The 110854-nt window shown below is 43.3% G+C and overlaps 2 protein-coding genes across 8 annotated transcripts; one reads left to right on the top strand and one right to left on the bottom strand.

Annotated features, from left to right (window-relative positions):
* Positions 1–20181: 20181 nt before the first annotated feature.
* UROC1 (urocanate hydratase 1) lies at positions 20182–65900 on the bottom strand. Of its 4 annotated transcripts, XM_045849579.1 has the most exons (21): positions 65713–65900; positions 57031–57161; positions 55853–55946; positions 54955–55014; positions 54483–54611; positions 54284–54345; positions 50598–50664; positions 50365–50508; positions 43805–43893; positions 41556–41618; positions 41017–41196; positions 40601–40698; positions 39815–39887; positions 38259–38380; positions 36446–36516; positions 34351–34449; positions 32332–32431; positions 29713–29794; positions 23214–23313; positions 22916–22982; positions 21901–22031 (listed from the first exon to the last, which is right to left on the bottom strand). In XM_045849579.1, exons 1-20 carry the CDS (start codon positions 65836–65838, stop codon positions 22950–22952), a joined length of 1923 nt encoding a protein of 640 aa, XP_045705535.1. In that variant the 5' UTR covers positions 65839–65900; the 3' UTR covers positions 21901–22031; positions 22916–22949. The 4 variants fall into 4 exon arrangements, with proteins under 4 accessions (XP_045705534.1, XP_045705537.1, XP_045705536.1 ...); XM_045849578.1 differs by lacking the exon at positions 22916–22982 and having other exon boundaries at positions 20182–22031; positions 65713–65899; XM_045849581.1 differs by lacking the exon at positions 22916–22982 and having other exon boundaries at positions 20182–22031; positions 65658–65773.
* Positions 65901–70762: 4862 nt separating this feature from the next.
* Positions 70763–109804, top strand: CHST13 (carbohydrate sulfotransferase 13). 4 transcript variants are annotated; one of them, XM_045849649.1, is made up of 4 exons: positions 70770–70879; positions 72855–72992; positions 103056–103138; positions 108240–109804. In XM_045849649.1, the coding sequence occupies exons 2-4, from the start codon at positions 72938–72940 to the stop codon at positions 109083–109085; spliced, it is 984 nt and encodes a 327-aa protein (XP_045705605.1). In that variant the 5' UTR covers positions 70770–70879; positions 72855–72937; the 3' UTR covers positions 109086–109804. The 4 variants fall into 4 exon arrangements, with proteins under 4 accessions (XP_045705606.1, XP_045705604.1, XP_045705605.1 ...); XM_045849651.1 differs by having other exon boundaries at positions 108212–109804; XM_045849650.1 differs by lacking the exon at positions 72855–72992 and having other exon boundaries at positions 70763–70879; positions 108212–109804.
* Positions 109805–110854: the final 1050 nt, after the last annotated feature.

Below are 110854 nucleotides of genomic sequence, written 5' to 3'. Positions count from 1 at the left end.
AATAAGCAATCTTTTGTTAGTTGGCCTATAGCTATTAACTGGTTAATCACCCTCATCTCCCTACTAGCTATAATTTAATTTACAACATCTTAGAATTTTTTTTGTCACTACTTTCTTAACCCTAAAACTGAACTGGACACACTGAACAGCCAGTCTGTTCCATTCACTCCACGGCTACTAAAGCTGTGGTCAGATGTCCCAACTCCCTACTGAGCTTCGTGGTGGCCCCATTATGGATGGTAGCTACCCCTTCTCCCTGCTGGTAGCTGGCAGCACACTGGTGTGTAATGCCCAGTGAAGTAGATTACTCACTGGCATGGCTGGATATGGAGCCAAGTGGGGTTCTGAGGCCTTTGCATGTGGGTAGAAGCCACCTGAGAACTTGGCCCAAACTGGACATTGAGCCCCACCTGACCATTTTTTATCCATTTTTTATTAATGTTCAAATACAGTTGTCTCCATTTTCCCACCACCACTTTCCCCTGACCTACCCACCCTCACATCCCAACCTCAATCATACCCCACTTTGGCTTTGTCCATGGGTCCTTTATACGTGTTCATTAATGACCGTTTACCTTCTTTCCCCTGTTATTTCCCTCCCTCAGCCCCTCTGGTTACTGTCACTTTGTTCTTAGTTTCGATGTCTCTGGTTGTATTTTCCTTGCTTCCTTGTTTTGTTAATTAAGTTCTACTTATAGGTGAGATCATATGGTATTTGTCTTTCAATGCCTGGCTTATTTCACTTTGTGTAATGCTCTCCAGTTCCATCCATGCTGTCATGAAGGGTAGGAGCTCCTTCTTTCTTTCTGCTGCAAAGTATTCCATTGTGTAAATGTTCCATGGTTTTTTGATCCACTCATTGGATTGGCACCTAGGCTGCTTCCAGCACTTGACTATTTTGCTGCTATGAACATTGGGGTGCATAGGTTCTTTTGAATTGGTGTTTCAGGATTCTTAGGGTATAATCCCAGCAGTGGAATTGCCATGCCAAAAGGGAGTCCTGCTTTTAGTTTTCTGAGGAAATTCCATACTGTTTTCCACAGTGGCTGCACTAGTCTGCATTCCCGCCAACAATGTACCAGGGTTCCCTTTTTTCCACAGCCTTGCCAACCACTTGTTGTTTGTTCATTTGTTTATGATGGCCATTCTCACTGGTGTGACCTGGTATCTCATTGTGGTTTTAATTTCCATCTCTCTGATGGCTAGTGATGCTGAGCATCCTTTCATATGTCTCTGGGCTCTCTGTATGTCCTTCTTGGGGAAGTGTCTGTTTAGGTCCTTTGCCCATTTTTTAATTGGATTGTTTGTTTTCCTGGTGTGGAGTTGTGTGAATTCTTTAATATAATATACTTTGGAGATCAAACCGTTGTCCGAGGTTGTTGGGAACCGCCCTGACTGGTATCAGAGGCTGAAACCCCCGCCTAGCTAAGGCTAAAGGAATGCCCTTGGAACCGTAAGCCAGCAAGGAGACAAAAGCTTATCTCCCTGGCAGGAATGCTGCTTCTGCTGCTTTATTCATGACTGAACCCCCAAAAGCTTGGTCGGTTAGCCAAAGACGGGTAAGATTCCCCATGGGGGGAACGACCTAAGCCAGGCACGATCACTTTGGGAGGCCCCCCAAAAGAAGGACTTGGGGGGGCTGCAGCAAAAGGGGGTGATGGACCCTCGCTCCTCAGCTTTGACATAGCCTGAGTTCTCAGCGTCTGGGAGAAAATCTCCTTATCTCTTGGTTGCCTTAGTTCCCTTGCTCCACCTAAGCCTGAAACAATGACAGGGTGGTGCAACTCTGTACTGAGAAGTGCGGATTCCCCAGGGTGATCAGGCCTAAGAAAGAATATGTAAATTACTGTGAAACCTTCTTTGTTTAGAATGCTCTCAGTTGAATGAGAAGGGTCTTAGGAGGAAGTTATTTTGTTCCTCAGTCTTACAGCTCTTTGACCCCCAACTCAATAGACCGGCAGTTCTTTGTTTTCTATAGTTCCTTACTTCCCCCTAATGAGTACTGTACTTTACCTGAATTATTATGCAAAATGAGCCCAATAAAAGCAGGTATGGACTGTAAATCGGCGCGCTCCTCACTAGAAGGGGTGGCCATTTCGTCCCTACTTCTCCACAGAAACTAGTTTGTCTCTGTGCATGTTTTTTCTCGCGTGTTTATCGTCGAGCCATCCACAGCGTTCCGTGGTCACTGCTGGCCGGTGACCCACGCGCAACACGAGGTATCACTGGCAAATATATTTTCCCATTCAGTTGGTTCCCTTTTCATTTTGCTAATGTTTTCATTAGCTGTGCAGAAGCATTTTATTTTGATGTAGTCCCATTTGTTTATTATTTCCTATGTCTATGGCTCCAGGGAACATATTAGTGAAAATATTGCTGTGTGGAATATCTGAGACTTTCCTGCCTATGTTTTCCTCTAAGACTTTTATTGTATTGTGACTTATATTTAAGTCTTTCATCCACCTCGAGTTTATTTTTGTGTATGGTGTAAGTTGGTGGTCAAGTTTCATTTATTTGCATGTAGTTGTTCAGATCTCCCAATACCATTTGTTGAAGAGGCTATTTTTACTCCATTTAATGCTTCTGCCCCCTTTCTTGAATATTAATTGACCATAGACACTTGGGTTTATTTCTGGGCTCTCTATTCGCTTCCATTGATTTTTGTGTCTGTTTTTATGCCAGTACCAGCCTGTTTCGATTACTGTGGCATTGCAATATAGTTTGATGTCAGAGATGGTGATCCCTTCCTTTGTTCTCCTTTCTCAAAATTGCTGCAGCTAGTTGGGGTCATTAATGGTTCCATATAAATTTTTGAAATTTTTATTTATATCTGTGAAATATATCACTGGTATTTTAATAGAGATTGTGTTGAATCTATAAATTGCTGTGGGTAATATGGACATTTTGATGATGTTAATTCTTGCAGTCCATGAACATGGTATATGCTTCCATTTATCTGTGTCTTCCTGAATTTCTTTATTCAGTGTTGTGTAGTTTTAATGAATATATGACTTACATCTTCTTGGTTAGGTTTTTCCTAGGTACTTTATTTTTCTTGTTATAGAAAATGAGATTTTTTCCTGATTTCTTTTTCTGATATTTTGTTGTTGGTGTACAATATGCCTTCAATTTCTGATTATTAACCTTGTATCCCACCACTTTGCCTAATTCACTTATTAGGCTGAATAGCTTTTTGGGGGGATCTATTGGATTTTCTATGTACACTGTCATGTCATCTGCATACAAGGATAGTTTTGCTTCTCCCTTTCTAATTTGTATGCCTTTTATTTTTTCTTGTCTGATTGCTGTGACTAGGACTTTCAATACTACATTGAATAGAAGTGGTAAAAGTGGAAATCCTTGTCGTATTCCTGATCTTAGTGGGAAAAGTTATTGTCTGTTGCGTAGGATGTTGGCTGCAGGTTTTTCATATATGGCCTTTATTATGTTGAGGTATGCTCCCTCAACCCATACTTAGCTGAGTGTTTTATCATAAACAGGTGCTGTACCTTATCAAATGCTTTCTCAGCATCTATTGATATGATCATGTGGTTTTTCTCTTTTCTTTTGTTTATGTGATATATTATGTTTATTGATTTGCAAATATTGTACCATCCTTGCATCCCTGGGATGAATCCCACTTGCTCATGGTGTGTGATCTTTTTGATGTATTGCTGGATGTAGGTTGCCAATATTTTATTGAGGATTTTAACGTCCATGTTCTGATGCTATTGGCCTGAAGGTTTCTTTCTTTGTTGTGTCTTTATCTGGTTTTGGGATTAGGATGATGCTGGCTTCATAAAAAGAATTTGAGAGTCTTCCTTCTTGTATTTTTTGGACTAGTCTGAGAAGTATAGGGATTAGTTTGTCCTTAAATGTTTTGTAAAATTATCCTATGGAACCATCCAGTCCAGGCCTTTTGTGTGTTGGGAGTCTTTTGATTACTGCTTCAGTTTCATCAGCTGTTATCAGTCTGTTCAGGCTTTCTGCTTCTTCTTCACTCAGTTTTGGAAAATTCTATTTTTCTAGAAACTTGTCCACTTCATCTAGGTTTTCAGATTTCTTGGCATATAGTTCTTTGTAGTAATTTCTCTACAATCCTTTGTCTTACTGTGGTATCAGTTGCAATGTCTCATTTTTCATTTCTGATTTTGGTTATTTGAGTCCTATCTATTTTTTTCTTGATGAGTCTGCTTAAAGGCTTGTTGATTTTGTTCATTTTTTCAAAGAACCAACTCCTGGATTTATTGATTCTTAGAACTGTGCTTTTAGTCTTTATGTTGTTTAATTCAGTTCTGATCTTGGTTATTTTCTTCCTTCTACTTGCTCTGGGCTGTCTTTGTTGTTGTTCTTCTAGTTTTTGTAAGTGTAGGGTCAGGTTGTTTATTTGAAATGTTTCTATCTTTTTTAAAATATATTTTATTGTTGTTCTATTACAGTCATCTGCATTTTCCTCCCACCACTCCCCCCACCCCAGACCCCAGCCAACCCCACCTCCCTCCCTTGCTTCCACCCGACTCCTTGGTTTTGTCCATGTGTTGTGTATAGTTTTTCCTGAAAACCCTTCCCCCATTATCCCCACCCACCTCCCCTATGGTTACTGTCAGATTGTTTTAAATTTCAATGTCTCTGGTTATATTTTGATTGCTTTTTTCTTTTGTTGATAAGGTTCCAGTTAAATGATGATCTATCATTCTTAAGCAGGCCTTTATAGCTATGAACTGCCCTCTCAGGACTGTCTTTGCTCTTCCCTCCCTGACCCCTTCTCTACATACAGCACCACAATGCAATGATGTGGGGTTTCCCTGCCCTGGAAAATACCCAAGGCTCTGCCCCTCACATAGTAATGTATGCCTGTTACATGTAACAGGCACAATATGACAAAAAAAATGGGCCAAATGAAAGAGAAGATCAAATCTCCAAAAATAGATCTAAGCAATGAAGAGATAGCCAAACAATCAGATGCAGAGTTCAAAACACTGGCAATTAGGATTCTGACAGAAATGGTTGAGTATAGTCACAAAATAGTGGAAAGGTTGGAGACTATGCAAGGTGAAATAAAGGAAATGCACAGGGAACCCACAATGATGGGAAGGAAACTGGGACCCAAATCAATGATTTGGAGCAGAAGGAAGAAATAAACATTCAACCAGGACAGAATGAAGAAATAAGAATTCAGAAAAATGAAGAGAGGCTTAGGAACTTCCAAGACAACTTTAAACATTCCAACGTCTTAATTATAGAGTGCTAGAAGGAGAGGAGGAAGGGCAAGAAATTGAAAACTTATTTGAAAACATAATGAAGGAAGACCTCCCCAATCTGGCAAAGGAAATAGACTTCCAGGAAGTCCAGAAAGCCCAGAGAGTCTCAAAGAAGTTGGTCCCAAGGAAGCACAACCAAGGCACATCACGATTACATTACCAAAAATTAAAGATAAGGAGAGAATTGTAAAAGCAGCAAGAGAAAAGGAGACAAGTACCTACAAAGGAGTTCCCATAAGACTAACAGCTGATTTCTCAAAAGAAACCTTGTAGACAAGAGGGGCTGGAAAGAATTATTCCAAGTCATGAAAGGCAAGGACCTACATCCAAGATTACTGTATCCAGCAAAGTTTTCATTTAGAATGAAAGGGCAGATAAAGTGCTTCCCAGATAAGGTCAAGTTAAAGGAGTTCGTCATCACCAAGCCCTATTATATGAAATGTTAAAGGGACTTAGCTAAGAAAAAGAAGAAGAGCAAACACTATGAAGAGTAAAATGAAAACAAACACAACTATCAACAACTGAACCTAAAAACAAACAAACAAAAAACAAACTAAGCAAACAACTAAATCAGGAACAGAATCACAGAAATGGAGATCACATGAAGGGTTATCAGCAGGGAGGGTGAGGGAGATATTGGGGAAAAGATACAGGGAATAAGTAGCAGCTGGTAGTTAGAAAATAGACAGAGGGAGGTTAAGAATAGTATAGAAATTGCAGAAACCGAAGAACTTATTTGTGACCCATGGACATAGGGGTGAAATGGGACAATTGTAATAACATAATCAGAAATATATTTAACAAATTAAAAAATAAAAATGAAGAGAATGCAATGGGAATGTGAAAAAAAAAAAAGCTTGAGTGGCAATACATATATCTGACAAAACAGACTTTAAAACAAAGCCTACAGTAAGAGACAAAGAAGGACACTACATAATGATAAAGGAGCAATCCTATAAGAGTATATAACCCATGTAAACATTTATGCACCCAACATATGAGCACCTAAATATGTAAAAAAAAATCTTGATAGATATAAAGGGAGAGCTTGACAGTAATACAGTCATAGTAGTCCTTTAACACCCCATTGACATCAGTGTATCAATGGGTAGGTCTGATAGAACTTCCAGACAGAAAATCAACAAAATGGTGGCCTTAAATGGCCCACCAAATCAGGTGGATTTCATTGATATTCATAGCATTTCACCTCAAAGCAGGAGAATATACATTCTTTTCAAGTGCACTTGAAACATTTTTTAGGATAGACCATGTTATGACCCCAAACAAGTGTCAGTGAATTTAAGAAGATTGAAATCATATCAATCATTTTCTCTGGCCATAGTGATACAAAACTAGAAATCAATCACAAGAAAAAAAACTACACAAATGTATGGAGACTAAATAACATGTTTCTAAATGATGAGTGGGTAAACAATGAAATCAAGAAAGAAATAAAAAGACACCTTGAAATAAATGAAAATGGGAACACAATAACCCAAGATCTATGAGACAATGAAAGCAATCCTAAGAGGAAAATTCATAGCATTACAGTCCTATCTCAAGAAACAAGAAAAACCTCAAAATATCTAACTTTACACTTTAAGGAACTGGGGTGGAGGTGGTGGAACAAGCCCAACCAAGCATAATGATCAGGGCTCATTTCTCTTATCTTTAAAATTGAGAGAATGTCTACTTCACTTGTGATGAATAAAGAAATTAATATTCATAATAAACTGATACACAAGCATATCATCTATTTGCAAAAGGACTTGAAGATTTGAAGAACCTGATTTTGTTTTAATTTTTAGGCTGAAGAAGAGAGGATTTTGGCAGTGAGGCATGGCAATGAAGGCAAGAGCACCTAATGTTTGTTGAATGTCACCTAAAGTGACAGGCAGTATGCTTGACAACCTTGATATAGATCACCTCCATTTAATCAGATTTGGCATTAAAGACTTTTGTGCTATTGTAATTTATACATGTTTAACAGAGATTTTTAAAGCACATACCTGTGCAAAGCAAAGTTCTAGGCAGCACAGCAAATACCAAGAAGAATCATACTTTATCCCTGTCTTGAAGAAGTAAAGGAGACAAATATGTACTCAAATATTTTAGGAAGTAAAAGGCAATATGAAAAAGAAGGGACAGATGAAGGGGACTAGCACTGGCACAGTGAGAGGAAGTCTTCACATGGATTCAGTTGGCTTATAACCAATCTTGCATCCTTTACATGAAACATTGCTGTTAGTGCACCTGCTGCTGCTCTGTAGCGAGGCTACCCTCAGTGACTGGGTATGGTTGGGTCTGAAGGCCAGAGAACAGGCAGCTCCATTTATCTGTCGCTCTACACCAGAGCTGTAGGACTTTACAGTCAGTTATCCCTAGCTAAGAGGTAATTAGACATGATGTTGTAGCAGCCTTAAATTTTGGAATATATGGTTTTATGTAATGCCCACTTTCCCTCACCCTTTACCAATCAGTTAGTCTTAAAACCCAGCTTCCTATATGCTTCACTTGTTCCACTTAACTTCAGGTTTTATTTCTTTTTTTAAATATACTTTATTGATTATGCTATTATACTTATCCCATTTTCCCCCCTTCACTCCCCTCCACCCTGCACACCCTTTCCTACCCACATCCCCTCTTTAGTTCATGTCCATGTGTCATACTTATAAATTCTTTAGTTTCTACATTTCCCATACTATTCTTACCCTCCCCCTGTCTGTTTTCTACCTACCGTCCATGCTACTTATTATCTGTACCTTTTCCCCCCTCTCTCCTCCTCCCACTCCCCTGTTGATAAACCTCCATGTGATCTCCATTTCTGTGGTTCTGTTCCTGTTCTAGTTGTTTGCTTAGTTTTTTTTATTTTGTTTTAGGTGTGGTTGTTAATAATTGTAGTTTGCTCTCATTTTACTATACATGTTTTTTTTATCTTCTTTTTCTTAGATAAGTCCCTTTAACATTTCATATAATAGGGGCTTGGTGATGATGAACTGTTGGGAACCGCCCTGACTGGTATCAGAAGCTGAAACCCCCACCTAGGCTAAGGCTAAGGGAACGCCCTTGGAACCCTAAGCCAGCAAGGAGACAAAAGCTTATCTTCCTGGCAGGAATGCTGCTTCTGCTGCTTTGTTCATAACTGAACCCCAAAAAGCTCAGTCAGTTAGCCAAAGATGGGTAAGATTCCCCACGGGGGGAATGATCTAAGACAGGCACGATCACTTTGGGAGGCCCCCCAAAAGAAGGACTTGGGGGGCTGCAGCAAAAGGGGGTGAGGGGCCCTCGCTCCTCAGCTTTGACATGGCCTGAGTTCTCAGCATCTGGGAAAAAAACCTCCTTGTCTCCCAGTTGCCTTAGTTCCCTTGCTCCACCTAAGCCTGAAACAATGACAGGGTGGTGCAGCTCTGTACTGAGAAGTGCGGATTCCCCGGGGTGATAAGGCCTAAGAAAGAACATGTAAATTACTGTGAAACCTTCTTTGTTTAGAATGCTCTCAGTTGAATGAGAAAGGTCTTAGGAGGAAGTTATTTTGTTCCTCAGTCTTACAGCTCTTTGACCCCCAACTCAATAGACCGGCAGTTCTTTGTTTTCTATGGTTCCTTACTTCCCCCTAATGAGTACTGTACTTTACCTGAATTATGCAGAATGAGCCCAATAAAAGCAGGTACGGACTGTAAATTGGCACGCTCCCCACTAGGAGGCGTGGCCATTTCGTCCCTACTTCCCCACAGAAACTAGTTTGTCTCTGTGCATGTGTGTTTTTCCTCGCGTGTTTATCGTCGAGCCATCCGCAGCGTTCAGTGGTCACTGCTGGCCGGTGACCCCACGCGCATCAATGAACTCCTTTAACTTGACCTTATCTGAGAAGCACTTGATCTGCCCTTCCATTCTAAATGAAAGCTTTGCTGGATAGAGCAATCTTGGATGTAGGTCCTTGCCTTCCATGACTTGGAATACTTCTTTCCAGCCCCTTCTTGCCTGCAAGGTCTCTTTTGAGAAATCACCTGACAGTCTGATGGGAACTTTTTCGTAGGGAACTGTCTCCTTATCTCTTGCTGCTTCTAGGATTCTCTCCTTCATTTTTACCTTGGCTAATGTAATTATGATGTGCCTTGGTGTGTTCCTCCTTGGATCCAACTTCTTTGGGATTCTCTGAGCTTCCTGGACTTCCTGGAAGTCTATTCCTTTGCCAGATTGGGGAAGTTCTCCTTTATTATTTGTTCAAATAACTTTTCCACTTGTTGTTCTTCCTCTTCTCTTGCTGGTACCTCTATAATTCAGATGATAGAATTATTTAAAGATGTCCTGGAGGTTCCTAAGCCTCTCCTCACTTTTTTGAATTCTTGTTTCTTCATTCCTTTCTGTTTGGTTGTTTCTTTCTTCCTTCTGGTCCACTCCATTGATTTAAGTTCCTGTTTCCTTCCCATCACTATTGGTTCCCCGTACATTTTCCTTTATTTCACTTAGCATAGCCTTCATTTTTTCATCTAATTTGCAACCAAATTCCACCAATTCTGTGAGCATCCTGATCACCAGTGCTTTGAACTGTGCATCTGATAGGTTGGCTATCTCTTTGTTGCTTAGTTGTATTTTTTTCTGGGGCTTTGATCTGTTCTTTCATTTGGGCCATTTTTTTTTGTCTTGATGCTCCTGTTATGTACTGAGGGGTGGAGCCTTAGGTATTCACCAGGGCAGGGCAACCCAGTTGCTGGTTTGTGATGCTGCATGTGGGGAAGGGGTCTGAGAGGGAACAATGGTGCTTACTCTGCTCTTTGCCAGATTTCAGTCCCTTTCCCCACTTCCCCCAAGCAAACTGGGCCCTTTTGGTGCTGATTCCCATGTGGGTAGGTTTACATGCATTCTAGGACCCTGTGGGTCTCTCCAATGAACTCTCCTGTGAGGCTGGGAGTCTCTCCTAGAACCTCAACCCCCACAGGTGTTTTCAATAGTTGTTTCGAGGCTTTATTTCTCCTTGCTGGAATGCTTGGTTGCACAGTCTGTCTTGCTCCCCAGTTTCACCTGGTTTATTTGCACTTGAATGTGAGACCACCCACCTTGCACGCCAAGCCCCTCCATAATCCACTGCCTCGGTAGGTCCACCTGCTGCTGCCTTGTGTGCCCACTGGGGTCCTCCAGCTACCGCTTTATTTTTGCTGTTACCCCTCTCTACCCAGCCACCCAGCTCTACACCTCCTACTGATCTGGATGAATGTGTCTACTTTAATTCTTCGGTTGTTGGACTTCCATACAGTTCAGTTTTCTGTCAGTGCTGGTTGTTATTTTGTTTCTAAATGTTGTTGTCCTTATTTTGGCTGTGAGAGGAGGCACAGTGTGTCTACCTGTGCCTCCATCTTGGAAGGAGGTCTAACTTCAGGTTTTACACTTTAATTTTTCTTCACTTTAATGAAGGTTAGTCCCTGTAAATGTCCAAGGGGGGGCTGGTGCCCATGTGACAGGACATGAAAAATGATTTTCCATTTGCCTGGAGATTGGTAACTAATATAAATATTTTAGATTTGACAATGCTGTTTCTGTTGGGTTTCCTTAACATTTCTACAGGCTTTGGCAGATAAGCTTCTAAAATTAGTATAAATATATATCCATGCAAGCTGGTATGTCAATTTATCGTTATGTTTCAATTTCTCTAGTGGTCACTCATTACCCTCAACTCAAGAAGAGCCTGAAGAACTTGGTATATGCTTTTCTAGCAAATGATTGAATTTTCTCTCAGTCCTTGAAAGTGGTAAGTCACCTGGTGTACAATTCAGTCTAATAAGGCATACCTATTTTATGCTGTGCTTCCAAGAGATTGGGTTAAATATAGAACTACTTTATGGCTCATGTTTAAATCATGAAAGGTGAATCAGTACAAGTCAGTATCATGGGATTCTGAAGAAAAAGTTATTGCTTTCATTTAGCAAAGAAAGGTGGATAGAGAATGTGATGTGATGGTGGAATCAGGGTCAGCAAGTCATTATAGAAGAGATTCCTTGAGCAGGGGGATGGAAAAATGATTAGAATTTGGACAAATAAAAATATAGGAGAAAGACCATGTCGAAGGTAAGAATGATACTGAATAATGACATAAAGACAAAATGTAGAGCAGGTAAAGGAAAAAAAATGAGAAATCAATACAGTTGGACAATAGCAGACATAAGTGATCAAAAATTAAGTTAAAAGATAAGTTATAGCAGGATGAAAAAAAGATTGAATGTGAGAGAACATTTGTCATTTAAGACCTATTCACTTATCTTGAGAATGTTTAGAAGACACACTTTTACCATGACTATGAGAAATAAATTTATGAATGATCCCTAACACCCTCAGAGAGCTTTGTGATTGCTCTTGTTTGTGGGTTAGAACTTACAGAGAGAGGACTGTAGTCATTGAATTGGGAAACCTAAATGCAATGGGAGTAATTGGAGCCCCAGGTGGCAGAGGCCAAGTAGCAGTACTCAACCACAAAGGCAAAGTGGGCATGGTTACTGTAATGAACTGGAGAGTCAAAACAGCACTGAGATGTATGTCACTGGCTACTTGATCATGGTGCTCCTAGAAGTGAAATAGATAGGATGCCCATTAAATTTTTTATTTTTAATTGAATTTATTGGGATGATATTGGTTAATATAAATCATATGAGTTTCAGGTGCATAATTCTATAATAGTCAGCTACATGAGGTGTATCCTGAAGGTATCCAGCCATGTAATATGAAAAATAGAGACATTTATTGAAGAAGATACAAGAAACATTGCACATAGGACAATGACGCCTCAGTCCCCTTCAAAGTAGGCACTTTGGGACCTCACACAGTTCTCCCAGAGGCCACTGGCTGCCCCATCATATTTTCCTTAATCTCATCAATGGTCTGAAATCTCTTCCTTTTCAAAGGTGATTTTAGTTTTTGGGAAAAGCCAGAAGTTGCAGAGTGCCAAATCTGGGCTGTAAGTGGGCTGAGTCACCTGGGTGATTTGATGTTTTGCCATAAAACATTCAGCACAAGATGTGATTAATGAATGGGTGTGTTGTCATGATGAAGTTGCTAATCACCAGTTGCCCAGCTGTGGCCTTCTGAATCACCCTAATTCTTTCTGTGGAAGAATATTCAAACTTAACACAAAATTTGATGCAGATTCATTGCTCTACTCAGTCATTTTGAATGCCATGGCCACACAGTACATGTGCTCACTCAATAGAGTCTACCATGCCTACCAACTAGTACAGTGAAGTCAGTGTTCACATACATGCATTCCAATCTACTCCTTGGCTGCTAGGTTACATTAATGTTATGTGAATGTTCTCTTTTAGACTAACAATGGCTGGACTTTTTCTGGACAGACCTCATTATGGTCAATAATATTGTAATAGCCCTGGCTGGTGTAGCTCAGTGGGTTGAGCACAGGCCTACAAACCAAAGGGTTGCCAGTTTGATTCCCAGTCAGGGCACATGCCTGGGTTGTGGGCCAGGTCACCAAGTAGCGGGCATGCAAGAGGCAACCACACATTGATGTTTCTTTCCTTCTCTTTCTCCCTCCCATCCCCTCTCTCTAACAATAAATAAATACAATTTAAAATAATAATAATGTTGTAATAACTATGTATGGCATCATTTGGGTAGTAGACTTACTGGGTGATCACTTAATAAATTATATAAATGTCTAATTACTATGTTGTACACCTGAAGCTAATACAATATGTCAAATGTAATTGAAAAAACTTTTTAATTAAAAAGAAACCAGTGTTGTGTGGAATACCATGAGGGTGAGTAAGGTATTATGTAAGTCCATGGATGGGAGTTTTGGCAGAAGCATTGCATTCAGGAAATACAAATATATATCCTTTTGACTTTTTCCTTGGTCTCATTATTAATCCATTCATTGTTTAATAGCATGATATTCAACTCCATGAATTGGAGTGTTTTTTAGTTTTTTCCTGAGGTTGTTTTCTAGTTTCAGGCCTTTGTTGTCTGAGAAGATGTTTGCTGTGATGTAAATTTTCTTGAATTTGTTGAGGCTTGTTTTGTGTCCTATGATGTGGTCTATCTTTGAAAATGTCCATGCGCATTTGAAAAGAATGTGTATTTTGCTTCTTTAGGATGAAAGGTTCTATATGTATCAGTTAAATCCATTTGATCTAGGGCATTCAATGATGCAATATCCTTGTTGATATTTTGTTTGGAAGATCTATCCATTTTTCACAGTAGGGTGTTAAAATCCCCTAATATAAGTGTGCTGCTGTCTATATCTTGCTTGAAGTCCTCCAAGATTTTCCTTAAATATTTGGGTGATCCTGTGTTTGGTGCATATATGTTTATAATGTTTGTCTTCTTCATGGATTCTTCCCTTGAGTATTATGAAGTGTCCTTCTGGGTCTCTTTTTATGGTCTTTCTTTTGAAGTCTATTTTGTCTGATATGAGTATTGCTACCCTGGCCTTTTTTTCCTATCCATTTGCTTGGAATATTTTTTTCCAACACTTCACTTTCAGTCTGTGTAGGTCTTTTGTTCTGAGATGGGTTTCTTGTAGGCAGCATATATGCTGGTCATGTTTTCTTATCCATTCAGCTATCCTATGTCTTTTGATTGGAGCATTTAATCCATTTACATTTAAGGTTATTATTGATAAGTACTTATTTATTGCCATTTTACTCCCTTTGTACCTTTGTTCTTTTCTCTCTCACTGTTTGTCTTCCTGTGGGGGAGCTTTTCCCACAGAGACCCCCTGTCTGCTATGGATGAGAATAAGTCTACCAAGACATGATCTGCTTGGGGAAGAAAGGTGGCCGTTCTCTCAAAGGAGAAGGACCAAGAGCCTTTTCCTCAATGGGCTTTTATTGGGTTCATTTTGCACAGGAATAAAGGTAAAGCTCATCAGTCATTGTCAGGCAGTAAGGATCGAACAACAGATAGCATACAAAGAGCTATGAGGGCTTATTCTGAGTCAGGGTCTGTTAGCCAAGGGCTACAAAACTTTGAGAAACAAACTCATTTCCTGCTTGGACCCTCATCATTTAATTAAGAGCATTCTTAGCAAAGCAGGTTTCACAGGATTTTTACATATTCTTTCCTAGGCCTGATCACCTTGGGGAACCAGCCCTTTCCAGTACAGGGCTGCACCACCCTCTGTCATTGTTTCAGGCTTAAGTCAGGCAGGGGAAGTAGGGCAGCCAAGAGATTAGGAGACTTCTCACAGACAGAATGAGGACTCAGGCTGTGTTAAAGCCGAGGGGGAAGGGTCCATCACCCCCTTTTGCTGTAGCTCCCCAAGTCCTTCCCTGGGGGCCCCCATGATCATGCCTGTCTTAGATCATCCCTCCCTTGAGGAATCTTACCCATCATTGGACAACTGATCATGCATCAGGTAGGCCAGGTAGGGTGGAGTAAAAGGAGCAGAGGTGGTGCCCCTGCCAGGGAATAAGCTTTGTCTCCTTAGTGGCTTATGGTCCCAAGGTCTCTCACTCAGCCTTAGCCATGCAAGGACTACAATTTCTGACACCAGGCAGGGTAGTTCCCAACATCTTCCTTTTTTTAAAGCAGCCCCAATAGGATATCTTGCATTGCTGATTTGGTGAAGGTGTATTCTTTGAGCCTTCTTTTTTCTGGGAAGCTCCTTATTTCACCTTCCATTTTAAGCGAGAGCCCTGCTCGGTAGAGTAGCTTTGGTTTTAGGCCTTTGCTTTTCTTTAGTTGGAATATTTCTTGCCATTCCTGTGGCAGATCCTGGTCTGCAGGATCCATGTATGTTGTGGCTACTCGTGAACAAGTACACACAGACAACAGAAGTCCTGTGGAGAAAAAGGGATGGCATGGCCTGTCTCTGAGAGAGAGAGAGAGGGTGAGAGGGCTCTCCAGCCCCAGTCCCTTCCTGGACAGGCTTTTATTGCTTTTCTGGGTATATTACATGGAGGGTAGTCCTCATTTACTATGCACAGGTTCACTTCAGGGGATTACCTTTTATAGATAACAAAGGAAAGAATGTTGCTAATTACTTCAAACAGAAAGATGTTGCAGATTAGGAAGAAAAGTGGTTGAACTGGTAACACTCCATACTTGGGAGATTTAGCTCAGATTTTAGGAAGTTGCAGCAAGCCCTTGCTGCCTCAATTCAAGGTGAGGGAGTTTTAGCAAAAGCAAGTCTCATAGCAGTCTAGGTACAATGCAGGCCTGATTCCCCATGGGAAAATCTCTCCATGGGTGTGGTCCTGCATGCCACTCGCTCCCCACTGGTTTTCCATGTGAGTACTGAGCTACATTTCCACACCATACGGTTCCCTACACATTCCCTTCTGGCTTGTAATGTTTCTGTTGAGAAGTCAACTGCTAGCCTTATCAGGGCTCTCTAGTATGTTACCTTTTGTTTCTCCCTTGCTGACTTTAAGATTCTCTCTTGGTCTTTAAATTTCACTATTTTAATTATGATATGTCTTTCAATGAGCCTTTTTGGGTTCCTCTTGATTGGGACCCTCTCTGCTTCCTGGACTTGTGCAGCTTTTTCTGTCATCAAATTAGGGAAGTTTTCTGTCATTACTTTTTCAAACATGTTTTCTATTCCTTTCCTTATTCTCCTTCTGGTATCCCTATTATACAGATATTATTGTGTTTCTTGTTTTCATGAATTTCCCTTAATTTATCTTCATTCTTTGTGGGGGACCCCACCCACAGGACCCCCCTGTCTGCCATGGATGAGAATAAGTCTACCAAGACATGATCTGCTTGGGAAAGAAAGGTGGCCGTTCTCTCAAAGGAGAAGAACCAAGAGCCTTTTCCTCAATGGGCTTTTATTGGGTTCATTTTGCACAGGAATAAAGGTAAAGCTCATCAGTCATTGTCAGGCAGTAAGGATCAAACAATAGATAGCATACAAAGAACTATGAGGGCTTATTCTAAGTCAGGGTCTGTTAGCCAAGGGCTACAAAACTTTGAGAAACAAACTCATTTCCTGCTTGGACCCTCATCATTTAATTAAGAGCATTCTTAGCAAAGCAGGTTTCACAGGATTTTTACATATTCTTTCTTAGGCCTGATCACCTTGGGGAACCAGCCCTTTCCAGTACAGGGCTGCACCACCCTCTGTCATTGTTTCTGGCTTAAGTCAGGCAGGGGAAGTAGGGCAGCCAAGAGATTAGGAGACTTCTCACAGACAGAATGAGGACTCAGGCTGTGTCAAAGCCGAGGGGGAAAGGTCCATTACCCCCTTTTGCTGTAGCTCCCCAAGTCCTTCCCTGGGTCCTCCCCATGATCATGCTGCCTTAGGCAGTTTCTCCCTTTGGGAATCTTACCTGTCATTGGCTAACCAATCAAGCATTGGGGGCCAGGCAGGGTGAAGAAAAAGGAGCACAGGTGGTGCCCCTGCCAGGGAATAAGCTTTGTCTCCTTAGTGGCTTCTGGATCCAAAGGTCACTCACTCAGCCTTAGCCATGGGGTGGGGGGGGGGGGGTTACACCTTCTGAAACAAGGCAGGATGGTTCCCTTCAATTCTTCTGAGTCTTTTTCCTTTTCTTGTACTTTTTGGGAGTTTTTTTTCTACTTTGTCCTCCAGGTCACTGATTCAATACTCTGCTTCTTCAAGCCTGCTTTTGATTCCTTCTAATGTGTTCTTCAATTCAGAAATTGTATTCTTCATTTCCTCTTGGCCCTTGTTGATTGTTTCTATGTCCTTTTTTATGTGTAGTTTCCCTGTAGTTCTTGATAATTTGCACTGAGCTCATTCAGCTTCCTTATAACCATTGCTTTGAGCTCATTATCTAATAGTTGACTTATCTCTGTTTCATTTAACATTCTTTCTGAGGATTCCTCTTTTCCTTTCAATTGGAGGTTGTTCTTTGTCTTCCCATTATTTGTGTGAGTCTTCTTGTTTGCTTCTGCTTCTTAAATTGATCTGTTTTGACTTTCTTACTTTGTGATGTGAACTTCTATGGTAGGAGGCCTGTGAGATTCAGTGATGTAGTCTCCTTAATCACCTTAACTTGATGCTCTTGGGATGTCCTTTATGCTTTTATGCTGGTCCTCTGGATGTAATTGGGTTTTGATTGTTGTTGGGTAGTTCTTTGGTAGGTCCTTCCCTCCAGCTGATTGACTGATGGTCATTCTTCCCATCATGTCTTATGTGCTGCCAGAAGAAAACCACAAAGTCCAGGAAACAAATCCACACCCACAAATATAACTCTCCCTACAATCCCACTATCAATAACAAATGAACCAGTATTAATAAGGGCATAAAGAGATTAAGACTATTATAAGAAAGGAGAGCAGATATGAGATGACTACTGAAAGAAAAATAATTTTGAGAGGATAGAGGGATGAGTATGAATAAGAGTTGGGAGTTGGAGCAGTGGAGAAAGAGAAGGTAAAATTTACCTCATGAATAAAAAAGGGAATGAAGAATGTAGAATGGAGTATGAAAAGGGAAGTGTATAGTATAATATTAGGTTTAAACAGAAGTTAAAGTAACATAAAATAAAATAAAGTGAAAGAGAGTAAGAAAAAGGAAGGAAAAATAGTAAATAATTAATTAAAATATAAGAGCCAAATTGGAGAGAAAGATCCACCATAATGGTGGATCTTTCAACAACAAATGAACTCAAATTAATATAGTTGGCATGGAGTAAGAAAAAAGAACCAAAGAAAAGTCTAAGAGTTGTTTAGAGGAATGGGAAGTGACTTTGATATGATAGAGGGAGAGGGAATACTAAGAGTGAGGAAAAGAAACCAGGCCAGTAGAGGGAAAAATTAAAATTTGGGATGTAAGGAAACAGTAAAAAGAAAAAAAATGGGAGAATAAAGAAAAATAAAAGGGCAGGGTGAAAGAGAAATAGATGAAAGACAAAAAAAAACAGGCTAAGACAGAAAAATTAAAATTTGAGATAAGAAAAAAGAATAGGAGAGGGGACCAGTAAAATTTATATTTCTGTACTTGAAATACAGAATTAGTGAAGCTCTAGAAATAAAATTGAAAAAACAATGCAATGATAACTACCCTACCCACAACCAAGTAGCAAAGATTGTTAAAGGTGGAGAGAGAATACAGGTATTTTAAGAGCAGGGCAAAAGGATGTGAAATGACCCTTGACAAGAAAATTGGTTTTGTGTTTCTGGACAGGGGAGAAATAGTAAGTGTGGAATAGCAACAAGTTGTAGCTATAGAGAAAACAAAGTTTGAAATGAAAATAATTCAAGGAAAGATTAAGGTAAAATTGGCTGAGAGGAGGTAGGGGCAAAATACATGAATTGAAACATAACAGTGACTTAATATGTACAAACATGCTGGACAAGAAATGAATAGTAAAAAGCTATGCAGGAAAGAAAATACCACAAATAATGAAGAAGGCCACAGTGGCTTTCATCTTGGTAGCCTCTTGTATTTACCACTGTTTTTTTCTTTCTGGATATGCCTCTGGTGATGTCATATGTTGACCCCATCTGACCTTAGCAGCCTGTTCTAGACTTCCAGTGATCTGCTGTCACTGGCTGTCTCCTTCAGTTGTTAATCTGATCACCCTGCACTCAGCAGTCTAGTTTAAGCACTGTAGGATAGGGCCAAATCCCTCCTGGGGTGGGGGCTATTGTTTCCCCTCAGGCTGCTGTTGCTCAGAGGGAAGTGGTCTGCCTGAGCAGGATGGTTGCTGTGTATGGGGGCTGGCTCAGCACCAGGATCCCAGTAGCTACTCTCTCAGTTTTCTCCCTCAAGCTCCAGTCCTTTATCTCTCCTCAAGTCTCTCTAGGGAACTCTACCCCATATTTGCCATGGATCTACTCTCTCTGACTATCTCTTTCAGTTGTTAATCTGGTCACTCTGCACTCAGCAGTCAGGTTTAAGCACCACAGGGCCAGGGCAGAGTCCCTCCTGGGGTCAGGGATATTATTTCCCCTCAAGCTGCTGCTGCTGCTCAGAGGGGAGTGGTCTACCTAAGCAGGATGGCTGCTGCCTTTTGAGGGATGACTCAGCACCAGGATCCCAGTGTCTACTCTCTCAGTTCTCTCCCTCAAGCTTCAGTCCTTAGTCTCTCCTCAGGCATCACCAGCCCACTCTACCCTCACCTTTGCCAGTGCCCAGGGTAAGTGACTGCAAAGGAAAATTTGTGTATTGACCCTTTAAATGGCTCTTGTGTCTCCAGCCATCTGTCTCTGCAGTCCTGCTGCTTTTTGCTGCTGGTTGTTATCTGTGTCTTTTCTGTGTTCTGGTGCTCCAGGCTGGGAATCCAAACTTAGGCTTAGACCCCACTCTGTCTCAGGGAGATCCACCAGTTGCTTAATTATCCCTCAGGTGCTGCCACCTGTGGGCACCTAGCCAGCCTTCTCAAGGCTCCACCACACTCCTTTCCAGACAGGTTGTGCCAAAGCTGGTTCTTCTGTCTGTCCAAAGTTACTTTGCTTTTCTCTGGCTATTGTTCAGTTGTTTATTCTGAGTGGTTTCTTCACAATTTAGTTGTAATTCCAAATTGGCCCTGGGTAGAGGTCAGTGTGACTTACATTCACTCCTCTACCATTTTCCTCAGCCCTACCTGTCCTTAATAAGGGAAGATGCTGGGTGGGAAAGGGAGGGCCTGGTCTTAAAATTGAACATATCTTCCTGGTTTCTCTTTAGAAATGGGGAATGTTCACGCAGCTATATATACAGTGGTACTTTCCTTGGAGTCTTGTTGACAGACGCTATGATGATTAGATGCTCTTCCTGCTGTGTGGAACAGAAGTCCTGCTGGGATGGCTTTTAACACATGAGGACCAAGGAATATGGAGACAGGCAAGATGACACTGGAATGGCAGCTCCATGTGCTGCCAAGAGTCCAGGCACCTATACATTTCCACATGTACCCCTCCTATGCCTCTTTGGGCCTTATGGTCACAGCATGGTTTCTGTACTTCCAGCATCATGCCTGAGGTTCTAGCAGGAAGAAGGGGTGAAGGCAAAACGCAATCCAGCCACATCTGTACATTTTTATTAGAAAAACAACTGCTTTTCCAGAAGTCCTACCCAGCAGATTTCCACCTCATTTCATATGCTGGAACTTGGTCTCTGGTCACTGCTAATTGCAAGGAAGGCTGTGAAATCAACTATTTTTACTAAGTATATTGCTGTGCAGACAAAACTGGGGTTTTGTAGGCATGGGAAAAGGGGTGATGACCACTGGGGAGGAGATAAATAATACTGATAACACTGATTTTTTTAGTGGTTTGAGTGATTTTGAATTATGAGTGATTCAGGACTCAGAATTCAGGTAGACTGGCTGCCTCTCTGCCAACATGGAGGAGGAGGGGTGAAAAGTTTTCTGTGGCTCCGTATAGACTCATCCCCCAATCTCTCTCTTAATTCTTTGTTTAGGATGAGCCATTTTTACATTTGTCATGGGTCCAGCTGGGGGATAAGCTAAGGCCAGAAACTAATTAGAATAATATATGTGGTCAAAGCTGCGCTGCTTAGCATAGCAGGGTCATGGGGGGTGTCCTAAAGTGAGGGGCCAACAAGTGTGGTGCCACCGAGGGGGCCTACTCTAGGGGCAGTGTCTCCCTGATTCCCTGCATGACCCCATATGTTTACAGAAAAGGGAGCAGGTCCAAGTACCAGTTGGTGGGGCAGGAAAGATGAAAGTAAAAGGGCAGGGAACTCATCTCTGCACTGGCTCCTTTTTATAACCAAGGGGAGAATAAAGCAGAACAACCAACACCCCTTAAGAAAAAGAAGCACCTGCTTCAAAACAAAGGCCTGGAAAGCATGGCCATGTAATCCACTTGGCCTGGGTGATCTTCATTGAGGCTGGGCTCTAGGATCTGGCAGGGGTAAGTGTGTGCAAGAATCCAACCTCAGGTCCCACACGGCTCCCTATAGGACATCTGGTCCCAAACCAGATTTCTTGGGCTCCTGAGCAGATTTATATAAGTGATTGTCCATGGGTAGTACTGAGGCTCTCTCCTTTTATTCCCAACAAAGTGTCATTACCCTTCAGGTCAAAGCTTCCCCTGCCCCCATCCCACCACATTGCATCCACCCTGCCCATGCCACCTTCCACAGCTCTCTAGTCAGTCCTTTATTTTCCTATATTCCTTCCTGTACCCCTCCAAGCCCAGGTCTTGGTCAATGTTCCTTTGTGCCCAGAGCCAGGAACATGGAGGTACAGAAGGTACTTGCACAGACAAATCAACTGGCTAGCAGATGGGAAGAGATTGCATGGATGACTGGAAGGTGGACAGAAGGCAGAGTGATATAAAAGCCTGGCTGGAAAGCCTGACCCCTTGGTAGGAGAAGAAATGGCAAGAGGCTTAGAAGGTATTTGGTTGATGGCCAGCTCAGCCAGTATTCACTACCGATGCCTAGCCCAAAGCTCCCAGAGTCTACACCATGGCAAGATTGAGGATACAGCCCCAAACAAGATTTTCACTGCTCTCTGAGGTTCCCAGGAGGGTAATGTGATTATGAAAAAATGGCTCCACCTCTCTGGGCCTCAGCTCGCTCATCTGTGGAATGGGAATGGCAACAGCCCACCTTCTAGGGTGCAGTGAGGCCAAATTGAGGGCATGGGTATGGAGCTGCTGACCCAGGAGAGGGAGATGTGCACTGGAAGGCATGGTATGGTATGAAGGTAAGGACAGAGACTGGGGGGATCAAGGGACCACGCCAGACTCTTGGATTCCTGCTCATGGCCACAAGGCCTGCTGGAGCACATGCTCATCTGCCACCTCATATGGGAGTGTCACCACCAAGCCCTTGTTCTCCTGCATCGTCTCACAGATAATCTCGTAGGCCTTCTGGTTCCCGGACCAACAGCGGCGGGCCACCTGTCAGTGGGATGCAAAGAGAGCTGTGCAGCAGCTGGTGCCAGCATCATCAGCTTACCAACAAGGCATTCTGGACACACTAGGGCTGGGTTCATACCCCATAGGAGACCCTCTGCTATTGGTGGGGTCAGTCTATCCAAGCCCCATTTGATGCTCAGGCCTCCTCCTCTCTTGGCCCAATTACTATTTACCTGCCTCTCTGATCTGAAATCCTTCTGCCCATTCTCCCACTCCATGTAGGGGCACAGGCCAGGCACCCAGGAGTCATCCTCAGTACCCTTCCTCTCTCCCCTCATAGAATGGACACCCACCTCAGATCTGCCTTAAAATCTCTCTCCATCCACTTCCTTTTCTCCATCTCCATTGTCAAGGTTCCCTGGATGACTATCATGGCACCTCCCCCTCCTCCCTGCTGCTATTCTTGCCAAACCCCCTTCTCCCACACTGTCCACTGGTCCTCCCATGCCTCCTCTGGCCCATTCTCTCACTGCTTCACTGCCTTTAGAATGAAGACTCCCCTCTGCTGGTGACTCCCAGGGAGTCAGATCTCCAAGAACCCCTTCACTTCCATTGTCACATTTACTCTTTAAACCTTTCAACGTCAAACTCTTTGGGCTCTTGTGCTCACTTCCCTATTTCACTCACAGACTCACATACCCTTCCCCATTACCATCTGACTTCCCATTTATTCCCACTTCCTTGTGATGTGATCCTGAAGAGCATGGAGCCCCTCCACACACACACATACACATTCTGAGAGCCCACCTTGGATCACAGCAAAGGTAATTATAGCTGCAAAGCTAATCAGTCTGTACAAGTTTGCACTCTACGACCCACCTCAGAGATGGTGGAAATACAAGGCTTTAAAAGGAGGCCTATCTTACCAACAGTGGGGCTGTTCTCACTGGAAGGGCAGGTTCAGATGCCAGGGGCCCCCTGTGTGGATAGAGGCTGGAATGGAGGGTAAGGTCAGAGGCTGGGAGATGCAAAGTAGCCTCTGGAAACAGCCCCAGAGAGATGTGGGCAGCTGATTGGGAGAGACATGAATAAGCAAAAGTGGCATGATGTGCTCCTGACCATTTCTGGAGTAAAAGGGGTAGAAGTCTGTCTCAGGTCTGCATTTGGAAGGGGCAAAATCACAGATAGAAAGAGAAGGCAGAGGAGAGCCTTGGGGTGACTTACTCCATTGGAGACATCCCAGCTGAGCATCATCTTGGCTTTCTTCTCAGCCTCCTCGGTCCCATCTAGCACAAGACCAAACCCACCATTGATCACCTCACCCCTGCAAGAGGTAAGAGTTTCCAGGTCACTTCTGGGTCCTGGCCCTCAAAGAGCAGGAAGAAATGCATATGAGTTTTGGAATGTTCTGGAAGTGTTGTCTGAGGGTGTGTTGTATTTGGCCCCTGGGGCTGGAGTCCGTGTCCACTTGACAGCCTGTGGATGCAGGAGCCTCACAGTTCTGTGCCCCATATTCATGCCTCCATGATTTACCACACGGCCCTGAGCCCACCTTCAGAATCCACTCATGTGTCACATCTTGCTTGAAGTATGACCTCCTGAATGTGACATGACCTCCTTTTCCTCTGATTCTTTGGTGGTATGTATGCTTCTTCTTGTATCACTCAATTCAGTTGTCATTCGTCCTGATTTTATCTTTATACTCCTTGTCTTCCTTATTTTTTTCTTTCTACTTGTTTTAGGTATATTTTGGGGTCCTGATTACTTGAATTGAAAGCTGAGTTGCTTTATTTTCAGCATTTCTTGTTTCCTAGTTAATGCATTTCTCTGAATTTTGTTTTGACCACCTTCTCTAATAGGTGTGATATGTTCTTGTGTTCATTTGTTTCTTAATAGATGTCATTTGAATTTTACTTGAGTATGTTAATACTATTCCACTGTCCACATATTTGCCCTGCTGTTTTCTCCATCATTCATGAGGACCCTGTCCTTTCTGGCACCCCTGAACTCCCATCCATACCTTTGATGTCATTACCAATGGCTGGTGGACACAGCCAAAGTTCCTCAGCTCACATCACACTATACTCTAGGTGTCCCCTTCACGTACAAACTCATGAAAAACCCTGGATCTTGCCAGTAACTTCCAGGGCTCTACTGCCAAACACAGACACTTGGGACCATAACATACAGCTGCTTTTTTGTACCCAGTGCAAGGGAATTTGCTCTTTTTCCTTCCCACACCCAGAAGGTGCATCTAGTGTTTCTAGTCTCAGATCCTAGTCAAGTCTAGACTGTGAGGTCTTACATTATCTGCCCAACCTGGACCCTCTTTATAATTTCAATCAGTTCCCACCAAGAAGGTGAGGAGCCCTCTGTCCCAGGAGCCACCAGTGTTCCCACTCTGGGCACTAAAGCTGCCCCTGCCTGACTCTCAAGCCTGGTGTTGATGCCAGCCTGCACCTGGCCAATCCTCTGCCTTTGAGGAGCTCCCAGCATGTCTTCCACCAGCATCTAGAGTGGGATGCTCTGACTAGATTTAAGGTCATGACTGTTCACCTGTCAGAGGCCAATGATGGTTATCAGAGAAGAAAGCAGAAGGCAGTAAAAGTCACCAAATGAGAACTCTCAATCATAGTGATCTTTCTGAGTTTAGAACTACATCTTTCATTTTGAGATCTGGAAGCTGAGATGGTCAGAGACCAAAGCTGCTCAGCTTAAGGTATCTTCTGCAAACCTTACCTACAGAGGAGCCCTGACCATACTGAGCCCAGGAAAATGGGGTGCTAAAGACTTGCTATCTTTGCAGCATTTGGGGTTACTCACAGACAGTGTTTGGATAACCAGCCCTTTGAGAAAAACATAAAAGTTGAACCCTACATCACACATAAAAGAAAACAAAATCCAGATGTCAGTGAGGAAGGAAATATTTAAAATTTGCGAGATGAATAAAGAAAGTTTATGAGAATTTCTTTTAAAGTCAGGAGTGGAAGGAGGACTTTTAAAGTCACATTAAAAAATATGGATAGCGAGAATAGAAAATCCACTGGATAAAGATGTAAAACTCCCGTGTGAGGAGACAGAGCCAGCCCAGGCACCTCTTCCAGAAAGCCCAGCTGTGGGGGAAGGTGGTTCCATCATAGCCCTGGACAATAACTCCTTAGGGTCCTACTTGGGGCAGAGGCTGAGCGATACCATGGAATGAGGCCTGCCCACTTCTTCCCAAAGTGGCTCCTACAATGGCTATCTGGACTCTAGAACTCCCTGCCAGCATCAAGACTATCAGGTCGGCATGGGAATGGAGGGCTCCCCTGCCTGATCATCCTGTCTCATATCCACCTTTCCCAACTCTTCATATCTCAGGTAGTCCTCCCCAATAACCCTTTTGCACACTCCCAACCCCTACCCCTCAGCATCTGTCTCCTGGGGAACCCAGTCTGCACAGATGTTTTAAACAAAGTTCAAAGACAAGTGACAGGAACCCAATACATCAATCTTATATCGGAAATAGATTAAGAATGACTGGAAATTGATAAGAAAACCACACAATTCAAAAACAAAAACCTCAGGCTAGATGGCTCAATTGGTTGGAGTACTGTCATGTACACCAAAAGGTTTGGGGTTGATCCCTGGGACAAGGCATGTACAGGAGGCAACCAATCAATGTTTCTCACATTGATGTCTGTCTGCCTGTCTTTCTCTCTCTCTCCCTCCCTCTGTTCCTCTTTCTCTAAAAAAGAAAATCAGACATATTCTTGGGTGATGATTTAAAAAAAAAAACGCCTCAGAGCAGGCAATTCAAACAAAACAAGAATTTGTTACTTCTTCCCTTCCAGGCTGGTAATTCCCATGTTAACATTCAGTGAGTGATCACATTTAGTGTTGATGAGGTTATGCAAATGGGAATTTTTTTTAAAGAAAGATTTTACTTATTTATTCTTAGAGAGAGAGGAAAGGAAAGAGAAAGAGTGGGAGAGAAACATCAGTGTGTGGTTGCCTTTTACATACCCTTTACTGGGGACCTGGCCTACAACCGAGGCATGTGCCCTGACTAGGAATTACACCAGTGGCTCTTTGGTTCAAAGGCCAGCACTTAATGCACTGAGCCACACCAGCCAGGACCAAACAGGAGGTTTGGTGGTAGCTATAAAAGTTTAAAATGCCAAGCCCTGGCTGGTGTAGCTCAGTGGATTGAGCTCAGGCTGTGAATCAAAGCATCACAGGTTCAATTCCCAGTCAGGGCACATGCCTGGGTTGCAGGCCACGTGGGAGGCAACCACACATTAATGTTTATCTCTGTCTCTTTCTCCCTCCCTTCTCCTCTCTAAAAATAAATAAATAAATAAATAAATCTTTAAAAAAAAAGTTTAAAACTCCCACTTTTTCGAACCTGAGATTACAAATAGCATGCACTTGACAGAGATTTACATTTATGGGAGGTACACCATGTGCCAGGTCCTCTTCTGGCTCATTTACAAGAGATCTGTGGTAGATTGACACATGCATTTGTGCCAGGCCTCCTATAACCCGAACTTGCTGTGACACCTGAGCAAAGATACTTATCTCTGCTGGGTAGTATTTATTTCTTAGATGGGTCTGTTGTGGTGATTAAATGAGCTAGCACACAAATTTCTTAGAAGACCTCGAACATATTATGCACTATATAAACCTTAGCTATTATTAACTAATTTAATCTTTACCACTAACCTGCAAAGCAGTTACTATTATTATGACCATTTTGTGGATGAGAAACAAAGCTCAACAGTTTAAGTTGTGTAGACAAATCAACTTCAGAATTCATGCTCTTAATTTTGCAACAAAATTGTACATACAAAAATGCTTCCTGCTGCAGCACTGGGGGTGAGAGAAATGAGGAAGGTCTATGTGCACAGATGTCAGGAGCCCTCAATGCCCTGGCTGCTCAGAGTGCCTTGGGACAGCAGAATGAACATGAAACATGAGCACTGAGAAGTCTCAACACCCAACAGTGAGGCCCTGTCCCTCGCACCTAGCTCCAATAACTGACTGTACCCTCCCTACAAGGGCAGGAAAACTAACCAGTCCTATCTAAAGGAGCAGACAGACAGCAAGGGCAGCTAGACAGACATAAAATGGACAGACACCTAGTGAACAATCAGAAAGAGAGGCTTTGAGGAGACAGAGGCAAGGAAAGAAGCAGAAAATGACACAGCTGATATTGATCATTGGGAAACAAAATATAAAAACAGGGAGCAAATAAACAATTCACAAAACTAAAAGCAAATCAAGCAATAGCAGAGTAAGCTTATTTAGAAACATGAATTTCCATACAACAAAGAAGAAAAATAAAGCTGGAATTGGAAGCGATTTTTTCCTAGAATAGGAATGGTGGTGGGACAGATTGATTTTCTGGCTGATTTTTGCAGAAAGCTTTGTAGGAGTATCTGACAGATTAAATTATGAACGTGTGAACCTAATGAATTCCAACATGAATCTGAGGTGTTCCCAAAAGAACCCTCAAAAGCACCAGGGTACAAGGTGTTGATGCCCACATCTTACCAGCTTGCATTTCTGTCCACAGAGCCTGGGGACAGCCTTGGGGGTGGGAGAAACTTGGGAATTTACAGTCCCTGTCCTGAGAGTCCAGAGTATAGGAGGTTAGGGTAAGCAGTGTTCTGCCTGAATTCGGGTCCAGCTGTCCCCCGCTCTTAGGCCCTCATGTTGTTGATTCTCAGCTGCTCTGCTCTGTCCCTTCTTGCCCTCTGTTGTCCCATTAGCACTGATGAGTGGATCCTGGGAGGCAACAGATCTGGTTCCAGATCCCAGCTCTACCACCAGTTCTGCGGCCTTGGGCAAGTTACTCCCTGTTCAGAATCTCTCTTCACCTCCAGAACCTTCTCAGTAAATCCAGTGCCTAAAGGCCAGGTACCCAATAACTAGGTATTCTTCTCGTGTCCTGGTGTTCTCCATCCTTTGCATCAGAAAGGACATGCATTCCAGTTACATTTTCCATTCATCAGAGCCACCTAATTGAGCTGCAGCTTGAAATTCCATCCAAGCTGGCCCATCATAATGCCCTGGGAAGCTCAAGTGCTGAAACACTTGGCTCTGGAGGGCAAGGCCAGTCTTGATCTGGCTGGCCAAAACAGGCTCAGAGGTCAGTTCCAAGATAGCCAGGCCTAGGGAGCTGTCTTCTTTTCTGAAGCTGCCATACCCCCTGCTGCTCTGGGTAGCCAGGAATTGAGCTTGTCCTGGGAGCTTCCCCAAGTGACCCCATAGAGGCAGACACTGTGCAAGTGCAGTTCCTACAGCATCATAACCTCTTGGTGCCTCAGTCTTCTCATCTGTATAATGTGTTTTCCCTCTAAAATTAAGTATAAGAGTGGATTCAAAGAGTCTAGAAAATGCTTGCCACAGTGTCCATGTGCAATAAGTATAAGTTATTTATTATTCTTAACAGCAGATGTGAAATTGTAATTTATAATAAGAAATATATATTTGGTCTTCATACTATTTGCAGCACAGAACTCCTAAAACCCTTGGAATTCCTAAGGTTGGAGAATGATAAAGATTTCTTTTGTTATTTTAATGAGGTTACTTGTGGACCCCCACATAACAATGGGGGTTTGTTGCCAGGGAAAACAACTGAGAATAGAAGGTGGGAACTTTCAGTCCCACCCCCAGACTTCCAGGGAGGGGGGAATGGGCTGGAAGTTGAATTGATCACCAATGGCCAGTGATTTAATCAATCACACCTATATAATGATGCCTCCATAAAAAACAAAAAAGATTGGGGTTCAGACAGCTTCCAGGTTGAGGAAACAGAATGCTTCCCCGTACCACTATGTGGGCCCCAGATTCCATAAAGATAGAAACTCCTTTGTTGGGACCTTGTCCAATGTATGTTTTCATCAAACTGTTGATTTGTATCCTTACATCTCTCTTGTGATAAATCAATAATCTGGTTAGTAAATAGGTTTCCTGAGTTCAATGAGCCATTCTAGTAAATTAATGGAACTCAAGGAAGATGCCTTGGGACCCTCCAATTGGTAGAGGATCAGTCAGAAGCAGGCAACAACCTGGGCTTGGGATGTGAAGTGGGTTAAGAACAGTCTTGTGGGACTGAGTCTACAACCTGTGGGATCTGAGGCTATCTTCAGGTAGTTAGTGTTGGAATTGAGTTGAATTACAGGTGTTGGAGAAAATTGCTGTGTGGTGTGAGAACACCTGCACATGTTGGAAGTATAATTATAATGGACATCTTCAGTCAGAATGAGGCCCTCCCAGAAATCACAAATTTCTTAGAAACAGAACTGACCAGGGCAGAGCCCTCAGCCAGCAACCCAGAGGAGCCGAGAACCCAAGTCTCCTGCCCCGTTGTCTGTCTGCCCTGGGAATAGTGGGTGGAATAAAAAGACAGCATTATGAGGATTTCTGAGGAAATATCTGTGAATGCAAAGTAAAAACTGACATAAAAGGGGTAGTCATGGTTCTTACAGCCTTTGTGTCCTGTGTGACATGTAAGACCCCCAAAGGAAGAGTGGTTTGTTCAAGACACTTGGTTCAAGCCACCCATCCCCCTCAGTATTCTGTCACTCCAACTTCCACCTTATAGGAGGAAAACATCACAGCAAAGCCCTCAGCAAAGGAAGCTTGGGGGAGGCAGGGCCCAGGACCCCCAAGGGAATCCCTGTGCCTTCCATAGGAGCCTGCACCCTCACCACCCTGTTTTCCAAAACTTTCTTACCAGCCCACGCCTCCACCATTGTGAAGAGCAACCCAGGTGGCTCCTCGAAAGGCATCACCCACGAAGTTCTGCACAGCCATGTCTGTGGAAACAAAAGCCACAACCTGTCATTCCCTGAATGAGGTGGGCCAGGGCAAGGCCATGTTCCAACCAGTGTACAAGTAGGCCCCACTGCATGAGACAGTGCCATTCAGGCCTGAAGGACAGATAGGGAACTATGGACAGATGACTCTAGAAACAGCAATAATTTATGTTTGCAAAGCTGAGAAAAAGCAAAGAAATTGACAAATGCCCACTCACTATTATTCTTCCCTATGTTTATGCTCTCTAACACTGAATGCCAGACAAAGTGCCCCAGAAGTAGAAATGAAATAGAATTAAAAGGCAGGTGGTAGTGTTTTTAGCTTAGAAATGTAGAAAGACAAAGAATATCACTTCCACCCTTCAAACAAACAAAAGAATGGATGGGGCAGGGTCAAATTGCACATTAAGGATTTATCTTGATCCCATCAGAGAACTGTGGTACCAGGGCAAGTAACTAATTTGAAATATGGGGAGAGATAAGCATTTGTACAGAGAAACAGAGCCCAAACTGGTCACCTTACGAGTGTTTAACAAAGTGCTAAAGGATAAGCATGAGCCCTGTGACAATGAGGCCCATGGGACATGGATTTAAGGAGGTTTGTACTCTCTGGCAGACTCTTACTCTAAAAATGTCACTGGGTGCTCACAGAGAAGATCAAGGAGAATCCTAACAATCCTTTTTTCTTGATGCTGGGCTGTGAAGATTAGAAAGTGCCATGAGCCAAGAAATCTAAGAAATGTAGTTCTAGAAGCTGGAAAAGGCCAGAAAACAGATTCCCCTCTACAGCATCCTACAACATCATGGTCTGGCTAACACCTTGACTTTGGCCTATTAAAATTGACTTTAGACTTTTGGCTTCAGAAGTGTGGAAGAGTACATTTGGGTTATTTTATCCACTAAGTTTGTGGTGATTTATTATAGTGACCCTAGGATACAAACATAAACTGTATTAACATCAGAGAATTTCAGAACCAGGAATATTATAAAAAAAAATAGGGGATATTACATAATGATAAAGAGGTCAATTCTCCAAAAAAATATAATAAACCTAAATGAATGTACACCCCACAACATAGCTTTAAAATATGAAGCAAAATGCTTAAGAATTGAAAGAAGAAATGGATGAATCCACAAATAGATTTAAAACTTCACTGTTCCTCCTTCAGTAATTTATGGAATAGGCAGAAAATCAGTAAAGATAAGTGACCTGATCAGCATTACCAATCAACCTGACCTAACTGGCATTTTAAGAACAATTCACCAAAAATCAGCAGGATATATGTTGTCAAGTGCTCCAAGATAGACAACATTCCAGACCATAAAATCCTTAACAAATTTAAAAGAACAGAAATAATACATAGTAAGTTCTTAGACCATAATGGAATTAAATCTGAAAAATCCTCCCAAACTTGAAAATTAAAAAACATACTTCTAAGTAACCCATGGATCAAAGAAGAAGTCCAAAGCAAATTTTAAAATGTTTTGAACTGGGTGAAAATGACAATATATCATATAAAAATTTGTAGTATGCAGCTAAAGCAGTGTTTAGAGATAAGTTTATAGCATTAAATACTTATATTAGAAAAGGAAGAGGTATCAAATCAGTAACCCCAGCTTCTGCCTTGCAGAGAGTAGAGCAAGTTAAATTCAAAGCAAGCAGAAGGAAGGGCTAAAGATTAGAGCATAAATCAATACATTTGGAAGCAGAGAAGCAATTAAAGGAAAACCAAATAAACTGAAAGTTCTTCCTTGAGAAAAATCAATAAAATTGATAAACTTCTAGCCAACTGATCAATAAAAAAGAAGACACAAATGACCAATATGAGGAGTGACAGAGAGGATATCACAACTGACCTTTCAAACAGTACAAAGCTAATAAAGGAATACAACTCTATACAATAAATTTGGTAACTTTGATGAAGTGGACCAATTCCTTGCAAAAAGGATGGTGTTCCTGAATGTCCACCTCCTTCCCCTTGGAATCTGTGCATAATGGAAGGAGCCAGGAATAAGAAAGTTACCCCAGGAATAGAACTCATCAGCCGTGTGTTGATGATAATTATGGCAGTTGTACAAGCAGTATCAGTGAAGAAAGCAGCAGAAGCTAACTTTCACTGAACACTGGCCATGGGACCTTGATGTAATGCCAGATGTGTATACATTTATTTTGTTCTTCACAACAAACCTTTGAAATAGGTACTATTGTTGTTTCCATTTTACAGATGAGGACGTTGAGGTTCAGAGACTTTAAGTACCTTGCAGAAGATCACCCAGCAATTGATGGGGCCAGAAGCACACCCACATGTAGGGCATCCAACTGTCCTAGTTTGCTTAACACTGGCCCAATTTCAAAACCAGAGGTCCATGTCTCAGAACCCCCTCTCTCTGTCCTTGGTTGGTCATTCTACGTCATGCCTCTCAAATGCCTGCACATTTTTTATAACATCATGACTAACTAAATGAATCAACTGATTTTTAAATAAAATCCAAATCCAACATTAAAAAATTTATAATAATTTTTTTGTTTTTCTCACCTGCACAGAAGGCAGAGCCATCATAAATGTTGGAGGTCTCCCTAAAGGGGCTGTCTGTGCCACTCACATCATGGTGGTCTCGGCTCAGGACTACTGGTGCCTACAGTGTGCAAGGATACGAGATGTCATCTTGGATCAGGCTCTACCAGAAGCTCATCAGATATACCCCACTGGGAAAACAGACCTTTAACAAGAGGAAGTATGGATGTTTTCTATATCTTCCTGCAGCTACTAATAGATTCTGCTTATTTTGACCCTTTCTATTCTTTGTGCCCAGAAATCCACATATACTGTACATGTGTTAGTTCACTGAGTCATCTCAACAACCCTATCCAGCTAGACATGACTGTTATCATGACCATTTTGTAGAAAGGAAGACTGAGGCCCAGAGAGGATAAGTAACTTGCCCAATGTCACAGAGCTGGTAAATGGGTAGGCTGAGATTTAAAGACACACACAGCATACTAGAGTTGGTTCGTCCTTCAGGCAGCCTGGCCCCTGAGTCTGTGACACTACTGGGTGCCAGTTTTCCCAGCCCTCTTCAGTAGGAACAGAAATTCATGGACTCCCAATGTAGGAAGAGGTAGCCTGCCAAAAGGGTAATTCCCCACTGCTCTGAATCAAGAGGACCTTCTCTCCTTTCCTTGAACAGACCAAGTTTGCTTCCACCTCTCCACCTGCCTTGGAATCACCTGCCCCAGGTATTCTGGCACCTTCTGGATATTCAGGCCACAGTTCTATGCCAGCAACTCAGAAAGGCCTGTCCTGGCCACCCCATCTAAAGTCACTGCTCACCCTACCCCATTACCCCTACCTTGTCACCTCAACTCATTTTCTTTAACAGAGCTCATCACCATCTAAAATTCTCCCTGAATTTATACATTTAGTTAAAATATATTGTTAGTTTCTTTTTACTAGTAAATAGGTTAAGGCAGAGACCCTGTCTATCTTGTTCTTTGCTACATTGCCCTCAGTGCTTAGAACAAGACAGGCACAGAGGAAGTGTTCAATCAATTGATGAATAAAAAAAGGAGGGAGGGAGGAAAGAAGTGAGGGAGGATTAAAACACCCAGGTTCTCAGTGCTGATCTCTGACCCCAGCCCGGGTGTGAGTGTGCCCAGAGGGACACATTTGGCCAAGTTATGCTGGCCTTCCCCATGAGAACATGGGCTTTTGAGAAGTGTCAAACAGTGGAATCTGCTGATGGTGCTCCCTGAGAAAGATCGGGGCTACTGGCCTTGCTACCAGTGCTACCCAGAACCATCCACAGGGGCAGCCTTCACTTTCATCTACTTCGATTTCCTTTTCATTTCTGATTATTAATATTCCTTGTGCTTTTAAATAAAGGGCTGTCATAAGAACTCTGCATGTAAGCCTACAAAACTGAGTGAGAGGCCCCTCTGAACAAGTGTGTCCAGGGGCCCATGTCCTCCAAAGTTGGCAGGACTGATTCACAGGAAAATAAGAAGTTTATTATGATTTTAAAAGATAATTCAGCAAAGATATATAAAATACTCAGGTGGAAACAAATTTAATCCTCACATCCATGCTTTGAGATTAATATTGCCTCTTTTGCCCTGTCTGACGTGGCTTAATGGTTGAGTGCCAGCCTGTGAATCAGGGGGTCACCGGTTCAGTTCCCGGTCTAGGGCACATGCCTGGGTTGCGGGCCAGGTCCCAGTGGGGGGCATGCAAGAGGCAACCACACATTGATGTTTCTCTCACTCTCTTTCTCCCTCCTTCCCTTCTCTAAAAAAATGAATAAATAAAATCTTTAAAAAAATATGATTCTTTTTTAACAGGGGGGAAACTGAGGCTCAGAGAAGGGACTTGACTTGCCCAAAGTCACACAGGGACCAGTGGCAGAGCCTGGGTTTCAGGGAAGACCCTCATCCTTCCCTGACTCCAACTATTGACCATCAGTTGACACAAACACAGATGATAAGACCTTGGGGCAGTGCTGGTGCTGACAAGAAGGAGCCAAAGGGAGGCCCCCACCAGCAGCATGGGAAATGTCACCTTGATCTTCCCATGAGCGATGGCTTGGTTAAAGGCCACAGCAATGGCCACTCGGCCTTTTTGGTCTGAGTACAGGATCCGTGCCTGGGAGCCCACCACCTATGTAGAGAAAGATAAAAGGAGACACCTCAGTGACCTGATGATACATGGGAGAGACTTGGGTGATACGTACCACTAGCCAGATGGTTGCCTCCAGGAAGGTCCTGAAGGACCCACAAGGTATGTGGTAGCCCTAAAATTGGCAGGCCTGAGGCAAGCCTGCACACCTACCCAGCAGGTGGCCACATCAACTCCTCACATGTCCACCTGCAATCTGCTTCTGAGACCCTGACTTATCCATCTCCAGGGATGTTACCTATTATGAGCATTACTCTATTCAAGTCTTTCCCGTAATAATATTAACACTACCTAATGCAGTTTTTGATTGTGTCTGGCACAACTCTAAGAACTTTACACAGGCACACATTTGTGAGTTTTATGAGGAACATGCTATTGTTCTAATTGTAGGCTCTATTTTACAGATGAGGAAACTGAGGCCCAGAGAGGTAAGCAACCTGCCCTGGTCATCCAGCCTGTAGGTGGCATGGCTGAGTACCTACATACTCAACCACAAGGATGAAGCACCTGTGGGGAGAAGGGAATGGGGAACTGTTCTTTAATGGGCACAAAGTTTTAGTTTGAGGTGATAAAAAAGTCCTAGAGATGATGGTGGTGATGATTGCACAACAATGTGAATGTATGTAATGCCACTGAATTGTACCTAAAAATGGCTGAAATGGTAAAATTTATGTTAATGCATATTTTGCCAGAATTGAAAAAAAAAAACATCTGAAACCAGATGTCTGCAGTGCTGAGGCTCAGAAACCCTGGATTCTTCAAAGAGGATGCAGGTGTTTCCCTTGGCTGTTTGGCCAACCTGTCCAGGAATGGGGTGAAAGGTTAGAGGGGCCAGTGATGGGTTAACCTTGCACCTGCCCATGAGCCTCAAATGCAGAACTCAGTCTTAGCTGTTTTGCTTACAGATGATTAGCCTCTTTCTTTTCCTGACTTTCTATCCAACAGCCTTACTTTAATCATACCAGTTGTCTTAAATCCTTATGGGGGAAACTGTACTATAGATAAAATACAAATATAAACAGCCAATAGCCTTGGACATCTCATACTCTGGCTGGTCACAGAGACTCCTCTCAGCACCAGCGGCTTTGTTGCCAAAACGTGCATACAAACCACTGGGCATGGAGACAGCAATTTGGATGGACGTCATTGGACCACAGAAGCACTGGAAAGGGACAGTGCTCCTCCTGGTCATGTAACCCCCAGGCCAAGTACCCATTAGTCAGATGTGGTGGAAGTGTCTGGCCACTGGGGGCTATGGCCAAAAGCATGTGAACAAAATATCTACTTTTTATTTTGTCCTTGGTACACAAAACCTGCTCTCCACCTCAGGGCTTGTGCATTGGCTGGTTTCTCTGCCTCCCCTGACTATCACATGGCTGCTCCCTCATTTTCCAACTCCCAGCATTTAGATCTGAACTCACAAGGCAGCTCCTCAGAGATACCTTTCTGATCCCTACCCCACATCACACTCATTTTCACACTCACCAGAGCACAGTCACAGTCACAGAAATGAAGCCATTGCAACCCTGGCCCTGTTGGTGACTCATGCACTGACTGCCATAGAGGGCCCGCCCCAAGTACTCCACCACAGCCAGGTGCACTTATCATCACCAGCATCTCCATGGTATGGCTGAGATGCAAGGTTCAGAGAGGCTGAGCCACTCACCTAAGTCACACAACTGAGAAGCCAGGAAGCCTGCCTCTTGGGCCCTTCAGGGTCTGCCTCTCAAGAGAACTCTTTGTAGAGTAACTGGGTGAAGAGTGACTTGACTGGTCCTGGTCACTGTCCCAAGCCACCTTTTGAAGGGCCTCCAATTTCTCTACCCAGCAGCCCCCTGGAATGAGGTAGCTGCTGACTCTAGTGGGTCTGCCACTTACTCGGCCTCATGGTGTATGTTGGCACCCTTTGGATCTCTCGTCTACTGGCCAGGCAGGCAGTCTTATGGCCCACCCAACCCCTACCAAGCTAAGCCCTCACCAGCTGGTGCTTGGCAGCCTCCCGGATCCAGTGAATGTTGTCCTCATACTGCAGCTTCACAGCTGGGTTCACTGTAGGGAGAAAAAGGGAGGGATGTCACAGGCACCAGGAGCTCCTGACCTGAGGTGAGGTGCAGACCCTCCCTCTGTCAGACTGCTCAACACAGGCACCTGTTCTTCACCCATCACTGGAGCCCAGACTTGGGGTCAAAGAGACTCTCCTCAGCACCACACTAGACCATCTGATTTTTGGAACAAGCAATGCCAATAGTCATGTGAATTAATGCACGTAAGTGTGCAGCCCCCTGTCTGATATATTCATTCCCTCAATAAATATCAATTGAGTGCTATGCCAGGCACAGGGAACAGATTGCTGCGGGCTATGAAAAAAAAATATGAGTGTGGTGAGGTAGTCACTAGATTGGTTAGTCAGGAGGGCCAAAGTTCTCTCTGGAGAGGTAATGGTCAAGATATGTCCTAAATGCTAAGGAGGAACCAGCTATTGTACATAAGGATTTGAGGAAATAGCACTCTAGGCAAAAGGAACTTGGCTAAAGTATGAATGGTATGCAGAGGAGGGTGGTAGCCTTGGAGCTCAGGTGCCACTCCTACTAGCTCATGAGAGCAGCCAGTTAAATCTTCAGGAATTGTGTGAGCCAGTGGTTAACACAAACATCATTAAATTTCAGTTAATGAATTCACATTTTTAAAAAGACTATTAAAAAAAATAAAAAAAATTTAAAAATAAAAAATACAATAAAAACAAATAATAATTTAAAAATTTTAAAATAAAATGTATATTAAAATTATGATAATGCTTTTAAGTTATTACTACTTAATTTACTACCATTTAAGAGGATCTATGCTCTCAAGGTTATCTGCCTAGTGGAAATACTGCTACTATTCCAATTGGAGCCCCATTTGAAATAAGCAACCCTGAAAATATTCAGACCTTGGCCATCAACAGATGCAACACCTCAGGGCTTCTTCCTTCAGGGCTGGTTGTCGAACACCCATCAGCCACCTACTGCAGGCTGTGCAGTTGTTCAACACCGAGAGGCCTCAGGAAGCTTCTGACAAGATTTCCAGGTGAAGGCCCCTGCTTCCCCTTTTTTCCTCTTGAGCCCTCCCACTGCTTGGCCCCTCCCATATAGGTGGTCCCACCCACCCTCAGCCTGGTTCCAGCCCTGGATATCTGTAACCCAGGTTCCATCTATCCCCTTGAACCCAGATATGGAAGTAGGGTGAAAATGGCCCCTGGGGATTTAAAACAAGCAGCAAAGACTGAACAACCCATATAAGAAACCATCTGGAGAGAAGGCCATCTCTGTACCTGTAGAAAACCTGTAGAGAATTGAGGGTACTCTGATAGATGAGTAAGTTTCATAAAATAACTGCCTTTTCTTCTCTTCTCCAAATCATAAATGACACATTAAATCCACTACACAAGAAGGGACTATGGTTAAACAGCCTCCCCTATCCACGTGAAAAGGCAGAACCAAGGCTCCATATCAGAAAAACCATAGATTGACTGGAGAGGCTCTGACATGAAATATGCAGAGTGGGCTTGGTAGATGTGGGAAGCCAAAGGCTCCAAAGGGGCACAGAAGGCAACTATAAAGAATCAGAAGCACTGTTGAAAGGCACAGACTGGAGGCGGAGTACCCATTTACCCACAAGGGCAAGAAATGAGGAGGTAGGAAATGAGGAGAGTGGGTGGGGTAAGAGCTGCCCTGCACTACCAGGCAGACAGGCTTGTTATTGGACATTTTGGGGCCACTGACTCTTGAGCATCTCCAACCTGACAGCCTTACCTCCACCAGCAATGGCTTCCTCCAGCACAGATGTGGCTAGCTGATCGGTGACTGCCAGATCCTGAGGGTCCCCAGATGTGCATACCCAGCGGAAAGGCCCGAATCCCTGGGAGAATATATCCCTGCCAGGACAAAGTGCCTAGTCACCTTCTCAAGCTGGTTGCACCCACCTCCTGGACCATGATCCAAGGAGGGGAAGCTAGCATATGTTCTAGAACTAAGAAGGGGGTGAAGGCTGTGTGTGACTTGGGGTGTGTTTTGGGGGGCATTGTGTGTGGGAATGTGTAATAAGTTGGGGAAGGTGGCTTCAATGTCCAGAATTGTTGGAAGCCCGTAAGTCACTAATTGGACAGGAAGTTTCAGTCAGAGGCCCTGTCACCTCCAGTCCCCTTCCATCCTCTCAGCAACTACTACCCTCTCTTTCTCTCTCCCCTTCAGTTACTAGGTCCTCTCCCTCCTCCTCCACCTTCTTCTCCTTCTGCCCCCTCCCTTCAGTCCCCTCCTTCCTTCTCCACTGTAATCCCCTTCAGTTCTCAGTATCCTCCCTCTTCTTCCCCCCTACCCCTGATTTCCCCTTTCCTTTTCCTCCACCCTCCTACTTCTCTTTCCTCCACCCCCTCCTTACCCCTCAGTCCTCATTTGTCCCCTCTCTTCCTCTCCTCTCAGAGCTGCAGGGGCAGGGAGCTGGGACATAGACAAGAGAAATGTCTTAAGCTGTTGTTATTGACAACCCAACAAGCAAAACTAAATAGTTGGGAGAAATAGTAAATGTGGGGACTTGGCCAAATTTGCCTTAGGTAAACTGACCTTCCTATGTGAACTCCATGCACAAAGAGGCAGCAGCCTATTCCTTCCCTGGGCTCCCACACTAACCCAGCCCTCTACCCTCCTGCTTCCCTCCTCAGAGGGCCCAGTGGCCCAGCCCACTCTAGCTCTGCCCCCACCCACAGTGAACCTGAGAAGATGTTTGCTTTCTTGCCTCCTTCCCTGTCTGGTCCCATCTTGCCACACTAGGGGAAGGGACTCTTCCAAAAATATCCTGAGATTTTCCCTCCCCTGCCCTGTATTGCTTGAGCTCAAATTCCTGGCCTTAGTCCTCAAGCCTCTACCCTGAGCCAGTCTCCTTTTGGGTACATTCCACTCCTCCCTACTTGTCCTAGGCCACTGGCCTCCCCAGACCTGTCTGGCACAGCCAGGTAGGTACAGGGGCTGCAGGGAAAAGCAGGTCTTGGCCTCCATAGATCAAACCGTCAGCCACCCTACAACAATGACTATGGGATGGACAGCATTTAGGGTTATGGGTACTGAAGACTGACGAGTTCACTAGAAAGTAACCTCAGCTCCAGGCCCCTGAAGCCTCCATGCCCTCTCATTAAAGCCCTGTACAAGGTCTGTCACGATTTCAGTTTTTTTTTCACCATGAAATTGCTTTTTGTGGTGGAACCCCATGACCTGATGTGGCCACCATTCTGTGGCCTCACAGCAGAGGTCAGAGGAGCAGCTTTTCTGACCTGAATGTCTAGGACCCAGACACTGGAAAGGGGCTCATCACTTACCCCATAATGTGCTGGACATATGAAGGGTAGCGGAACTCTGTCCTTTTGGCACCTTTCTTTTCTACGTCAGCTCCTGTGGACAAAGCACCCACACAGTTTTACCTGAACCGGCTGCAAGCTGGCAGGTTCCACCCAAGGTGAGGACATACACCACCATCCAGATGACAATTTAAAAACAGCCCAGGGAAAGACTATGGAAGTGCTCTGTCCAGGTAGTGAATCATCACCAGGTGTCTTTTCAGGTAAAAGAAGAGAAAGCAAGTACAAGCTGGAGCCCATAAGTTCTTGGCATGGGGCAGGGCAGCATGTACACATGCCTGTGTCTGCTGCAAGTATATCCAGACAGGCACCACAGAGCCTGCAGACTCTGAGGCAGGGGGAGAATTGGTTCCAGAGATGGGGCTGGGAGGGAGCCTTTCCATTGAATATTTTTTATACCTTCCGAATTTTACAATCTATGAATGAATCACCTATTTTACAGAAAAAAAAGTCTCCTCCACAAAAAAAAGTAAAGCTGCATTTTTTGCAATGGAGCTTGTACATAAGTATTGTTCCCACTCTCTTTATGGTGCTTTATATTCTTAAGGAAAATGGAGAAACTGAGACTAGAGAGGTTAAGCTGGCAAGACCAGCTTCCAGAAGGCCAGGCAGGGGCATAGTGAAACCTACATGCCCTGGTCCCTGCCTGCCCCTGGTCCCTGCCAGGATAGCCCTGGTTGGCGGGGAGAGTGTGCCTGCTGCCAGCCCAGGGAGGATGGGACCCTCAGCAAGCCACCCTTCTCTCACCTGCTCTCTGGGCTTCCAAGAGGAAAGCATTGCCATAGTCCCAGAAGAAGAAGTTCTCCTTGGCTAGTCGGTTGATGGCTGAAACTTGCCTCCTCAGGCTGCAATGGGCCAGCAATTAGCTTTCAGTTCCAGCCACTGGTAAGACTCTGAAATGGGCCCTCTCTGCCCCATCACTGTCATCCCCAGCCTCACCCCATGGAGGTCAGCCATCTCTGCTGACTTCCATTCAATCTGACAGAGAAGACAGAAACTTGGAGAGGTTAAGGGTCCTAGCCAAGGCCACACAGCTACCAGCTGTGGTCACTGGAGAACCAGGAAGAGGCCACAGCTGCTCAGTCCAAAGCTCCTTCCAGTGTATAGCCCTCCCACCTTGTGCCCCTACCTCACACCCTGAGCAACCCTGGGACCTGCATCACCTTTCTTGGACCAGGCCCTTGAATGTGGCAGGATCAGAGGCCATGAGGCTCTGGGCCTCTGCAAAGCCAAGCTGCACAGGATAATAGCCACCATTGAATGGGTTGTGGCAGGATGTCTGGTCCGACCCCAGGTCCACCAAGAGCTCCCCTGTCATGTCCAGTTCATGGACCAGGCGCTCCCTGGAGAAGATGTGGTCTAGTCAGTACAGAGCAGCAACTGCCCAGAGCAGGGGCAGGAAGCATCTGAGGCCTGAGTTTAGGGCCTAACATTGTAGCATGTTATACAGCCCACATGTCCAGCAGCCAGAGACTGAGGCTAATCATACATGCCTCCCCACACCCCTCTTCCCTCAAAGAACACCTATGGGAAGGCTGCTATGAACTCAGGCCAAGATACAGGTCACAAAACCTGGAAGCAGAACCTCAGGTCTACACTTGAAACTGCATTCCAGGAGCACCTGGCCACCACTGGGAATTTGCCTTGAGGGAAAAGTTCACCTGGGGTCCCCAAGGCTGCTGACTCCCACCCCTGTACTTACCAAAGATCCACCACATTGCCATGATAACCAAGACTGAGCACCTCCTTTTTTTCCTTTGCTTTCCTAGAGGGCAAAAGAGCAGAACAAATGGTTCCATCACACCTGTCCACAGCCATTTATACTGGCCAACACCCAGGGGACACCCAGATGGCTAGAATGCAGAAGACCCAAGAGGCCACCAAAAGTATCATGTGCAAGTATAGGGCCTGAGATTCAGTGACCTATGAGGTGTGTCCTTTGAGGACCTAGACCATAAGGGAAATGGCAGACTTGAATACCCTAGACAGGAGAACTGAGGTGACAGTGGTGACAACCCTTCCTGAAGGGCTTAGAATTATGGCTATTACTATTAGAACTCTAATAAGGACCATCCTAGAACTCACTCAAGGTGATCCTCAAATCATAAAAGTCACTAAAGTGACTTTTGATTCCACATTGGAAAAATAAAAGTACAAAAAAAAGAGAAAATATTTTGGAGAACAGAAAACTTGAATATATAAAGCCTCTCACAGATATGAAAGGTATCAAAAAGCATCAATAAGTGGGGCAGTGTGGCACCCACTCAAAGATACAGATCAACTGAAGTCTTTGCTTTGCAGAGAGATGCCAGCAGGGTCCAGACACACTCCTCTCTCTCAGGCACACCAGGATAACAAAACAGGAAAAGGACACTTGTTCGCAGAACAGTGAGGGACGCTGGGGAAAGAGGACTGCATTACAGCCTAAGGGCAAGAACAGGCACTGTGAGTCCCCCCAAAATAACTCCATTCCCATCTGTGTCTTCTCTAACTCAGGGAGCAGAAATATGGTGAGACAGGCTCCTTAAGGCAGTTTGTTAAACTGATGTGAAATGATTGTGTGTATGTGTGTGTGGCAGTAGACGTTAAGGAATTAAGCTGGCCCAAACTTTGTGTGAGTGAAAAGAAAAAAGAAGGTAAATGGAAGAGGCATATTTAGATAATGGCAAGAATATCAGAGTGGTTGGAAGTGTGTGAATGTGTGTGTCTGAATGTATATGTTGCAAGTATGTGTAAATGGGTATGTGTGTGTGTCAGAGTGTACAAGTGTGTGTGTTCAGGATGCTAGCCAGCATTAACAGGGACAGTAGTCAAATCAGGCAAGAGCCTTTAGTGGCACAGTAAGAGTTTGGAATTTTTCCTATAATTAATGGAGAGTTAGTTATCTGGGAGTTTTACACAGGGGTGCAATGTAGTCAAAATAGTATTTTAGAAAGATCTATGTCAAATAATATCCCATCTTCAGAACAGGAATGTTTCTCAAAATCTGTGTGTACTTAAACATTTTTATACAAGCCCCTGTTGATTAGAATATTGTAGCTGGGATGGAGAATTATGGTGCCAATGCATTCTCCCCTCACAGGCTCAGTACTGCAAAGCAAATCAATTGAGAGGATGCTTTCAAAATGGCTTTTGAGCAAAAGCTTTAGGGCAGTCCGCGCCCCTGCTCCCAACCCATTCCCAATAAAGTACCTCAGAAGACATCAAGCAGGAGGGGAAAAGCTACCCCTGATACCACACAGGCAATTACAATGAAGAGGAAGATCAACTTATATTGAACCTGATGGAGTCACCCTGAGGGAAAGCTCCATCACTCAAAGGTTCATGTTTCCCCAATAGATTCAGTGAGCATCTAGTATGTAAAAGGCTCTGGAATGAGCACTCAGGTCACAAAAGTGAGAGACACACACATTCTTTGCAAAACTATGGCTGAATAGCCCTGACAAGTGTGACTCAGTTGATTGGGCATTGTCCTACAAAGCAAAAGGTTGCTGGTTTGAACTCCAGTCAGGGCACATGCCTGGATTGTGGGTTCAGTCTCCAGTTGGGGTATGTATGAGAAGCAACCAATCAGTATTTATCTCTCATACCAACATTTCTCTCCCTCTCTTTGTCCTTTCCTTCCCCTCTCTCTAAAAATAAATAATAAAATCTTTTTTTTTTAAAAAAAGCTATGGTTCAGTGTTGGGGGGAAAGTAAGAGGATAATTGAAAATCTATTAGAACCAAGTTTCTGTCCACCAAAGTGTGCAAATCCAGGGGTTTCCTACACATCAGCAAGTAATAGTTATTACAAGATCCTTCCTGCTATACTGCTTCTGAGTGTTAACGAGGTGTCGTGGCCATCTGTGGCCAGGTGTCTGACATTGGCAGGCCTATTCTGAGCAACCCAGTCTCTGGGTCCCCTTCCATGGTCTCCCCACTTTCAATGCTCACTTGTCAGATGTTGTACCTGAGTCTTTCAATGCAGTGGTCCAAGTTGTCGGTCATTTCCATCAACCAACCTTGCTGGTGGCGTTTCACAAGGGCTGCTTTATCCACCTGTGACCAAGAAACATAAGCCACCCAGTCACCAATCATCCCAGGGTGTGTCTCCAATAGGTAGGTGCCATACTCTGATATAAATCACCCACTTTTATTTCCTTTTTCTTTTTTTGTGACATTAACCATAGTATTTTAATTCCTCCCCTATGACTGCTCTCTGCCCCACCCATCCTTACCTCACACCCTCAATCCTTACCCCACTTTGGCTTTGTCCATGTGTCCTTTATACATGTTCCTTGATGACCCTTCCATTTCCCCCCCTTATTTGTTCTCCCCTCCCCTCTGGTTACCATCACTTTATGTATTTTAATTGTCTCCAGTTATATTTTGCTTGCTTGTTTTGTTGATTAGGTTCCACTTATAGGTGAGATCATATGGTATTTGTTTTTCACCACCTGGCTTGTTTCACATACACTATGCTCTTCAGTTCCATCCATGCTGTTGTGAAGGGTAGGAGCTCCTAGGCTGATTCCAGCACTTGGCTATTGTAAATTATCTGCTGTGAACATTGGGATGCATAGGTTCTTTTGAATTGGTGTTTCAGGATTCTTAGGGTTTAATCCCAGCAGTGGAATTGCCATGTCAAAAGGCAGATCTGCTTTCAGTTTTCTGAGGAAATTCCATACTGTTTTCCACAGTGGCTGCACCAGTCTACATTCCCACCAATAGTGTACTAGGGTTTCCTTTCCCCCACAGCCTCACCAGTACTTTCTGTTGGTTGAATTATTTATGATGGCCATTCTGACTGGTGTGCAGTGGTATCTCATTGTGGTTTTAATTTGCATCTCTCTGATGGCTAGTGATGCTGAGCATCTTTTCATATGTCTCTGGGCCCTCTGTACATTCTCCCTGAAGTGTCTCCCTAGGTCCTTTACCCATTTTTTAATTGGATTGTTTGTTTTCTTCGAGTCCTGTGAGTTCTTTATATATTTTGGAGATCAAACCTTTGTCTGAGGTATCATTGGCAAATATATTTTCCCATACAGTTGGTTTCCTTTTCATTTTGCTGATACTCTTTAGCTGTGCAGAAGCTTTTTATTTTGATGAGATCCCATTTGTTTATTCTTTCCTTTATGTCCCTTGCTCTAGGGGACATATCAGTGGAAATATTGCTGTGTGGAATATTTGAAAATTTCCTGCCTATGTTCTCCTCTAGGACTTTTATGGTATTACAACTTATATTTAAGTCTTTTATCCATCTTGAGTTTACTTTTGTGTATGGTGTTAGTTGGTGATTGAGTTTCATTTATTTGCATGTAATTGTCTAGATCTCCCAATACCACTTGTTGAGGAGGCTATTTTTACGTTATGTTATGCTTCTGTCCCCTTTCTTGAATATTAATTGACCATAGAGACTTGGGTTTATTTCTGGGCTTTCTATTCTGTTCCATTGTTCTATGTATGTGTTCTTATGCCATTTTTTGAAATGTTTGTTCCATATCTGTGAAATATGTCATTGGTACTTTAATAGGAATTGTCTTGAATCTATAAATTGCTTTGGGTAGTATAGACATTTTAATAATGTTAATCCTTCCAATCCATGAATATGGTATGTGCTTCTATTTGTGTCTTTCTTAATTTCTTTCTACAGTGTTGTGTAGTTTTCTGAGTACAGGTCTTTTGACCTATTTGGTTAAGTTTATTCCTAGGTACTTTATTTTTCTTGTTGTTATATCAAATGGGTTTTTCTTCTAATTTCTGAGTCTGATATTTTGTTGTTGGTGTATAAAAATGCCTTTAATTTCTGAATATTGATTTTGTGTACTGCTGTATTGCCAAATTCACTTATTAGGTCAAGTAGTTCTTTTGGTGGAGTTTATATGGTTTTCTATGTACACAATCATGTCATCTGCAGACAAAGACAGTTTTATGTCCTCCTTTCCAATTTGGATGACTTTTATTTCTTTTTCTTGTCTGATCACTGTTGCTAGGACTTCCAATACTATGTTGAATAGAAGTAGTGAAAGTGGACATCCTTGTCTTATTCCTAATCTTAGTGGGAAAGCTTTTAGTTTTTGCCCATTGAATATGATGTTGGCTCTCTATTTCTCGTATATGGCCTTCATTATGTTGAGAAATGCTCCCTCTATGCCCACTGTGCTGAGTGTTTTTATCATAAATGGGTGCTGTACCTTATCAAATTCTTTTTCTGTATCTATTGATATGATCATGTGATTTTTGTCTTTCCTTTTGTTTATGTGATATATTATGTTTATTGATTTGTGAATATTGTACCATCCTTGCATCCCTGGGATAAATTCCACTTAATCATAGTGTATAATATTTTTAATGTATTGCTGGATGCAGTTTGCCAATATTTTGTTGAGGATTTTAGTGTCTATGTTCATCAGTGATATTGGCGTGCAGTTTTCTTTCTTTGTTGTGTCTTTGTTTTGGATTTAGGATGATGCTGGCTTCATAAAAAGAATTAGGGAGTCTTCCAGCTTCTTGGATTTTTTTGAATAGTCTGTGAAGGATAGGGGTTAACTGTTCCTTAAGTATTTTATAAAATTTTCCTGTGAAATCATCCAGTCCAGGGCTTTTGTGTGTCAGGAGTTTTTTGATTACTGCTTTGTTTTCACCATCTGTAACTGGTCTGTTCAGGCTTTCTGCTTCTTCTCCATTCAGTTTTGGGAGATTCTATTTTTCTAGAAATTTGTCCATTTCACCCAGGTTTTAAAAAATCTTGGCATATAGTTCTTCATAGTAACTTCTTAAAATCTTATTTCTGTGATATCAGTTGTAATCTCTCCTCTTTCATTTCTGATTTTGGTTTTTGGGTTCTCTCTCTTTTTTTCTTGATGAGTCCACTTAAAGGCTTGTTGATGTATTGCTGGAGGCAGTTTGCCAATATTTTGTTGAGGATTTTAGTGTCTATGTTCATCAGTGATATTGGTTTATCTTTTCAAAGAATGAGCTCCTGGATTTATTGATCCAGGATTTTGTTTATCTTTTCAAAGAATGAGCTCCTGGATTTATAGATCCTTTTATTGTTCTTTTAGTCTCTATGTCCTTTAATTCAGCTCTAATCTTGGTTATTTTCTTCCTTCTATTTGCTCTGGGCTGTCTTCTTTAAGTTCTTGTAGGTGTAGGGTTAGGTTGTTTATTTGAAATGTTCCTATTTGTTTTTAGGTAGGCCTGTATAGCTATGAACTTCCCTCTTCGGACTGCCTTTGCTGTGTCCTGTAAGTTTTGGGTTGTTGTGAGTTTCATTTTCATTTGTTTCCAGAAGGTTTTGATTTCTTCTTTGATCTCATTATTAACTCACGCATTGTTTAGTAGCATGCTATTCAATTTCCATGAAAATGAGTGTTTTATGTTTTTTTCCTTGAGTTTGGTTTCAGGCCATTGTGGTCTGAGAAAATTCTTGATATGATTTCAATTTTCTTGAATTTGTTGAGGCTTATTTTGTGTCCTATAATGTGGTCTATCTTTGAAAATGTCCATGCACATTTGAAAAGAATGTGTATTTTGCTTCTTTAGGATGAAAGGTTCTATATGTATCAGTTAAGTCCATTTGATCTAGGGCATTGTTCAATGATGCAATATCCTCGATATTTTGTTTGGAAGATCTATCCATTTTTCACAGTAGGGTGTTAAAATCCCCTAATATAAGTGTGCTGCTGTCTATATCTTGCTCAAAGTCCTCCAATATTTTCCTTAAATATTTGGGTGCTCCTGTGTTTGGTGCATATATGTTTATAATGTTTGTCTTCTTCATGGATTCTTCCCTTGAGTATTATGAAGTGTCCTTCTAGGTCTCTTTTTATGGCCTTTGTTCTGAGGTCTATTTTGTCAGATATAAGTATTGCTACCTCAGTTTTTTTTCCTATCCATTTGCTTGGAGCATTTTTTCCCCCAACCCTTCAATTTCAGTGTGTGTAAGCCTTTTGTTCTGAGGTGGGTCTCTTGTAGGCAGCATATGTGCTGTTCATGTTTTCTTATCCATTCAGTACCCTATGTCTTTTAATTAGACCATTTAATCGATTTACATTTAAGGTTATTATTGATAGGTACCTCTTCATTGCCACTTACCCCTTTTGTACCTGTCTTCCTCTCTCTCTCACTGTTTTTCTTCTTCTTCTTGAAGTAATCCCTTTTGCATATCTTGCAGAGCTGGTTTGGTGGGGGTGTATTCTCTTAGCCTTCTTTTGCTGGGAAACTCCTTATTTTGCCTTCCATTTTAATTGAGAGCCTTGCTGGGTAGAGTAGTCTTGGTTGTAGGCCTTTGCTTTTCATTAGTTGGAATATTTCTTGCCATTCCTTCTGGCTTGTAGTGCTTCTGTTGAGAAGTCAGCTGGTAGCCTTTTTGTGTGTTTCTCCCTTGCTGCCTTTAAGATTCTCTCTTTGTCTTTGAATTTTGCCATTTTAATTATGATGTGTCTTGCAGTGGGCCTCTTTGGGTTCCTCTTGATTTGGATGCTTTGTGCTTCCCAGATTTGTGTGACTTTTTCTCACATCACATTACAAAAGTTTTCCATCATTACTTTTTCAAATAGGTTTTCTATCACTTGCTCCTCTTCTTCTCCTGCTGGTATCCCTATTACACTGATATTATTCTGTTTCATGTTGTCCTCCAGTTCCTGTAACCCCTCTTCTTTCTTTTTGAGTCTTTTTTCCTTTTCTTGCTCTTTCTTTTTTTCTACCTTGTCCTCCAGCTTGCTGATATGATCTTTTGCTTCATCTAGCCTGATTTTGATTCCTTCCACTGTGTTCTTCAATTCAAATATTATGTTTTTCATTTCTTCTTGGCGCTTGTTGATAGTCTCTATGTCCTTTTTCATGCTGATATAGTTCACAGTAAGTTCCTCGTAGTTTCCCTATAGTTTTTGGTAATTCCCACTGAACTCATAGAGGTTTCTTACATCCACTATTTTGAACTCAATATCTGATAGCTGACTTGCCTCTATTTAATTTAGCACTCTTTCTGAGGATTCTTCCTTTCCTTTCAATTGGGGACTGTCTTTTTTTTCTTCCCACTATTTGTGAGACTCTTCTTGATTGCTTCTGCTACTTAAATTGGTCCACTTTGACTCCTTGAGTTTGTAGTGTGAACTTCTATGGTAGGAGGCCTGTGAGATTCAATGGTGCAGTCTCCTTGATCTCCTGGACTTGATGCTCTTGGGATGCCCTTTATGATGTTTATGTTGGCTCTCTGGTTGTCATTGAATTTTGATTGCCCTTCTTTGGTGGGTCTTTCCCTCCACCTGGTTGACTGAGGGTCACTCTGCTGACCACATCTTAAATGTTGTTTTGCAGGTGCTGCCAGAACAAAACCACAAAGCCCAGGAAACAAACCCACATCTGTAAAAATAACTACCCTCCCCTACAATCCCACTATCAACAGCAAATGAACCAGCATTAACAAGGGTGTAAAGAGATTAAGACTATTATTTGAAAGGAAAGAAATAAACTATAGTATCAAGTCCAGTGCCTTAATATGCACAAACTTGATGGACAAGATCACTTTTGTCAGGGCAGATGCCTTCCAATATTCATTCTCCCTCCTTCTTATTTTAAAGCAACGGAAACTGGATTGTGTTTAGAGTGACACTGTGCTCAGCCCCAGGAGATGAGCCATGTCCAAGGTAACAAATATCCTTTCCACTGTCTCCAGCTCCCTTGTAGATAAGAATATCTATCTGATCCAATACTGACCAGAATTTTAAGATATTATTTTTTTTTTTACTGATATAGAGTCAGCCATAGTTGGCACTGCCCTTTCTCTTTTCTTTCTTTCTTGACTATAGATGGGTTGGCTAGGGCTGTGGCAGCCATTTTGTACCCACAAGGGAAGCCCAAAGTAATCTAGAGATATTGGCTCTGGGCTGCTGAACCAATGCCAACACTGTTGGTTATATGAGAAAAATAAAATCCTATTTATGTGAGCTGCCATATCTTGGTTTCCTGTTATCTGCAGTCAAATGGGGTCTTAACAAGTACAGCTATGTATGTTATAGGTTTAGTATCAACTAAGTGTAAATCACACTGGCATGTATCACCAAGGCTTTTCTTAGAGTCACTCACCTTCTCTTCTTGTTTCCCTGCATGGCACTACCAAAGAAAGCTGTGACAGCCACTGAGGAAGAGCCGCTGCCCTCTACTGATGGGCAGCTCATCTGCTTCCTACCCCTGATTGTGAACTGTCTGAGTTAGAGGTATCTATGTTCATTTATTCATAACCACTTATTATCTCCCAGCTATATTCCACATTTTCAGTGCAGTAATGAAAGCTTAACCCACAGAAAGTCAGTTTCATGCGATAACATCAACAGGCATTGACCATGGAAAACAATGAGCACTTTGAAGGCAGAAGGGGTATACTGCCCTGGGAACCCACCCTGGAAGGTTTTGTAGAGGGGACAAGGAAGGGCCTAGAGACAAGAGTGTTGTGAGTGTGAGTGGCTCTCAAATGAAGAAGGAGGGAGGTGAGCAGGGATGAGGACTCAGCGCTCCTCGTGTGCTCACCTCTGCTATAACACCAATGCATCCCACGATGACTGAGGCTTTGGCTTGAGCCCCACTCATTCCACCCAGTCCAGAGGTGACAAAGACTTTCCCAGCCAGGTCATTGGCGTCCAGGTACCGACGACCAGCATTCAACAAGGTGAGCTGCAGAGAGAGGAGTTGGGAGCTCACTGTCCACTTCAGGCATGTCCACTTTCCATCCCCTGAGGCCAGTCATGACCTCTGCCTCTTACCACTGTGCCATGGACGATTCCCTGGGAACCAATGTAGCAATAACTGCCTGCTGTCATCTGGCCATACCTGACCACAGAGAAAACAAGCAAGGGGTAAGCCCAGTGCCAACCCCCCACTTTTGATGGTTTAAAATTCATTTTTAATTACTTCCAAATGCATTAATACACTCTTAAAAAAAAACAAAAGAAAATATTTTAGAAAAGCTTACAATCCCCCATTTTTGGCACCCTCTGGCCCCTGAGATCTCTTATAACAGATTTTATTCTCTTAAAAACTGCAGTATTATTGGTAAAATCACTGGAGAATATTTAGCCACATCGACAAAAGTTTAATGTGACCTAGCACTTCCACTTTCCATGCCTATGCCCATATAAAGACATACACAACATTGTTCATAGCAATTTGATTTGCAGTGGTCAGACCCTGAAATACCCATCAGCAGGAGGAATGAATTGCAGTATATGAACACAATGGAACTCTACACAGAAAAAAAGAAAGAATATATTTCTCTTGTGTGTGATGGCCCTAGCATTGAAGCCTGCCAAGAAAGAGTACATTTTGCAGGATTCCATTCATTTAGTGACCTTCATCTGGGGACTTTACCTGCTGCAAGGAGGGCTGGGAACTGTGGGAGGCAGGGGTGGAGCTTGGTCTCCAGCAAGAGGTGCCGACACAACTATGCACACTCCAGATATGCACACTGTACTACGTGTAAGTTAGATTCCAACAAACCCATTTAGAGCACTGTTTTGCATGAGGAGTTACTATCAGTATTAGTTACATAAATGGCCTCATTCAGTAGGTGTTGTTTCTACAGCTTGTTTTTCCCCTAAACACAAGGCCTGTGGGATTCTTTCCACATCAGCACTCACAGATCCCACTCACTCCTTTGGTGGCTCCAAGTATGCAGTATCAGAAGCCACAGAATGTTCTCTTCCCCATCGATCATCAGGATGGCTCCAATTTTGCTACAGGAACAATGTTGCAGTGAGCCATCTCTGATCTGCCTCCCAGGGTAGAAACTAGGAAGCCCGGGTGCTGGGTCATCAGGTACACACATTTTAAACATTAACAAATACTGTGAGATTCCTAAGTGACTGTCCCAGCAATGCATGGGATGCCTGTTTGCATTCCTTGATAATTATCAAACATTTGAATTGCTGGCAATGTAATGGGGGAATGACAACATTGCCTTAATTGTACTCTTCTTTTTTTTTAATTTTTAAAAAGATTTTATTTATTTATTTTTAGAGAGGGAAGGGAGGGAGAAAGAGAGAGAGAAAGAAACATCAATATGCGGTTGCTGGGGTGCTGTGGCCTGCACCCCAGGCATGTGCCCTGACTGGGAATCGAACCTGCGATGCTTTGGTTTGCAGCCCACGCTCAATCCACTGAGCTATGCCAGCCAGGGCTTAATTGTACTCTTCTTAAGGTAAGGGGAGTCTCAAGGGAGATCACCACTTACTTTTCTCTCTTATAAATTTTAAGTTCATATCTCTTTTCTACTGGATTCCTGTTGCCCAGGAATTTACCCTTCTTTTTTCTGGATCAGAAGTGGATCCTGATTCTCACAGATCTGTATCTAAATATCAAGTATATCCCATAATTTAGGCAAGGCACTGGAACACTCAGAACCTCTGTTTCCCCTTCCAAAACATGAGGATGCAGTACCCTTACCTTGAAAGGTCATATGACTATTATAAAACATAACAGAATAGTACTGATATGATAAACACCCATCCAGGGAGACAAGTGAAACCATTAGAACCCACCTCAACCCCCAGTATGGGTGTGTTCCCTGGTGGGCCTGCATCCATTCAAGCAGAGTGCCCAAGGGTTCCTTTTGTGCCCCATGCTAAGGGTGTCACCTTTGTCATTTAATTAACTCTCACACTCATTAATATCTCCTCTTTACAGATACAATCCAAGTTTCCAAGGTTATACTAGGACACATAGCAGAGCTGGCTCAATCCTTTGTGTTTAAGTGATCTGCTGCATATTACTTCCAAGATAACTCTTGTAAGTAAAAGTGTGGGGTAAAAGTTTCTTTATCCCAGTCACTAAATGTAGCCCACCCAGCTACCTCCAGCTCCCCGTACTGACCTAGACCCCACCCACAATCTGTGATTTCCTGTTTTCTCACATCCTCCCTAGCACTGGGTATTATCTGTAGTTTTATTTTTGTCAGCCCAACAGTGAAAAGGGTTTGCTTCAATCAGTTGTTCTCGGAGGTTTTTTATGCAGTACATGTAAACCTTTTCTTATCTCTACTAGTGATCTGCATCTTTTCTTTAGTTAACTGCCTACAGCATCTGGGGCCAACCATCAGGGGCAGCCAAACCAGGTCCAACTCTGTAGCTTCACCCTCTTTAAACTTCCATCCTGTATCTATGAAACAGAAGCACAGTGACTTGCTGGAGGTCACAAAAGGCAGAGGAGCCAGGAATGGATCCCATCCCTCTGACCCTTGGGTGCTTCCACTGGTACAGCAGAGGTCTTCAAGGCTCATAGTAATAATGAGAGCAACCATGACTACTAACGACAAACAAAAATAAGTAATTTGATTTCTGATCCTCAGTTTCTTCCTCCACAAAATGGGGTAATAAGAGTACCTATATCAGAGGATTGTACAGAGGATTAAACCTATAAATCCTAGAACGACAAACGGTAGTGACTATTATATTATAAAGCATTAATCTGAGGCTTGATTTATTGGCTCCCAATACTATGATTTGATTATATTTTACATGGTTATTATCACTCCCAGATATCCACAAAGATGTACAGATCAGGACATTCACTGTAACACTGCAAACAACCCAAATCAGGAGGCAAGTGGGCTAAATGAATTATGGTGCAATTGAATACTGCAGGTAAAGCAGGAATAAGTTAGATCCATGTTTCCTGAAATGGAACAATGTCCAAGCTATATTGTCAAAGGAGGAAGGCAAGTGAGGAGGCATCATAATGATCTACTTTGTAGCCACTCACATAAGAAATTTGTTTGAAAGGATGCAAGGGAAACTATAAATTTGGGATCTAGAGTGGGAGAGGGATTTCCTTTACACTGTAGCCACTTTTATAATGTTTGAGGAAAGTTTGCAGCCCAGAGCATGCATTAACTTTATAACAACTGAAATGGCAGTAGTCTGTATCTTTATGGGGTTTGAGTTGCTTATATGCAGGCATTTGTTAGAGCTCATGTAAGATGTGTGCATTTCATTTTGTGTAAATTTCACTTCAAAGAAAAACCTATAAACAAATATTGAATTCCAGACTATAATATTTACAGCTTACTTTGAAATGCATCAAAATCCAATTGGAAAGATAGATAGACAGAGGGACAGACAGAAAGACACAGATAAAGTGAGTTTAATAGTACATTAATCACAGAATTGTTGGTGTTTATTGTTAATTCTTTCCATTTCCTGTATGTTTGAAATTGTTCATAATAAAATGTTAGAAAAAAGCAGGATTCAAGTAGTAGGTTCATTTGCTTATAAGTATATAAAAATTGCGGGCATGTTCATAAAAACTGCTGGGAATATGTAAATATGGAGTTGCTATAGCACAGTGATTGTATTTTTCAAAATTCTATTTAATATTGCTACATTGTTTTATAGTAAAAGTAGAAATATATGATATTTACTGGAATGATATGATATAAACTGAAATAGAGACTTACATTGTAACCCCCATGGCAAAGAGCTTCTCATACTCGGTTCTAGAAGAATAGTTGGGAATGACCTGGAAAAGATGGACAGGAGCCAAGGGCTAAGGGCAGCATAGTGCCCTTGGAAACAATAGGTAAGCAGGTGTCAGGGGCATCTGGTTTTCCCCACTGTCCCTGGGCCAGAACTGTGTCCAGCTGCCCCAGCACCTACCATCCCATTGGTAATGACCAGCCTCGGGGCTTTGGGGCAGCTTGGGAAGAGGCCCAGGGGGTGTCCACTGTACATGACCAGTGTCTGCTCCTCTGTCATCTGTGACAAGTAGGACATTGTCAGCCAGAACTGCAAGGGAGAGCAAAACATGGAAAGCCCTGTAAGTGGGGGACCCACAGTAGGCCCCAAGGCACCCCCAGGCTCCAAGAGTTTCCCAGACCTCAGAAGTCCTGCCAAGTGCCCCATCCCTCCAGGCCTCTGTTATACTCTAGTGGCTCCTGGTGCCTCAAGTTAGGCCACTCCTGCCCTTAAGACCTTCCACATCCTCAAATTGTCTCCAGTGCTGTAATCTCAGGCATCAGGCAGGCAGAGACCTGAGTCCCAAGCCCTGGGTTTGCAACCTCCTTCTAGGCCAGAGGACATGGTCATGGTAGGGCCTGGGCATGGAGCCAGGCCTCATAGTCTAATGTACCTGAGCCCAGTTGCTGAACACTTGTCCATTTCCGCCGTAGGTCACAAGCTCCTGGGGAAACTGAAGAAGACAAAGTGTCATCTGAGACAGCAGTCTGGGGAGCGACAGCACCCACCCCTTCACTGGGCTGTATGGGGCAAGGTGGCTGATGGGCCTTTATGAAGGAGTGGTGGGGGCAATGGGAGAAGCCAGGGGGTGTGGCCCACCTGTGATTGGGATAAGGGCTCAGCTTGGGGTGAGGGATAGAGCTAGGTCTGGAGTCACTTTGGGAACTCAGCCTGGGGTCAATGCCATGGGTACTCAGGTTTGTGATCAGGTTTTGGGGCTAGGGCCAGTGCTGAGGAAGCTCTCACCACCACACAGGGTGGTTAAATTCTAGGACCATATCACCCTCAAGTATAATACTTAGAGATTCACCTTGCAAAGCCTATCTTTTCTCAAATATGGATCTGATGTACAGACTGGCTCTCAAGGAGGCCCGTTACAGGCGCATGTGGCCAGACCTGAGTCTTGAGCACTTGAGTCTTGGCTTGTCTGACATGCTCTAAGTGTAAAACTTACTCCAGGTTTAGACTTAGTGGAAAAAATTGTGAAATAGCTCAATAACTTTTTTTAATGATTACATGTTACAATGATAATATTTCAGATATATCAGGATAAACAAAATATAGTATTAAATCTTTTCTTTTTTACTTTTTCATGTGGCTATTAGAAAATTTTAAATTACATGTGTTTCTACTATACCAATATTGGTGTCCTGATGTTGGTGCTGTGCTATAGTTACTGGGAATCTATCATGACTTCTAAATAAAAAGCTTAAATGCATTACATGGGTGTCTCACGTTACAATTCTATTGGACAGTTCTGGTCCCTGTGCTTCAGTTTCCCTAGCTATTACCTGGGCCACGGCAGGATCCAGGTTGTTCATAATCATGTGCATGATGGCTGCTGCGGCTTTTGTCCGGCAAGGGTACTGCTTCATTGGGTAGGCCCTGCAAGGGGAGTCCAGCCACTAGGTATGATGATGGGAGGGTACACAGGTGTGAACAGTGAGACCCAACATCCTGCTGCAGAAGTCACCCGGGAGCTCCCAGCAGGAACCAAAGCCAAATGGCTCTGGTGCTCACTTTATGCTTTGTGCCCTCTACCCTTCCAGGTACAGGCAGTTCAGCCCCCACTCCACCCCAGGCCACCCTTCCTCCCTTCTCAGCAGGCTCCCACTGAGAGAATGTTGACTTTGAAGCAAAGCTGATGTCTACTTTCCAGAAGCCTCTACTCTGGGTACAGTTTATTTTTCCTTCTTTCCTTCACACCACCTGTGCTCCTAGGCACCAATTCTACAGCAAGTGCTAGGCAGCAGGCCCCAAAAGGAATGAGGAGATGTAGTTCCTGTTTTATGAGGTTCAGGCCATTCCTTGTGGTGGTCCCAAACAAGTCTGGGCTTTTGGCATATCCAAGAACAAAGATACACAGTGTGATACCTGGGTAGGGCAGCAGCATCTGGGAACTGTGACAAGCAGATCCTTCCAACCTACTCCAGAACTGCTGACTGTGCAATGTGGGGTGAGGCCCAGTCATTCGTGGCTTCACAAGGCTTTCAGTCATCACAATTCAGCTTGTGAACTTTGATGGAAGCCTGAGCTATTTGAAGACACTGGCAGAACACCCTTTAAACCTCTCCTTGCCCTTTGGCAAGACACACACACACACAAAAGCATGTGGTTTAAAAAGGCATTTTGCATATAGTTTGGCCTCAGAATTGCACAAGACCCATACCCCAAGACATTGAGCCAGAGGGACCCATTTAATAAAGATCACTCCATCTTCTGGCCAGTCTTGTGGGCTTCAGCCAGCTCTAGGCTGCAGACTCCCACAGATGATAACACTGTTACCTCCTCTCTCTGTGTGAGGGACAACAACTTAGCATGCCACATCCATTGGACTCCTAGTGTGGACAGCCTTAATTTCCCCTTCTCTGCTGACTCTGGAGTTCCTGACCCCCATCATGGTCCCTCTTATGTCTCTCCCTTCCCACTCTGGGCCCCTTTGAAGCTGCACCCACCCGCCAGCACTCACCTCATTTCAATTCGGGGGCAGAACCGGTACATATAGATGTGTCCATACAGCCGCAGCTCCTGGGCAAACTCAGGAGCCAGTAGCTCCTGCACATCCGGGGGGAAGTAGCGCAGGGCATTCCTCAGTGCTAGCTGCAGAAGGAGAGCGGTGAGGTGCAGCAGGGGTGGGAGCTCAGAGCCAAGCATCTTGTGGCTTCCATAATGGGCCTTCCTCCCTACTTGGATTTGCCCCTGCTTCATTTGGAAACCTATGATCCCACCCAGAGACTGTCTCGTTTTCACCCTGGGCCCATCTACAGTGTCACCTCCTGCATTAAGCCTTCCCAAGAGGACTTGCTCACTGGAGACCAGGCTGTTTGACTCTAGGCAAGGACCAGAGTGGGCCCTCCCCTGAGGTTTGTGGCTATAGTGTGAGATGCAGAATCCAGAGGAGTGGGAATAGACCTGCCAGGAGCTCATAGGCCCTTTGTACAAGTGCAGAGAAACACTCTCCATCAGTGACCAGCTTGGCAAGTAACCTCAGGCTACATGTGCAGTTCTGGGACTGAGATCCTGCCAAATGTGGGAGGCCCAGCATAGAGCCTAAAGCCAGAGACAGGACAAACCTTCTAAGGGCTCCTATCCAATGAGGGAAAGCAACCCAAACTCCCACACTCCCCCCAACCCTATCATTCTTTTCCATACATCCCTGATGTTCCTGGTCCTACCTCAGGACCTTTGCATGTATCCTCCCTTTGCCTAAACCCCCTTCCCTAATCTGCCTTCTTTTAGAGGGCCCCTCCCTTCAGTGTAGTTTCAGGCCAAATGCCCACTTCTCAGAGGCCTGCCTGACATTGCCTTCTTGACTCTTAGCCTCTCTTCCCACCTTTGTTTTCTTCTGGAACTTTTTGCCATCAGACACTGTGATTTGTTTGTTTCCTTCCTTGTTTATCATCTGTCTTGTTAAAATCAAGGAAGCCCAGAGTCCTGGCAGACACTTTCGTAGCTCTCTTCCTTCTGATACCCAGACTAGAGCCTGAGGGTGGAGTCAGGCAAAGTGGGGGAGGTTACTAGGGTGAAAGCCTGGTGTCTAGGTGGACATTGAAGCCATTTATTCACCCAATGGCCATGGAGAACCAACCATTTTGGGGGTGAAGGGAGATGAAGAGCTGGTTGTGGTAAATTTATTCACTCATTCATTGAAAGAATGTCTATTGAGGGGAGAGGTGGTGTGGACTTGAAGACAGGTGACTTTGACACTGGAAGGCAAGAGGTAACAGGAGAAGAAAAAAGGGCCTAAGAATGGGCCCTGAGGACGCCAGCATTTGGGTAGGGGCAGAAGTACCACCCAGGAAGACCATGAGCTAGGAACCCAGCCAGGAGCACAGATGCCCTGCAGGCCAAGGGCAGAGGCCTAGGAAAGAAAGGACAGTATGTCCAATGTGCCCAGAGGTCAAACACAGTGGGCTAAGACATGCCCTGAGGAGTGAATGATAGGGGTGTCACTGGGGCTTTAGGGCAGGTGGAGTAGGAGGGAGAGAGAGAAAGAAAGGGACAGTTCAGGAGGGAGCAGAGGGCCAGAACAGGCAAGGGAGAAAATGCCGCCAGTTCAGGTTGTCTCAGAACCTTGAAAGGGTTTGCAGAGCCATTCCTTCACTTAATTTTCACATGGAATAAAAGCACATAATCCCTTCCCTCCTGGCAAAAAAAACGATCAGAAATATGAGTTTCTCCAGAACAGTGGCTAAGAATGTGTCCCAATAGGAGTTTCTCAAGGCCAGCAGGCATCACAATCACTCAGAGTGCTGGGTCCACCCCCAAAATCTCTTCATTTCTGACAAGTTTCCAGATGCTGCTGCTGCTGGTCTGGGAGCCCCACCCTAGGGAACCACAGCAAGACAGCAAGGAGGATGAAATAATCCAGCAGCTGGGATGACTCTCCCACCCTCACATTGTGTGAAGAGGACACAAAAAATGTACTACATAATTTATCCTTAGACACAAAGTTCAAGAGCAGGTGTGGTTAAGATACACTGTGAGAAGTCAGGACAGTGATTACTGTTTAAGGTCAGGGCCTGTTCTTCCACCTGTGCACATGGCATTTGGACTACTTTCTGTGAGTTTTACACCTTGGCACAAAGGTTGCTTTTTTGTTTGGTTTTGTTTTTTTACTGGTGTATGGCTTCTAATCAGAGCTTGCCAGAGAAAGTGGACATTAAGGAAAAAGTTTCAAAAGTAATGTAAATTACACACACACACACACACACACTGCACACATATACCACACAAGACTTAACCTTATTACAAGGCACCTAATATATTCTATCCTAATTCCTTTTATTTAATTTTCTGATGAATATTGGTTGCAACCCCCTTGGTTGATTTTATAGCCTGCTAAAAGGTGACAGCTGCAGTCTGAAACCACTGTATTCACTGTTCTCACAGAAATGTAGGCTTCATTACTGGGACTAAACATGATATTTTACCAAGGTGCAAGATGAAGAAGGCAGGTTTAACTATCAAATGCTTTTGCAAAATTTTGTTCAAATAATCACAGAACTCAAAAACACAACAAATGTTCCTGTCAAAATTAATGATTTTTAAATTGTGTCAGTTGATAAAAGTGACTCAGCCATTCTATAAAATGTATCTAAAGTCTGTACAAAATTCAATCTGCTCCAAAATGAAGTGTTCATACACATGTGCCATAAATGTAAAGGGAATTCCAGCAATTTCCTGAATCCTAAATGCAGCACAAAAGCTATTTGCCTATTTTTTCCTTGTGTAAGACTTCCATTTTATCACCAGTGAATGTTTCATTATTATGTAACTTTGTCTGGCTATGACTTAATGTCAACTATTCTATATCAAGTTTTTTTTTGCTTTCAAGGATAAACTGTACCTTTTTATCTACAATTTCTTGTTTATACTTAGTTTAAGAAAGTTGTCTTCTATTCCATTTTTGTTCAATAACTTTATTCCCTATGTCCATAGTTACATAATAGACATGTGATAATTATTTTTTGAGTGAAAAAATAAAAAAGCAGCAGCTCTGTTTGTTGGCCTGGATCTAATACTCCAAGTTTCTGATGGGGGTTAGTTCTCAGCATTAAAATGAGAAGATGGTGTTCAGATAGGTTGTGTGAGTTGCCCACAGTCCTGCAATAGGCAGGCCTCAACTGGCCTGGGCAATGGCTTAGGTTCCCATGGATCCTGGGAACCTCGGTTTAGGAGAAGGCTCAGCAAGTGGAGTGATGGGATCAGCCACTTCCTTAGGAGCACAGAACAGTTGGCACAGCTGAGTCTAGTCCTTGCCTTGTTAACTACTAGCTGTGTGGACTTGGATAGGTCACCCCTGTCCCAGCTTCCTCATCTGTCAGCATGGACTACTCGGCTGCATAGTTGAAAGAATTTGAAGAGATAATGTGCCCTACCTGGCACAGAGTACCAGGCCTCTACCCACCTGTTCTTAAAGAAGCAAAGCCAGGACCTGGGGAGTATTTCTTGCTTCCTGCTCATGCTCACCTTTGCAACTTCCTTGTTTGCAGGTCTTCAGTTTAATATCAAGTGCCACAGTGGAGAGCCAGAGACAGCCCTGCTTGGGAATTCTGGCTCTGCATGATCAGCTGGCGTACTAATCATACAGTGCTACCACAAGTTCTTCAGCTCTCCCCATCTCAGTCTACACCAGAGGCCATGCTATCCAGCATATAGAATGTCAGAGATATAGTTCCACTGGTGAAATTGAGGCCCATTAATATATAATACATGGGACAAATGGGTTCTTATTAGGAAAGCCAGATGTATTCAACACATAAATTGGACAGAATATTCTAGATATCCCTGCACTCCCCAGCTTGCCTAATAAGGTCAGTGGCCTGTACTGTTAGAAGCAGAGGACTAATTCATAAAAGGTCCTGTGTTCAGCCATTGTATTGGAGGATTCTGGGCACCTGATGGTGTGGTAAGCAGAATTATGGACCCCGAAGATGTCCACATCCTAGCCCCTGAAACCTGTGAACATGTTACATTACATGGAAAATGAGACTTTACAAGTAAAATTAAAATAATGCTTTTGAGATGGGAAAGCATCCTGCATTATCCCGTGGCCCCAGTGTAATCATAATAGTTATTATAAGAAGAAACCAAAGGGACAGAGTCAGAAATACAGATTTGAATTTGCTGTGCTGCTGGCTGTGAGGATGGAGGAAGAGGCCATGAGCCATGCAATGCAGAAGTCCAGATGGTCTGGATGCTCTAGAAGCTAGAGCAAGGAAATGGATCCCCCGCCCCCCGCTCCCCCAGGAACCTCCAGATGAACACAGCCCTGCTGCATTTATTTTTTAAACTTGATATTTTATAATATGTGTAAATGCTACTAAGAGTGTATTTTGAACTTTTTAAACATGTAAACATAAACTGAGACAATCTATGTCATTATTTGTGCCCCCAAAATGAAAGTCATGATACTCAATAAAACAGCAAAAGAACAAATATGATTTCAATATCAGTGCATTTGCACTAATATTTCTTGCTTTTAGCCCAGTGAAACAGATTTCAGATTTCTGATACCCAGAATTATAAGATAATAGATTTGTGTTGTCTTAAGCCACTATGCTTGTGGTGATTGGTTACAATAGCCCTAGGAAACTAAGAAGGTGGAGACAGACTCCTATCTTAGAAGTAATATTACTTCTGCTAAGACCAAACATTTCCTGTGTGACAGTTGACAACCTATGAGGATACCACAGCCTGTGACTCCGTTAAGCTCCCAGAACAGGGTGTGTGTGTGTGTGTGTGTGTGTGTGTGTGTGTGTGTGTGTGATTTGACCTCTACCTTACTTTCTTTCATTCTAGCCTAGCAGTGATCCTATGGGGCAAACCTCACCTGCTTGGAAGTTTTCGACTCACCAATTCTGCCAAAATGATAGCCATGATCCAGTTGGTTCAGCCTTGTTTGAATCACCCCCATCCCTGCACCCCTCTAACCCAGCCTCATTTGGGCCCTCAGTGAGCTCTGGCCCAAACTGGAGCCAGATTTCCTGGGTCTAAACTGTGGCTCAAGCTCCTCCAGCTGGAGGAATGGAGCTCCTCCAGGGGCTGCTGCTTCTGCATTCCTCCTCTCCAGGCTTCAGTCTGCACCAGGGCATCTGCTATACAGCACACGCACACACTCCCTCTCGGAGCTTCCAATCCCTCTCTGCAAAATCAGTGTGAGGATAGCACACACCTCAGTGCTGTCTTAGGGACTAACTTAACTGACATGCCTAAAACAGTGTCTGGCACACATGCATGCCTTGGGAGTCCTAGCTATCAAAATGATCATCTCCCACACTCATGGCCCTCTGTGCAGCCAATTGTTTCTTCCAGCCTTCCTGCCCCTCTAGGAACTCTGTAGAAACTTCTACACTCTCTGGGAGAGTGCCCAGAAACCTTCATGGGATCCTCATTACTCACCTGATAATGTCCACAGTACTCTTGGCATTCAGGTTCCTCTATAATCAGGCTGGGCCTGGCTCTCTCTGCATCTAGTTCAGATTTACATGGGGCCACGTCCACCCCTAACATACTCTGGAAATGCCAGTCTCTCCATCTTCACTCACTGCCTCCCATTATGTCTAAGAGACCTTCTCAGATTTTGCAGTCTAAGAACCTTGCCTATGTTACTAAGACCACCTCCTCCCAGAAGCCCAGCTATGTTTCCCCTGTCTACTGAACTCCTGTAAGATGTTGGTTTGAGTACTTAACTCTTATACTTTTGCCCACACATTCGACAAACAACTTCTGGTGTTATTGAAGTCCCAGAAATGAGCCCTCAAAAGTCCCACACTCAAGAAGTTCAGGATAGTGTGTTAGTAGTGATGGGAACCCAGACACATGTGGGAAGTCTTCAGATCTGCTATCTGATGCCCAGCAGAGCCCCTTTAGGTAGGGCAGAGTTCAGAGAAAAGGTCAGTAAGAGAAATTGTGTATGGCAAAGGGGAAGATGATGAAGACATTTCTAATAGAGGAACTGGCCACAGTATGTCACTAAATTTTCTTCAGCACTGTAGTTGTCCTATGCTCATAATGAGAATACAGTGGCTAAGATGTTATACATAGAGCATACTGTATATTTAAACAGAGAAATGTACTTATAGAAGAGCAAAGAATGAAACACATTTTAGTTCATCCAAATGAAATATTATGAAACAGTTAAAAGAATGGGGCAACTTTAAACACATCAATAATGAACAATCTTAAAAACCCTCTAACATGTATAAAATGTTTCTACTTATATTTTTAAGGGCCCACACATAAAATGTGTCTGAAAGGATACACCAAAAAAAAAAAAATCAAACTGTGACTTGGGGAGATGAAGTGGGAAACTTACTCTTTTATATTTAACTTACTTATCTCCTATCATAAAATTACTTTTAAAGTTTATATCAAAAGTCAAAGAGATGCATTTAAATAAAAATATAGAAAACAAGCCAAAGGAAAAGAATAAAGTGAGCTGCTGATGAAGCTGTTATTGGGTTTGGAAACTCTCTAGGAAAACACTCTCATGTTTCCCCTCTATAAGAGAAACTGTTCTCACATAAAACCTTCTGTGACCAGATGTGCAGGGTTTTCCCACACTGACCAAGTCTCTGACACCAGCCGGGTGTCCTACAGTTCAACTTAATTCTGACACTGTCTACCTGGAGTCACCACAGACCCCACAGGTTAAGGGCTCAAGCCCACATGACTGCCCCCTTCCACACATACTTCAGATGCCAATTGCAAGTCCAGGTTGTCACCTAAGGTGACAACCAACCATAAATCGGGATTCCCAAGGTCCCCTCCAAGGGTTTGATAATTTGTTAGAGTGGTTCACAGAACTCAGGGAGACACTGTGTTTACTGGTTTATTATATTAAGAAAAAGAATATGATAAAGGATACAGGTGAAAACCCAGACAAAAAGATGCAGAGGGCAAGGTCTAGGGAAAGGTTGCAGAGCTTCTATGCCCTCTTCAACTCTGCTCCCACCTCCACCCCCTAGGTAAGGGATTTTTATTGAGGCTTCAACACATAGGTATGATTAATTATTAATTCATTCTGCAGTCCCTCTCCTCTCTCTGGACTATGTGGGGTAAGACTGAAAGTTCCACACTTTTCTAATTGTAGCTTGGTCTTTCTGGTCACCAATCCTCATCCAGGAGCCCACCTAGAGTGGCATCCTTAGAACAAAAGATGCTTGTAACTCCTATCATGCAGGAGATTACAACTGATTTAGGAGCTCTTGTCAGGAACTGGGATCCAAAACCAAACATTAGCAGGAATTGGATAGGGAGGCAGATATACATGCATGTATATTTCTTATAATTTTACAGGTACCAGCTGAAGTCTGGCTAACCCTGGCATCCAGACAGATTTAGTCCCTTCAAAAGCTCAAACTCCCCAGACCAGCAAGTCACCCCTACTCAAGAACTTCATGACCCTCAAGCAGATGGCAACAAACACAAGCAAAGCTGAGGTGGCCCCTGCTCCTCAGGCTCCCAGGTGCCCTCCTCCCAGCACAAGACACCATGGAAGCTGACTACCAGCATAAAACCATAAGGGTATCATCAGAGATGTACAGGTGGTGGAGCCCTTTAGACCCTCTTGGTCAAAGGTCGAGGCACTGGCAGCCAGCAGGGAAGCAACTGAGTGGGAGAAAACATGAACCTTTGTTTTGACAAGGCTGAGCTGGGCCAGATAGAACAAGCTATGATGACGATGATGATAGATGGGGGATGGGAAGGGCAGAGTTCCCTGCCCCCACCCTTCACCAAAGCCCACTCCTCTCAGACCCACCTGCAGCTTCCTACCTCCAGTGCCCACCAGCACCTGCCCCCACCATTCCCTAGTGCCCCCCAGTGCCCTGTTTACCCCTTGTGGGAGGCACTTAGCAGAAAGTGGAGGGGACAGTCTCCCTAAGGGTAGCAGTTTTTATTCAGGGTGGGGTGGTGGAATTTCTCTCCTAATTTCTGTGCTTAATATTTTCTACTTTCCCTTTACTCTTCCCAAAATGCTTGAGTAATTTTGAGTAAAGAAGATGTAGGGGAAAACTATTTACATAACCTTGTACTTTGTTTCATCTGGTCTCCTTTACTACCCTGTGGTGTAATTATTTTCTTCCCCAGCTTACAGAGGAGACAAGTGGGATTCCCAGACAGTCTGATTGCCTGAGGTGCTGGCTGGAGGGACTTTGGGAGATCAAGTAGGGGTGCCTGGCCTCCCAACCAACTCTCACCAGTAACTTCCCCATAAACGAAAACAAGAGCTGACCTACTATAGGGTAGAATTTCAAAGTTATGTGCATGTCTGGGTCAGGAAGGTACATGTTTTGCTTCTGCGTATTTGGGGCACTTCACACTGGCCCCAGTCCTCCTTGGACTGGAAGCAGTCATGGCACCACCACTTTCTACAGACTGAGTGACCTTGAGCCTCAGGGTCCTTATAAATGGGGACCATAATCCCACACCCAAGGGTGGTCACTGGGGAGAGACTGAGGGATATGGGATGTCATGGAGTCTGATACAGATGGGTTCCCCCACCCCCACTGGGATCCCCCCACCCTAGTGGAAGCTCCTAGAGACTTTGGGCCTCAGCTCCTACAGAGAGAGGAAGTAGGGAATACTCACCAAGAACCACCCAGAGGGCAAAGGGTCCCGGCAGGAATAGGGCTCAGCTTCTTACCTGCTCCTCTGCAGGGCTGAGGCCAGGGGTCCTGACTGGGGCATGGGGCACCCCAGCCCAGCGGCCCTGGTTCTCCGGGAGGGGCCACAGGGGCAGACCAGAGCACAGCACCTGGAGGCTAGACATGCCTGTCTAAGACTGAGGTGGAGGTTGGTTTAGTGGAGAGGTCAGGGAGAGACTGGGCAGTCAAGGTCTAGCTAGGAGGGAACCTCCAGCCCTAGCCACCTCCTCCAGCCCCTCATTGGGCCCAGGGCCTGAAGTCACATGTAGGTCACAGAGTCACTGGCCGCTAGGCTGACTACAGCGGGGAGGGGCAGTGTTCTAGGGAGAGGCAGGCTTAATACAGGGGAGATGGCTAGGTGGGGGTTCATTTGCCCTATTAGTGGGGCTTGAGTGGGTTGTGAGTTTAGGATATGACTTTGGGGGCTGGTAAGGCTCTAATATGTATTAGGCCAAGGAGACAATGCTGGGGTTTGTGTCTTTATGATGGGGATATGATACTGAATGTGGCACCGAGGGAGGAATATGTGTAGAAAGCAGGCAGTGCCTCTTATAACACTTCTCCCTGCCTCCTGTTTGTGGCAGGGCATGGTGGGGGCAGTGTGTGACAAACCTGGCAGCAGCCCACCCAGCAGCAGGTGTATCCTCCTAGTCTTTCATTCCAGTGCACGCTGTCTCATCCCTTCCCAAAGCTCTGCAGATGGCTCTCATCCCAAATCCCATTAATGACTCTGAGAGAAAGTACCCCTCCTTAGTGCTGTGTTATGGACAGAAAAGTAAGGTCTAGTCTCACTCACATAGCCAGGAAGTCACTGCACTCAAATTCCAATGGTCCTGGGAAGCAGCGCCCTTGGATGGGAACCTAGCTTCGCTCCAGACCAGTCCTGTGGCCTTGGGACTAGTCCCAATCTACACAAATGGGTGGTAATTAACCACCCAAGCTGTGGGAGGTACAAATTGGTTATGTAAGCATCCAGGGCAGGACCTGAACCAGAAGGTGAAAAGATCAGCTAACACCTTCCAAGTGCTCACACTTCTGAGCACACCACATGAACCAGTTCATTTTGCCCTCTCATGGACTGTGGGCTTCACTGTCCTATTTTATGGATGTGGAAACTGAGGTCTAGAGAGATGATAGGACTTTCCCAAGGCCACACAGCTAGTAATGAGTAGAACTAGGATTTCAACCCTTGGATCTCAGAGGCCTGGCTATAGCCCTTCTCTAGGCTACTCCTGCTCTGGCTGGCACAGTGATCCTGTGGTTGCTGGGGTCCCCACCAGCAGAGAGGCTGCTTTGAAGGGCAAGCAAGCAAGCAAGCAAGCAGAAATACACTCTTGTTTGCTTCCCACCATTCATTCATTCACTCTGTCTTTCAAACAAGATTGACAGAGCACCTTCCTGTGCCAGGCCCAGTTGATGTCCCCACCCATTCTTGGCTGCTCCCTACCCCACCCCTCGTGGCATGCACTATGCACATCTTGACTGTCAGTTGCTGGCACTTGCATCTTTCTGTTGGAGGGATGCTTCTGGTTACTTAGGGCTTGCTCATCCAGCTCAGAGGTGGGCCAGAAGGGCTAGAGAAGTGACAGCTCTTCCCCAGTTGCCCTGGGAGTAGCCAGCAGACAGTGACAGGGGAAATGGAGGTTAGTGGATAAATATCCCAGCTCCCTCAGCTCTCCCCAGGGTGTGTAGGTGAGTGGGTAATAAGTCTGGGGAAATGTTCTGTACTGTCTCCAGTCTCCCAGCAGAACTGGACTGAGTCCCGCCACTCCCAGTACCACATCCTTAACTGGTGACTCTGCCCTCCTGGCCCCACAACCTACTACCTGACTAGACAAGCTCAATAAACTAGCTGTACTTAAACCTCCCCTCAGGACTTGTTTCTGGGGAAGCTTCTTCATGAGAAGCCAAAATTCTAAGTTTGTGTGAAATCTCCTGACTTTAAATGTTTGTAACCAATTAAAAAAGTTTTAGACTTTGTATTGAATAAGGTGAGTGGAATGTATCCAATGCCCTGCCTGTGATACTGTGCTATATACTCCACAAGAAGTCATCACTGGGGGAACAGGGCACATGGGATCTCTGTGTTATTTCTTACAACTGCATGTTAATCTACAAGTATTCCAAAATGAAGAGTTTAATTTTTAAAAAAAAATTATACAAGCTATTTAAAAGAATGAGGATCTCACAGATGGTAACTATGGCCAATTGATAGACTCAAACCCTGGCTACACCACTCACTAGCTTACGTGTCCTTAGGTAAGTTACTTAGCCTCTCTGCCTTGGTTTCCTCATTTATAAACTGAAGGTCTTAGAATAGTGACTGGCACAGAATAAGCACCAGAGAAGAGTAAAGTATTGTTATTTTCTAATTGTTGCCATTATCAAAAGAGCAAGGAACAGAGTAATGTATGTAGTACAAAATACACAGGAAAGAAAAATGTATATATATTTACCTCTAAGCAACACACAGGAACTGGAGAGAGATGGGGAGGGAAGGAGATTTTCACTGTAAAACTCTATTGTTTTCAACATTGTCAATATGCTAAATAACATGGAAGAATACACTTCAAAATAATTTTGTTATGTATATATGAACTCAATTTTTTTAAACAACTGATGTTTTTTAAAGTTGGAGCCTTGGATGAACCAAATAAATAAATCTTAAAACTAGTAAGGAGTAAAGAAAGGCAGGCAAGCACTTTAAGCTAACCCCATGTACCCAGGACTCCAGGCGACTCAGATCCACTGACCACTGAGCTCCAGTGTGAAAGGGTTCCCTCAGGGAAAGCCATGCAGGCCAGCCCAGTCCCAGCTGCCCTTCAGATGCAGCAGGATGAGAACCCTAGTGAAAAGCACCCAACAGATCCTTTTCCCAATTCCTTCCCCAAATTTGACCCACAAAATTGTGAGCAAAATATAAAATGGGTTTTTTTAAGCTGCTAAATTTTAGGGCAGTTTTTTACTTAGCAACAGCAATGTATCCCTGCCTCAGGGCCCTCACAAGGGCCATTAGTCTTTCTGGAAAGCTCCCCCTCCCTGCCCCTATATCTGCATGGTCCTCTTCACCTGATTCACATTTCTGCTCAATGTCACCTCCCTGAAGCCTGCCACTACTACCCTTGTGTGTGCAACATACACACTTCCCACTTCTTCATTCTGCTTTTATTTCCTTCACAGTACCATTTACCACCTTTCATAATTTTATATATTTATTCTTATTTTCTATGCCCTCCCCCATCTATAGAACAAGGCAGAGTGTATCTGCCTTGTTCTCAACATTGGAGCCTTAACACAGGGTGGGTATTCAATATCTGTTGAATGAATGAATGCATATGAACCCCTGTGAGAGGGCAGAGGCTGCAGAGGGCTCTTTCGTAGGCAAGCTACTTAGGCCCTGGGCTTCTGGTGGGGCATATTCACCCTCCTACCCCAAGACTCAACACTAGGGCTCCACCACGGCCCTCCAAGGATTTTTCTGGACAAGGATGAGCTGAGATGTTGTTCTCAACTTTGGCCACCAGGTGGCAGCCCAGGAAGTCAAGACCTGTGCCCTAAGCACCCCAGGGGCAGGGACTCCTTATAGAGAATGCCTGTCTAGCGGAGGCTCCAGAATGCAGGTGTAAGTTAGATTTGGGGCTTGCTGAGGGTGTGGATGACTGGGAATTCCTGGGTCCCGGGACCACAGTAGCAGCAGCGTTGGCTGAGGGCTAGTCCAGGAGTGAGTCAGAAGCTTCCCAAGGCTTTCTGTCCAAGTCCCCTGGAAAGCCATAATAAGGAGCTTCTGGATTTATTTGAGAGCTGTGTTTCTCATCCCTCTGCTATTTAAGACCTATCATCAACGTTTGGTGCCACATCTTTAAGCCAAAAAAAAAAATCCGAAAACAAAAAAACAACCCTACTATTTACTTGATGTACTTCCTTAAATAGACCTTTAAAACTTAAATAAAGATAACAGGAAGGAATTTTTATATCACCACTGTAACTTACCAGAAATAGGCAGTAACTATAGAAGTTAATAATCACTAAGATCAGTGAGTACTCAGATGGCACTCACTGAGTGTCAGATGTTGTTCCAAATTTGTCCTATATCTCATTTAGCCCTCACAACACTATGAGATGTGTCCTAGTACTATCCCATTGTTCAGGGAACTGGAGCACAGAGAGGTTAAGCTATTTTCCTGATCTCACACAGGCATCAGCAGGGTTTGGAGTTACGAGATTTTTCAAGAGCTATTTAAAAACTGGAGTTTACTGCAGCAGCCTTTCCCACACACTCACAGGGCTAAGTGCTGGCTCAAGTGCTCAAGCACACATCTGTGCACCTACCACCGGCTGTACCCTTCCATCCCCTGTTAGCCTGCCTTCTGGGCAGCAAAATCCTGGGGTCAGTCCTGGTCTCCTCATCCCACAAGGCTAGCTGGATGGGTTTATCTTTCCAGGGCTGGACTTTACTCTTATCCTCTCACACACTGGAGTCCTCAGCAAGTTCCGAGTGCTCACCTGGAGTCTGGAGCAGTTGTGAAGACCAGGTGAGGCACAATGGTCCTGTTGCCCATGGGAGACATAAACTGAGACCTTCACTTCTGAAGTCTGGCTAGGACCTCCATGAGTCAGAATTCAGGCAAGACCTAGAGCCACCTGTGGAAAACAAGGCTACATGGTGGCCTTGGGGGGAAGGAAAGGACACCCTTAGATCCGATATTAAGGATGAGGGTCCCTGGACAGTCCTTTACGGAGCCTGGCCTGTACAGCAAAAAGAGAAGGGGCTACAGAGCTCTCTCCACCTAGGCTCCATTCTTCGCGCCCTGGACGGCTGCTCCATTTGATCTTGACGGGTGGGGGTTGTGAAGACTGGGCAAAGCCCGCCGACCCGCTCTCGCCCACCTCCCCAGTCCCCTGAGGGTAGTGTCCCGTGAGTGGCCCCCGCGACCCTCGCAACCCCGTGAGAAGTCCCTCGCACCCCCACACCGCGCGCTTTGGTTTGCGCCGCCTGGAGGGCGGGGCTGTCTTGGGCAGGCGCCACCGCCGCGTGGGATACCCGTAGTGTTGCACAGAGCTCGCTCAGGATGGGCAGGCGCTGCTGGAGGCGGCTAGTGCTGGTGGCAGCGAGTCTGAGCGCGGCACTTCTGCTTCTGGGTGCCGCGACCCGCGCCCTACTCCCGGGTGAGTGCCGGACGGGCAGGGGTCCTCCCCACCCGTATCCAGACTCCTGGATGAGGCAGGAGCACCTCTAGTCTGTTCCCGGGCTAGGGGATAGGGATGGGTGGGCCCAGAAATGCTCTAGATACTCCTCCTGTGCCCAGCGTCCCGTACGGTCTTTCTCCTCGGGAGTTGGTATCCCAATGCCCGGGAGTGGGGATCATTTGGGCCTCACAGCCTGTGCCTGGTGACCCGAGTCAGTGGTGGGTGGCGGAGTGCCCAGTGAGGAAGGCAGTTTCCTTTACCTCGCCGCCGCATCCCCTTATCTCCCGGAGTCCCCGCTGGGGCAACCTTGCACTGGTGGGAGAGAGCTCGATGCTTCTGCATCCCCATGGTGGTCCCTCTGTGCAAGTGGCGCTGCTCCCTAGAGCGCCCTGCTCCACCCTGAAGTTCACACTGACAAGGACTTGAGTCTCCTTTGCATCTATTTCATGGTCTGGTTGGAGAAACTGAGGCAACCAGTCAGGACTCCACATGTGCTGAGACTCCACTGGTGTCATCTCCTCAGATCCTCCCCACCCAGGGGTGTCAAACTCGTTTTCACTGGGGGCTACATCAGCCTCCAGGTTACTTTCAAAGGGCTGAATATAATTTTAGGACTGCATAAATGTAACTACTTCTTAACAGTTAAGCCAGAGCTTGGTGCTGTTGCCAGGTAGAAACAAGGTGCAGGGTGGCAGGTGGGGGGATAAAATTAAGTGGAGGACCGGATTTGGCCTGCGGGCCTTGTGTTTGCCATCTATGCTCTAACCCATTTCACGGAGGAACAGGCAGGAGAAATGAAGGGATGGGTGTGGATGGCTAACATGCTGGCTGCACAGTCTCCTACTCTTTGCAACTGTGCTCTGTGTGACACTGTTGACCACACATTTGCTGGGCACCTCCTGGTGCCAGGCCTCTGTTTAGGGCTGGAAACACCATTTTGTAATATCCCTGCCCTCACAGATCTTATGTTTTTCATAATAAAACCCACATCTCCAGGCTCCATCATCTGCCACTGAGGCACACCCAAGGAACACCACTGTGCTGCTACATTAGATCCCCCACCAGCTAACTAGTCCACAGGGTCTTGTGGGGATGCTGCAGTCTACTGCCACCCCCACCTCACCCCATTCTGACCTTCCATCCCCTTCCTAGCTTCTCAGGGCTTGAGCATCTTTCCTGATGTTGGAAATAATGGTTGTTTCTCCTGAGCCTAGCTGGGCCTCTGTCCACTTCCAGGGAACCTTAAGGTTGGGGTTGTAGAATAAGGGTGTGGAAGGAGGTTGAGAGGGAGAAAAGGACTTGTTCCCAGGGGAGCCCACCACCTCACTTCCAGGCTGGATTGCTGCCCTCCCCTTCCTCCAGGCCATGTCTGTTCTATTAGAGTCCAGAACTTCCTGTCTGAAGTTCAAGGGTGATGTGGGTTAACAGGTGGGGACCCTGACCCTCTCTGAATCTCCTTCCTCTTCCCTCTACATCCTCCTAACCATTCTGGCACCACAACACCTGAAGACACAGTACTTATAGACAACTATAGGCCAGGCACAGAGTCAATGATGGTCACAGCATCCCCACAGTTGTGCAGCATTTTGGCCCTATAGGCTTCTAATGTTTATAATGAAATACCAGTATTTTGGTCCTATGCAGAATAAATGCAGAAGTGCCCAATGAGTATTAGGTGCCAAGGTGCCAGAGCTAAAAAGGGTGGGTGAGGACTGAGATTGGCTTGGCTTAGGAGCCAAGCAGGGCCCTTGAAGACTCAGTAGCAGCCCCTCAGTGCAGAGGTCAGGGACCATTTCAGAGGCAACCAGAGGCCTAAGCATACTTGCCTTGCACTGAGCCATCTGCAGGGACCCAGCCCATAGACTGTCCCTAAATGTCTTGCTTCAGGCTCCCCCAGTGCCCTACTTTGCCCACCCTGACTCCTACCCCAGTTCTGGTCCCTGGTTCTTCACAGGCAAGAGAGGAATGAGAGACTAGGAGCTACCCAGAGGACTGTGTCCCACTGAGGACAACCCAACTCAGACTGATTTAAACCAGATGTGGCTGCCTTCAGGCATGGCTGGATCCAGGGTCTCAAATTATTTCTCCAGCTGTAAGTTTGACTTTTCTTTATAGTGATTTCATTCCTAGCTCCCACAGCCAAAAAGAGGGCTCTTACCAACAATTCCAGCTAAAGTCCTGAAGATTTGTCTCTTTGGCTTAGATTGAGTCACATGATGCCCACTCCTGAGATAATTGCTGTGACAGAAAGGAACAGAAGGCTCTGAATGGGCAGGCCTGGTCACATACCCATTCCATCAGGTATGGGAAAAAGACAGCCTATCAGAACCACATGAACTGAATATAAGTGGGTTTGCTCCTGGAGGGAGATAGGTAGGCTAGCAAAAGAAGGGGAAGAGGCTGCTGAAAGCCCAATCAATAGATGCTCATTATCCTGCTGTCCATTCCCTGGTACTGTCAGAGTGTCCACAGCTCCAAAGTACCTTCCAGGCCTTCAGAGGTTGAGAAAAAGCAGGCTGGCACGATGGATGGCTCACCAGAGAGGGGATTGGTAGTCCAATTTGTAGAGGATAAAACTTAGACCAGATGAAATGAAGTGCTTCGCTCAAGGTCACTTAGCTAGGAAGTGTGGGACCAGGCTAAATCCTAGGCTAAATCCTAAACCCTTGTGCTTTCCACTCTATAGGGCTCTATTTCCCTCCCCACCACCAAAAATAGGCAGAGTTGCATTTTACTTATGAAGGGTTTGTCAACGTGTTTCTTGCTCAGCCTGATCACCAGTCAATGTCCCTGACCCAGGGACACATAGGTCACCCCAGAAGGCCTAGCTTACCAGAGGAACTGAATGGGTTAGGGCAGACTCCAGCAGCAAGGCCAGGGTCTCCTGCCTATCTGATCTTGCAACACTAGCCCAGCTAGAACTTATTAACCAGAAACAATGTGTCGTAATCTTTGCTTACCAGGCTGAGGATCATCATTGTTCCCCGAAAATGGTGAAGCTTCAAACCCCCCATTCAACAATTTGCACCCCACCCCACCCCCTGCAAGGAGAGACTGAACTTTCCCTTGGAAGTGAGCATGCAAGGGCAATTTGTCTTCTGTGTGGCGTTTCACCCACCAGCCTGTGGGTGCTGAGAGGATGGGTTTTGTGCAGGGTGGAGTGGGTGCTTGAGAGTCAGGATGGCATGGCTTGCCTTAAGGGTGCACATATGCTGTGTCCTGGGGTAAAGTCCTGTTTCTGGCCCTTACTTGCTAAAAGTCCTCAGGTATGTTTCTTTGCCTCTCTGATTCTCAGTTTCCCTGTCTGTTAGGTTGGGATAATAAGAGTTTCTACCCAATAGGAGAAAGCATCAATGGGCACAAATCAGAGTACAAGGCATGGTAGCCACCTGGAATTTTGTGGGCCTGGCTCCCCTAACCAGGCCCAAGCCTGGCCTCCTTTGCTGACTGCTGCACAATCCTAGGAGCTTCTGGCCCACATGCAGTGGGCACCATACGGTGTTGGATTAATGGACTCATGCTGGCCCACTGGGCTGGGACCACAGCCTATCTGCAAGTCTGGGCTACATGGTGTCAATGGCCTAGACCCCATGGGCATGGGCCCCTGGCTTTCCCAGAATGATGGAAGCTCATTCCGCAATGCTAGTTTGTCTGAGCTATTTCGAAATCATTCTATTTCATGGCTGTTATCTCTCTGATTCTGTCTGTTTCTTTTTCTCCCAGGCTCTGTCCATGTCATTGTATGTAGCTCCCTCTCTGTCTTGGTCTCTGTCTGTGTCTTTGGCACCCAGCCTCTCTTCCTCCCCCTCCTATTGCCCTCTCCCTCTTCTCTCTCCCCCTCTCTCCATAACCTCTTGCTATTTTTGTGTTCTTTTTCAAAGCAGAACCCCTATGTGGTTTTGTCTGTGGTGGCTCTGGGATGGCCGAGTTCTTCATCTTAGGCCCAGGCCTCTCCTTGACCATGAGGCTGGGCCACCCCACCTGGCTCTCTCTGGCCTGTCTGATCCACAGTGCCCTGGGTGGGGTCCTGGGACCTGGAGCCCAGTGGAAGGGCTGAGGGGAAGAGAAAGAGGCCAAGGCCGGGTGGGGCTTAGGTGATGGCAGTGGAGATTGGGGGAAGCCTAAGGGTGACCCTGTTTGGGGCCAGTCCCTACCCTAGAACTCCAGAATGGGGGTCTGGACCCTGTGATCTTCAAGACATTCCCCTCTGACCTCCTAGACACATCTGGCCCTCTGTATGACCAGCCTGCCCATCCCAGTGGACCTGGGTTCCTCTGATCTGTGTGGTGGGGTGGAGTGGGTTTGGCTGGGCCCTGTAATTACTGGCCAAAGCTACTCTGGGCCTCTCTCTGGTTTCTGCTTCCTCCTTCCTTCTACCCACTGGTCTCTGGGGTCTGGTATGGGACCCACTCTCCTGCAGGCTGTGGTCTGCCCAGGAAATGACAGGCCTTACTCATGGGCTAGTGTTTTTGGAAGGTTCTGAGTTATAGGTCCTGGAGTAGAGACGGCCTAGGTTTTCTCTCTGTCATTTGGGGTTCATCTTCCCACAACCCATGGGCCACCAGCCCTTCCTCAATCCTCAGCTATGGTCCTGAGAGGAGCTCATCACTGGGTGACCTCCTGCAAGAGGTAACACCTCTTGGAGCCTCCAGTTTGCCATCTGCAAAATGGTGGGAAAGTTTCTCTGCTCCATTCAGGCCTGTGAGAAGTGCTGTGTCACTTTGGTACCAGCAGCTTCTAGTGGCCGCTGCCATACTTAGGCCAGCAGTGGTGGAGAGACCCACTAGCCCCTAGCTTCCCTTACTTTGAGGGACTAGTCAACACTCTACTCTGTCCTGTCAACTCATTTTCTGATGACAGTGGCATTCTTGGGATATGTCCAACTGCCACAGGTCCCTGGCCTGGGTTTAGAGACAGAGTTTCAAGTCCTGGGACCACTGATGAACCCCAAGACACAGGCAGGCCCTGAGGGCCTCATCTCTTTCACATGCCCTGGGGACACTGGAGTGGCAGAGGGCCTGGGGCTGTCAGAAGTGTGGTGGGGGCCCTAGACAGTGGGTTTCAGATGCACACAGAAGGTCTAGAGGCCAGGGCAAATCCAGTCTGGCTGTTATGCATTCATTCAACCAGCCTCTCTTTATGGCGCACACCCTCTGTCAAGGCACTGTTCTGCCCACCAGGCACTGCTGTAGTGTAGCGGTTCTGTCTGTACCCCAGCTCCCTAGCGGTAGCAGCAGCATCACCTGGTAACTATAGAAATGCAGATTCTTAGGCCCTGCTTCAGACTTATTGGACTAGAAACTTGGTGCGGGGCCTTGCAATGTCTGTTATAACAGGTCCCATGCATGCCAAAGTTTGAGAACCACTGCTCATGGTCAGTTTGTGAACAGATCAGTTTATCAAATTATACAAGTTTATTTGTTCACCAAAAGCGTATCTTAAGGAAAACTCTTAAATTTTTTCAATGAATACATTCTTCTTAGTAGCATTTAAACACTTCATTTTGTTGAAACCAAGGGTCATGGAGAGCATTCATTCTGCCTATGAATACATTCTTTTCTCATATGTTCCCAAATTATTGAAGATACTATTCTTATGAATATTTAATATTATTTTTTTCTTTTTTATTATTTTATTGTTGTTCACTTACAGTTATCTGCATTTTCCCCCAGTACTCTCCCTCACCCCAGACAAACTCACCTCCCTCCCTTGCTTCCACCCTCCCTCTTGGTTTTGTCCATGTGTCCTTTACAGTAGTTCCTGAAAACCTTTCCCCACACTGTCCCCTGCTCCTTCTCCTCTGGTTACTGCCAGATTATTCTTAATTTCAATGTCTCTGGTTATATTTTTCTTGCTTTTTTCTTTTGTTGATTAAGTTCTGGTTAAAGTGAGATCATATGGTATTTGTCCCTCACCACCTGGCTTATTTTATTTAGCATAATGGTCTCCAGTTCCATCCATGTTGTTGCAAAGGGGAGGAGCTCCTTCTTCCCTCTGCTGCATAGTATTCCATTGCATAAATGTATCATAGTTTTTGGATCCACTCATTTACTGATGGGCAGTTAGGTGGCTTCCAGCACTTGGCTATTGTAAATTGTGCTGCTATGAACATTGGGGTGCACAGGTTCTTTTGGATTGGTGTTTCAGGGCTCTTAGGTTATAATCCCAGCAGTGGAATTGCTGGGTCAAAAGGCAGTTCCATTTTTATTTTTTTGAGGAAATTCCATACTGTTCTTCACAGTGGTTTCACCAGTCTGCATTCCTACCAACAGTGCACTAGGGTTCCCTTTTCTCCACATCCTCTCCAGCACTTGTTTCTTGATTTGTGTATGATGGCCATTCTGACTGGTATGAAGTGGTATCTCACTGTGGTTTTATTGGCATCTGTCTGATGGCTAGTGATGCTGAGCATCTTTTTATATGTCTCTGGGCCATCTGTATGTCTTCCTTGGAAAAGTGTCTGCTGAAGTCTTTTACCCATTTTTTAATTGGGTTCTTTTGTCTTTATGGAGTGGGGTTGTGTGAATTCTTTTTATATTTTGGAGATCAAACCCTTGTCTGAGTTATCATTGGCAAGTATGTTTTCCCACATAGTTGGTTCTCTTTTCATTTTAATGCTATTTTCTTTAGCCATGCAGAAGCTTTTTAATTTGATGAGATCCCATTTGTTTATTCTTTCCTTTATGTCCTTTGCTTTAAGAGACATATCCGTGAAGATGTTGCTGTGTGGAGTTTCTGAGATTTTCCTGACAATATTTTCCTTTAGGACTTTTATGGTGTCATGACTTATATTTAAGTCTTTTATCCACCTTGAATTTATTTTTGTGTATGGTGTAAGTTAGTGATCGAGTTTCACTTTTTTGCATGTAGCTGTCCAGATCTCCCAACACCATTTGTTAAAGAGGCTATTTATCCTCCATTTTATGCTTCTTCCCCTTTTTCAAATATTAATTGACCATAGAGACTTGGGTTTATTTCTGGGCTCTCTGTTCTGTTCCATTGGTCTATATGTCTGTTCTTATGCCAGTACCAGGCTGTTTTGATTACTGTGGCCTTGTAATACAGTTTGATATCAGGTATTGTGATCCCTCCTACTTTGTTCTTCTTTCTCAAAATTGCTGCAGCTATTTGGGGTCACTTATGGTTTCATATAAATTTCTGAAATGTTTGTTCTATATCTGTGAAATATGTCATTGGTACTTTAATAGGGATTGTGTTGAATCTATAAATTGCCTTGGATAGTATGGACATTTTGATGATGACAATTTTTCCAATCCATGAACGTGGCACATGCTTCCATTTGTTTGTGTCCTCCTTAATTGAATATTTAATATTCTTATGAAGTCAAGAATATTTTAAGATAGCCATTGAATATATTTAAATTTTTAACCCTGACTGGCATGGGTCAATTGGTTGAGCATCATCCTGCAAAGTGAAAGGTTGCCAATTTGAGTCCTGGTCAGGGTACACACCAGGTTTGTAGTCCCAGCCCCCACTTGGAGTGCATGAAAGAGGCAACCAATTGATGTTTCTCTTAAACACTGATGTTTCTCTCACACACTGATGATTCTCTCCTTTTTCTCTTTCCCTTTCCCTCTCTCTAAAAATAAATAAATAAAATATTTACAAAATGTTTTTAAACTACATTCACATAAAATGTTCTTGGGTATATTCTTTTTTTGAGATCAATATTTTTATTTTCCCTCTGGTAACCACCATACTGTCATCTGTGTCTGAGTTTCAGTTTTATATACCACATATAAATCATATAGTTTTATATGAAATCATATGGCTCTTAACTTTTTCTGACTGCCTTATTTCACTTAGCATAATATTTTCAAGGTCCAACCATGTTGTTGCAAATGGCAGTATTTCATCTTTCCTCATGGCTGAGTAATATTCCATAGTGTATATGTACCATATCTTCTTTATCTAGTCCTCTATCAAAGGACACTTTGGTTAACTCCATGTCTTGGCTACTGTGAATACTGCAAATGAACATAGTGGTGCATATATCTTTGCAAATAAATGTTTTTAGTTTTTTGGGTAGATACCCAGAACAAGGATTGCTGGGTCATTATATTAGTTTCAAGTGTACCACATAGTGATTAGACATTTATATAACTTATGAAGTGATCATCCCAATAAATCTAGTACTTATTAGTTATTACAATATTATTGCCTAAATTCCCCATAACTATTTTGTAACTACCAATTCAACTTAATCCCTGCACCTTTTTCACCCATCCTCACACCTCCCAGCTGGCAACTATCAAAATGTTCTCTGTATTTATGAGTCTGTTTCTGTTCTGCTTGTTTGTTTTTTGTTTTTCAGATTCCACATAGACAGAAACTCATCTGGTATTTTTCTTTGTCTTATTTTACTCAGGACACTACCCTGTAGGTCCATCTATGTTGTTGCAGATGGCATGATTTTATTGAGTCATATTTCATTGTATATATACACCATTTCTTTATCCATTCATCTTTTGATGGTCACTTATGTTGCTTCCATATCTTGGCTATTGTAATAATGTCACAATGAAAACATGGATGCAGACTTCCAGCCAAGATGGAGACAAAGGTAGACACATTGTGACTCCTCACACAACCAAAAGAAGGACAACAAATATAAAAATAAAACATAAAAAAAAACAGAACTGACAGGAAATCAAACAGTATAGAAGTCCAAAAACCAAGGAGTTAAAGTAGAAACATTCATCCAGACTAGTAGGAGGGGTGGAGATGGGCAGCCAGAGGAGAAGACGTGCAACAAGGCAGTGGCTGGAGGACCGGGGTGGGCAGTGGCTGGCAGACAAGGTGATTCCACATTCCAGTGTATATAAACCGGGAGGAACAACTGGGGAGCAGGATAGACTGCACAACCCAGGGTTCCAGTACAGGGAAAAAAAGCCTCCAAGCCACTGACTAAAAACACCTGTGGAGGTTGAGGTGGCAGGAGAAACTCCCAGTCTCAAAGGAGAGTTCATTGGAGAGACCTGCAGGGTCCTAGAATGTACACAAACCCACCCACCCCAGAATCAGCACCAGAAGGGCCCGATTTGATTGTGGGTGGTGGAGGAAGTGACTGAAAACTGGCAGAGAGCAGAGCAAGCAGCACTGTTCCCTCTAGGAACCCTCCCCCACAGACAGCATCACAACACAGCCAACTTGGGTTGCCCTGCCCTGGTGAACACCTAAGGCTCTGTCCCTTATAAGTAACAGGCACATCAAGAGAAAAAAAAATGGCCCAAATGAAAGAACAGATCAAAGCTCCAGAAAAAATACAACTAAGTGATGAAGAGATAGCCAACCTATCAGATGCACAATTCAAAACACTGGAAATCAGGATGCTCACAGAACTGATTGAGCTCAGTTTCAAAATGAAGGAACAAATGAAGGCTACCCAAAGTTAAATAAAGCAAGATATAAAGGGAACCAATAGTGATGGGAAGGAAACTGGGACTCAAATAAACTATTTGGAGCAGAAGGAAGGAAAAAACATTCAACCAGAACAGAATGAAGAAACAAGAATTCAGAAAAATGAGCACAGGCTTAGGAACCTCCAGGACAACTTTAAACATTCCAACATCTGAATCATAGGGTTTCAAGAAGAAGAGGAAGAGCAAGAAACTGAAAACTTATTAGAAAAAATAATGAAAGATAACTTCCCCAATCTGGCAAAGGAAATAGACTTTCAGGAAGTCCAGGAAGCTCAGAGAGTCCCAAAGAAGTTGGATCCAAGGAGGAACACGAAGGCACATCATAATTACGTTACCCAAGATTAAAGATAAGGAGAGAATCTTAAAAGCAGCAAGAAGAAAGGAAAGAGTTACCTACAAAGGAGTTTCCATGAAACTAGCAGCTGATTTCTCAAAAGAAACCTTGCAGGCAACAAGGGGCTGGAAAGTATTCCAAGTCATGAAAGGCAAGGGCCTACATCTAAGATTATTCTATCCAGCAAAGCTATCATTTAGAATAGAAGGGCAGATAAACTGCTTCCCAGATAAGTCAAGTTAAAGATCATCATCACCCAGCCCTTATTCTATGAAATGTTAAAGGAACTTAACTAAGAAAAAGAAGATCAAAACTATGAACAGTAAAATGACAACAAACCTACAGTTATTAACAACCAAACCTAAAACAAAAACAAAAACAAAAACAAACTAAGCAAACAACCAGAACAGGAACAGAGTCACAGAAATGGAGATCATATGGAGGGTTATCAGTGGGGAAGTGGGAAGGGGAGAGAAGGGGAAAAGTTACAGAGAATAAGTAGCATAAATAGTAGGTAGAAAATAGATAGGAGGAGGTTAAGAGTAGTATAGGAAATGCAGAAGCCAAAGAATTTATTTGCAGGACCCATGGACATGGACTGAAAGAGGGGAATGCATGTGGGAGGGGGTGTGCAGAGTGGAGGGAATTAAAGGGGGGAAAATGGGACAACTGTAATAACATAGTCAATAAAATATATTTTTAAAAATTTTAAATAAAGTAAGGTTAACAGAAAGTTTAATAAAGTGGGATTGTCTAGTCTGCATATATAAATATTGAAAATACAAACACAATCATAAAAAAGAAAAGAAAATATGGATCCATATATCTTTTCAATTTAGTGTTTTGGGTTTCCTCAGCTAAGTACTCAGAAATCGCATTGCTGGGTCCTTCCTTGTCTCTTGTAATAGCCTTTGTTTTAAAGTCTATTTTGTCCAATACATGTATTGCTACCCCAGCTTATGCTTGTTTCCATTTCAGTCTGTGTATCTTTTGATCTGAAGTAGGTCTTTTGTAGGCAGCATATATATGAGTCTTGTTTTCTCATCCATTCAGCCACAGTATGCCCTTTCACTGGAGCATTTAATCCATTTATACTTAAAGTAATTGTTCATTAGTATGTAGTTACTGACATTTTATTATTAATATTTTTATCTCTTCCTCATCTGAAAGAAGACCCTTTAACATTTCTTGTAATGGTTTGGTGGTGATGAACTGCTTTAGCTTTTTCTTGTCTGGGAAGCTCTTTATATTTCCTATGATTCTAAATGATAGCTATGCAGGGTAGAGTAATCTTGGTTGTAGGTCCTTGCTTTTCATCACTTTGAATATTTTGTGCCAGTTCCTTCTGGCCTGTAAAGTTTCTATTGCAAAATCAGCTGACAGTCTTATGGGAGCTCTCTGGTGGTAACTAACTGCTTTTCTCTTGTTACTTTTAACATTTTATCTTTGTCCTTAATCTCTGGCATTTTAATTATGATGTGTCTTCATGTCAGCCTCTTTGGGTTCATCTTGTTTGGGTTCATCTCTGCACTTCTGGGGCTTGTATGTCCTTGTACTTTACCAAGTTAGGGAAATTTTCCATCATTATTTTTTCAAATAGGTTTTCAATACCTTGCTCTCTTCTCCTTTTGCTATCTCTATGATGCAAGTGTTGGTAACTTGTCTCATCTTCATTTTGGGGGAATTCTTTTTTTGGTTTTGCTGTTCTCTGCTACCTTATCTTTCAGATTGCTGATTTGACCCTCTGTTTCATCTAATCTGCTGTTAATTCCCCTAATGTATTCTTCATTTCAGTTATTATATTCTTCATTTCTAACTCTTTTTAATGTCTTCAATCTCCATTTTTATGTTTCCTATCTATTTGTAGAAGTTCTCACTGAGAGCATTTAGCATCCTTATGAGCAGTGTTTTGAATTCTGCATCTGATAGATTGCTTGCTTCCACTTTGTTTAGCTCTTTTTCTGGAGTTTTATTCTGTTCTTTCATTTGTGCCATGTTTCTTTGTTTCATCATTTTTGGCAGCCTCCCTGCATTTGTTTCTATGTATTAGGTAGAGCTGCTACATCTCCCAGACTTGGTAGAGTGGCCTTATGTATAGGGCTTCCTGTGGGGCCCAGTGGTGCAGTTTCCTGGTCACCTGGGCCAGATGTTCCAGGTGTGTTTCTTTTGTGGGTTGTTTGTGTCCTCCTGTTATAGTTTAGCCTGATTGCTGTTTGCACTTCAGTGGGGAGAACTGACCCTCAGGCTGATAGGTTGTGAAGATTGGTTGTGGCTGCAGTAGAGGAGCTGTTGTGTAAGGGTTGACCCTACAGAACAAGATTCACTTTAGTGGGCCTCTGGTGCCTGCGGAGTATGCCCTTTGAGTATGTCAGTTGTGAGGTGGTTTGGTGGTGCTCTTGTTTGATATGAAGCTGGCTAATGGGTGTGTTGGTGCTGGGGTCTATTGAGAGATGCATGCCAAGGTCAGCTTAGATCTGCAAGTGGTTGCCACTTGTGCTGGTGTTGGAGGTATCTGGGAAAGGCTAAGATACAAGCTGAAGCTGGCTCTGCTAGTGCCAGGCTTGGGGCTCCTTAGCAAGAAGTATGGGGTGTGCTAATGCCAGTTGCTGGGTTTTTTTTTGGCATTTGTGAACATTTGAGACATTTTTGGAAGGTCCATGGCATGAACCAAGATAGGCTGCCTATGTGGAAAAGCCAATAAAAGCAGTTTGGGTGGGCTAGAAAGTTGAATGAGGTGCGGTCTCAGGTAATCACCAGGGTGGGGTGAACAGTGCCATCCATGTAGATGATATGGTAGAGGCCCACATCTGCAGGGGGAGGGCTCAGTAAAGGCATGATGACTTCTGCCAGCACTCCTGTCTGGGAGAAAGATCCCTCTCCAGCCCTTGCCCTGAATCAAGACAATTCATTTCCTGTTTATGTGTTCTTGGAGCCTTTCAAGCTGCTGCTCCAGCACTGGAGCTCAGAGTAAGTGAGTCTGTGAGCCAGTAAGTCCACATGTGAGCCCTTTAGGAAGAACACCTAGACTCCAGCCACAATGTCCACTGGTTTTCACAGCCAGAAGTTATGGGACTTCCCTTCGCAGCCCTGGAACCCTGAGCAGGGGAGCCTGGTGTAGGGCTGGGACACCTTGCTCCTCAAGGGGAATCCCCAAAGCTGAGATATCCCTCCTGATTTTCAACTGCCGCACATGGGTGAGGGACCAGCCCATCCTGTGTCTCTGCCCCTCTTGGTATGGCTTCTGTGTATTCCTAGTTCTTGGACTTCTGTTCAGCTAGATTTCAAGTAGTTCTCAGTGATGGTTGTTCTGTAGTTTAGTTGTGATTTTGATGTGGTTGTAGGAGGAGGCAAATACAGTGTTTACCTAGTCTGCCATCTTGACCAGAAGGCTTCAGTTATGGCATCTAATCTTTTTAATAAGCTGCTGAATTTGGTTTTATATTATTTTGTGGAGGATTTTTACTCCAATATTCATAAGGGAATTTGGTCTGTAGTTTTCTTTTCTTATAGTGTCTTTGTTTGGCTTTTAAAATTAGGGTTATGCTGGCCTCATCAAATGAGTTAGGAAGTGTTCCTTCTCTTTAATTTTTAAAAAAGTTTGAAAAGGACTAGTATTAGTTCTTATTTAAATGTTTGATAGAATTCACCACTGAAGCCATCAGGTCCAGGGCTTTTATTTGTCAGGAGATTTTTTTTTCTTTTTATTACTGATTCAATCTCCTTACTAGCTATAGGTCTATTTACATTTTCTTATTTCTTTGTGATTTGGTCTTGGTATATTATATGTTTTTGGAAATTTGTCAGTTTCATGTAGATTATCCAGTGTGTTGATGTACAATTGTTTACAATACTCTTTTTTTTTTATTTTGTAGAGTCAGTTGTAACATCTACACTTCATGATTTTAGTAATTAAAGCCTTCTTTTATTCTTAGTCCCTCTAGCTAATTGTTTATCAATTTTATCGACCTTTTTGAAGAGCCAATATTTAGTTTCATTAATTTCTTTATTTTTAAGGTTACTTTTATTTTACTTTATTTTTATTGTATCTTTTCCATTACCATTCATCCCCCCATAACCTCTTTCACCTCCACCCACCCACCTCCCCCAACAATCACCATACTGTTGTCCATGTTCATGAGTTCTTTTTTGGTTTTTGCTCATGTTCTCTCCCCACTATTTTCCCAGAGCTGTCAGCCTGCTAAGAATCTGTCTCTATTTTGCTTGTTAGTTCAGTTTGTTCCCTATAGTACACATATGAGTGAAATCATATCGTATTTGTCTTTCTCTGACTGGCTTATTTTACTTAGCATAACATTCTCCAGGACCATCCATGCTGTCAAAGGATAAAATGTTCTTTTTTTACCCCAAGTAGTACTCCATTGTGTAAATGTAACATAGCTGTTTTATTCACACATCTAGTGATAGACATTTGGGCTGCTTCCAGATCTTGGCTATTGTAAATAATGCTGCAATGAACAGTATATATATTCAAATTAGAGTGTCAGGTTTTTTCAGATAAATTCCCAGAAGTGGAATTTCTGGTTTTGACTGAAATGTCATGCTTAAGACTCAAAAATGACCAGACAGCTTTAAGGAATTAAGATCCTATTTTAGAAGCCCATAAAAGCCTCTTGGGAAAACAGCCTGGTACCTTCCTTACATGGTTCATGGTGTTTATTCCAGGTAAGAAACAAAGATTTCTTCCTTGAGATGCAAAGAAAGAAACTCAGAATATGTTTGGGACCTTGAAACCTATAGGTATGGCAGGCAATGTCTGATGGCAAGTCCTCACCTTGGCTTTTCTGGCCTTAAGAGGTCTTTTTAAGTTCAATCTGAAGATTCCTTATAAGAACTTTCCAGCAAAGTAGATTTAAAAGAGCAGATATGGTTAATTAATATTGTTGCTGAACTTAGGCAAATAATGAGGTCAAGTTTAATTGAAGCTAGGCTTATTTTGCAAATAAATTTGTCTTAATTTGGCTATATTTGGTAAAAATGAAATTTATTTTAGAGAAAAAAATTGTTTCAATAGAAACTCTAATACCCACTTGTGGATATTAGATTCTGAATACTGTTCATTATCTATTGTGTTTTTAATTAGACTCTAAGTACTGTTCATTGTATTTTGCTTTTAAAATATTTTCTACCTATAAATTGAACTGGATCCTGAATTTTTCTAGTTTTCTTAAATATTGTGCAGCAATCTTCAAAACTAACATTTTCATTTTTCCATCCATTGATTTAAAATCATTGAGGACTAAAACTGCCTTTTCCCCAAGGTGATGCAAGCTAAAGTAAGACAGCATGATAATAAACTTCAGAAAAATCACAACAGCTCATCTATGAACTATATTTGTGCCTATTGCTGAAATAGCCAGAGACATTCAAATGGCAGACAAGAAGAATCTATGAGACTCTGACTCTCTTCACTCCATCTGAAGATAATTTGAGACAGAAAGCTGGAAATCTTGATTGCCTCCACAGAGATGCCTTCTATTAAATACCAAATTGCTTGCACCATAGGTTTAACTTTGGGAGCCTACCAGCATCACCACTTCCTCACATGAGCTGCCATGCTCCTCTGCAGCCAGGGCCAGGGATTTCTGAGGAGGGGGTCCAATTAGCTGGCATGGTCATGCTGTGTCTCATCCTTTATTTTCTACAGATCCCAAAACTTGGTGGACATTTGTGAACTCAGGAGAGCTAATGAGGAGAGGTAGGGTGGAGTCTGAAAGATCTGGGCCAGGGGCTCCTCAGAGACATCAAGAAACAGTTCTGTAGATTGAGAAGTCCAAGATCAAAGAGCCACCCTGATTGTGTTTTGGTGAGGTCGCTCTTTCTGGTTCAGAGCCAGCACCTTCTCAGTATGTCTTCATATGGTGGAAGGGGTAATTTCCTTTACTTTTTATTATCTGTTTTATTTGTCTCTGTTCTATTCTTTTTTGTTCTTATCCTCTGTTCATTTTGAATTTTCTTCCGACTTTTTGTTGTCCCTTAATTTGTATAATTAGATTGTTGATTTGAGATCTTTCTTGTTTTTTTTAATTGCAAGTATTTATAGCTATAAATTTCCCTCTTAGTACAGCTTTTTCTATGTTTCATAAGTTCAATATGTTGTGTTTTCATTTTTCTCTAATTATTTTTTATTTCCCTTGTATCTTCTTTGATCCACTCATTTAAAATATATTATTTAATTTACAGAAATTTGTGAATTTTACAATTTTCCTTTTGTTATTGATCTCTAATTTTATCACCCATGTGGTCAGAGAAGATAATGTATAGGATACCTACCTTTTAAAATCTATTGAGGATTACTTTGTGGCTTAACATACTGTCTATTCTGGAAAATGACCCATGTTCGTTTGAGGAAATGTGTATGCTGTTGTTGTTGGACAGTTGTTTTAAAGTTTTGTCTACTATATCTGCCATAATATCTTTTTCAGGGAAAGTTTTTGTGAACATTTTTTTTTCATTTGAATGGGCCATATGTTTTTTTCTTTATATACCTTATTACTTTCTGTAGAACACTGGACATTTGAATCTAACAATGTGGTGATTGTGGAAAGCTGGTTCTTCTCCCTTCTCAGCGATTGTTGTAGGCAGTCTCTGGGCCTGGGATCAGCCCGAAGTATAAATTTTCCAGGCTTTCCCTAGATATCCAGGTCACTTTCTAATTTTCATATGCAATTCTTTTTAATATTTGACTGTTTAATATCTGGCTCCCAAAAGGCCAAAAGAGAAAAATGAAGGGAGGAGGAAGATGCCAGTCTCTTAAGTGCCCTGCAAGTCACTTTGGCAGGAAGGGAATGTGCTTTCAATAATGAGGGGGAGGTACAAGGACAATGGCTGCCTGCCTTTATCTTCACCTCTCTTCAGGAGCAGCAATCAGTGATTAGAACACATACGTCTGGTATTTAGAGGACTGAGCCCTTTTGGCACACCCTGGCTCCTGTGTGCTGCATGTAAACTGCTCCAGGAGGATATGCACAGCTGCCTTCCATGTGAATGTGGGTGGCAAATGGGTAGCTGCTACTGTACTGTGCGCTGAAATTAACTGCCATTTATCAACTCCTCCCCTGGAAGCAAGCTTTCAAAGGATTCCAGAATTCCAAAAATAGTTGCATCATATAGATTCTGCCAGTATTATTGTTGTCTAGGTTGAGAGACAGATCCCTTGTGCTTCCTACTCCACCATTTTCCATAATCCTGTAGCTTTGCTCTTAAGGAACTGCCAAACTATGTTTCATTGCAGCTGCTCCCATTTACATTCCCAGTATCAATGTATGAGGGTTCCAATTTCTCCACATTCTTTCTTTTTTTAAATATATTTTATTGATTATGCTATTACAGTTGTCCCATTACCCCCCTTAATTCCCCTCCACCCTTCACACCCACTCCCATCCACATTCCCCCCTTTAGTTCATGTCCATGTGTCATAAGTTCTTTAGTTTCTACATTTCCCATACTATTCTTATCCTCCCCCTGACTATTTTCTACCTACCATCTGTGATACTTATTCTTTGTACCTTTTACCCCTCTCTCCTCCTCCCACTCCCCTGTTGCTAACCCTCCATGTGTTCTTCATTTCTATGGTTCTGTTCCTGTTCTAGTTGTTTGCTTAGTTTGTTTTTGTTTTTGTTTTAGGTGTGGTTGTAAATAATTGTGAGTTTTCTGTCATTTTACTATACATGTTTTTTTATCTTCTTTTTCTTAGATAAGTCCCTTTTACATTTCATAAAATAAGGGCTTGGTGATGATGAACTCCTTTAACTTGACCTTATCTGAGAAGCACTTGATCTGCCCTTCCATTCTAAATGAAAGCTTTGCTGGATAGAGCAATCTTGGATGTAGGTCCTTCCCTTTCATGATTTGGAATACTTCTTTCCAGCCCTTTCTTGCCTGTAAGGTCTCTTTTGAGAACTCAGCTGACAGTTTGATGGGAACTCTTTTGTAGGTTACTGTCTCCTTATTTCTTGCTGCTTCTAGGATTCTCTCTTTCATTTTTACCTTGGCTAATGTAATTATGATGTGGCTTGGTGTGTTCCTTCTTAGATCCAACTTCTTTGGGACTCTCTGAGCTTCCTGGGCTTCCTGGAAGTCTATTTCCTTTGCCAGAATGGGGAAGTTCTGCTTTATTATTTGTTCAAATACGTTTCAATCTGTTGCTCTAGCTCTTCCCCTTCTGGTATCCCTATAATTTGGATGTTGGAACATTTAAAGATGTCCTATAGGTTCCTAAGCTTCTCCTCGTTTTTTTTTTTTTTTTTTGAATTCTTATTTTTCCATTCTTTTCTATTTGGTTGTTTCTTTCTTCCTTCTGGTCCACTCTATTGTTTTGAGTCCCAGTTTCTTTCCCATTACTATTGGTTCCATGTGCATTTTCCTTCATTTCTCTTATCATAGCCTGCATTTGTTCATCTAATTTTCAACCAAAATCAACCAATTCTGTGAGCATCTTGATCATCAGTGCTTTGAGCTGTGCATCTGATAGGTTGGCTATCTCTAGGTCACTTAAAAGTATTGATTCTGGGGCTTCCAATTCTGTTTGAGCCACCTTCTGTTTGAGCCATCTTCCCCCCTACCCCCACCCTTTTGGTCTGGTTGTGCATGTTACAGTAAGGGGTGGAGCCTGAGGTGTTCACCAGGACAGGGCACCCCAGTCGCTGGGTTGTGACATTGTATGTGGGGGCAGGGTCCAAGAGGGAACAAGGGCACTTGCTCCACTCTCCCTTGGACCTCAGTCCCTTCCACCTCTTCCCCCAAGCAAACTGGGCCCCTTTGGTGCCGATTCCCGTGTGGGTGGGCTTGTTCACCCTGTGGGACTTTCCAACGACCTCTCCTGTGAGGCTGGGAGTCTCTCCCAGCGCCTCAACCCCCACAGGTGTTTTCAACCAGTGCCCCAAGGCTCTATTTCCCAGCTCTGTGATCCTGGGTTGCGCGCAGTGCCTTGCTTCACAATTCCCACCTCACTGAGTCTGCTGTTTGCCACCCCTCAGCCAAGGTCTGCCAGCTGCTGCTTGCTCACTCAGGGTCCACCCACTGTGGTCTTGTATGCCCCAATGCCTTACACTCCCAGTCCCAACGCTCTCTACTCTCTGCACTGGGACCCGCACCCGGCCGCCCAATTCTGCCCCTCCTACGGGTCCAGATGAACAGGTCTATTTTAACTTCCTGGTTGTCCGACCTCCATACAGTTCAATTTTCTGTCAGTTCTGGTGGTTATTCTGTTTCTAAATTATTGTTGTCCCTATTTTGGTTGTGCGAGGAGGCACATTGTGTCTACCTATGCCTCCATCTTGGCCAGAAGTCTCTCTCCACATCCTTTCTAAAAAGACAGATTTTATGTCTGTCTTTTTTATTACACTCATCCTAGTGGGTGAGAAGATATATGTCATCAAGGTTTTCATTTGCATTTCCCTAATGACTAGTGATGTTGAGCATCTTTTCATGTTCTGTTAGCAATTTGTATTCTTTGGAGCAATGTCCATTTCTCTATTTAAAAAATTGTACATTCTTTGTTCATTTTAAGAATGCTGTTATGCCTTTTATTCTTCAGTTATAGGTGTTCTTTAGATATTCTGGATACTAGTCCCTTACCAGATATATGATTTGAAAATATTTTCTCCTAGTTTCTGGGTTGTCTTTTCACCTTCTTGATGGTGTCCTCTGAGGCATAAAAGTTTTTAATGTGGATGTAGAGTTGACCCACATAACAATGGCGGTCTTATAAAATTATAATGGAGCTGAAAAATTCCTATAGCCTACTGACATTGTAGCTGTCATAACTTCATAGCACATGCATTGCTCATGTGTTTATGGCAATTCTGGTGAAATAAACTTATTGTGCTGATGGTTGTATAAAAGCATAGCACACAAAATTATGTATAGTATATAATATTTGATAATAATAATAAACAACCATGTTAGTAGTTAATGTATTTACTACAATACAATTTTAATTGTCATTTTACAGTATACTTTTTTACTTATAAAACATGTTTGATATAAAACAATATGCTGTGTTATACCAGCAGCAGTCTCTTACATCTCAGTTTACTGTGTTTCTTGATTGCATCATTTTTCTTGTCCTTGATTTGATCATATTGTTTTGTACACTAACATGCTGTACAGGCTTGTAGCCTAGGAGCAATAGGGTGTACCATATAGCCTAGGTGGATAGTAAGCTACACCGTCTAGGTTTGTCTAAGTGTACACTATGATGTTTGTACAATGATGAAATTGCCTAATGACACATTTCTCAGAAGGTATCCCCATTATTATGCAATGCATGATTGTAGTCTAGTGTATCTCTGTTTTTTCTTTTGTTGCTTGAGTTTTTGTTGTCATATATAAGAAATCATTGCTGACCCTAAGATCATGGATATTCATCTATGTTTTTAATAAGAATCTCATAGTTTCAGCCCTTGTATCCAGATCTATGATCCATTTTGAGTTGGTTTTTGCACATGTTTTGTGGCAATTTCATTCTTTATATGTGGATATACAAGTTTCTCAGCATAATTTATTGAAAGACTATTCTTTCCCTATTGAACTATGTTGGCATCCTAATTAAAAATCAATTTACTATAACTGTAAGGGTTTGTTTCTGAAGTTTGAATTATATTTCATTGATCTATATGTCTCTCCTATCCCAGCATCACACAATCCTGATTACTTAGTTTTATAGTAAATTGTGAAATTGGGATTGTGAACCAGTCAATTTTGTTTATTTTCATGATTGTTTTATATGTTCTGAATCCCTTGAATTTCCACATGAATTTAAGGATTGTCAATTTCTGCAAAAAAAAAAGCAACTGGTATTTTGATGAGAATTGCATTGAATCTGTACATCAGTTTGGGGAGTATTGAGACCTTAACAATGCTAAATCTTCCATTTTATGAACACAGGATATCTTTCCATTCATTAGGTCTTCAATTTCTTTTAACAATGTCTTGTAGTTTTCAGTGACAAGTCTTCTGCTTCTTTTCTATGATATTCCTTATTATTTTATTATTTTTATGTTATTTTAAATGCAGTTACTTTTACATTTCATATTTGGGTTGTTCATTACTAGTGTTTAGAAATACAAGTGACTGTTGTATATTGATCTTGTATTCCCTAAGCTTGATAAACTTGATAGCTCTAATAGTGTGTGGATTCTTTAGGGATTTCTCTACATATAAGATCATGTCATCTATGAATAGACATAATTTTAATTCCTCCTTTCCAACCTGAATGCATTTTATTTCTTTTTCTTGACTAATTACACTGACTGGAATCTCCAGTACATTGTTGAATAGAAGTGGTAAAAGTGGGCATCCTTTTCTTGCTCCTGATCTTGTAACAGGGTGTAGTCTGGGATGCCCCAGGGCTCCCCAAAGGAGGAATTTGTAATGGGGTCCAGAACTTGGGGTGTCCAGGAATATAGGATATCCCCATCCCCACAAGTCTGGCTGGGGGATGGGACACATGGAGGAGGGCTATTGAGAGTTATTTTGCATATCAATAACAACAGACTAGTCTTCACACCCCTATGCAAAAACAGTTATTTGAATATCAGTGGCAGGCTACCTAGGGAGATGGGCAGGGCTTTGATGCCTAATGTAACTGGGAGGCATCTCCCTCTAGTTACAGCACCTCAGTGAGAGCTTGGAGTGATTCACTCCACACTGCAGGGACCACATCTGCCCAGACTAACTATGGCAGCTAAGAAAGGCTGAAAATGTGGGAGTGCAAGCAGGTGTAGCTGATTGTGGGAGGAGTCAGAAATAGGGTTCCAGGCTGGGATTTAAACTAAAGGCAGGCTGCCATGTGGGATGAGAGACAATGGGAGACAATGAGAGAGACAATGAAGGACTAGGGGAAGAGACAACAAGAGACAATGAGGGGCTGAGGATAATGTGAGACCATGCGGGAAGAAAAGGGGTGAAAGGACTCTCACTGATGGGCCATGAGAAGGTGCCATGTGGTTTTGGATTAAGAACTGGAGATGGCTGTGACACAGCAGATGTTGCTGGAGACTGCGGGAGACCTACCCAGCCAAGCACAGATTACTGAGAGTAACTGGGAATCTAGCTGAGCTACCGACTTCTATTTCTTTTCTTGAGATATGGTACCCCTGACTGGTCTGACTGGTCTGACTGGTCTGACTGGGCAAAAGGGGAAAGGTAGGACTGTGTATGTGTGTTTGTGGGGCCACTAATCCAAAGTCCCTTTGGGATTTTACCGGCAACATTCCACCATTACTCTAAACCTGTATAACTTTTGAATAAATAGTTCCTTTCCTTTTTACCAAACTCTGGCATTGAGAGCCACAGTTCCCACCTGGTGGCTGGCAAGGTGAGCCTAGTACAGAAAGACTCTAGGGGAGGGGGTTTGTTTTGGTAACAGTATCTGGGCCCCTACATGAGTTCATTCAGTAACAATCTTACAGGGAAAGCATTAAGTCTTTCACCTTTAAATATGTTAGCCATTTTTTTTTCCCCAGAAAGCCTTTATCAGTTTAATGAAGTTGCCTTTTTTAAAAGATTTTATTTATTTATTTATTTTTAGAGAGGGAAGGGAAGGAGAGAGAGAGAGAGAGAAACATCAATGTGTGGTTGCTGGGGGTTATGGCCTGCAACCCAGGCATGTACCCTGGCTGGGAATCGAACCTGAGACACTTTGGTTCGCAGCTTGTGCTCAATCCACTGAGCTACGCCAGCCAGGGCAATGAAGTTTCCTTTGATTCCTAGTTTGTTTAGTGTTTTCACCTTGAAAGGGTATTTGATTTTGTGCAATGTTTGTTCTGCATCTAGTGATGATTGTGTGGTTTTCTTTCTTTATTCTCAGTACTATAGCATAGTACCATGATTGACTTTGTATGTTGAACCAACCTTATGCTCCTGGAATAAATCTTACTTGGTTATCATGTATAACACTTTAAATGTTGGATTCAATTTGCTAGTATTCTGTTGAGGATTTTGCATCTGTATTCATAAGAGAATCTGACTTGCAGTTTTCTCGTAATGTCTTATCTGATTTTGATATCAGGGTAATACAGGGCTCATATAATGAGTTGCAAAGTGTACTCATGCCTTCTGATTATTATTTCTTTTTGAAGAGTTTGGAAGATATTGGTGTTAATTCTTCTTTTTTTTTAAAGATTTTATTTATTTATCTTTAGAGAGGGAAGGGAAGGAAAGGGGAGAGAGAGAGAGAGAGAGAGAGAGAGAGAGAGAGAGAGAGAGAGAGAGAGAGAGAGAGAGAGAACATCAATGTGCGGTTGCTGGCGGCTGTGGCCTGCAACCCAGGCATGTACCCTGACTGGGAATCGAACCTGCGACACTTTGGTTCGCAGACCGCGCTCAATCCACTGAGCTATGCCAGCCAGGGCTTCTTCTTTTAATATACTTGGTAAAATTAACCAGTGAAGCCATCTGATACTGAGCTTTTATTTGCAGGATTTTTTTATTTTTTAATTTTTCAATTATAGTTGATACTCAATATTAAATTAGTTTCAGGTATATAACAAAGGAGTTAGACATTCATATAACTTGTTAAATGTTCCTCCCCAAAGGTCTAGTAATAAACCTGGCACCATGTGTAGTTACTACAATATTATTGACTATTTTCCTGATGATATACTTTACATTGCTGTGAAAATTTTGTAACTGCCAATTTGTACTTCTTTAATGTTTTCATGTTTTTCACCCAACCCTCCCAATCTCCTTCCCATCTGGCAACAATCAGTTTATTCACTGTATGAGTTTGTTTCTGTTCTGTTTGTTATGTGTTTTGTTTTGTTTTAGATTCCACATGTAAGTGAAATTATATGGTATTTGTCTTTCTCTCTCTGACTTATTTCACTTAACATAACATCCTCTAAGTTCATCCATAATGTCGCCAATGTTAAGATGTCATTCTTTTTATGGCAGAGTAATATTCCATTGTATATATGTACCACGCTCTCTTACTCTAGTTGTCTCTTGATGGACACTTGGTACCATACCTCAACTACTGTAAATAATATTGCAATAACAATAGGGATGTGTATATATATATATTTTTTCAGATTAATGTTTTGGATTTTGGCAGATAAATATCCAGAAGTGAGATTGTTTGGTCATATCATAGTTTTATTTTTAATGTTTTGAGGAACCTTCATACTGTCTACCATAGTGGCTGCACTACTTGGCTATTCCACCAACAGTACATGAGGGTTCCTTTTTCTCCACATCCTCACAAACACTTGTTGTTTGTTGGTTTACTGACAATAGCCATTCAGACAGGTGTGGGGTGATATCTCATTGTGCCTTTAACTTGCATTTATCTGGTGATTAGTGATATTGAGCACCTTTTCATATGTCTATTGGCCATCTGTTTATCTTCTTTGGATAATGTGTATTTAGTTCCTTTGCCAATTTTTTAATCAGATTGTGTGTCTTTTGGTGTTCAGCTGTATAAGTTCTTTATGTGTTTTGGATACTAACCCCTTATCAGGTGTTTCATTGGCAAATATCCTCTTGTATTCAGTAGGGTGGTTTTAGTTTTGATGATGGTTTTCCCATTTTGATGTAGTCCCATTTGTTTACTTTTTAAAATTCCCTTGCCCAAGGAAACATATCACAAAAACCATTACTAAGAGTGATGTCAAAGAGTTTACCACCTATGTTTTCCTCTAGGAGTTTTATGGTTTCAAATCTTACATTTAAGTTTTCAATCTATTTTGAGTTTGTTCTTGTATTTGGTATAGGAAAGAGGTCTTTTCATTTTTTGTGCTTATATCTGTTCATTTTTCTCAATACCATTTATTGAAGACACTGTCTTTGCACCATTGTATGTTCTTGCCTCCTCTGTCATAGATTCATTGACCACGTAGGTGTGGGTTATTTCTGGGCTCAATTCTGTTCCACTGATCTATGTGTCTGTTTTTATGCCAGTCCCATTGCTTTGATTGCTATACCCTTGTAGTATACTTTGATATGAGGTAGTGTGATACCTTCAACTTTGTTCTTCTTTCCAAGATTGCTTTTGTTGTTCAGGGTCTTTTGTGGATCCATATAAATTTTAGGATTATTTGTTCTAGTTCTGTGAAAAATGCTATTGCTGTTTTCATAGGGATTGCACTGAATCTTTAGATTGCATAGACCTCTTAAAGATGTAAATTCTTTTTATCCATGAGCATGCTACATACTTCCATTAATTGTATTTTCTTCAACTTCGATCTTCAATATCTTATAGTTTTCAGAGTTCAGATCTTTTACTTCCCTGGTTAAATTTATTCCTAGATTTTTTTTGTACAATTGTAAATGGAATCGTGTTCTTAATTTCTCTTTCTGATAGTTTGTTATTGGTGTATCAAATGCAACTAATTTCTGAAATGCATTTTGTATCTTGCTACTTTACTAAATTCATTTATCAGTTCTGGTAGTTTTTGGTGGCAATTTTAGGATTCTCTATATATAGTGTTATGTCATCTACAAGTAATGAAGTTTTACTTCTTCCTTTCCAGTTTGGATGCCCTTCCATTCTTCTTCTTGTCTGACTTCCAATGGCTCAGACTTCCAATACTATTCTGAATAAAAGTGGTGAAAGTGGACATCCTTGTCTTGTTTCTTATCTTAAGGAAAATGCTTTTAGCTTTGTACCATTGAGTACAATGTTTACTATGGGTTTGTCATATGTGGCTTTTATGTTAAGATATGTTCCCTCTGTTCCCATTTTGCTGAGAGCTTTTATGATAAATGGATGCTGGGTTTTGACAAATACTTTTTCTGCATCTATTGACATGATCATATGATTTTTACTCTTCATTTTGTTTTTGTGGTTTACTGCATAAATTGATTTATGGATGTTGAACCAATCTTGCATCCAGGAATAAAACCTACTTTCATGGTGTATGATCTTATAAATGTACTGCTGAATTTGGCTTACTAATATATTGTTGAGGATTTTTACATCTATGTTTATCAGGGACACTATGTATAATTCTCTCTGTCTCCCTCACTCTCTCTCTCTCTAATGTCTTAGTTGGGTTTTGCCATCAGAGTAGTGCTAGTCTCATATAATGAGCTTGGGAGCTTTCCTTCCTCTTCATTTTTTGGGAAACGTTTGAGAAGGATATATGTTAATTTTTCTTTACATAGTTGGTAAAATTCACCTTTGAAGACATCTGGTCAGGATTATTGTTTGTTGAGAGTTTTATTGTTGTTGTTGTTGTTGTTACTGACTCCATTTTATTAGTAGTCATCCCTCTGTTCAGTGTCTCTGTTTCTTCTTGATTCATTCCTGGAAGGTTATATGTATCTAGGAATTTATCCATTTCTTCCAGGTTGTCCTGTCTGTTGCCATAAAATTGTTCAGACTATTTCCTTTGTAGTTCTGTGGTATCAGTTATCAATCACTTCTCTTTCATTTCTGGTTTATTTATTTGGTCCCTCTTTTTCTCTTTAAGAGTGTGGTTATTCCAAAGAGGGAAAAGACCTGTATTCAGAAAACTACATAACACTCAGGAAAGAAATCAAGGAAGACACGAAAAAATGGAAACATATACCGTGTTCATGGATTGGAAGAATTAATATAATCAAAATGTCCATACTACCCAAAGAAATTTACACATTCAATGCAATTCCTATTAAAGTACCAATAGCATATTTCACAGACATAGAACAAACACTTCAAAAATTTATATGGAACTATAAAGGACCCCGAATAGCTGCTGCAACTTTGAGAAAGAAGAGTAAAGTAGGAGGGATCACAATACCCGACACTAAACTATACTACAAGGCCACTGTGATGAAAACAGCCTGGTACTGGCATAAAAACAGGCACATGGACCAATGGAACAGAACAGAGAGTCCAGAAATAAACCCAAGTCTCTATGGTCAATTAATATTAGACAAAGGAGGCAGCAACATAAAATGGAGTAAAAATAGCCTCTTCAACAAGTGGTGTTGGGAGAACTGGACAGCCACGTGCAAAAAAAATGAAACTTGAACACCAACTTACACCATATACAAAAATAAATTCAAGGTGGATAAAAGACTTAAATATAAAATGTGACACCATTAAAGTCCTAGAGGAGAACATAGGTAGGAAAATCTCAGATATTTCACGCAGAAACATTTTTACTGACTTCTCCCCTAGAGCAAGGGACATAAAGGAAAGAATAAACAAATGGTACCTCATCAAAATTAAAAGCTTCTGCACAGCTAAAGAAAACAGTATCAAAAGTAAAAGAGAACCAACTATATGGGAAAACATATTTGCCAATGATATCTCAGACAAGGGTTTAATCTCCAAAATACAGAAAGAACTTACACGACTGCACTCTAAGAAGACAAGGAATCCAATTAAAAAGTGGGCAAAGGACTTGAACAGACACTTCTCCAAGGAGGACATACAGAAAATCCAAAGACACATGAAACGATGTTGAATATCGCTAGCTATCAGAGAGATGCAAATGAAAACCACAATGAGATACCACTTCACAACAGTCAGAATGGCCACCATAAAGAAAGCAACAAACAACAAGTGTTGGAGAGGTTGTGGAGAAAAGGGGTCCCCAGTGCACTGTTGGTGGGACTGCAGACTGGTACAACCACTATGGAAAGCAGTATGGAACTTCCTCAGAAAACTAAACATGGATCTGCCTTTTGACCCTGCAATTCCATTGCTGGGACTATATCCTAAGAGTACTAAAACACCAATCCAAAAGAACCTATGCATCCCAATGTTTATAGCAGCACAATTTACAATAGCTAGATGCTGGAAGCAACCAAGATGCCCATCAGTAAATGAATGGATCAAAAGACTATGGTACATTTACACAATGGAATTCTATGCAGCAGAAAGAAAGAAGGAGCTCCTACCCTTTGCCACAGCTTGGATGGAGCTGGAAAGCATTATGCCAAGCAAAACAAGCCAGGCAGTGAAAGACAAATACCATATGATCTCACCTTTAACAGGAACCTAAACAACAAAACAAAGAAACAAGCAAAATACAACTAAAGACACTGAAATAGAGGACAGGCTGACAGTGACCACAGGGGGAGAGTAGAGGGAATTTCAGGGGACATTGGGAAGGGTTCACGGGAACAAACTTAAAGGACACATGGTCAAAAACTAGGGGGAGGGTGGTAATGGGAGGGAAGTGGGGGAGGGGGTGGGAGGGGGGCTGGACTGGGAGTAAAAAGGAGAAAACTGTATTTGAACAATGATTAAAATAAAATTAAAAAAAAGAGTGTGGTTATTATTTATCATTTCAAAGATAAACAATTTCCTATATTTTATACTATATTTCATTTATTTCTTCCAAGATCTTCCTTCTACCCACTTTAGGCTTTGTTCTTTATCTAGTTGCTTTAGGTGTAAGAATGGATTGCTGATTTGAGATTTTTCTTGTTTCTTAAGGTAGGCCTATATTCTATGAATTTCCCTTAGAACCGCTTTGGCTGTGTGTCATAGAATTGGGGTCATTCTGTTTTCATTTTCATTTGTTCAAGGTATATTTTGATTTCTTCCTTGATCTTGTCATTAACCCATTCATTGTTTAATAGTGTGTTATTTAGCCTCCACATGCTTGTGTGTTTTTAGCTTTTCTTCTTGTAATTGATTTCTAGTTTCATACTCTTGTGATTGGAGAAGAGCTTGATATGATTTCTGCCTTCTTAAATGTATTGAGACTTGTTTTGTGAACTAACATGTTGTCTATCCTGGAAATGTTTCCATGAGCATTTGAAAAGAATGTATATTCTGCTGCTTTTGGGTGTATTGTTCTAAAAATATAAATTAAATACATTCGGTCTAATGTGTGATTTAAGGCTGCTGTTTCCTTGTTGATTTTCAGTGTGGATCAGCTATTAATGTCAATGGGGTATTAAAAGACTCTACTATGGCTATATTACTGTTGACCTCTCCATTTATGTCAGTAGTTACTTGTTTTATATATCTAGGTGCTCCTATGTTGTTTTGAAAATGTTTACAAGTATTATATTCTCTTGTTAGATTTATCCCTTTATCATTATGAAATTCCTTCTTTGTCTCTTGTTATACCCTTTGTTTCAAAGTCTACTTTGTCTGATATGAATATTGCTACCCCAGCTTTTTTTCATTTGCATGAAATATCTTTTTCTATTCATTTACTATTAGGCTTTGTGTGTCAGTCTGAAGTGCAGCGTATTATGGCTTCTTATCCATTCAGCTCTATGTCTTTTGATCAGAGCATTCAATACCGTTACTTAAGTAATTATTGATAAATATATAGTGATTACCATATTCTTATTTATATTTTGATTGTTTTTTTTCTTCTCTCTAAACAAGTTCCTTTAACATTTCTTATAATACTGGCTTAGTGTCAATGAACTCCTTTAGCTTCTTCTTGTCTGGGAAGCTCTTTATCTCTCCTTCAATTTTAAATGATAGCCTTGCTGGGTAGAGTAATCTTGGTTGTGGGTTGTTGCTTTTCTTCACTTTGAATATTTCATGCCAAAACCTTCTGGCTTATAAAGTTTCTATTGAGATTTCCCTGACAATCTGATGGGAGCTCCCTGTAGATAATTAACTGCTTTTCTCTTGCTGCTTTTAATATTAGATATCCTCATTTAAAAAAATTCTTTTTTTCTTTTTGCTGTTCTGATTGGTCTTTCTCCACTACCTTATTGCTGATTTGATCCTCTGCTTCACCTAATTTGTTATTGATTCCTTCTACTGTTATTGATTCCCTCTTCATTTCAGTTATTGTATTCTTCATTTCTAACTGGCTCTTTTTAATGATTTTATATCTCAAGTTTTATGTTTCCTATCTCTTTGTAGAAGTTTTCACTGAGAGCATTTAGTATCCTTATAACCAGTGTTTTGAACTCTGCATCTGGTAGATTTCTTGTCTCCATTTTCTTTAGCTCTTTTACTGGAATTTTGTTCTGTTTTCATTTGGGCCATGTTTCTTTGTCTCCTCATTTTGGTGGCCTCTCTGTATTTGTTTCTATGCATTAGGTAGATCTGCTACATCTTCTGGTCTTGGTAGAGTGACCTTATGTATAGGGTTTCCTGTGGGGGCCAGTGGTACAGTCTTCCTGGTCACCTGAGCTAGGTGCTCCTGGTGTATCCCTTGTGTGGGTTGTGTGTGCCCTTCTTTTGTAGTTAAGCCTTGATTGCTCTTTGGCACATCAGTGGGAGGGATTGCCCCTCAGGCTGATCGGTTGTGAGGACTGACCTTGATCTGTTGTGTGGGGTCTGATCACATGGAGCAGAATTCACTCTAATGGAGTCTGGTGCTTGCCAAGTTCCCCTTTGGGTGTATCATTTGTGGAGCTAATTAGCTTGTGCTGTGTGTTCTAAATCCAGCCACAAGTTATGTTGGTTCTAGACCCTTTTTATAGGGGCTCTCACATGTGCCCAGACCAGCTACTGCCTGTACCTGGCACAGGGCCACCTGGTAGGAGCCACAAGGTAGTCTTTGGATGGTAGCTGCCTGTATTTTGCTTAGAGGTGCCTGGGAAAGGCTATGGTAACTGAGGTTGGCTGCCTCAGGTGCTAGGATTAGAGCCACTTATCAAGAGCAATGGGGCATGCCAGGGACAGCCACTGCTTATTTCAGGTTTTTGGACCTTTGAGATATTTTAGGAAAGTTTGCAGCATAGGCCAAGGCCAATGGCTTTTAAGGAATAGCAACTAAAAGAGGCAGATGCCCCAGTTGGGTTGCTGGGGTCTCAGGGAATAACAAGGGTGGAGTAGTGATGTGAGGCAGGTTGATGGAGACTCAGATTTTGCATCAGCCTGCACTTTTAGGATGGTGGGGGTGGGGTTAGGTCTCAACAAGGTGTAACAGTGCCTGCCAGCACTTGCCAGCTGTGAAGGTGGGAGGAGGGCTCAACAAAGTAACAATGGCACCTGCCAACACTGACCTGCCCCTCCAGCCCTTACCCTGAAGCCAGACAATTCAGTTCTTCCCCATGTGTCCCTGGTGCTTTTCTAGCTGCTGTCCCTTCACTGGAGCTTAGGGCCAGGGTTTGTGAGTGAGTGAGTCTGTGCTTGGGCCTTTTAATAGGATTCCTGGGTCTACAGAAGCCCTCTGTCTCACCCAGAAAGAGTCCCCACTGATTCAGTCACATGTTGTGGAAAATGTTCTTCTTGCATGGGACTGGGGCCCTCTAGTTCCTCACTGATTACCTTTCAGCCGACATATCCCTCCCAATTCTGAACTTCCACAGGTGGTTGTTGGATCAGACCATTTCATGCCTCTCCCTGCCTATCCTACTAGTCTCAACAGGGCTTCCTTTAAAAAATTACTAATTAAATCTCTTTACTTGTTATACTGAAATTTGTATTTCTTCTTGAGTCAATTTTAGGCATTTGTGTTTTTCTAGGAATTTTCCATTTCATACATGAATTTTCTATTTTATGTACTCTTACACAGTTGTTCATATTATACTGTTATAATCCTTTATTTCTTTAAGGTTTAGTACTAATATACCTTTTTCCATTTCTGCTTTTAGTAATTTGAGTCTTCATTTTTTTCTTCATAGCCAGGCAGGTTAAAAATTTGCCAATTTTGGTGATTTTGTAAAGATTATGTTGTACTTCATGAGTTTATTAATAAGTATAATCATATTTAAGAAAAATATGATCAAGAAGGTCCTGAACCTTTCCTTACCTGTATTGATTATACTACCAGGAATATACTTATATTAATTAAATACGTTTAAAAAGATATCCCCCAAAACACATTTTGAGTGAATAATAAATTTGGCAAGCTGTGTTTTTGATAGTTTTAGGAAGATTAAAGAATTCAGCACTGAGACAGACAGATACTATTTCTGCCCTCAGGGGCATCCAGTCTGGGGCAGCTAAAGCTGTATTTACCATGAGGAAGCATGTACACTGCTAAGGGAACTATAGGCTGCCGTAGTTCATTGTGGTCAATAGGAGAGCCTGCAATCTGGTTGTGCCACATCCACCACTGCCCAGCCCTCTCTGGACAGACTAGTAGCTTCTTGAGCCCCTCAGGGCTCCTCAGTCATGGGGCTGGCAGGAGCAGGCCATGAGATGAGGGCAGATTGAGGAGGGTGAGGTTGGGTAAGGGCAGGCCTTTCCCAGAGTGCTGTGGCCTGGGTACCACCTTTCCTCTCATCCTTTCCCACCTGGCATTCTCCAACTCTAGATGGCAGGACATAGGAGCAGGAGTGACACCAAGCATAGATTAAGGGCCCTGTCAGTATTTCCCCACACTCCACCACTGCCCACCCCCCCCAATCTTGAGGCAGGTGGGATAGCAGGGAAACTGATTCTCAGAGATGGATTACCTCTGCCCTAGGTGAGTTGCTCAAGCCCCCTACCCCAATGCCAAAGCCAGTTTGTCTGCTGGAGTGATAACGCCTCTCTCTTTATGCTCCCCAGATTCCGAAAACAGGGTCCTAGGTTCTGGCTGGCTTGGTGAGAAGAGGAGGAGTCCCCTGCAGATGCTCTATGACCTGGATCAGGTAGGTGGACCCTCCCACACCTTCTGCCTCCAAACATGGGAACCTGAGAGCCCCAGTGTAGACTGGCTGTCCTGAGACTGGAACCCACATGGGCACAGAGACTCATCCTCTGCAAATCCAGGCTCTGTTCAGAAACTAGAATGCCTGGGGATGTAACAAGGAAAAATCTCAGGGGCAAGCTGAGAGAGCTGGTATCTCCACCCACTCCCAACCCCATCCATCATCCTCTCAACAATAGACTGGGCCCAGCCTGTGCCAGTTCTATGTACTATGGATATGAAAGAGAGTAAAACACACACTCAGCCTGCACTCAGAAAGTTAACAGTCTAGTGGGTAGACAGTAATTAAATTTAGTACCAGCTGCAAGAGAGAAACATGAAGGAGCCCCTGCCTCACTTGTTCTTAGGTAATGGACCAGGCAGCTTGCTGGTCTATGAACATCTCTTCTGTTTTGGCACCCTAGGACCACACACTACCCTAAATACACACATAGTTGTACCCCATTGAGAGCCATACCCCTGGCTCACATATAGCCAAACAGCCACACTCAGGGGCACCCATTCAGGCAGCATGTGTTGAGTACCTACTGTATGCAAACTGTGCTCAGGAACCTATGGATCCAGCCACAGCCAGGTTGGCTGGTTTCCTGACCTTGTGCAGCTGACAGTCCAGTCCAGGGTAGGAAGACATTAACTGATCACCACCTCCACTAACTTGTGATTGATTTATGTCTAAAGGGAAAATATAAGGTACAATGAGAGCTCTACCAGGAGATTCCTAGTTTAGACCCTCTCTGAGAAAGGGACATTGCAGCTGAGACCTGCAGAGGATGAGTTAAGAAGCAAACAGTAGGGCCCAAATAGCTGGAAATGAACAAAAGACAGAAGAAGGTATACAAGGTGAGCCAGGGGTGGGCAGTGGCCTCGTGTGGCCTGGTAAGTGAGGCAAAGACTATATGGAGCCATGGAGGATTTTAAGCCAGAGAGAATAATCAGACTGTGTCTGGGAAAGTGCTACTTACTGAATTACCAAGGACTGAGCCAAAGGGGCAAGTGGAACTCATCTGTCATGTCCTTGCATTTCAGGTGGGTAGGCCTTTGTTCAGAGAGGGTAACTGGCTTGCCCTGGGCCACACAGAAAGCTGAGGGCAGGCCAGGCTGTCATCAGGCCCTTGGTTCTACTAGCTGCACAGACTTTGAGGGACAGATAGGGATGGCTCAGCCCCCTCACAGTCTGAGGACCCAATGACCTTGGGGTGTCAAGGCCCTGGAACCATATCACCTTGCAGTTGGAGAAATAATAGTAATGAAAACAATCTGGCCAAAAGTGCTAGCTGTGTACCAGGCTCTTTAGTTCTGTGAAATTGCTTAGTCCGCTCAGCTACCCTGTAAGGTGGGGCTGTTGTTATCCATGTTCACAGATAAGGAAACTGAAGCACAGGGAGGCTAAAGACCTTGAGAATATCACAGAAGTCATAGGGACTAGAGCCAGGCTAAGATCCAAGCAGCTGAGTATAGCTGGGCTGGGAGGGATGAGGGTGTTGCAGCTCGATGCAGCTCCAGACCAGCAGGCACAGCTGACTTTTGAGTCCCAAGGGAACCAAGCTGGAGCTTCCCTACCAGAGAGCTGTAGACCACTAATTTCCTCTAAGCCTCAGTGTTCTAACCTTTAAAAAGGAGATAGCATTGATTATCTAGGTATTCATGGGGCTGCAAACAATAGAAAAGCCGATTGAGACTACATTAAGCCACTAGAATAGTCAATGTGTGCTCCCTGTGATACTCAGAGACCGGCATTCCCATGGAATGGGAGTGGACAGCAGCAACACTCTGCCCACTCACATCATGTGGATGTTGGCTCCTGCGACAGCCTTATTGCCTTATGGCTGTATGATGAATGCCGGGGCCCTGACATCTCCTCACAGGAGAACATACTAAGCAGGGTAGAGGTGAAACAAAAGGTTTTCTTCCTTCAGGAGCTCTCACTTTTTCTCCTGAAGGAAAGTCTTCTCTGGGAGCCATCCAGCAGATTTCCCTTTACATCTCCTTGGCCAGAAACAGGCCACATGCCCACCTCTGAACCCATCACTTTAATGAAGGTGTGACTGTTTCTTCCTCAGGTTGGCTACATGGCCTAACATAGTTGAGGTTTTCTGGCAAGGAAGGAAGGAAACTGACAAATAAGTGGATGGCCAACATTCCCTGCCACAAGGAACATGTTGGGTTGTCTGGAAGCTGAACGTAGAGCTTGGCTGTGGGGCCCCTGGTTACAGTCCTCTCTTGGCACTCACATGGAGCCAGGTTTCTGAGGTCAATCCTGTGAGTCAGTGCCTTGCAGGGTGGGAATGCAATCCTCTAAGTGCTCTCAGGACCCCCTACAGCCATGTCTGAACTTGGCAACCACCCCCACAGTAATATTTTTGAAAAAGTAATTAAGCACTGTAGAGCATTTTACACTCCCAAAGAGTTTACAGTGAAGAGCACCTCTCCTTCTCACAATGGCCTCCCATTACTCCTGAAATCAACCAGTTCCCTGTGAGGATATTGAATGCTCTATCATGTGCTTATGTTAATTTTTCAAAATCTCACCTCCATGTACATATGTTGTTGTTCTCTCAATTTTAACTTTTCATTTTGAAAAATTCAAACATATGCATAAGTAGAGAGAATAGTATGGTGAACACCCACATTCCCATCACCCACTCTGAACAATGATTAATTTTTATTCATTCTTGTTTCATACTGACCCCTCAACTTTTACCTGTTTTCTTTGAAGCAAATCCCAGCCTTGTTGACCCTGTGATTATTTTAGCATATATCTAAAAGAGAGACTACCCACAATTCATCCTTTTTGAAACTTTTTTTTTTAGAATTTATTTATTTATTTTTAGAGAGAGGGGAAGGGAGAGAGAAAGAAACATCAATGTGTGGTTGCCTCTCTCATGCCCCTTACTGGAGACCTGGCCCACAATTCAGACATATGTCCTGACTGGGAATCGAACCAGCAACCCTTTGCTTCACAGACCCACACTCAATCCACTGAGCTACACCACCCAGGGCCTGAAACATGATTTTTAATTTCCTTCTCTACCCTTTAAAATTTTTTAATTGATTTTAGAGAGAAGGGAAGAAAGGCAGACAGAGAGAGAGAAACACTGATTTGTTGTTCCATTTATGCATTGGTTCATTCTTGTCCTTACTGGGGATCTCACCAACAACCCTGGCATATTGGGATGACAGTCTAACCAACTGAGCTACCTGGCCAGGGCTCCTTTACTACCTTTCCAAAACCCAACTGTGTCATGCTAAGTTCTGTTCTTTCTTTAATTTTTTGCACTTAAAGTATCTTGGATGTCTGCAGGATATTTTTAAAGGCATATGTACATATGCCCACACATGCAGTCTATTCTCCATCCTCTATCCCCACCCAACAATGTCAGATATTCTCATGCGGGCACAGAGTGTATAGTGTCCTGCTATTTCAGATGCTGCTTTGGTATCCTCTGAAATGGAAACATTCTGAAGGCTTTTTGTTAATTGAGATATAATTCACATACCACAGAGTTCATTCTTCTGAAGTGTACAATTCAGTGGTTTTAGTATAGTTACAAGGAAGCACAACCGTCACCACTATCTAATTTCAGAACATTTTCATCACTCCAAAAAGAAACCCAGTACGTATTAGCAGTCATTCCCCATTTTCTCCACTCCCAGCCCCTGACAACCACCAATTTACTTTCTGTCTCAATGGATCTATTCTGGACATTTTTTGTAAATGGAATCATATATGTGGCCTTCTATGTCTGGCTTCTTTTACTTAGTGTGCATAATGTTTTCCAGGTTCATCCATGTTTTAGAATGTATCAGAACTTCATTCCTTTTTATTGTATGGATAGACACATATATACTATTTATCTACTCACCAGTTGATGGACATTTGGGTTGTTTCCACTCATTGGCTATTATGGATAACACTGCTATAAACATTTGTGCACAAGCTTTTGTGTAACTTATGTTTTCAGTTACTTTAGGTATGTACCTAGAAGTGGAATTGCTGGATCATGTGTTTTACTTTTTTTGAGGAGCTGACAAGTGGCTTTCCACAACATCTATACCATTTTACTTTCTCACTAGCAATGAATGAAGTTCCACTTTCCCACATCCTCACCAATATTTATTGTCTTATTACCTAAAGGTTTTTAAAGCAATTGTTAGAAATCAAAAACACTTTTTTCTAAGAACTCAGATAAGAAAAAAACACCAAAGAGAGGGGCAGGGGGTTTGGAGTGTTACTATTGGAGGTGAAAACCCTGTTGAGGGCAGAAAAAACTTGAGGAAAGGAAGGGGGGAATCCCTGGAGGTACTGCCCTGTGTGTTGGTATGGCTGTGGAGGGATAGGAAGGGCTGGGCCCAAGTGACCTCCTTATAGTACCCAGTTCACAGAGTTGTAAAGGCCATAGTGAGGTGCCTGGTACACAGTAAGTACAAGATAAATGCTGGATTTTATTATTTCACAGAGGAGTAACACACTTAGAGAGAGCAGGCTTCCTGCCCAAACACTGATGGAATTTGTTGCGGGGGTGGGGGGGGGGTCAGGGTGGGGAGAGGACTTGGTGGGATAAAGAAATCAAGACCCAAAGGAACATGCCAATTCATAAATATAGAATTAACTAATTTTATTATTAAACAAAAATATCCCAATGGCTTGTAAGTAGCTGCATCTTCAACTCTATATGGAATTAAAGCCACCATTCTTAGACACTATACTACTTCTAGTAAACAGTAGATACTCAGTTTGCACTCTCGGTGGGTACTTTGAAGTCATACCTCTTTATCAGGCTTACTCTGACCATTTCATATTTGTTATCAGGATCTCCTCAGACCTGATGTCCAAGTGACTAGTCACATCGTTTCACATACCTGTGCAAAGTTAGATTCATTCCCCCAAAATCCAGGTCCTGGACAAATGCCTGAGCCCCTAATCATATACAGTGATCAGTGGCAGCGCTGGGATCCCAGTCCAGGACATCTATCTGCTGCCTGGCTCCGGCTAACACATGTCACTGGGCGGCAGCCCTGACCCCGACCCCTGTCGTCCACAGGGTCCAAGCTCAGCCCTGGCTGAGGTGCATCGGGAGCGGCGCAGTCTGCTGCGTCGCGCCTGCAGCCGCCACACACGCAGGCAGCGTTTGCTGCAGCCCGAGGACCTACGCCATGTGCTGGTAGACGACGCACATGGTCTCCTTTACTGCTACGTGCCTAAGGTGGCCTGCACCAACTGGAAGCGTGTCATGCTGGCACTGAGCAGCCCCAGGGGCCAGGACCCCCAAGCCATCCCAGCACAGGAGGCGCATGCACCAGGCCGCCTGCTGTCTCTTGCTGACTTCGGCCCCAACGAGATCAACCGGCGCCTGCGCAACTATTTGGCCTTCCTCTTTGTGCGGGAGCCCTTTGAGCGCCTAGCCTCCGCCTACTACAACAAGTTCGCGCAGCCCTATAGCGCTGCCTTCCAGCGGCATTACGGCACTCGCATTGTGCGGCGCCTTCGGCCCCACCCACAGCCGGATTCGCTGGCCCGTGGCCATGACGTGCGCTTTGCTGAGTTCCTGGCCTACTTGTTGGACCCACGCACGCGCCGTGATGAACCTTTCAATGAGCACTGGGAGCGCGTCCACGCGCTCTGCCACCCGTGTCGCCTGCGCTACGATGTTGTGGGCAAGTTCGAGACCCTAGCAGAGGATGCGGCCTTTGTGCTGGGCCTGGTGGGCATACCTGACCTGCGCTTCCCTGCACCACCATCCCGTGCCAAGGCAGCCACCATGCATGACCAGGCAATTCGCCTCTTCCAGGACATCAGCCCCTTCTACCAGCGACGCCTCTTTGATCTCTACAAGATGGACTTTCTGCTCTTCAACTACTCTGCACCCTCCTACCTACGGCTACACTAGCCTTCAGTGCCCCTGCAGGGCCTGGTACACTGCGAAGGCTCCGAGGTCAGGGCTGGGGGTTGGGCATCGGGAATGTGAGTTTCTGATGGGTCTAGGGTACCCCACTGTCACAACCACTGCATTGGGCTGGCATCACACCTGGCCGGGTTTGGGTGCAGTGTACCTTGGGTGCTGTACAACTGTGTGCTTGCCACCTGTTCTGCCCATTGCTTGATGCTTGCTTCCTCTAACTGCTGTAGCTTGCCGATGTTTCCCTAGGATCCTTGGGTAGGTGAGGACTAGATGATAGCGTTTTAAGTTGCAAAGAGGCCTTTTTTTTTTTTTTTTGGTCAGCTCTCTCCCTGAACCTGCCCATGGTGCAACAGAGCAGAATGCTGGCTCAAGGCAGCCTGTGGCCCATCCCAGTACCCTCCCCACCTCACCCACCCTGTTAAGGACAGCTCTGGCCAAGGAGAGAAGCCCTTCCCTGCAGGGACTCAGGCTGGGGCCATCCTTACCCATGGGCATGGCACAGATCCAGCTGTAAGGTGCCTTCACTCTGCTAATCACAGAGGGGGGCCACCTTTCCTCTTGCTGGCTTGGTCCTGGCCAGATGCTAGGTGGTCTCTGTGTGCCCACAGAGCCCAGGATGCAATATTATGGCAGGTTTTGTAGAACTCTGATGAACGGGGGAGCTCATATACCAATAATTGAAATAAATGTTTTGTTCCTTTCTGACAGTTTGGAGTTTTTGCCATTTGCTCTGGGGTGTGGGGCTGTCTGATCTTGGTACCTCACTGAGTCTCAGTCAGTTTCCACTGTTACCAGATGGCCTAAGAATGCCAGGTGGTTATGAAAATCAGATAAGAGAGATTGATTACCTTCACAGCAGCACACAAGTGTGAGGGGCTCCATGGGGAATAGTGTATGGAGGCAGTGCATCATGTGGAGGGCGCTAAACTGTAGGATGAGGAAAACAGTCGCAACTTGAGGAAAATGTAACCCTTCATTCTGCCTGGGCCAAAGATTAAAACCTAAACCAGCTCAGTGGAGCCTTGGGCCTTGGGCTGCCTCCCATTCGTGTGTGTGTGTGTGTGTGTGTGTGGTTTGCAGCATGTGTTGGGTACTTGATGGTGAGGTTGCACCCTTCTAGCTTTGGGGAGACAGCCAGCCATGGGAGTCCCTTAGGAGGGACTGAATGTTTCCTTAGTGACTAGTTGAATATATAATGTCCCTTCTGAGTGTCTTTGAATGATAAATAAAAATGTCAGAACTTTGGGAAGAACAGGACAGGGTATGCTTGAAGTTTTGAAAAACAGGAATCAGAATACAACTGAGGAAGGGCAGCTTGGCAGCAATGAGGCCATACCAGCTGTGGTACCTCCACACACTGTGGTGAAGACCTATGAGTACCCTGGTGGCCTGTGGAGGCTAGGCTGGTCAGAGACTGGCCTCTTAGTGACATTCATGCCCCAGTGTATGCTGGTGTTACCCTCCTTACGATGTTCTCCTTCTCTAGGCTGGTCCTTTTTCCCTCCTTCTCAGGAGCCTTCCCAAGTCCTTCAGTGTGATCTTCTCAGAGCTTCCCCACATTACGTCCATAGGTTCTCTCAGTGTGGGTCAGCAGCAGCCAACTCCTTTAGACCTAGGAAGAGGCTGTCACTGAGCTCCTCATGAAGCCTCACCCCACCGGAGGGATGTAGAAAACCTAGGATCTGGACGATTACCAGGACACCCTGGACCACAGCCATACCATGCTGAACTAGGCTTAAGGAGGGAGGGGCTGGTCC

This window comes from Phyllostomus hastatus, unplaced genomic scaffold (assembly GCF_019186645.2).
Source record: "Phyllostomus hastatus isolate PE091 unplaced genomic scaffold, TTU_PhHast_1.1 phas_contig_80, whole genome shotgun sequence".
NCBI lineage: Eukaryota > Metazoa > Chordata > Mammalia > Chiroptera > Phyllostomidae > Phyllostomus > Phyllostomus hastatus.
This window is presented reverse-complemented; position numbering and strand designations above follow the sequence as displayed.

Coding starts and splice junctions, on each gene's coding strand:
- UROC1 (XM_045849578.1), bottom strand. CDS start 65,838: ATGTCTAGCCTCCAGGTGCTGTGCTCTGGTCTGCCCCTGTGGCCCCTC. Junction 55,947..57,030: donor TGCCCCCGAATTGAAATGAG/GTGAGTGCTGGC, acceptor CTCCCCTTGCAG/GGCCTACCCAATGAAGCAGT. Junction 41,619..43,804: donor CACTGCATTGAAAGACTCAG/GTACAACATCTG, acceptor TTTGCCCTCTAG/GAAAGCAAAGGAAAAAAAGG.
- CHST13 (XM_045849648.1), top strand. CDS start 70,783: ATGGGCAGGCGCTGCTGGAGGCGGCTAGTGCTGGTGGCAGCGAGTCTG. Junction 70,880..103,055: donor GACCCGCGCCCTACTCCCGG/GTGAGTGCCGGA, acceptor TATGCTCCCCAG/ATTCCGAAAACAGGGTCCTA. Junction 103,139..108,239: donor TGCTCTATGACCTGGATCAG/GTAGGTGGACCC, acceptor TGTCGTCCACAG/GGTCCAAGCTCAGCCCTGGC.